At 40.1% G+C, this 125,999-nt stretch overlaps 1 protein-coding gene across 1 annotated transcript; it reads left to right on the top strand.

Annotated features, from left to right (window-relative positions):
- The first annotated feature begins 28,972 nt into the window (after window positions 1-28,972).
- Window positions 28,973-122,768, top strand: MCUB (mitochondrial calcium uniporter dominant negative subunit beta). Its single transcript, XM_055342331.1, has 8 exons — window positions 28,973-29,227; window positions 101,327-101,402; window positions 102,310-102,480; window positions 106,411-106,515; window positions 118,449-118,609; window positions 119,975-120,178; window positions 120,617-120,733; window positions 122,546-122,768. Exons 1-8 carry the CDS (start codon window positions 29,126-29,128, stop codon window positions 122,621-122,623), a joined length of 1,014 nt encoding a protein of 337 aa, XP_055198306.1. The 5' UTR covers window positions 28,973-29,125; the 3' UTR covers window positions 122,624-122,768.
- The last annotated feature ends 3,231 nt before the right edge of the window (window positions 122,769-125,999 follow it).

Here is a 125,999-nt window from a genome sequence, read left to right as displayed (position 1 = left end):
AAGTTAATGGGCTTAGTTAATAGTCTGTAGGTCCTGGTGAGGTCAAAGGGCTGTTAGACTACGGATAGAAGAGGGAATGAGCTAGAAAGATAAGTGGTGTCGGTGTATGGTATTCTGCCTCAAATCATATTCACCACTTGGATAGGAGGTTGACCAGGGATATCTTTTTTGTTTTTAAGGTTTTATTTATTTATTCATGAGAGACACACAGAGACAGAGAGAGAGGGAGAAACAGACTCCCTGTGGGGAGCCTTGTGGGACTTGATCACAGGACCTTGGATCATGACCTAAGCCAAAGGCAGACATTCAACCACTGAGCCACCCAGGCATCCCCAGAGAGATCTATTTTCTTTATTTTTTAAAGATTTTATTTTATTTATTCATGAGAGACACAGAGAGAGAGAGAGAGGCAGAGACACGGGCAGAGGGAGAAGCAGGCTCCATGCAGGGAGCCTGACACAGGACTCGATCCCGTGTCTCCAGGATCACGCCCTGGGCCAAAGGCAGCGCTAAACCACTGGGCCACCGGGGCTGCCTGAGAGATCTGTTTTAAAAGAGTAACCCAGGTGATATGAATTTTCATATCATTTCCTAATCCCCTATTAAAACCATTATTGAATAGAAACATACAATTCAATTTATAGAGATGTTGTTTACATGCTATTTTTACAGAGTACTTCTATAGAACAAATCAAGCGTGATCCACAAATCAGTGGAAAGGGATTCTGTTTTTTATTTATACATTATGTGTATGTGCAAAAAAACTATTTGAAAGGTGTCTGTAGATAGGAATCTGTTGTAGTCGACATGCATGTATTAATTAGCAACATGTAATACTAAGAAAGCCATGAGTCTTCTATTCAAAGTAACTTTTGAAGATACTGAAAATATCTTCAAAGCCAAAAAAATAAATAAAGCTGAAAACAACATCGTAGATACTATCTAGGTAGAGTTTCTGATAAGTGAAAGAAGAGTTTAAGGGAGGAGAAAAAGCACTCAAGCCTTGCCAAATGAGACAGAGACCTTCTAAAAAATAAAAGTGGTAGGTAGATATTTTAGGATTCACTCATTTTATATCTCTGAATTCAGAGATAGAATATGTATTAACCAGAAAATTGGGCCTCCTCTTCATTTCTGCCTTATACTACCTATGAGAGCTGGCACTTGAGGGAGGAAGGTAGTGTGACTGGAGGACACAGAGGCTATTAATGCATTGCCTTCTGATAAGCCACAGGCTCATCCAAAAGTGAAAGCCATTTCTTTAGGTTCCATTATTAAACGATGCATAGTTATGTAGATTTTCATGTCAATTTGGAGGCCAAGAAGCGTTACTATTAAAACCCACCAAGCTAGTTTTTAAAGATTGTTAAAATTTGTATTCACATTTGTAAACAATCATAAATATAAACCAGTGTTACTAGAGTTTACTTGAGGCTCTACTTCCCTTACGAAACTTGGGTCCCATGCAAGGTTCATAATTTTGCAAAAACTCCCCAAAAGTACAGATAGTGTGCCACACAGAATCTATCAGACCACTGACAAGCTACCCTCCAGCCAGGACTCAGGCATTTCCTTAGGAGTGCGTCATCACTGTTGGGAAATGTTCGTGGGTTTTGCGGCTGTTTTTGCTTTTCATATAACTTTATCTTAGGTTGGTAACCATTTAGGTTGATAAATTTGATCAATGTATAGTAATGTGTATATGCTTATTTTTACACTCTAATTTCTAGTTTTCTGTAACTACATTTTTAATACATTTTTTGGTACACAATAGACATGAAATGATTATCCTGTCATTGCTAAGATAGAAATATGTATAACCTACACCTCTATCTAGCTTGCAACACTTTATTGATGATATAGCTAGTATATATGTGCTAATATAAGTAATTCGTAAATAGAGGTAAGTGCAATATAATAGGTTCTTTTAAAGTTAATAGCCTGTGGCCTTATAATATTAAATCATATGCTTAACCTTAATCTTTTCCTTAGGAATAAATAATACGTTGGGGTGCCTGGGTGGCTCAGTGGTTGAGTGTCTGCCTTTGGCTCAGATCATGATCCCAGGGTCCTGGGATTGAGTTCTACATCACACTCCCTGCAGAAAGCCTGCTTCTCCCTCTATGTCTCTGCCTCTCTCTCTCTGTGTCTCTCATGAATAAGTAAAATCTTTTAAATAAATAAATAAATAAATAAATAAATAAATAAATAAATAAATAAATAAATAATGTGCATATGTTCCTCTCAATTCTTTATTACATAGAAAGTTTACTTTAAGGCATAATTGTATCTTGGGTTTTTAAATACTTAACCCATCTCACAAATAGCCGAGACTTTATCCTAGGACAGGCTCCATAACAGGAACACATTTACTTAATTAAATGACTGGAAAACTGATTAGCCTTTCTTACAGTGGCGTCATTTTACAATGGAGAAAGCTGTAAAACACTACCGGTTTGGAAAGCCAGTTCCATTTTTTGTGGAGATTTTTTTCTGTATTCCAATATCTTTGGAATCTCTCCTTCTGGACTTATATCTTATGACTTGCATAGTAACGATAGGAAATGCCTATTAACTGTTGAAAGGGAGCAGTCTTACTAGAATGCAAGATATTGTGCCTCTAGACTCTTCCTTAATTAACTAATAGAGACTGATAAGTAATTATTTGCTCAGTCAAGAATAACCAGGAGAGGGGCGCCCTGGGTGTCTCAGTGGTTGAGTGTCTGCCTTTGGCTCAGATCATGATCCCAGAGTCCTGGGATGGAGTCCCACATCAGGCTCCGGCTCCCCGGAGAACCTCCTTCTTCCTCTCCCTTTGTCAGTCCCCCTGCTTGTGTTCGCTCTCCCCCCCCCCAACCTGCCCTCCCTGTCAAATAAATCTTTAAAAAAGAATAATGGAGAAATGAAGTAATAAGTCGTTTTAGGCAAGAAGGGTCAGAGCTTAAGGCAGAGTTCTTTAATAGCTAGGATTCAGAGTTTTATGTCCCCAGGAAAAACAGGGTCTGAAAGGGTGTTTTTCCACAAAATGTAGTGAAGCTAAATTGCCTTTATAGAACTCATGGCAACTTGTGGGTCATACTCAGGGAAAAAATGGGAACAGATTTGATGTGGAGGATGGGTGGGAACGAGAAGGAAACCTCTGAGAGGGAAAGAAGACTGATCCATCATAGGAGCTGCCCTTCTTTCAGGTCCAGACTTTGCGCCTGCTGCTACCCTTACTTGGAGAAAACCCTTTGACCCCGTCCTGGCTTCACTCATGGAGCCCCACCATCTTTCAGAACTCAGCCTAAACATCACTTTCTCCCAGGCCTGCAGCCTTTCCTGACCACACTCCTGTCTCGTTGAGAAACCCCTCCCGTGTGTTTCCAGACCACCTTCTGCTACCTGTGTCATAGCCCCTGCCATGCGGTGGTAACCGGTGTTCTCCCTTAAAGTAAGGCCACTCTGTTGTGCCCACCCTCACCTCCACGCCACCATGCCTGGCACATCGTAGGCACTCAGGAAATGTTGAACCAATTTTAAATGATTCTTACGTAGGGGAAAAAATAAGTTGTAAACCTGGAAACAAATGTAAAGAAACAGGCTCTGGAATAAAGAAGAAACATACACTATTGTGCTGGGTTTAGGTAGAAATTGAAAGATGGCCTGAAGAATGGGAATGGTGCCCGAGGGTGGATAGGAGGCACGTGAAAATTCGGGAGTGCACCCACACTCTGAAGTTTCAGGAGGTTCATTGGTCTGGAGCTTCGTGCCAGATTCCCTCCAAAACAAAAAGCAAGTTGCTGCTCTCGTGTCACTTTCCACAACACTGTACAATACTTGTGGTTTTGGGGGGATCTTGGAAGCCACGTATCCTCCATTTCACTGTGCTGCTCTGACCCATTTACCAAGTAACCCATAAATAAGGCTGAGTGTCTGCAGTGCAGTCAGAGCCAACAGACCGTTCCTCACCAAGTAGGCCGCCGCGCAAACAGCTCCACTGCTTGGGCTCTGTTGACCTACGGATCCCATCAGAGTGTCTACGATAAATACAAATGCCATATGCAGGTGCAGGGGAGAATTACAGACCTCTCTAGGGTTTTGGAGCAGCTGTATCTTCTGAAAAAAAAAATTTAATTTTCGTTTTGAAAACGGCTCCTAAATCGCTGCTGGACTGTCTACTACAAGATACCAAGTGCCTTTGTGACCTGAGCTGACCAATGTGGGCATGCCCAGCTGTAGTCTACCATTAAATGAAAATGCATGTAAGCTACCAGGCTCAGCTGATCCCGACGTAAGTGTCATGTGCAGGTGGCTCTGACTCGTAGGGTAGCTGCTCCTGCTGCATTGCAACTTTGCCTCACTTCATATCTATGACTTCATGAGGTATTTCCCTAGGACTAGTTAACTAAGGAAGAAAAAAATCTGAACCTGGGCCAACTGGACTGTTACAGTATTAGTCTAGTGGTGAAGGGAAATCCTCTTTATGATAGGCAGGATTCAAGCTGTCCATTTTTCTACACTGAGATGGCCAAGAGGTGTAGATCTGTACAGCTTCCAAGGCAGTAGCTACTGGCTAGTTAAATGGTAGGGGACTTGGAAGGAACAAGATTGGAAATTGATGACATCGGTTTGGAGACCTAGTATGTGGATAAATTTCATAAAATGGACACAGAGTGAGAGGATATTTGTATTCCATATGAATGTACACCAAAAGGCATCTGCAGCAAAAACTGTCCACCTCAATCAGGTGAATGAAGTGACCCATCTGTGAACGTTGGCCTTTTCCTTAAGCACCCTAATGTTAGGCTCAATGGCTTATGTACAAAGTTGCCATATCTGGGAGTATGGAAGCTATACATGGGCTAAATAAATAGCTACCACCACTGTATTCCTAACCTGTTTTCAGCTGAGACTTACTTTGCTTTCTCAACGTGGCATCATTTCTTGGGAGACAAAGCAGCTACCCAGTAGCAGATTGATTACACTGGACCTTCCCATCATGGAGTAATTTGTCATCAATGGAATAGATACATACTCTGAGTATGGTTTTCCTGCCCTGCCTACAGTGTCTCTGTCAACACCACTATCTGTGGGCTTACAGAATGCCTTCGTCATCACCATGGGACCACCACAACATTGCTTCTGGTCAAATCTCCCATCCCATGGCAAAATAAGTATGGTAATGAGAATTCACTGGTCTTGCCACACCTGTCACCTCAAAAAGCAACTGGCCTGATAAAAAAGTAGAATGCCCCACCAAAACTGTCCTACAAGATGTAATATATGCTTTAAGTCTGCAACCAAAATTTTTCTTTCATAGCCAGAACACACAGGTCTGAAAATCAAGATTAGAAGTGAGAGCTTTGAGAAAAAAAAAAAAAAAAAAAAAACAGAAGTGAGAGCTTTGCCTCCTAACCTATTCAACAGAATTTTGGGGTCTTTGTTCCCAAAGGCAAGATGCTTCCAATGTGGGGGTCGGGGGGAATGACACACAATAATGTCCCCACTGAATTAGAAGTTATAACAACCATCTGGCCATTTTACTTCTTATACAAACACCCAGATGGGGAGTGATTCTTATTGTGAAGAGGAATTAATCTGCTGCTGTATACTGGGGCAGGGAGGTCTCTATCTGGGACCTATTGGATTTTTCAGAGAGCCTCTTAATATTTCCATGTTCAATTCTTAAAGTTAATGGAATATTATAGGAACTCATTTTTAAAAGGGAGTGTCGGGAATCCCTGGGTGGCTCAGTGGTTTAGCGCCTGCCTTTGGCCCAGGGCATGATCCTGGAGTCCCGGGATCGAGTCCCACGTCGGGCTCCCGGGATGGAGCCTGCTTCTCCCTCTGCCTGTGTCTCTGCCTCTCTCTCTCTGTCTATCATAAGTAAATAAATAAATAAATAATAAATAAATCTTTAATAAAAAATAAAAGGGAGTGTCATTGATGACCCAAACTCTCCAAAAGTTAAAGTATCTGTCTCCTACTAGGTAAAGAAACAAACTGCATTCTATACTGTAATGAATAGAAACTGGAAAATGATCTGAGAGGTATAGTGCAAACAAATTTCAGTGAAAACTCAATTCTAGCCCTGGAGCTGTCACATTACATTAGACCAAATCTAGTGGAAAAAATAGGGTTTGAGAGCGAAAACACAGAATTTGAATTCTAGTCTCTCTTGTAGCTGTGTGATCTGGGATAAGTCCCTAAACTTTTCTGAGCCCTACTAGAGATAATTCTGTGCTAAAAATCTTATGGGAATTTTATGGTATAAATGTGTAAAGTTTTCTGTGTAACGCCTGGACACAGTAGATACAGTTAACCCTTGAACAATACTGGTTTTGAACTGTGCAGGCCCACTTATATGCAGATTTTTTTTTTTTTTTTACTTTTATAAAATCGAGTTCTTGGTTCCTTGGAGCTCCTTTTTTTTTTTTTCAAATTTGCATTTAAATTCTAATTAGTTAACATATAGTATAGTACTGGTTTTAGGAGTAGAAATTAGTGTTTCGTCACTTACATACAACACCCAGTGCTCGCTACAACAGGTGCCCTCCTGAATACCCATTAATCATTTAGCCCATCTCCCCACCACCTCCCCTCTAGCAGCCCTCAGTATGTTCTCTATGGTTAAGAGTCTCTTATGGTTTGTCTCCTTTTTTTTTTCTCTTTCCCTATGTTCATCTGTTTTGTTTCTTAAATTCCATGTATGAGTGAAATCATATATTTGTCTTTCTCTGACTGACTTATTTCACTTAGCATAATACACTCTAGCTCCAACCACGTTACGGCAAGATTTCATTCTTTTTGATGACTAATATTCCATTGTAACCAATACCACCTCTTCTTTTTTTTTATTTTATAAATTAATTTTTATTGGTGTTCAATTTACCAACATACAGAATAACACCCAGTGCTCATCCCGTCAAGTGTCCCCCTCCGTGCCCGTCACCCATTCACCCCCACCCCCCGCCCTCCTCCCCTTCCACCACCCCTAGTTCATTTCCCAGAGTTAGAAGTCTTTATGTTCTGTGTCCCTTTCTGATATCTCCCACACATTTCTTCTCCCTTCCCTTATATTCCCCTTCACTATTATTCATATTCCCCAAATGAGTGAGAACATACACTGTTTGTCCTTCTCCGATTGACTTACTTCACTCAGCATAATACCCTCCAGTTCCATCCACGTTGAAGCAAATGGTGGGTATTTGTCGTTTCTAATGGCTGAGTAATATTCCATTGTATACATAAACCACCTCTTCTTTATCCATTCATCAGTTGATGGACATTTGGATTCTTTCCATAATTTGGCTATTGTTGATAATGCTGCTACAAACATCAGGGTACATGTGCCCCTTCAAATCAGTATTTTTGTGTCATTTCGGTGAATACTTAGCACAATTGCTGGCTCATAGGGTAGCTCTATTTTTAACTTTTTGAGGAACCTTCATACTGTTTTCCAGAGTGGCTATAGCAGTCTATATTCCTACCAACAGTGAGGGTTCCCCTTTCCCTACATCCTTATCAGCATCTGTTGTTTCCTGTATTGTTAATTTTAGCCATTCTGACAGGTGTGAGGTAGTGTCTCATGGTTTTGATTTGTATTTCCCTAATGAGTGGTGTTGAACACATTTTCATGTGTCTGTTGGCCATTTGGATGTCTTCTTTGGAGAAATGTCTGTTCACATCTTCTGTCCATTTCTTAACTGTATTATTTGGTTTTGGGGTGTTGAGTTTGATAAATTCTTTACAGATTTTGGATACTATCCCTTTATCAGATAGGTAATTTGCAAACATCTCCCATTCCATAGGCTGCTTTTTAGGTTTGTTTTTTTTATAAATATCTTTTTAAAAAATATTTTATTTATTTATTCATGAGAGACACAGACTGAGAGAGAGAGAGAGAGAGAGAGGCAGAGACACAGGCAGAGGGAGAAGCAGGCTCCATGCAGGGAGCCCGATGCGGGACTCGATCCTGGAACTCCAGGATCACACCCTGGACTGAAGGCAGGCACCAAACCGCTGAGCCACCCAGGGATCCCCGCATTTTAGTTTTGTTAATCATTTCCTTCACTGTGCAGAGCTTTTTATCTTGATGAAGTCCCAATAGTTCATTTTGCTTTGGTTTCCTTTGCCACTAGAAATGTGTCCAGTAAGAAGTTGCTATGGCCCATGTCAGAGAGGTTTCTGCCTGTGTTCTCCTCTAGGATTTTGATAGTTTCCTGTCTCACATTTAGGTCTTTCATCCATTTTGAATTTATTTTTGTGTCGGGTGTAAGAAAGTAATCCAGTTTCATTCACTGGTACAATTTAAATGGAATTGATTCCTTGATGTTCTGCTTCTTCATTATTGATATATAGAAATACAACAGATTTCTGTACATTAATTTTATATCCTGAACTTTGCTGAATTTGTGTATCGGCTCTAGCAAATTTTTGGTGGTCTTTTGGATTTTCTACATAGAGTATCATGTTGTCTGTGAATGGTGAAAGTCTGACTTCTTCCTTGCTGATTTGGATGCCTTCTATTTCTTTTTGTTGTCTGATTGCTAAGGCAAGGACTTTCAGTACTATGTTAATAATAGTGGTCAGAGTGGACATCCCTGTCTTTTTCCATACTATAGAGGAAGAGCTCTTACTTTTTCCCCAATGAGGATGAGATTAGCTGTGGGTCTTTCATATATGGCCTTTATGATGTTAAGGTATGTTCCCTCTGTGGCTACTTTGTTGAGGTTTTTATCAAGAATGGATGCTTAGGGCAGCCCGGCTGGCTCAGCGGTTTAGCACCGCCTTCGGCCCAGGGCATGATCCTGGAGACCTGGGATCGAGTCCGACGTCGGGCTCCTTGCATGGAGCCTGCTTCTCCCTCTGCCTGTGTCTCTGCCTCTCTCTCTCTCTGGTCTCTCATGAATAAATAAATAAAATATTAAAAAAAAATGGATGCTGTAGGGGCACCGGGTGGCTCAGTGGGTTAAGCCTCTGCCTCTGGCTCAGGTCATGATCCAGAAGTCCCGCCCCACATTGGGCTCTGCTCAATAGGGAGTCTGCTTCTCCTTCTTGCTCTGCCCCTCCTTGCTCCTTCTGTCTCTCACTTACTCTCTCTTTCTCAAATAAATAAATAAAATAAATTTTTAAAAGAATGGATGCTTTATTTTGTCAAATGCTTTTTCTGCATCTATTGAGAAGATCATATGGTTTTTATCCTTTCGTTTATTAATGTGATGTATCACACTGGTTGATTTGCAAATATGGAACCCACGTTCTGCGCCCAGGAATAAATCTACTTGATGGTGGTAAATAATTTTTTTAATGTCCTGTTGTATTCAATTTGCTAGTATCTTGTTGAGAATTTTTGCATCTATGTTTATCAGGGATACTGATCTGTAATTCTCCTTTTCAGTGGGATTTTTTCTGGAATCAAGGTAATGCTCACCTTATAGAATGAGTTCGGGAGTTTTCTATTTTTTTAGAGTAGTTTGAGAAGAAAAGTATTAATTCTTCTTTAAATGTTTGGTAGAATTCCACTGGGAAGCCGCCTGGCCCAGGACTTCTGTTTGTTGGGAGATTTTTGATTACTGATTCAATTTGTTTGCTGGTTGCAGATTTTTTTTTCAATAAATACAGTATAATACTTAAATGTATTTTGTCTTGTAATTTTCTTAATGACCTCTCTTTTCTCTAGCTTACTTTACTAAGAATACAGTATATTATGCAAATAACATGGAAAATATGTGTTAATCCAGCACTGTGGTTATACAGAAGCAATCTTACTCCATTACCTCATATACCATCAGACCTCAAAACCTGACTCTCACCGGTGAGCCACAATTGTTATGCTAAATTTTGTTTGATATCAAGTTTTAACCTTCCACCTGATAATCTCTTTATTAGTAGAGAGTTATGAACTCTTATGCCCCTGGGCCTTTGAACATGCTGTTCCCTCTGCTAGAAACGTATCTTCACCTCTTAATTTGACTAGCTCCCATTCTTCCTTCAGTTATTAGTATGTACTGACATCAGTTTAACCCTTACCTGAAGCCTAGGTGGGGTCCCCCTCCATAGGCCCTGATACTTTTCCTATTACAACATTTATTTCACTTTATTTAACCACCTGTTCTGCTTAGCTTCCCCACTATATCCTGTGTGGGCAAGAAACTCAGCATTTTTGTTCATCACTCTATTATTAGAGCCTTGAACAATATCTGGCACACCCCTGTGCACAGATAACCAGAAGTATGTGTGTTTGTGTTATTCTTTATTATTGTTTATTTATTTAGAGACAGAGTGAGAGGGAACATGGGAACATGGGAACAGGTTTGGGGGAGGGAGGGGCAGAGAGAGAATCCATGGCCATCACAGAGCCTGAAGCTCCATACCCAGCATGAGCCCAAGAAGAGTTTAATCTCACCAACCCTGAGATCATGACCTGAGCCAAAACCAAGGGTTTGACACTTAACCAACTGATCCAACCAAGCACTATGTATAGCATTCTTAAAGGTGGTTGTTGTTTTGAACTTAGAAGTCCTGCTTTATTTTTCATTAACTCATTTATTCATCAAATATTTAAGACTATGTGACAGGCATTGTGAGGTAATGGTTTTAGAGCAGTGAACAAGACAGACAAGGTGCCTTTCATCATGGAGTTTGCACTCCATGTGGGGGGAAGAGATAAAAGATAAATATATAATATGTCAGGTGATGATTAAATGCTAAGGAGAAAAATAGAGCAGAGTGAGGGCTATCAGCAGGGAATAGGAGTTAGTGTGGCTAGGCCCATCTTTTAGGGCCTCACAGGTCATGGCAAGGCCTTTGAGTTTCACTCCAACAGAAGTGAAAAGCTTTTGAAGGACTTTGAAAAGAGGAGCAATGTGATGCCACCCTAACAGGAGTCTAGCCAACCTGCTGTAGGCCACCAAAGAGGATAAGGGGGATGCAGTGAACAGATGATGAATAAATCAGGCCCCATAGTTTAGATGGGATATGTTTGCATTAAGAGAATGTGAAATTGGGAATTGACCCTGCAGCTTGGATGAATCTTTACTAGATCATTCTTTTTTACACTACTGGGTTCCATTTGCTAATATTTTGCTTAGGATCTGTTTTATTTCCTTGTGTAAGACTGGTCTATAGTTTGCTTTTATAGTCTTCACCTGTTTAATTTTGATTAGCATTATGCCAGTTTTATTAAATGAGTTGGCTAGCATCCCATCTGTTTTGATGCTTTGGAACAGTTTGCATAGATTTTGTTATATAAGATAGGTATTACCTATTCTTAAAGTTTTGGTTGAACTGGCCCATTATGTCTCTGGGCCTGGGACCTTTTCCATTTTAATCTCTGACCATTGATCTATTTAGGTTGTCTTTGTTGGGCTAAGGTGATCTCTATAGTTCTAACTTGATTGGTATAAGCAATTATTATTGGGGGATTAGCTATTTTCATCTTTTTTGTAATGTTTATGTATTCCTATTTTCTCTTTTCTTAATCTTTCTTGTTTCAGGGTTGCCTGTCTTGGTGCCTTAAAAAAAAACCCCCACTTAGTTTCATTGACTTACTCTATTTTGGGGAGAGGTTGCTTTAGAATAAATGTAGAGGAAGTTTGATTCACTTTCTGCTTTACCTTTATCAGTTCCTTTCCACTTCTTCCGTTGGGTTTATTTTTGCTGCTGTTTTTTTGAGCTTCTTAGATTGTAAACTTAGTTTATCTTCAAACTTCTCTGTTTCTAATAAATGCATTTAAGACTATGCAATTTCCTGAGTAGTGAAGTTTTAATATTTAGTGCTTTCATTCCTATTCAGTTTTCAAATAGTTCCCAATTTCCATTTATTTTCTATTTAATCCATGACTATTTGTGTGTTATTTAAATTCCAATGGTAGTGATGCTTTGTCTTTTTGTTAATTTCTAATTTCATAAACATAGCTTTTTGTTATCAGGTTTAAAATTTTTTTTGAGAGGGGTCCCTAGGTGGTTCAGTCAGTTAAGTATCTGACTCTTGATTTCGGCTCAGGTCATGATCTCAGGGTTGTGAGATCCAGCCCCAAATCAGGCTCCACGGTCAGAGCAGACTCTGCTTGAGATTCTCTCCCTCTCCCACTGCCCCTCCCCCAGCTCTCATGCTCACTTACTCTCTCTCTAAAGCTAAAAAATTTTGAGATTTCCTCTGAGGCCTAATATATGATCATTATATTGTGAATCTTCCATAGTGTTTGAAAAGATGTATTCAAATTTGGGTACAAGGTTCTTTATCACTTAATTGTTAAAAACAAAGGCCTAGGGCAGCCCAGGTGGCTCAGTGGTTTAGGCTCCCCATAGGGAGCCTGCTGTCTCCCTCTGCCTATGTCCCTGCCTCTCTGTCTCTCTGTGTCTCTCATGAATAAATAAAATCTTAAAAAAAAAAATGAAGGCCTGGGTGACTCCATCAGTTGAGTGAGCAACTCTTGATTTTGGCTCAAGTCATGATCTCAGGTACCTGAGATCCAGCCCCTGCATCAGGCTCCGCACTCAACAGGGAGTCTCTTGGGGATTCTTTTGCATGCGAGCGCTCTCTCTCGCACCCTCTGCCCTTCCCCACCACGTGTGCTCTCTTTGAATTAAAATAAATAAATCTTTAAAAAAAAAGAAATAGAAATAGAAGGCCTAGGGCCTGGAGGCAGAATAGGGAAAAGGCATATCCTTCTCTAGAATTCAGCCAGAGAGGGGCCTCCTGGCAAGATACCTGAGGGGACCCCTGAACTTTTCTGCCTGTCCAGCCTACAATCCAGTGCAGCTCACATCTTCAGAGAATGTATTTGAGGTTGTTCAATTCAGGTGATTTTACCAGCAAGACTAAGTGACAAAAAATATAAAGCTTTCTTTGTAAATAAACTTTCCTTCCATCTTGACTGAGGCTAGCCTCTTAAAAAAAAAGGTATTTATTTATTTTAGAGAGAGTGGGAGAAGAAACAGCAGATTCCCTCTTCCCCTGCCAGCAGAAAGCCTGATATGGGGCTTGATCCTAGAACTCCAGGATCATGACCTGAGCCAAAGGCAGATGCTTAACCTACTGAGCCACCCAGGTGCCTTGGATACTAGTTAGCCTCTTTGCCAGTAGGAGGCAAGCAGTACTAACACTAGATAATCCGATTTCATTATTGGTGGGCTTATCTGGGAAAAATTGAGTTCTGCAAATGGGAGTTTGAGGATATAAGTGAAGAGTGTCTGCAAGAGCAGGTTGTATAAGAATTGACACAGGATTAAAACAAGGGCTCAAAATTTAATAGGGGCACTAAAAACTCAGTCATTAAGATAATATTTTAAATCTAATATTTTTTAGTTAGCATACAGTGTGATACTAGTTTCAGGTGTACAATATAGTGATTCAAAACTTCTGTAAAACATGTGGTATTCATCACTACGAGTGCCCTCCTTAATCCCCATCTCCTATGCCACCCATCCCTTCACATACCTCCCTTCTGGTAACCATCAGTTCTCTATAGTTAAGAGTCTTCTTGGTTTGCCTTTTCTTCTTTTTTTTTCCTCTTTACTCATTTGTTTATTTCTTAAATTCCACATATGAGTGAAAACATATGGTATTTGTCTTTCTCTGACTTATTTCACTTAGCCTAACACCCTCTAGCTCCATCCATATCCTACATGGCAAGATTTCAAGATTTCATTCTTTTGATGGCTGAGTAATATTCCGAGGTATGTGTGTGTGTGTGTGTGTGTGTGTGTGTATATATATATATAATCACATATATATAATCACCTCTTTATCCATTCACCAGTCAGTGGACACTTGGGTCTTGGCTATCATAGATAATACTGCTATAAGCATCAGAGTGCATTTATTCCTTTGAATTAGTATTTTTGGGTAAATAGGTAGCATGATTGCTGGATCATAGAGTAAGTCTATTTTTAACTTTTTGAGGACTCTCCATACTATTTTCCAGAGTAGTTATACCAGTCTGCATGCTCACCAACCCTGTAAGAGGGTTCCCCTTTCTCCACATCCTGGCCAACATCTGTTGTTTCTTAGGTAGTTGAGTTTAGCCATTCTGACAGGTGTGCGATATTATTGTAGTTTTGAGCCACCACAATTGTGAGCCAAAACAAGTCTTCATGATGTGTGGCCCCACTCCCTGAACTCTTTGTAGGAAATCTGAGGTTGAGCTTCTAAAAAAGTGCTTGCACAGCAGCCAACTAATTACTTCCCATCAGAGGGTTGTCACAACACCTAGGACTTTTAGGTCTCTTCTCTCAGTGGAGGTCCTGGGGCAAACTAGTTTGAGAGACATCTTCTAAGCACTCAAAGCTACCCTCAAAGGTCCCTAATATTCCTGTGACACATCGCTGACTGTACCTAGCCAAAGTGGAGGTGCATTGCCCCAACAAGGAGAGAGCGTGCTAAGGAAGTGAAGACTGTGGGGAAATGGGGACATTTGAAGAACTCCTTCCTGTTTCCATAGAGACTCCCATTGTTCCTGGACCAGTTGTTTCTCTTCCCCCACCTGTGTTTTGCTTTTCCCTGATAATGAGTGATGTTGAGCATCTTTTCATGTGTCTGTTGGCCATCTGGATGTCCTCTTTGGAAAAATGTCTAGTCATGTCTTCTATTCATTTTTTATTTTTTTATTGGAGTTCAATTTGCCAACATATAGCATAACACCCAGTGCTCATTCCACCAAGTGTCCCCATCCCCCTCAGTGCTCATTACCCAGTCCCCCCAAGCCCCACCCACTTCCCTATCCACTACCCCTTATTCCTTTCCCAGAGTTAGGTGTCTCTCATGTTTTGTCACCCTCATTGATATTTTCACTCATTTTTCTCTCCTTTCCCTTTATTCCCTTTCACTAATTTTTATATTCCCCAAATGAATGAGACCATATAATGTTTGTCCTTTTCCGATTGACTTATTTCACTCAGCATAATACCCTCCAGTTCCATCCCATTGAAGCAAATAGTGGGTATTTGTAATTTCTAATGGCTGAGTAATATTCCATTGTATATATATGCCACCTCTTCTTTATCCATTCATCTTTCGATGGACACCGAGGCTCCTTCCACAGTTTGGCTATTGTGGACATTGCTGCTATAAACATCAGGGTGCAGGTGTCCCGGCGTTTCACTGCATCTGTATCTTTGGGGTAAATCCCCAGCAGTGCAATTGCTGGATCATAGGGCAGTTCTATTTTTAACTCTTTGAGGAACCTCCACACAGTTTTCTAGAGCGGCTGCACCAGTTCACATTCCCACCAACAGTGCAAGAGGGTTCCCCTTTCTCCAAATCCTCTCCAACATTTGTGGTTTCCTGTCTTGTTAATGTTCACCATTCTCACTGGTGTGAGGTGGTATCTCATTGTGGTTTTGATTTGTATTTCCCTGATGGCAAGTGATGTGGAGCATTTTCTCATGTGCATGTTGGCCATGTCTATGTCTTGCTCTGTGAAATTTCTGTTCATGTCTTTTGCCCATTTCATGATGGGATTGTTTGTTTCTTTGCTGTTGAGTTTAATAAGTAATAAGTTTAATAAGTTCTTTATAGATCTTGGATACTAGATCTCATAGGTCATTTGCAAATATCTTCTCCCATTCTGTAGGTTGTCTTTTAGTTTTGTTGACTGTTTCTTTTGCTGTGCAGAAGCTTTTTATCATGATGAAGTCCCAATAGTTCATGTTTGCTTTTGTCTCTCTTGCCTTCATAGATGTATCTTGCAAGAAGTTGCTGTGGCCAAGTTCAAAAAGGGTGTTGCCTGTGTTCTCCTCTAGGATTTTGATGGATTCTTGTCTCACATTTAGACCTTTCATCCATTTTGAGTTTATCTCTGTGTACGGTGTGAGAGAATGGTCTAGTTTCATTCTTCTGCACGTGACTGTCCAATTTTCCCAACACCATTTATTGAAGAGACTGTCTTTTTTCCAGTGAATAGTCTTTCCTGCTTTGTCGAATATTAGTTGACCATAAAGTTGAGGGTCCACTTCTGGATTCTCCGTTCTGTTCCATCGATCTGTGTGTCTGTTTTTGCGCCAGTACCACACTGTCTTGATGACCACAGCGTTGTAGTACAACCTGAAATCTGGCATTGTGATGTCCTCAGCTGTGGTTTTCTTTTTTAAAATTCCCTGGCTATTTGGGGTCTTTTCTGATTCTTCACAAATCTTAAGATAATTTGTTCCAACTCTCTGAAGAAAATCCATGGTATTTTGATAGGGATTGCATTAAATGTGTAAATTGCCCTGGGTAACATTGACATTTTCACAATATTAATTCTTCCAATCCATAAGCATGGAATATTTTTCCATCTCTTGTGTCTTCCTCAATTTCTTTCAGAAGCGTTCTGTAGTTTTCAGGGTATAGATCCTTTACCTCTTTGTTTAGGTTTATTCCTAGGTATCTTATGATTTTGGGTGCAATTGTAAATGGGATTGACTCCTTAATTTCTCTTTCTTCAGTCTCAGTGTATAGAAATGCCACTGATTTCTGGGCATTGATTTTGTATCCTGCCACACTGCTGAATTGCTGTATGATTTCTAGCAATCTTGGGGTGGCGTCTTTTGGGTTTTCTATGTACAGTATGATGTCATCTGTAAAGAAGGAGAGTTTGACTACTTCTTTGCCAATTTGAATGCCTTTTATTTCTTTTTGTTGCCTGATTGCTAAGGCTAGGACTTCTAATACTATGTTGAATAGCAGTGGTGAGAGTGGACATCCCTGTCTTGTTCCTGATCTTAGGGAAAAGGCTCCCAGTGTTTCCCCATTGAGAATGATATTTGCTGTGGGCTTTTCGTAAGATGGGTTTTAAGATGCTGAGGAATGTTCCCTCTATCCCTACACTCTGAAGAGTTTTGATCAGGAATGGATGCTGTATTTTGTCAAATGCTTTCTCCGCATCTATTGAGAGGATCATATGGTTCTTGTTTTTTCTCTTCTTGATATGATCTATCACGTTGATTGCTTTACGAGTGTTGAACCGGCCTTGCATTCCAGGGATAAATCCCACTCGGTCGTGGTGAATAATCTTCTTAATGTACTGTTGGGTCCTATTGGCTAGTATCTTGTTGAGAATTTTTGCATCTGTGTTTATCAGGGATATTGGTCTATAATTCTCCTTTTTGGTGGGGTCCTTGTCTGGTTTTGGAATTAAGGTGATGCTGGCCTCATAGAATGAGCTTGGAAGTACTCCATCTCTTTCTATTTTTCCAAACAGCTTTAGTAGAATAGGTATGGTTTCTTCTTTAAACGTTTGATAGAATTCCCCTGGGAAGCCATCTGGACCTGGACTTTGGTGTCTTGGGAGGTTTTTGATGACTGCTTCAATTTTCTCACTGGTTATCAGCCTGTTAAGGTTTTCTATTTCTTCCTGTCCCAGTTTTGGTAGTTTGTGGTTTTCCAGAAATGCATCCATTTCTTCTAGATTGCCTAATTTATTGGTGTATAGCTGCTCATAATAAGTCTTTAAAATCGTTTGTATTTCCTTGGTATTGGTGGTGATCTCTCCTTTCTCATTCATGATTTTATTAATTTGAGTCTTTTCTCTCTTCTTTTTAATAAGGCTGCCTAATGGTCTATCTATCTTAATAATTCTTTCAAAGAACCAACTCCTGGTTTTGTTGATCTGTTCCACAGTTCTTCTGGTCTCTGTTTCATTGAGTTCTGCTCGAATCTTTATCAATTGTTTTTCTTCTGCTGGATGAAGCTTTCATTTGCTGTTCCTTCTCCAGCTCCTTTAGGTGCATGGTTAGCTTTTGTATTTGAGTTCTTTCCAGTTTTTTGATGGATGCTTATATTGTGATGTTATTTCCCCCTCAGGACTGCTTTTGCTGTATCCCAAGGATTTTGAATGGTTGTATCTTCATTCTCATTAGTTTCCATGAATCTTTTTAATTCTTCTCTAATTTCCTGGTTGACCCTTTCATTTTTTAGGATGGTCCTTAACCTCCACGTGTTTGAAATCCTTCCAAACTTCTTCCTGTGGTTTAGCTCTAGTTTAAAAGCATTATGGTCTGAAAATATGCAGGGTACAATCCCAATCTTTTGGTATTGGATAAGACCTAACTTGTGATCCAGTATGTGGTCTATTCTGGAGAAAGTTCCATTTGCACTTGAGAAGAATGTGTATTCAGTTGCGTTTGGATGTAAAGTTCTGTAAGTATCTGTGAAATCCATCTGGTCCAGTGTATCATTTAAAGCTCTTGTTTCTTTGGAGATGTTGTGCTTAGAAGATCTATCGATTGTAGAAAGTGCTGCATTCAAGTCTCCAAGTAGAAGTGTATTATTATCTAAGTATGTCTTAACTTTGGCTATTAATTGATTGATATACTTGGCAGCTCCCACATTCGGGGCATAAATATTCATGATTCTTAGGTCCTCTTGTTGGATAGATCCTTTAAGTATGATATAGTGTCCCTCTTCATCTCTTACTTCATCTCTTACAGTCTTTGGGATAGACTTTAATTTATCTGATATAAGGATGGCTACCCTTGCTTTCTTTTGCGGACCATTTGAATGGTAAATGGTTCTCCAACCTTTTATTTTCAGGATGTAGGTGTCCTTATGTCTAAAACGAGTCTCTTAAAAAAACAAACAAACGAGTCTCTTGTAGACAGCAAATAGATGGCTCTTGCTTTTTTATCCAGTCTGAAACCCTGTGCCTTTTGATGGGGTCATTAAGCCCATTCACGTTCAGAGTTACTATTGAAAGATATGAATTTAGTGTCATCACAATACCTATTCAGTCCATTTTTGTGGATTGTTTCCTTGGACAGAGTCCCCCTTAGTATTTCTTGCAGAGCTGGTTTGGTGGTCTTTCTTTTACAGAGTCCCCCTTAACATTTCTTGCAGAGGTGGTTTGGTGGTCACATATTCTTTCAGTTTCTGCCTATCTTGGAAGCTCTTTATCTTTCCTTCTATTCTGAATGAGAGCCTTGCTGGATAAAGTATTCTTGGCTGCAGGTTCTTCTCATTTAGGACCCTGAATATATCCTGCCAGCCCTTTCTGGCCTGCCTGGTCTCTGTGAAGAGGTCTGCTGTTATCCTAATACTTCTCCCCATAAAGGTTAGGGATTTCTTGTCTCTTGCTGCTTTAAGGATCTTCTCTTTATCTTTGGAATTTGCAAGTTTCACTATTAAATGTTGAGGTGTTGAATGGTTTTTATTGATTTTAGGGGGGGGATCTCTCTATCTCCTGGATCTGAATGCCTGTTTCCCTTCCCAAATTAGGCAAGTTCTCAGCTATGATTTGTGCAAATACACTTTCTGGTCCTCTGTCCCTTTCGGCGCCCTCTGGAACCCCAATTAAATGTAGATTTTTCCTTCTGAGGCTGTCATTTATTTCCCTTAACCTATCCTCATGATCTTTTGTTTTGTCTTTTTCCTCAGCTTCCTTCAGACAAGACCATCAACTTGTCTTCTGTCACTTACTCGTTCTTCTACCTCATTAACCCTCGTCGTTAGGACCTCCAGTTTGGATTGCATCTCATTTAATTTTTAATTTCAGCCTGGATTAGATCTAAATTCTGCAGTCATGAAGTCTCTTGAATCCTTTATGCTTCTTTCTAGAGCCACCAGTAGCTTTATAATTGTGCTTCTGAATTGGCTTTCTGACATTGAATTGCAATCCAAATTTTGTAACTCTGTGGGAGAGAGTACTGTTTCTGATTCTTTCTTTTGTGGTGAGTTTTTCCTTCTAGTCATTTTGCTCAGTGCAGAGTGGCTAAAAACAAGTTGTATTTGATCGAAGCGTGAAGTCTTCTCACTGTAGCATTCTAGCTGTTCTCTCTTTAAATCTCAGGCCGAATTTGTAGGTTTTCAGGATGATTTGAAAGTTATCTAGGTAAGTTGGTGGGGACAGATGACTTGGGGACCCTACTCTTCGGCCATCTTGCTCCGCTTCTTCTATTCATTTTTTAATTGGATTATTCATTTTTGGAGTATTGAATTTTAAAGTTTTTTTATATATTTTAGATACTAAACCTTTATTACATATATCATTTGCAAATACCTTCTTCCATTCCATAGCTTGCCTTTTATTTTTGTTGATTGTTTCCTTTGCTGTGCAGAAGGAAATATTTTTTTGTTGTGATGTAGTCTCAATAGTTAATTATGCTTTTGTTTCCTTTGCCCTCAGGCGATGTATCTAGAAAGAAGTTGCTACAACTGATATCAAAGAAGTTATTAGCTGCGTTGTCTTCTGAGATTTTTATGGCTTTAGGTGTAGATCCTTAATCCATTTTGAATTTATTTTTGTTTATTGTATAAGAAAGTGGTCCAGTTTCATTCTTCTGCATGTAGTTGTCCAGTTTTCTCAACCATTTGTTGAAGAGACTGTCTTTTTTCCATTGGATATTCTTTCATGTTTTGTTAAAGACTAATTGACCATATAATTGTGGGTCCATTTCTGGGTTTTCTATTCTGTTCCATTGATCTAGGTGTCTTTTTTGGTGCTAGTAGCATACTATCTTGATCACTACAGCCTTGTAATATAGCTTGAAACCCAGAATTGTGATGCTGCCAGCTTTGTTTTCTTTTCTAAGATTGGTTTGTCTATTTAGAGTCTTTTGTGGTTTCATACACATTTTAGGATTGTTTGTTCTAGCTCTGTGAAAAATGCTGGTGATATTTCAATAGGGATTGCTTTGGGTAGTAGAGACATTTTAACAATACTTGTTCTTCCAATCCATGAGCATGGAATGTTTTTCCATTTCTTTGTGTCATCTTCAATTTCTTATAAGTGTTTTACAGTTTTCAGAGTACAAGTCTTTCACTTCTTTGGTTAGGTTTATACCTAGGTATCTTATTGTTTTTGGTTCTATTGTAAATAGAATTGATACCTTAATTTCTCTTTCTACTGCATCATTATTGGTAAATAGAAATGCAATAGATTTTTGTATGTTGATTTTATATGCTGTGACTTTACTGAATTCATTTATCAGTTCTAAGGGTTTTCTGGTGGAGTCCTTTGGGTTTTCGATATATAGTATCACGTCCTCTGCATATAGTGAAAGTTTTACTTCTTTCTTTGCCTATTTGGATGCTTTTAATTTCTTTTTGTTGTCTGATTGCTGTGGCTAGGATTTCCAGTATTATGTTGAATAAAAGTGATGATAGAGGACATCCTTGTCTTGTTCCTGACTGTAGAGGAAAAGCTGTTTTTCCCTATTGAAGATGAGAATAGCTATAGTTTCTTCACATATGATCTTTATTATGTTGAGGTATGTTCCCTCTAAATCTACTTTGTTGAGCATTTTTATCATGAATGGATGCTTTGTCAAATGCTTTTTTCTGCATCTATTGAGAGGATCATGATTCTTATCCTTTCTTTTATTAATGTGATATATTGTTGATTGATTTGTGAATATTTAACCACACTTGCAACCCAGCAATAAATCCCAGTTGATCAGGTGAATGATTTAATGTATTGTTTGATTCACTTGGCAAATATTTTATTGAGAATTTTTGCATCTATGTTCATCAGAAATATTAGCCTGTAGTTCTCTTTTTCAGTGGGGGTCTTATCTGGTTTTATTTATTTATTTTAAAGATTTTATTTATTTATTCATGACAGAGAAGAGAGAGAGAGAGAGAGAAAGAGAGAGAGAGAGAGGCAGAGACACAGGCAGAGGGAGAGGGGAGAAGCAGGCTCCATGCAGGGAGCCTAACGTGGCACTCGATCCTGGGTCTTCAGGATCACACCCCAGGCCGAAGGCAGCGCCAAACCGCTGAGCCACCGGGGCTGCCCTCTTATCTGGTTTTAGTGTCAGGATTCATTCTTGCTTCACAGAATGAAATTGGAAGTTTTCCTTCCTTTTTTATTTTTTGGAGTAGTTGGAGAAGAATAGGTAGTTGGAGAAGAGTAGATATTAACTCCTTTCTTTTCCCCCTAGAGACAGAGAGAGCATGTGGGCATGCAAGGAAGGGGGAAAGGCAGAGGGAAAGGGAGAGAAAGCATCCTTTTCTTTAAGATTTTTTAAAAGTATTTTTCTAAGATTTTATTTATTTATTTATTCACGAGAGACATACTGAGAGAGGCAGAGACATAGGTAGAGGGAGAAGCAGGCTCCCCAATGGAGCCCGATATGGGACTTGATCCCAGGACCCCGAGATCACGACCTGAGCCAATGGCAGATCCTCAACCAATGAGCCACACAGGTGTCCCAAGATTTATTTATTTTAGAGAGAAGATATGCACAAGCTGTGAGAGGGGCGAGGGAAAGAATCTTTTTGCAGATTCCCCACTGACCATGGAGTCTGACACAGGATTTAATCCCAGGACCCTGAGATCTTGACCCAAACCAAAATTAAGAGTTGGACCTTAAAAAAAAAAAAAAAAAAAGGGATCCCTGGGTGGCGCAGCGGTTTGGCGCCTGCCTTTGGCCCGGGGCGCGATCCTGGAGACCCGGGATCGAATCCCATGTCGGGCTCCAGGTGCATGGAGCCTGCTTCTCCCTCTGCCTCTCTCTCTGTGACTATCATAAATAGATAAAAATTAAAAAAAAAAAAGAGTTGGACCTTTATCAGACTGAGCCACCCAGGCACCCCAAGAATAGAAAGAATCTTGAGGCTCCATGCACAGGGCAGAGCCTGACAATGCAGGGCCTGATCTCACTACTCTGAGATCATGACCTGAGCCCAAATCGAGAGTTGGACACTTAACGAACTGAGGTACCCAATATTAACTCTTCTTTAAATGTTTCATAGAATTCTCTTATGAAACTATCTTGTTCTGGACTTTTGTATGTTAGGAGTTTTTGGACTACTGATTTCATTTCTTTGTTGGTTTTTGGTCTGTTCAAAATTTCTATCTCTTTCTATTTTGGGAATTTATCTGTTTCTTCCAGGTTGTCCAGTTTTTTGGTAGGTAGTTTTTCATAATATTCTCTTATATTTGTATTTCTGTGGTGCTGGTTGTCTAATGTAGTATTTTTTAAAAATCAAATTTAATGGAAAATTCCATAATGAACAGAATATCAAAATTTTAGGTAAGATAGAATTTGACTCTGCACTTCAACAGTTCACCTCACCCTAATCCTAGCTGTGGTTATGGGAAGGTCAGGTGGCTAGATGATGTCAGAAGAGATAGGCAAGCTTAACTTGGGGTCTTGAGTCCAAAAATCTTGGCGTCATAGTTATAGAATTCCATACTTGAATTCTGACCATATAGCCTTAGATAAGTTAACCTACCAAGCTTCAATTTCTTCATTTGTAAGAGGGAGCTAATAATTCTTATCCCATAAGGTTTTTGTAATAACTACACAAGATAACACAAAGTACTTATACCTGATCCACAGAGGCAGAATCAGCTTTTGAAGCTGGAGCATGAAGCTTATATAATTTGGAAGACCCTTTTTAAGAAAAATAATACACAGGAATACAAAATTGGCATGGTAATGAATAGCTAGAGTGAGAAAATAAGTTATAAATAATACATTTTTTAAAAGCACAAACCCCCCAAGGGAAAATATTTCTAAAAATCTGTTATCCCTACATATCTATATGTATAAAGTATATATACTATAATACTTTTTTTCCAACAGTATTTTGGCTACATTCTCTTTAAATTTTCAAACAATTTTTTAATTCTTTCCATGGAGACAATAAAAATATAACTTTTTTCTCTAGCATGTTGATTTGTTTTATATCACTGATAGTTTAGAAAAGTGTCTCTAAGCTTTACAACTTGCCATGGTAATGTTGAGTTAATTCTTAGGATGGTTCTTAAATTTGGGGAAACTTCTATCAAGTGTCTTTCATATAGGAGCTGTAGTAATTGGAAGAATATTCCATAGACCAACTTCTGGGTCCACTGAATTCAAACATCATTTCTGTTTACTAACCACATAGTTCTGGTAACTTGGAAAGTCAGCACACTGACTTTGGTGCACAACAAACTTCCCCACAACCTATGGGAATCTTGGTGAGAATGGAGACTTACTTACTTACTTACTTACTTACTTACTTATATTACTTATTATTTATAATAGAGAGAGAGAGAGAGAGAGAGGCAGAGACATAGGCAGAGGGAGAAGCAGGCTCCATTCACTGGGAGCCTGACGTGGGATTCGATCCCGGGTCTCCAGGATCACGCCCTGGGCCAAAGGCAGGTGCTAAACCGCTGCGCCACCCAGGGATCCCAAATGGAGACTTAATTTGAGCTAGTTCATAAATGGTATTTTGATATTCTGGCCTTTTCTAATTTGAATCTCTGATCTTGCTTTTCAGAAAAAAATATTATGAAGCTTCATCGAGGTATAATTTACATGCCATAAGATCACTCATTTAAAGTATACAAATGATTATTTGGCAAATTTATAGTCTTATGCAACAATGACCACAATCTAGTTTAGAATATTTCCATCACCCCAAAGAAATTCCTCATGCTCATTTACATCACTCCCAATTCCACCACCAGCCCCATGCAACTACTAATTACTCTTTGTCTCTATAGATTTGCCTCCTCTGAATATTTTATGTAAATGGAATTACATTGGCTGTTTTTAAGATCCTCCCTGCAATTCTGCATTTCTCTCTCCTCTTTTTTTTTGAGAGAGAGAGGGAGTGGGGCAGAGGAAGGGAGAGAATCCTAAGCAGGGGGCCCTGGGTGGCTCAGCAGTTTAGCGCCTGCTTTTGGTCTCCTGCTGGAGACCCAGGATCAAGTCCCACATCGGGTTCCCTGCTAGAGCCTGCTTCTCCCTCTGCCTGTGTCTCTACCTCTCTTTCTGTCTCTCATGAATAAATAAAATCTTAAAAAAAAAAAAAAAAGAATCCTAAGCAGGCTCCACTCCCAGCACAGAGCCTGATGTGGGGCTTGATCCCATGATCCTGAGATCATGAAGGGAGCCGAAATCAAGAGTCAACACCCAACTGACAGAGCCACCCAGGTGCTCCTCTCTTTAGTTCTGAGGTTTTTGTTCCTTGCCCTTGAGCACTTGACACAAGTACTTCCTGTCTCTGTCACCATACTAGAGAAAAGACAGCTATCTTTTCTATTCTCTCTATAGAGAGTACTGCAAAATTACTGTGCTACAAAAATTAAGGATGCCTGGGGGCTCAGTGGTTGAGCATATGCCTTTGGCTCAGGGCGTGATCCTGGGATCTGGGATCGAGTCCCACATCAGGTTCCCTGCATGGAGTCTGCTTCTCCCTCTGCCTATGTCTCTGTGTCTCTCATGAATAAATAAATAAAATCTTAAAAAAATTTAATTAGGGAATGTGGCCAAAATACTATTGGGAAAAAAGTATTACAATGATGTGTATGGGTGGAGTCTGTGCTCCAAAATAGATATTTTCTCTTCCTTTTCCCCATTCCCCCCACCAAACAAACTCTTTTCTTCCTTTTTCTCCTCCCCCAAGCTCTACTGAGGTGTAACTAAAAATAAAAATTGTATATATTTAGAGTACAATGCAATGGGCTGATATATGTATGCACTGTGAATGATTATCACAATCAAGTTAACACATCTATCACCTTGCATGGTTACTTTTATTATTATTTTTTGATGTGGTAAGTATAGTTAAGATCTACTCTCAGCAGACTTCAAGCATACAACAGAGTATTATTAACTATAGTCATCATGCTGTACATTAGATTCCCAGAATTCATTCATTTTATAACTGAAAGTTTGTGCTCCTAGACCAATAGCTTCCCAATTTCCCCATCTCCCAGTTCCTGGTAACCACTGTTCAGATCTCTGATTCTGTGAGGATGACTCTTCTAGATTCCACATACAAGTAAGTTTATATAGTATTTGTTTTTCTCTCTCTGACTTACTTCATTTAGCATAATGTCCTCCAGATTCATCTATAATGTTACAAATGGCAGGATTTCCTTCTTTTTTTAATGCCTGAATAATATTCCATTATATACAATAGCATATACTAGATACATATCATAGAACATGTATAATATACATAATTAAATATCACATTTTATTCATTCATCCCTCCATAGACACTTAGGTTGTTTCCATATCTTGGCTATTAAAAAAAAAGGGAACCCTTACTCCCCATTGATATGACTGTAAATTAGTACAGCCATTATGGAAAATACTATGGAGAATGTTCAATAAATTAAAAATAAAACTTGTACAGCCACTCTGGAAAACTGTATGGAGGTTCCTCAAAGATTTAAAAATAGAGCTACCCTACGACCCAGCAATTGCACTGCTGGGGATTTACCCCAAATATACAAATGCAGTGAAATGCTGGGACACCTGCACCCCAATGTTTATAGCAGCAATGTCCACAATAGCCAAACTGAGTAAGGAGCCTCCGTGTCCATCGAAAGATGAATGGATAAAGAAGGGGTGGCATATATACAATGGAATATTACTCAGCCATTAGAAATGGCAAATACCCACCATTTGCTTCGACACGGATGGAACTGCAGGGTATTATGCTGAGTGAAGTAAGTCAATTGGAGAAGGACAAACATTATATGGTCTCATTCATTTGGGGAATAAAAAATATTGTGAAAGGGAATAAAGGGGAAAGGAGAGAAAATGAGTGAAAATATCAGAGAGGGAGACAGAACATGAGAGACTCCTAACTGGGAAACAAACAAGGGGTGGTGGAAAGGGAGGTGGGGGGGTAGGGGTGACTGGGTGATGGGCACTGAGGGGGGCACTTGACGGGATGAGCACTGAGTGTTATACTATATGTTGGCAAATTGAACTCTAATAAAAAATAAATAAATAAATAAAATAAAACTATGGCCCGCCAGGGTGGCTCAGCCACTCAGGTTGAGTGTCTGCCTTTAGTTCAGGGTGTGATCCTGGAGACCCGGGATCGAGTCCCATGTCGTGCTTCCTGCATGGAGCCTGCTTCCCCCTCTGCCTGTGTCTCTGCCTATGTGTCTTTCATGAATAATAATAATAATAATAATAATAATAATAATAATAAATAAAATATCTAAAAAAATAATAAGGGGATCCCTGGGTGGCTCAGCGGTTTGGCGCCTGCCTTTGGCCCAAGGCACGATCCTGGAGTCCCGGGATCGAGTCCCGTGTCAGGCTCCTGGCATGGAGCCTGCTTCTCCCTCTGCCTGTATCTCTGCCTCTCTCTCTCTCTCTTTCTATGTCTATCATGAATAAATAAAATCTTTTTTTAAAAAATGTATAAAAAATAAAATGAATAAATAAAAATAAAAAATAAAAATATAACTACCATGGGCCCAGGGCACCTGGGTGGCTCAGTGGGTTAAGCATCTGACTCTTGATTTCAGCTCAGATGGTGATCTTGGGGTGGTGAGATTGAGCCCAGCATCTCTCAGTGCAGTCTACTTGAGGTGCTCTCTCTCCCTCTCCCTCTGCTCCTCTACCTGCTTGTACATGCACATGCACATTCTCTCTCTCTAAAATAAAATCTTAAAAAAAATTACCATGGACTCAGCAATCCCACTACTGGGTATATATCTGAAGGAAATGAAATCAGTACCTCAAAAAGATATCTCACTCCCATGTTCATTGCTTTCTTATTCACAATGCCAAGATAAACTCTTTTCTTTGATTTGGAACACTAGGAAAGAACTCAAGTAAATTACCTTCCCATGTGAACTTAAGGTTTCATGTGTCACTATCTGTCCAGGGCACTTGTAGTTTGAAATACACATATAAGTTAACACATATGAAGTAGACTTTATATTTTTTTAAGTCTTTTTTATTTTTTTTAAAGAATTTATTTATTTATTAGAGAGAGAGAGAGAGAGAAGCAGGCTGCATGCAGGGAGCCTGATGTGGGACTTGATCCTGGGTTTCCAGGATCACACCCCAGGAGAAGGCGGCGCTAAACCGCTGCGCCACCGGGGCTGCCCGGAAGTAGACTTTAATGGTGGTAAAGTTTTTCCTATCATAGAAACTTCCATCTTTTTTTCAATAAAGAAAGATATTGATCAGGAGAGGTCTGCCACTTGTTGCATTGTTTGCCAGCTTCGATTCATTAATTTAAACCTCTTGCAGACTTACCAGATTATGACACAGGATGCCCAATTAACTTTGAATTACAGATAAACAATTATAGATAAATAATTTAAGTATATTCCAAATATCTCATTTTTCTTTAGAGTGTGAGCCATGCAACATTTGCTACACACTTAAATTATTTGTTGTTTATCTGAAACTCAGATTTAACTGGGCATCCTGTATCTTATCTAAGAACTCTATTGTAAGTAAGCTATGTGAAAGCTTAGATTAGGTTGCTCTGAAATTTTTTTTTTTAAGAGTTTATGTATTTCTTCATGAGAGACACAGAGACACAGGCAGAGGGGAAGCAGGCTCCATGCAGGGAGCCTGACGTGGGACTCGATCCCGAGACTCCAGGATCACGCCCTGGGCTGAAGGCAGGCGCTCAACGGTTGAGCCACCCAGGGATCCCCCGAAAAATTTTTTTTTAAATTTCTTTTTATAAACAAAAAGTCTCTAAGACAAAACATTACATTTCCTAGTTGCTGGGAAGACTAAGTTCTGGTTCCTTAGCTCTTTCAATTACAAAAACGACTGACAAGAGAAGCCCGTTGTGCTGTGGTAGAGACTGTCCCAAAGAGCAGGGAGTGGGCCACCCTCTAGGGAACCGCAGACCTCGGGCCCCGGGGGTGGAGCCTCGGGGACCAAGTGGACCCTCCGATGGGGGCTCACCGGCCGCGGCAGCCCGAGGCGCACACCTCGGAGCCGACGGAGGGGTGGAGCCTTGGGGACCCGCTTCTCTCGCCCTTCGCCCCTCGATCCTGGAGACTAACTTGCAGACCCCCCCCCCCCGCCTCGCTCCAGGACCCCGACGCTCCCCTCCCCCCCACCACCCCCCCCCCCGCCGGCGGGAACAAGCTGAGTACCCAGAATTAACGGCGGCTGTTGAGGTCAGCAGCTCCCAAGAAGCGACCGCCGGGCCTCGTTCATTCCAGGAGCGCTCGCGCGGCCGCTCGAACTCTACGACGGGGGAGGGCGGTTCGCTGGCGCCCCTCCCCTTTTTTCTTTTTTCGGTCGGAGGAGAGAAAACCGGCGGCGCCCGGGCGCGCCCGCAGAGCCGCGGGCAGCGGGACACACCCTCCGCCCCTCGGCCCGCGCCCCGCCCGGCGGCAGGCGCGGGGCGGGTTGCGCGCTCCGGGGGCGCCGGCCGCCGGCCTCGGGGCGCTGACGATGGCGGGCTGACTGGGGCGGGAGCCCGCGCCGGGGCAGGATGATGCTCCTGAGGGGCGCGTGGACGCGCGGCCGGCGGCTGCCGGCGACCCCCGGACCCCAGGGCCGAGCGCGTCCGGGGCCGCGAACGCCGGTGCCTCAGGTGAGACGGGGCCCGGCCCCGGGCGCTGGGAGGGGGTGGCGGCTGGCGAAGTTTGCGTGGGGCAACTTGGGCGCGAGCGGCGGCGGGCAAGTTGGCCGCGTGTTGGCGGCCCTACGGCTCGGCGCGCGGGAGGACCCCGGCGAGCGGGCGTCCCGGCCGCGGCCGTGGGTCCCCGGGTCTCGTGGCGCAGGCGCGCCCGGGGGCCGAGCGCAGACGACGAGGCCGGGGCGGCGACGAGGAGCATCCCCCCGCCCGGGCGGCGCCCGGGAGCGGCAGGATCTCCCCTGCAGGCAGTTTCCCCGCGGCCAGATGGGCTCAGGAGGAAGTTTTCAGTCACTGCCGTCGGCTCGGTCGCGGGGGGCCAGGAAACGGTGGAGCGAGTGACCGCCCGAGTGTGCGCGGCGGTAGGACAGTGAAATCTCCAGCCTCCCAGCCGTCGCCCCCCCCCCCCTTCTACAGAGGGAAGACGCTCGCGTCGTGTTCTGAGACCCGGTGAATCACGAGCGTGTGTCGCTGAGGAGCGGCTGGCCCGACCCCGCTGTATTGTGGCCTGTGGAGAACCGTTGCTTGGAGGCGAGGGAAGAGGGTGGATGTGCCCTAGAAAAGACCGAGATAGGGGGGAATGCCGCGTGCAGCTCGCATTGGGATGGAGCCTGACAGCCCTGACTGAGCCTCGTGAGGAAAGACCCCCCCATTCCAAAGAGCCTCCCAGGTGCGTGTGGTTGGGGAGCGGGTTTCTGAGTTTTAATTCTCAGCGCCCCGCCCCCCGGCCCCCATTATCTTAGTTTCAGATCGTTAAAGAGAAGAATACGTTTAACTGTGCAGTTTACAAGAAAAACAAAAGAAGCCATGCCGCTATCTTGTCACTTTCACTTCCTGTGGCGTTGTGTCTCCCCCCACCCCCCACTTCGGCTATTTCAGGGCTTCACGGCTTTTTGAGTACGGGAGGAAATAATTTAAATACATATTTAAAACTCCTTTTCCTGCGTGTTTGAAAGAGAACGAGGAAGAGCGTTTTGTTATCAACACCTAGGAAAGGGGGCAAATTCCTTAAAACGGGCAGATTTAGCAGTAGATTGGAGAGAGGGGTTTCCACCCTGTGAAATTGTACTTTATTAAAAAGAATTGCACTTCACAGCCAAAAACGTACCAACCTGTGAAACAGCGCAACACAAGGAACCCCCTTCACTATACCACCATTTAAACATAGTGATTCAGTTTTCTATTAAGTCCTTGTAACATCCGGAGTAGAATTTTTGCAGAGTTCAAGGCTGGCTGCCCTTTCTCCAGTTATCATCTCTAAGCCCCTTTCTCCGTATTTCCCACCTGATGCTACTGCATGCCCCAGCAGGAATGTGGATGCCCTTAAAAAAAAGAAAATGATACAGTGGGGCTTATTAGGCTTAATCATAGGGCAACTGTGGTCAGTACTTTGCCTCTAGGTAATCGTCTTAAACCTCACATTTGCTTGTTCCTAATTTGCAGATATTTAAGTCTTGACAGTCCATGCTATTAAATCAATTTACTGAACTTTAGAAGTGCAAATGCTTCCATCATTTTACTTGATAAAAGACCCCTGAAAGAAGAAAGACAAGCCTGTGAGTTTGCTTTATATGCCTCTTTGAATTATACCATAAAGAAACTGACAAATATCCTGGCCACTTAGGAGTTTTAGCTGGGACAACTAAACCATTTTCTGTAAATCAAATTAATTGGCCATAGGGACATTTTTTTATTCTAAGGTTCACTGTTTTGTGGTTGTCCCATTTGCTATGAAGAGTCCTGTGACTATTTTATATACTTTTGCCACATTCAGATCCCTAGCGTCTGTGAACACAACAGGAGGAAAAACCAACAAAAGTGATATTTGCATCCCCACAGCTCATAAAATCTTAGCTTGCAAGGACTTGTCATTAATAGTATCTCAAGTAAGTGTTCCCATACTTTTCTGAAAGTATGAGTGTGCTTTATAGGAGGATTTAGTAATTTTGGAAAATACACAATTCTTATCCTTCACATGGTAGGTAATACTCGGCTAGTATTTTGTGGGTGGAAAAAAGTTTGTCAACATGGATACGTTTAGCATACCAGAATTGTTCTTGAAAGAACACATTTAATCTGAAGCATAAGAGAGCAAGAGCATGTTGTGTTCCCTTTAGGCAAGGCATGCCCAGGCGTTTGTGGTCACGTTCCCTTGTCAGCATCTCTGCTTCTCAGCAGCACTCTGGCTGAGTGGTTGTCAGGGTGATCCATGGCTCCTGCTGGCCTTTCTGTTCTGCAGGACACAGCTTGCAGTGATTATGGCACCTAGTGAATTATCTCTCAACTGAAAGCCCTTAGTTGTACCTTTCTTTTTTTTTTAAATTTATTTATTTATGATAGTCACACAGAGAAAGAGAGAGAGGCAGAGAGAGAAGCAGGCTCCATGCACCGGCAGCCCGACGTGGGATTCGATCCCGGGTCTCCAGGATCGCGCCCTGGGCCAAAGGCAGGCGCCAAACCGCTGCGCCACCCAGGGATCCCTGGTTGTACCTTTTTAAATTTGAGTTTTCTGCTGCTTGATTTGAGAAACTCCCCGGTAAGATTTCAAGCCCCCAGTAAGTACAGTAGTTGAGTCCCTACGTAAGCTGTGTTTAAAATTTAGGAAAAAAAAAAAAAAAAAAGAAATTGTACTTGGCAGAGAAGTTGGGGTATGCTTTTTTTTTTTTAACACCTGAAAACAAAGCAATACATGTTTTCATTCCACCACCAAATGTTAATTTAGAAATTGTTTTTTACCTTTTGAATTTAGGTCATTCCCATTTGACACTTTCCTCCCATTCTCCCTCTTGTGTTTGTAGTTAGTGCAATGTATTATGTGATACTGGTTTCAGAGCTCTCTCCTCAGGAGAACATTTGCTTGTAGATTGCAGATGCTGCTTAAGCTGTAGAAGACATTGGGGCAAAGTAACTCTAGACCAGTTTGTTAAATATTAAACATTACCATCTTTCTACCACTTAGGTATTAGTGCTTACTTTTGTTTTTGTTTTTGTTTTTTGTTTTTAGGTTGTGCTCTTCACTGCGGTTTAATGATATTAGTGCTGTTTTGGCATACTCTAAGCTAGAAAATAATTTTGTATCTTGGCAGATAAATACTTGTTGAATAAGGTCCCTGTGAAACTAAGGTGGAAAACCTGAGGCAAATACCAGTTGATCAAACAGGAAAACCTGAGGCAAATACCAGTTGATCGAACAGCCATATAAACTAAATGTGTTTAGGTCATAGAATAGAAATGAGCAGCTAATTTCATTGGTGTTAGGCGATTGGGACATCTGAGTGCCCACCTCGTCTTGCCACCCCATAGCTCCCTGAACTTAGACAAGTTATTTTGTCTATTTGGGCCTGTTGTAGTCCCTTTTCAAAACAAGGAGACTTGTCTAATTGGTTACCAAAGTTCTTTCCATCTTTAAAATGGCCATTTGGTAATTTTACCAGGGGGTGTAAGTATAGTATTGAGTAAAATATTGTCACAGTCAGAATGGTTGTTTTAATGGTTGAATGAGCCTCTTTTATGGTTTTAGGCAGTCAGTAGAGTGACAGTTCTACCTAGTGATTGTAATAACTGTTTTCCCTTTGAAAAGGAATTGAAATTTATTTGATTGGGTAAGCGTGTCAGAATAGATTGTCTCGCTCTGATACTTCATTCTGTCATTACCAGTGTTTTCATCTGTGAAATGATGCTTATTCAAGAGTATCTAGCATTAGAACCCTAAAGCCATTATGATAGGCATCTTGAGCTAACATATAGGCTATAAACTAATAGATAATAAAGTGTTTTCTCAGCCATATTCTAGAAGTATCTTCTTTTTAAAAAAAATATCATTTAATTTACCACAGTATTTTCCTGTTTGGTTTTTTAAAGATTTATTTACTCATGAGAGACAGAGAGCAGAGACATAGGCAGAGGGAGAAAGAAGCAGGCTTCCTGCAGGGAGCCTGATGCGGAACTCAATCCCAGGACCCTGGGATCAGGACCTGAGCTGAAGGCAGACACTCCTCCTGGGTTGTTTTTTTTTTTTTTTTTAAAAAAAAAAAACAGGCTCTCTGAGGTGTATGTTCAGACTGCAAGGGATCCCTCACCCAAGTGTTTTTTACTGAATTTTCCACATTAGCATACCTTTAAATAACCCTATGAAACATGGTAGTCAGTTAAAGGGTGCCCTTTAAGAGGACCCACAGAAGAAATTGCTGTCTAGTCTTAGTATTAGAGTCATTGGTTGCTCCTGCCCAGATGCAGGGTTTACTGTACGGGCAGTGAATGAAATGAGTGTGTAGCCTCACCTCCCTGTGTCCTGGCTGCCAGAAAGCCGAGGTTCAGATTCTCAATCCCCCTTCTAGCAAATTTGAAATGATAAGCATTTACGTATTTACCATACTCATGGATTCATGGCCTCCACCTTAATTTTTCCTCCATTCACATCCTCACCCATTTTCCTGAAATTGTCTCTTAATGGGAAAATGTGATGCATAAACAAGGTTTTAAGAAATGTTAAAAAATCAACTCTTGGTGTTTCAACAAATTGTGGAAGTGTGGCAAACCAGTGTCGTCTTTACAAAGTCTCCTAGGTGCTTTGCCCATAGGAAGTGTTCAATAAATATTGATTGTATTGAATTGAGTTGCGTAAGAATCTAATTTTGATGCCGTGGCTCTCTTGCTCTTTTTAATTGAGATTTAATTGGCATGTATGAGTCTTTCTTAAATAGGGTGCTGAAGTTGTCGACTCTCCACCTTTTTTTCCTTCTCACTACCCTCACCTGTCCTAAGTCTTACTTCCTTGCTACCTCCCCTGTCTCCACCTGACTTAAAATACAGTTTGGGTCAACTATCAAGGCTTATAAATCTTTGTTGTGAGAGTTTCCTCTTTCATTAACTCATAAATAGTATAACTTGATTGTGCCTGATTTTTACCTTAGATTCAGGTTCATTATAAAGGGAATAGAGAATATTGCAGTCCAGGCTTTTGTTTGGCAGCTCTTCGGGAGGTAATTAGATCTCTATCCAGGATTCACAATACTGGCAAGAAATGATGTGTGAAATCTGCACTATAAACAAAGTTTACTGAAGAGAATTTCTCTGAATAGATTTGAGGGCAAGAAATAGGGAGCCATGAAAAGAGCAACAAGAGATGGAGCCAGAGTTGAAGTCTACAGCCTGTGAATGTAAACAAAAAGTGACATGAAACATTAAACCTCCTATGGAGAAATGGATAGGTTTATTGTGGCAACCTTTAGGGAGGAAAAAGTCTTCCTGATTGGCAAGGCTCATCCCATAAGGATGTGTTCTACCTGAGAGTCTTTGGGTACTTACTAGATTGAGCAGGTGGTTTGGTTTATAAAACTGCTGTGGACACAAGTGGTAATCCCATTATAGTTAATTCCACTGAAACTCTCAATTATTTTGTTGTAGGAATGCTTTTATAATGAATGCATTGCTCAGATCACATGTCTGGGACTTGATGCATTAGCTTATTTTTAACCTGTTAGGCATCACAGTAAATAATGTCCTGATTCTGGTTGGAAGAAGGAAGAAGTTATTCTTTTTTTGAGAAATCCTTGTTCTTTTTCTGTGTGTGTGTGTGTGTGCGCGCATGTGTGGCTGTCTCTTGTTAAGTATTTTGTTTTCAGGATGAGTTTCCCCACTAGGCTGAGTAGGTTATTTGGAGAGAGGATTTAAAAGATGTTCGATGAATAACTACTCTTTCCACCAGCAATACAGCTGGAATACAAGTGTACATTTTTATTAGAGAGGCTGACAGTAATGTGACCATAAAGCTGAAGAAACATTGTTTTAGAAAATGTCTGCAAACAGATCAACATAGCACTGGCTGTCTAAACCCTTGCTAGCAGATATTTGTGATGATATTTTACAGTCTGATGACTCATTTCTGCAAGTCCGCTTTGAGAATGCTTCGATGATATATAATAAAACAATTTCCACTTTTCAGGAGAAAGTATGGTTTATTTTGGCCTTGTAAATTATTGTTTTATGGGTTGGTTATAGTGAAACCAAGGTAAGAAAGCTTTAAAACAAGCTACAGTTGATCCAGAAATCCTTTGGCCTCAACTCTTCTGTCCCACTTTTTTTTTTTTTTTTTAATATTTATTTATTTATTTATTTATGATAGTCACAGAGAGAGAGAGAGAGAGGCAGAGACATAGGCAGAGGGAGAAGCAGGCTCCATGCACCGGGAGCCCGATGTGGGATTCGATCCCGGGTCTCCAGGATCGCGCCCTGGGCCAAAGGCAGGCGCCAAACTGCTGCGCCACCCCGGGATCCCCTGTCCCACTTTCTACTCCATGCCTTCTGTCCCATAATTGGTGTCTGTGATATTCTGTGGGTAGCATTGACCCCCCCCATCACCCTTCCTTCTTCACTCTCCTGAATTCTGCACTTCCTCCAAGGCTGAGTTCCAATACCCACCTACCCCCACTCCCCGGATCCCCATTTTGATGAAGTCACAAGTCTGTGCCAGCGAATGAACCACATCCTTTTTTTTTAATATATAATTTATTTTTTATTGGTGTTCAATTTGCCAACATACAGAATAACACCCAGTGCTCATCCCGTCAAGTGCCCCCCTCAGTGCCCGTCACCTATTCACCACCACCCCCCGCCCTCCTCCCCCTTCCACCACCCCTATATTCTTTTTTTCCTCTCTCCGCAGCACTTTGACTGCATCCCACCACGTGTTCGAGTGGTGCTCATATGGTTTTCCTACCTGGATTCTCTCAGCACTTTATGGTCAGAACTATTTCTTCACACCTCTCATGGCCTCTGCCCTGCTACAGTAGGTGCATAATACATTCTTGTCCGGTAGAGGGGTGAGTGGATAGAGGATCAAGAACAAAATATTACATAGAGTTCCTTAATGTTGTACTGTCTTCAGGTCTTACCTTCCTGATTTCCTCTTCTCCACTTCATCTAGCTGGGGAACACCTGAAGCATTCTTCCCTACTTTTTGTGATATAAGCCTTGAATAATTGAAGATTTTTTAAAAGTTAATCAGAATAATCTTTACAGGGGATCCCTGGGTGGCTCAGTGGTTTAGCGTCTGCCTTTGGCCCAGGGCGCGATCCTGGAGTCCCGGAATCGAGTCCCACGTTCGGGCTCCCGGCATGGAGCCTGCTTCTCTCTCCTCCTGTGTCTCTGCCTCTCTCTCTCTCTCTCTCTCTCTCTGTCTATCATAAATAAATAAATAAATAAATCTTTAAAAAAATAATCTTTACATATTGTATTTGCTATTAAAAGAAAGCAGTAATCTGAAATCGTGTTTGTTAGTTTTATCTCAGACATGCTTTCAAATCAAATTATAATTAACATAACTGATGAAGCATAAATTAAGGACAGCCTGGTATGTAAGGATGTGCATTTTCTTGACTGCTTTTTTTGAGATATATGATCCACAATATTATATTCATTTCAGATATACAGCATAAATGATTTGATATTTATGTATATATTGTAAAACAGTCACCACAATAAGTCTAGTTAACGTCACCATACATAGTTATAAAAGTTTTTTTCTTCTGATCAGAGCTTTTAAGATTTACTTTTAGCAACTTTCAAATATGCAGTACAGTGTTATTAACTATAGTTGCCATGCTGTGCATTATATCTCCATGACATGCATTTTTATAACTGTAAGTTTATATCTTTGGCCATCTTCACCTATCTCACCTGTCCCCCATTTCTGGCAACCACCAACCTCTTCTCTATATCTATGAGCTTCCCCCCTCCCTTTTTTTTTCTTTAGATTGCACATCTAAGTGACATCACCTAATATCTGACCTATTTCATTTAGCATAATGTCCTCAAGGTCCATACATGTTATTACAGATGGCAAGATTTCTTTTTCATGACTGGATAATCCATTGTGCATGTATACCACATTTTCTTTATTCATCCTTCTGTCAGTGTATTTAGGTTGTTTCCATATCTTGGCTATTGTAAATAATGTTGCAGTGGTCATGGGTGTGCATATGTCTTTTTAAGTTAGTGATTTTGTTTTCTTTGGCTAAATACCCAGAAGTGGGATTGCTGAATCATATGGTAGTTCTGTTTTTAATTTTTTGAGGAACCTCTATATTATTTTCCATATGGCTGCACCAATTTACATTCCTGCTAGCAGTGCACAAGCATTCCCTTTTCTTCACTTCCTTGTCAACATTTGTTATTTCTTTTGTGATAATTTGGCTGTTCTTAAAGTATGGTGTTGATTTAGGAGGATTGTTTATATGTGAAGAAGGTAGCACTGGTCTCCATCGACAAGGGCTTTTCAATTTTTTTTAAAGAATTTATTTTTTTTGAAGATTTTATTTATTCATTCATGAGAGAGACAGAGAGTGAGAGGCAGGGACATGGGTAGAGGGAGAAGCTGGCTCCCCATGGGGAGTCTGATGTGGGACTCGATCCCAGGACCCCGGGATCATGACTGGAGCCAAAGGCAGACACTCAACCACTGAGCCACCCAGGTGCCCCGACAAGGGCTTTTCTAAATGGCATTCTCAAAGTATTAGATCATACTAGTTTTGGACTTGTAAAGTGAGGTTTTGTGATTGCCAAAATTATTAGTGTTAGTACTAAAAGCTCAATCATTAAATTTAAATAATTTAGAATATTTAAAAATCAATGATAAAAATGTTTATTTGTAAGGTACAGCTCCTGGGCAAAATACAAGATTAACCTTTTAGAAAATAAACCAAAAATAATTTGATTCTTTTTTAAAGATTTTATTTATTTATTCATAGAGTCACAGAGAGAGAGAGGCAGAGACACAGGCAGAGGGAGAAGCAGGCTCCACACAGGGAGCCCGACTTGGGACTAGATCCTGGGTGTCCAGGATCACACCCTGGGCTGCAGGCGGCGCCAAACCGCTGTGCCACCGGGGCTGCCCAAGAATTTGATTTTTGATGTTAGGAAACCAGTAAGTCCTTTTCTGTAACAATGTTTTTTATTACCATTCCAGAAATGGGGCATACTCTACTTTGGAGCATAGAGTTGCCTTGAGTAAGATTACAATCTACTGATCTTCTCCCAGAGCTTCAGGGCTGATTATGGGAGGTAGCATATATTTTTATATCTCTGGGTGTATATATAATTGTGTTTCATATTTTACCAGTATAGATGCTTGTGGTGTTAAATGAATAAGAAATAAGAAGATAGTGGCCATTGTCTTTCTGAGAAACGATGTTGGTCTATACCACATGTTGATCAACTTTTCTATTGAGGTCCAGATAGTGAACATTTTAGGCTTTGCATCCTCCAGTTGATTTCACAACTAACTCAGCTCTGGCATTGTATAATGTGAAAGCAGTTGTAGACAATATATAAAATGATTAAGTATGACTGTTTTCCAGTAAACTTTATTTTTAAAAATGGCAATAGGCCAGATTTGGCCCATAGGTCATAGTTTGCCAACCCCTGGCCTGTAGACTGTAAACCAGTTTTTTGGCAGTAGTAATAAAGATGCTGTTCTAGAAGATGAATCTGAATCTGGTAATCCAGTGTATGTGTAGTGAGATGAGGTAAGTATATTACTAAGGACCAATCATGAAGTCGTGGTTACTGTACATGGAGCTGGAATAACAGGAACTAGAAGAATGGGAAGAACAAAAGGAAGTATGTGAAGACATGTAGGTAATTCAGATTTCAGTAGATTAGGAATATACCTAATCACGAGACCACAGTGCCCAGCAGGATCGAGAGAAGGAAGAGAATGGAAAGACTGGGACCAAGATAATGAGTTGCTGTCTGAAGGCAGGGGAACAACCAGAGTCCTGTGGTGAGTTGTAATTCTTTGGGAGAAGTAATGATGGGTGAAGAGGTGAAGACTTGGCTAAGGAATGTTCAAGGAAAAGTGCATTGACACAAGTGTTTATTCCAGTGGGTTTATTTCTCTTTGGAATTATCATTAAACCATGGATACTATTTGCCTTTAATCTGAATCTACCATTAGAACTTAAAGTCCATGTGTATATACTGTTTTTCCTTCCCCAAATAATTTTCTAAATGAATTTTCTATTATCTCTGTTGGTTAGAATAAACTACAGGGTTAATCTTTTGCTGACACAAAAGACCCAACAATAATTAAAATAGGTTTTTTTTCTCCCTAGGAAATGGTTTTGAGGGAATTTTTTCAGTCTGCACTAGCTCTGCTCCACACAGTCATTCAGGGACCTCAATCTGACTGTTTTATCATCATCAACATGTGGCTTCCAAAGCCAAAGGACTATAAGGACTATAAGGTTGTTTTGTTTTTATACTTATAAGGCATTCATGAGGTAGGCTTGGTGATGTCACATAGTACCCATGCTCACGTTCCATTGAATATTGTATTGGCTATGTCAGATGGCCACATTTAACTGCAGGGGAGCTGAGAGATCCAGTCCTGGCAGAGAGCCACATTTCAGCTAAAATTTGATGAGTGTGGAAAAAGAGAGATGGATTTTCTTGGACATTTAGCTGTTTATGTTGCAGGCCCCTTGGCCAGAAGTAGGAGAGTTTTGCATTTTGTAGGCACTGAATTTCCAAGGCTCTGTTGAACTTTGTTTTATATGTGTTTCTCAGCAATAGATATTTACAGGAAACTATTTCTTCCTGGAAAACTTAAAAAGGAAATGATGGAAACGCAGCATGTTTAATTTGGGCTAGAACGGGAACATTTGACACCTTGTTAGGTTCATTATAAGCTGCCCTCTGGGCTGTAGCATAATAGGAAAGGGTGTGGTCTCACTTGTACACTGTAAGTAAGGGAAGGAAGATAATTAAGTTCTGATGTTTCAATTAGAGGCTGAAGCCAGAATTCAAGTTTATGCAATGACACTTGAGAAGGAAAAAAAAAGTAGAGTTGAGAGAAGACGCTAACAGTATGGTTTTAGGGAAAGACCTCTTTTAGAGGAATTGTGATGATTAATAGATAAAAAAATTATAAAAGTATCATGCATATCTAGTATATGAATTTAATTGCATTTTTTAGGCTAGAGTGTTAGAAGTATGATCTAAAAAAGGGAAAAATTTTAAATTAAATTTTTTTTTTAATTTTAAGGGCAATCTTGACTGGATACTTAGGATTGTTAAAAGACATTGTGTTTTAGAATTAAATATAGCTTAGTCTATAACATAATATTGAGAATAATTCACTGTAATTCAGGGTATATTCAGAAAGTTTTATTAATATGACCTTGTAAAATGTTGCCTCACCACATTATTTACTTAATCACCTTTCTTTGGTTTATACACTGGCTTTTAAATTTTAAGTTGGATATCACTATTGATCATTTGTGTTTTTTTTTTTTTTAAGTTTTATTTATTTCAGTTATCTCTACACCCCACCCACCCTCAAATTCCTCACAGCTGGCCATGAGATCAAGAGTGGCATTCCCATGCCCTTCCAACTGAGCCAGCCAGGCACTCCCACTGTTGAGTGGTCTTAAATGCATTAGTTTGATTAACTTTGAGATATAAGAAATGTTTTCCTTTCTCATTGCTTTAAATGTTTATTGTTTTATATCCTGAAATGGCTAGATTACCATGGATGCTTATGCTTGCCTTGAACTTGGACACTATATTAATTGTCCATAAAACATTAATAAGACTTTAATAAACAGTTGTCCAAAGGGCCTATTTTATACATATGGGATGTATATACATATATATAAAATATGTAATATATAGTATACAATATGTATTATGTAGAAGCACATATAATTGAAAATACATAATACTATTATCATTAATCTGAACATATTATTATGAATGGTGCCTGTGCCTTAGCCTGGCATTGTTACAACATGATCATCCTAGGTCTTGTGGAATTCTGTTTTTCTGGAGGCTTCCTACTCTCATTCCATACAGATTACTCTGGGCTTGGTAAACCCATATCAACCCTAGAAGAAAGCAAGTCTCTCTCAATGGGGAAAAAAGTATGGGATGAGTGTGACACCTAATTGAGGAAAGTGGAACTTCTGATCAGGGCAGGCCATCATCCATTACATCAGGGCCTTATGCTTTGTTTCTGAGGCAATACTTTAGAAGGGACACTGACAAGCTGGTAGGGAGGGAGGTACATCCAGAAGAGGATTAAGATGTTGGGGATTGATACAGAAGAGCATTAAAAGGGCTGGATATTCTTAACCTGGTGAACAGAAGGTGAAGAGTAAGCAAATACTTGTTATCAAATGTCTAAGGAGGTTTCTTGTGAAAGAAAGTTATCCTGTGTTACTTCAGAGCAAGGAAATCACACCTGAGATTGGGCAGATGAGGCAAAGCTCAGCTCAGTTTGAGAAACTATTTGTGTATAACTATGGCTGTTCGCCAATGGATAGACTGTTTCTTGAAGCACAGGACTTTTTAAAATTGTTAAAGATTTTATTTATTCATGAGAGAGAGAGAGGCAGAGACACAGGCAGAGGGAGAAGCAGGCTCCATGCAGGAGCCAGATGTGGGACTCTATCCCAGGACTCCAGGATCATGCCTGAGCCTAAGGCAGGTGCTCCACTGCTGAGCCACCCAGGTGTCCCAAAGCACAGGACTTTTAAGTTGCTAGAAGAGCTCTGGCAGACACTAGCAAAGCACTGCCAGTGTCTGTTCAGGGAACCGTACCAGAACTGGGAAGCAGAACTGCTTTTCCTCCTTCAGTGTGTCTCTGCTGCCCCCTACTGACAAAACTTCAGTGGCAAGCAGCAAAGAAAAACTATTTAAAGGGCCCAGATCCATTTTCATAGGGAAGTCAAAAAGGATGAATTTGGAGCTTACTGGAAGTTGATAACCATCACAAGTTGGATGTGGCAACCTCTGTGCAGTCCTTGAAAGGGACAGCTGCTCTCAGAGGCATGGCCACCCTGGTAGAGCCACAGTGCGGTGCGACACAGGAGACCAGACCTGGACAGGTAAGATAGCTCAAAAAAACCAAACAAAACAGAACTTAAAAGGGTGTGAGGAAGTTAGACTGAGTAGGTTGGAAGATAAAGGGTAGATGATTGAGAAGCCAAAAAATAGGCTTGAGAAGAGTGAGGTGGGACCTGGGTCATGTCAAGGTCAAAATGGGAGGTCAGCTGAGGTGACCCAGAAAGTTCCTTACATTGCTAATATTCTGTGAGGTCCCTTAGGTATGCAGTCTTTGATATCCATCCCAAAGTGAGAAACTGCTTAAGTCTGGAGATTGATAAACTTGGCTAAAAATTAGTATCTCTTGCTGTCCACTCCTGTCTGCCCGCTTTCTCTACCAAGAAATACCTTTGGATTGTTAGTGTAATGACTGTTTAGCTGTGGTGGTGTGTATTTGGGACTTTATCTAATATTACTCTTTCTGTAAAGGTATGGGTATAGAATGTTTGCTGTGAGTTCTAGCCTGGAAGTAACCCAGGACTCCCTCCAGGGGTGCTACTCATAAGTGTTACCATTCTGAGCTTCAGCACAGATCTTCTACTAACAACAGGTTACAGCCCTTCTTTGCATATGAAATTCACTTTATAATGAATCCAGGCAGTTTCATTTAATTAGTTTATTCCATTTAGTAGGATTGTGCCACAGTTAATTACTGAAGTCTGAAATATGCCAGTGACTAAGCATTGTAATCAACAGTTGTTGTTATGCCTGCAGTTGTATGAAAACATCAAAGCCTAACCTCTCAGAGAAAAATTATATTACTCGTATGTAACTTTGGAACTGAATTAGGGTGAAATATCTTAATAGTGTATTTTTAATTCTGCTTATTTAATTCAATTAGATAGACATTAGAAAAGGTTTTTCAAAGGTGACAACAGTGAGCATTAAAATGACTTTAGCATAGGGGCACCTGGATGGCTCAGTGGTTGAGTGTCTGCCTTTGACTCAGGTCATGATCCCAGGGTCCTGGGATCAAATCCGGAATCAGGCTCCACACAGGGAGCCTGTTTATCCCTCTGCCTGTGTCTCTGCCTCTGTGTATGTGTGTGTCTCCTGTGAATAAATAAATAAAATCTAAAAACTGAACGAAACACGACTTTAACATATTAACATTACTCATTTTGAAGTTTTAGAAAACATCTTTGTTGTCTCTACTAGTCCTCTTTTTTAGGTATCATCCCCACTCTTAAATACATGGCTACAGCACAGTTGGCCCTCTTAGTAGTACATGACTTGCATTCAGCTGGTCACCTGACCCAGGAATTTGGAATGGGTTTCAGGATTGCCATCCCTGCTGGCTGCTCTTTTGAATAGTGGAGTTGTTAGCTTGGAGCTGGTTGGTTATAATCATTTTCTGCTTCATGGGTAGAAAGCAGTAAAAATAATTTGGTCATGATAAAGAGAATGACGTTGACATGTAGAGAAAAGGAGAAGTGAAATACAGGTCAAGATGACTTACCAACCTCATTATGACACTCCAGTCCCTAGTCCTAGTCCGTTCCCAAGATGTAATTAAGTCCTTCCATTGAGGATCCATGAGAGATACCCCTTTGTCCTTAGAGTAAATTCCATCCTTCCTTAAGCTAAGTAGATTTGTTCTTTTCATCCAAAGAGCAGATACGTACATGAAGATCATTCAAACTTATTTTTAAAAACCCTCTAAGATCTCAGAGAAATGGCTAAAGGGCATAAGTGATTCTCAGAAAAGGAAGTTAAAAATGCCTAATAAATATGAAAAATAGTAAGCATCACTGATAATCAAATGTAAAAACAACAGGGCAATGGATACATTTTCTCTCTTTTTTTAAAACCTCATATTCACAGAGAAAAACAATACTCGAAGTGCAAAGTATATCATGATGTGAGAACTCTTCTGGACTGTTAGAGCATAAAGTGATTGTATAATTCAGAATCCCAACAGGAAACAGATGGCTCAGTCAGATAAGGATAATGAGAAGAGAGTTTATACACAAAGGACGATGCACAGGGGTGTGGGTGCAGGGGAACTGCCAGAGATGGTGCAGTAGCCCTGGGCAAGTAGTGGGGGGGTCAGGGAATGTGAACCCAAGACCACCTCGAGGAGAATAGGAACCCCCTTATTTGAAGGACCCAGCCAGATAGTCACTCATAAATTATCTCCTTATTGTTTCTTTAAACGTTAACATTCATTAAAACTGGAATTGCAAAATTCTGTCTTCCTGGTCCAGGTGAAGACTTCAAGTGCTTTAGTAAATCATTTTTTTTTTATTTTTATTTATTTATGATAGTCACAGAGAGAGAGAGAGAGGCAGAGACATAGGCAGAGGGAGAAGCAGGCTCCATGCACCGGGAGCCCGACGTGGGATTCGATCCCGGGTCTCCAGGATCGCGCCCTGGGCCAAAGGCCGGCGCCAAACCACTGCGCCACCCAGGGTTCCCCATAGTAAATCATTTTTAATGAAGAAGCTGATTTTTTTTTTTCAAAGTCAAGCCTGTAGGTAATGTTTTCTTTCTCTTTCTTTCTTTCTTTCTTTCTTTCTTTCTTTCTCTCTCTCTCTCTTCTCTCTCTCTCTCTCTCTCTTTCCTTCCTTTTCTCTTTCTCTTCTCTTTCTTTCTTTTCTTTCTTTTCTTTTCTTTTCTTTTCTTTTCTTTTCTTTTCTTTTAATGCAAGCTGCTGTTGGAGTCCACTCTCTTCTTGTTTGGTCGATAATATATACGATAATAGGTATTACATAACATGTCCTAGACACTGCCATCAACTCTTTCCTCACTGTTTTGTTTAGTCCCTCTCACCAGAGTCCTGGGAGATGGTTACCCACATAGTCCCCCTCTTTACTGATCACTTGAGGCAGTAGCTGAAGCTGAAACTCAGCCTATGGCCTCTAAGGCCTGAACCCCCAGGAGCCACTCTGCTTTATTGTTGGGGTAAGTTCTCTTTTACTTTGAAAAAAAAAAAAATGAAAAGAGTATTCTTTTCAGGGTTTAATTATTCAGTTGAAGAGCTTCCAACACTCCTAAAAAGTGATTGTTTTGTAGTCTGAAATGGATACTTGAATTTTATAAGAGCTGTGAGATTAAATTTTGAAGTGTACCATAAAGTTGACCCAGTGGTACCAGTTTCATAGGGAAACTTTTGTTTATGGTAAAAAAATATATATATATATCAAATTTTCTGAAACTTTTTTTGAAGGTTTCCAGGTAAATAAACTGCTGAATAAAGCTCCAATTAAACTGCTTTTTTTCCTCCAAAAGAAGCAATTGGCTTTCAAAAGAGGAAATTAACATCGATTAATTAAGAGAGACTTGAATTGTTCGAAGTCAGTTGTAAGTATGACTTCAGATAATCCAGGAATGTTGGGTAAAGAACTTCCAAAGACCGTTTGGGTCGGCGTCCTATTTTTGTAGCAAGATTATACCAAAATCAGAGTTAAACTTTTATATAGCTGTCTCCTATCACTTAAAATCAATCTGCATTCCCATGCCCCCCACCGAGAATAACCTAGTGTTTTAAATTTTAAAGTTACTACTTTAAGTATTCATAAAATAATGCTTAGTAACATAGCTCTTGAAATCTGAAGATGGTCGATGTATGATAATTTGGTTAAAATCACTAAGAATAACTTATTACCTAAAAGTTTTAAAAAGTGCTTTCTGTACACATGATCTCATGTAGTCTCCCTGCAGCCTTGTCCTGCGGGTAGTACTCTTAGATAAATGGAACACTAAGGCCCAGAAAGGTTAAGTAAATTATTCACATAATTTGTTGGTGGGGGAGCCAGGACTTAAATCCAGGGCCTCTGATGATGAACCTCACACTTTTAACTAACTCCTGCAGTGCCCTAGTTTTCTTCTTTCTTTTGGAGGACAAAAATAATAAAATAGGCTTGGGCAAACCCAAGATTAATCCTAAAAGAGAGAATTCTCTTTCTGGATGGTAGAAATGAGCAAGACCAGTGCAAGAAAGAGCAGCTTATTGTTTGAAGCTCCCCTGATTTTCCTATCCATTTCCTCCATTCGCATATGCAGATTCGGCCCCTCACAGTCCTGCTTCCAGCATTCCTTGACAGCCTCTGTTCCCTTTCACACAGCTTAGCTTTCCTTGGTAGAATGCCACTTGACTTTTGCTTCCATTGTGTTTATTGAAATGGCGTATAGGGAGCATTTGTTCTTGTTCACTTAGACTTTATGTTCTCTGGAGTGGGGGACCATGTGTGATACTTGTGTACTTTGAAAGGCATAGTTCTGGGTTAGAAATTCAGAGTGTGGGTTGATTTGTTTTTTCTCTGTAGCACATTTTAGTTTGTGGGGACTTTAGTCAAACCTCACATTTAAAGCAAAGCAGGACCATTGTGTAGAGTTGTGCAGACTTTGTTCTTGCTTAAGGGTGCTGCATCTGAGAGGTAGCATTTCAATTGCAGGTGTTGTGTCTAGGTCAATTTTGATGCTTTTCTGACAAATAGCCGTTGATGTCTAGGAAGGGAAGGTGCCTTTTAAATTCACTTGAAGGCAGCTGTGGGTCAGTGCAAAAATCCTGGCCACTGCCACATAGAGGAGATTTGTATTACAGTCAGCTTTTAGAGACTGAGTCAAAAATAAAGCCTGGCTGAAAATGGTAGTTAGAGGACAGAAGAAATAACCAAATTCCTGTAAAGTAATTTTGAAAATTACTTTCACACCAAGCTCGAAACAAAAGTTTATGGGAAATGAGAGTAGTCTCTTAAAAGATATAGATTTTAATAGGAAACAGTGATTAAAAGACTAATATATAAAGCTGTGTTCTAAGTGTTGCATAATTACTGAGATCATTATCTAAACTTTTTCTGAGAAATGAGCTCATATAAAAATAGCAAATACCAGCCTATGCTGGAGGCTTCGTAAATGAATTAAATTCAAAAGTATTTAGTCCTTTTTTCAAATGTTACAAATTGTGATTTTGCTGCCTTTTATTGTACTGAAAAAATTAACCCAGTAGAAATGAAAACTTGTTGGCTATTTCGGTTGGTAGATTTGACATAATTAGAAGCTAAAGCCTGTGTGGTTCATGGCTATAACGTGGTCTTAAACACAGAAACTTTAAAGAGTTACATCGATATCTAAGGGATAGATCTCAAAAGGTTCATCTGTCATTTAGAGCTTTAGTTTTTAAAAACTACTGAGTTTAGCAGTAACCTTCACCTTTCCAGTTCTAGAAGCCAAATCACAACTTTGCAATGGCCTCTTTACTGTAACATCTTAACAGAAGGGTAAGGTAGGATTGTGGCCAACCTGGCAAGAATACATCTTTGAAATGTATCCTCTATTTTCTCATCTTTAAAAATATTCGCCCTAAAGGACAGCACATCAAAGTGAGGGTGAGATTTTGTAGCTGGTAGATGTATTTCACATTTTGCTGTGATGTAGATTGCCAGCTAACTTCTGTTGCATTGGGCAGCAGCCTAGAAACTGGGTGTGACTGCAGTGGGAAGGAGTTTGGTGTTTGAGTCACTGAACTCAGGTGTGTTTTACTCCTTTTACTCTGTCAGCTAAACTGATATTTAGCTTTTCTTTTGAGTGTTTGATATTTGCACCCTAATGCTGCTGTAATTGTCAGCTTTTAGCAGGGTTTGCATATTGGAAATGGCCAAGTGAAAGAAAATCATGTTTTATCTTCCATACCCTCTGTTGAAGATTTTGTCTGTTTTTTTTTTTTTTAACCCTTCTGAAGGGTTACATTTCTTAGTTCAATGCTGACGACAATTCCTCTTCTGACGGATGCCTTTCTGCTAGTAGTAAGTGCTAATAAGTAAGTCAGCCTGACCTGTTTTCCTATCATGCCTCAGAGAAGTTACAAGGGTCATGTTTTCTGCCTCACTATTGAGAGCTTTCCATAGCCCATACTATCAATTCTCAGTTTTTTATTTTTAAAATTTTATTTATTTTTTTAAGTAATCTCTGTGCCCACCGTAGGGCTTGAATTTACAGCCTAGAGATCTAGTCGCATGCTCTACTGACATGCTGGGTCATGAGACAGCTGGGTGCCCTTGGCTTTTCTAATACCTGTTTTAGAAATTATCTGTTGTGGTTGGTCTAGTCTCTGTTGGGCCCTCCCCGCCAGGTTTGTGGGGCACCTCTGCACATTTCTTGGAACATGCTTTAACAGCAACTGATATTAGCAGTGTTGGGGTGAAAAGACAGAAAAGTGTATGATTTATAGTAATAGGCCTACTGAGGTTTCTAGGACTTGAGTGCCAGTCTCCTTTCAAGGGAAGGCATTGTGCTTTTTTTTTTTTTTTTAAGATTTTATTTATTTACTAATGAGAGACACAAGCAAGAGGCAGAGACACAAGCAGAGGAAGAAGCAGGTTCCATGCAGGGAGGCCAACGTGGGACTCGATCCTGGGTGTCCAGGATCACGCCCTGGGCTGAAGGCCCCGCTAAACCACTGAGCCACCCGGGCTGCCCTGGCCTTGTGCTTTTTGAAGTTATTTTTGTGAGCCGTATTGGCATTCTTCTAACAGTTCTCCAAATGACAGCTGTTGATGTCCTCATAAATTCCTTTGGAAGGTGGAGCCTAAAGTACAAAAGATTTCCGATACTTCTTTTGCCTCAAGGTGAAGGCCATGCCTGGCCCAACTAATTATTTACAATCTTCCTGGTTCCTGGTGGTGTGGCTGAATCTGGTTGACATTCCCAGTCAGCCCTCTTTGTCAGAAGGCAGGATAGGGCCTATGTGATTCCTTTGTCTAGCTCCTTGTCTACAAGCTGGCACTTCCCTCCCCTCTGTAAATAATTTCCACAGGAGTCCGTCTGCAGAGAAACACTTGGATCACTCTGACCCAGGACATGCTCAGAGCTTCAGGAAGGCTTTCCTTCTGCGCAGACTACCTCTGCTTTCATCCCACTTGCTTTAATTTAAAGACGTAGAGAAAGCCTCTAAGTTTTTAGGTATTTGGGGCAGAGTTCTACCCAAACCTTCATTTTAGTCAACATCTTCTGTCCCGGGATATGGAAACTCAGACACAGATACAGACTCTTGTATTGGATGGAGTCTCTTCCCTGCTGTTACTCATAGGAATTTCTGAGTGCGCTGTAATTGCTTACTGAAATTGGTTCAATCTGATGGTGTTTTTCTTTCTTTTAGTTCTGCTGACTATTAAGGTTTATGAGGGGAGGGGTTATGTCCCTTCTGTCTCCCAGGGCCTGGCATAGTGCCTGGCACCAGACTGATTTGCATCCATCTGTCTGGCCATGCTGGGATCCTCTTTCTTTGTCTTCACCGCCCTTATTCAGAACTGCCTCATCAGAGCTTAGACAAGAATGCTGGGAATGGGCCTGAACCAGCCTTTCCAGCCGCCAGTCTTTGGAGGACTACACTGACTGTCTCTTGGCTGTCAGTTGGAGCCTCTGGCACCTTCCAGTCTCAGCATGCCTGGTCTGGTGCCTCCTGTGGCATGAACGTGGGCCGGTGGGGGCGCCCTCCCAGCAAGGTAGTGGCTGTGCGGGCAGCCAGATCCAGGATCCACAAGTGCAGAGAGAGAAGGCTAGCTGTGGAACCAGGAGCACAGGTGACACCACCTCAGCAGATGCTGGGGGTATGTGGCCATTCTACACCAGAGACTCACCTGGGCTCAAGGTTGGCCTTCTTCCAAAATTGGTTCAGTCTTCTGTTCGTTGCTTCTGTATATTGCACTTTTGGGGCAAGCGCTCGTTCATGGATTTGGCTTCATCCATCTGCCTGTCATCTGAAGAAGAAAGAAGGAAGAAAAACCCAACATCTCTTGGATCAAAAGCATAGTGATTTTCTGTTTGAGAAAAAGATATTCTGTAAGCTTACTGTTTTATAGGGAACTTAACAAGAATTTTAAGGAATCAATTTTGTTTTTCCCCATGGCTAATAAACTTTTTAATTCATTCATACTAAGTCTCATTGCTGATTCCTGACTACTGTGGCTCTTTGCCTCTCTGCCTTTAGATTTACAAGTGAGTGTGGAGAATACATGTCTTGGGGAGATTTTCTTTGTTGGATTAACAATTTCTTAGATGCTGATGTAGTCATTCACATTCAAGATACTGTAATTGGCCGTGGCTTGTTTTCTTCCAGGTACTTCTGTCCTGGTGATTGTTATTTTGTGTGTTCTGTGATTGTTAATGACTGTGCCAGTGACTCCATCAGGAAGATCTGTGTTTAGAGGCAGCTGGGACCCAGGGAAAGAAACATAGGGGTCATAAGCCAGATATCTCAGATAAAATGTTTGCTCATTACTTTATCTCTGAAACCTTAAGTAATTTAGCTTCTTGTCTCTCTCAGTTCTTAATTCTGTAAGTGTAGGCCAGAGGTTTCCATTTATTTCTCACCAGTTGCTAAAACTTTTTGAAAGAATTTATTTGCTAAATTGGATTTATCAAATAAAATTTTGTTTTCTTTTCATTTTTTCAAAAGGATTTTATTTATTCATGAGAGACCCACAGAGAGAGGGACATAGACAGAAAGAGAAGCAGGTTCCCCACATGGAGCCTAATACAGACTCCATTCCAAAACTCCGGGATCATGCCCTGAGCTAAAGGCAGACCCTCAACCGCTGAGCCACCCAGGCGTCCCTAAAATTTTGTTTTCATTTTGAAAATTAAAGACCTTAATAATCAGAATGAGATACCAGCATTTCTAAACTAAATTGATATAGTTCAACCTCCCTCCTCCCCGCAAAAAAAGTTTGAAGTTTCAAAAAAAAGAATATTGGGAGCGTCTTATGTTTCTTCCCTCTGGGTGATGCAGATCCAAAAACATTAGCATCAATCAATTTATCTGGTGGTAGACTCCTTACAGTGTTTCTTTTTTCCCCCCCTTTAATTAGAGAGAAGTACCCCTCAGTTAAGACAAATTCAGATCTATTTCCTGTTTCATTTCTGTTATTTTGTGAGGAGGGCATGGTCTTAAAAGATTTTTCCATTGGAAGTCTTGTTAGAATTAGGCTAAGAATAATATCACAAGTCTTTCTTTTCTCTCTCTGTTCTAAAAGTAAGTAACCCTTCGATCCTCAGTTTCTTTATAAAAAAAGACTTTAGAGATATATAAAAATAGGGATACCTTTGAAGGTGTTTTATGAACTGTAGGGTGCCTACAGTTGTTGCTCTGTAATTGACTTCCTATTGCTTTTGTTTGCTTATAGTTTAAGTCCTTTCTACTCCAGCTTAAAAATATTGTTTAAAACAGTGAAAACTCTATCTAATGCAATTTCCATGTCTTCTCTAGCTGTTTTAAAGACTTAAAAAATTCAGCTGCTTTTTCATTGGAAAGGTCCTATAAAAAGAAGAAAGCCAAATTTTAAAATTTAGGTTTTTTTTTTTTTTAGTAGATTTATATGTGCACACATTGAGTCAGATAGTTATACAAGTTGCTATGAAAAGTTTTCATCACTACCTAAAACCAAGCACTCACAACTCTTTGAACTGCTAGGTTTTGTTGCTCTTCATGGCTCTAAAAGATTTGTTTTATTGTTGTCACTTGGTATTTGTTAAGGCATTTTCTGTTGACCTCTAGGAGACTAAGGATTTGGTTCTCCATACTGTTGCCTGAGATACACCTTCTTGTCTGTTCTCTCTCTAAAGCTCTACTCTTAGCTCAGTATTGAGGGTTATCTTGTTGTGACCACATAAATGCTCTTCACAGGGACCCACGTAGAAAACTATGATTATGTCTTCACTGCTGTACATTTGTACAGTTGTTGGCCTGTGTACAAGTGTGTGTGCACACACACGTTTGCACTTAATTTTCTTCATACCACTCAGTAATTCAATCTGGGACTTCCCTTCATTTGTGTGAATCTCATTGCACGGAAACTCCTTTGACATCCTGGCAATAAGGTCCTCTTGAGAAACTCTTTCCTGGAGCTTCTGCCCTTACGTGTGTTGCTCAGCTGCCACCTTTGATCTGACACTACCCACTACCCCCCTACCCTGCCTCCATTGTTCTCTCATGTTGGATCCTCACTCAGTGTGGTAGAGAGCACCTCTTCTTGTAGGTTTGGGCGAGGGGTACATATATGAATGATATGTATTGTAAAGATAGCTTTCGGTAGTTCGATTGGGTTGGCTGAGTATTGAACTCTAGATGAGGAGCATATTTTCCTTGGAACTTTGGAGGCATTGCTCCATTATATTTTAGCTTCCAGGGTTGAATCCAGAGCCCCTCTGATTGTCCATCCTCAGTATAAAAGCAGCTTTTTAGTTTTGGAAGCTTAGGTAGGGCCTTTTCTTCTTGCTATGAGGAAACTTGGTGTTCAGAGATTTCTTTTTTTTTTTTAAGATTTATTTATTTATTTATTTATTTATTTATTTATTTATTTATTTATTTAGAGAGAGAGAGAGAGAGAGAGGCAGAGACACAGAAGGAGGGAGAAGCAGGCTCCATGCCGGGAGCCCGACGTGGGACTCAATCCCGGGACTCCAGGATCACGCCCTGGGCCAAAGGCAGGAGCTAAACCGCTGAGCCACCCAGGGATCCCCTGTTCAGAGATTTCATAAAGATGGGCCTATGGCTGATGTCTTCTATCATTGCCCTGGCTACGTAGTAGGCCCTCTTAATCTAAAAACCTGTGTCCTTTAGCTCTGGAAATTGTTTTTGTTTAACTGATGATTTCCTCCATTCTTTTTTGTGTAATTGAACTTTTTAGAACTTCTGTTCACTTAAATATTGTGTTGATCCTCTACTTTTCTAATCTTTCCTCAGTGTCCATTTCTTGGTCTTTGTTTCTACTTTCAAGGAGATTTTCTTGATCTTTTAAGTGTCCTTTTGAGGTTTTCTTTTGTTGAATTCTGTATTTTCTAAGAACTCTTATTTCCTGGGACACCTGGGTAGCTCAGCAGTTGAGTGTCTGCCTTTGACTCAGGGCATGATCCTGGAGTGCCAGGATCAAGTCCCACATCGGGCTCCCTGCATGGAGCTTGCTTCTCTCTCTGCCTGTGTCTCTGCCTCTCTCTCTCTGTGTCTTATGAATAAAAAACAAAAACAAAACAAAAAAACTTATTTGCTGAATTTCCTCCCTTAAAAGAAAATGTCATCCTGTTTTTGCTTTGTGAATGTAATGTCTTCTCTTGTCTTTGAAGATATTAACATGAGGTTTTTTAATCTTCTTCCTGCATAGTCTCTGTTTACTCCAGATTGCTTGTATTGTTGCTCCCTCTTTCATATTAGGTGTGGTGCTAAAATGGCTGATGGAAACTGTGCAATTAGATGGAGTTTGTCCAACATGGTCAACACTCTTTTCAGTACAAGCACAAAATCCCTTATCTGCAGTTCCAACGTCTTAAGTTCAAAGCACCAATATCAATAGGAACTCATAGATTCTGATTTTATTTTTCTTAAAGATTTTATTTATTCACGAGAGGCAGAGAGAGAGAGAGAGAGAGACTTAGGCAGAGGGAGAAGCAGGCTCCCTGTGGGGAGCCAAGTGTGGGATTTGATCCCTTCAGGATCATGCCCTGAGCCAAAGGCAGATGCTCATGCACTGAACCACCTAGGTGCCCCTAGATTCTGATTTTAATAAATGGGTTATGCTCTCATCATAAATATCATGCTCAAATTTGGCCAATGGGAGTTCAGTCCAACTTTTGTAGTATTTTGATGTCTTCCCTATCATTCTTTGAATACTTCTTGATTGTGCAACAAGATGTTCCAAGGCTCATTTTGTATTTTTCTTGCCCTAAATGTAAGAATTAGCTTTTTCTCTAAAGAGCCCAAGTTTCTTTTAGTGGATGATGGTATTTCAAAACCAAGATCCGTGGCTAGGCATGTTCCTGGGTACCAGTTGTAGCACTCTTTTCAGAAAACCAGCCAGTAAGACAAAAAATAAGAACATTTAAAAACATATATAAAATATTTTGTGTATAACACTATATATATTTTATATGACATACACATATATACCATGGGGTCATATGATTCCTGCAATTCCAATCCAATACCAAACATTACATCTGTAACACTGAGGGGGACCTATCAGTATGTTTAATCATTTGTTCAAGCCTAGAATAAATAGAAAATAGTCTTAGAATCTCTTTTCTATGCCACTGCAAAAAGCAAACCTCACTAGAGATCAATATTTGTTTTTGGGGGGCACCTGGCTGGCTCAGTGGTTGAGCGTCTGCCTTCGGCTCAGGATGTGATCCCAGGGTCCTGGGATTGAGTCCTGCATCAGGCTCCCTGTAGGGAGCCTGCTTCTTCCTCTGCCTATGTCTCTGCCTCTCCATGAAAAAATAAATAAAATCTTTAAAAAATTGTTTTTTGTTTTTTTAGATAAAATTTAGATGCAATGAACTACATCCTGCGTCCGTACTTTCTACTTTTGACCGTGTATAGACCTGTGTAATCTCCTATCCCTGTAAAGGTATAGGAACATTTCCATCACAACAGAAAGTTCCCTCGTGCTTTTTCTTGACAAGTCATGGGAATAATTAAAAAGCAGTGTTGTACATGTGAATATATTGACAGAGAGGAAAAACATTTTTAAGGTATGCACTGTGTGATAAATTCAGTCCTTTTTAGGCATTTACTGAAGAGACTCCACTCATGATCTAATATTTTCTTCATTTTTTCCAGGTGTAACACACTAATGTCTCTGAATGTACCATTAATCACTTTAAGACTAGAGCAAGTTGGCTAGGTATGCATGCACAAATATAAACACACATCTTTCATGTGTGTGTTGGTTCAAAATGGCCATTTGGGGATAATCCCCAACAGTATATCAGTAATCTTATTTCATGTCAATATTTTCCTACATAATTAAATAAAAATAGAGGAGTTTTCCCTAAAAACGGGGGATGGTATGCAGGGAATCATTAGAGTAATAAGAAAATACTGTTGTCCAGTCTTTCATTAAAAAGCAAACTGGAGGGGTGCCAGAGTGACTCAGTCAGTTAAGCACCTGCTTTTGGCTCAGGTCGCGATCCCCGGGTCCTGTGATTGAGCCCAGGATCTAGCTCCCTACTCAGTGGGGAGCCTACTTCTCTCTCTGCACTCCCCCTGCTGGTGGCTCTTTCTTTCAAATAAATACATAAAATCTTTAAAAAAAAAGAAAAACAAAAACAAACAAAAAAAACCTGAGAAAAGAGAATTTATTTCCAGTTTTCCTGCAGAGTTGGGTGGAGCAGTTGTTGGAGCTTGAAGCCCCACTTAATGTTGCCCTTTTGCCTTTCAAGCATGTGTAAGACTGAGAGGCTGATCATTTGAGGTCCTTTCTGGGCATTCTGAGTGTGTCCCAGTCCCCTCTGTGTCTACCTGCATAATTAAGAGCCCAGTGTATGAAATGACTATTTTATGAGTTTATTAGGAACACCAATGTGAATGTTCTTATTCAAAAAAATGGAAAGGCTTATTTGAAAACTGGCAAGATAATTGAGAAAACTTGATTACCTTAAGATGGTTAATGCAGTATACATGTGTATCTCCAACTTTGGATCTCATAATCTATTGCTGCCACATTAGAAATTTTAGCCATGTTGCATTTTTCTTTAATTCGTTATCTTCATTAATATAATGCAGTAAATATTTTTTTCTAGATTATTTAACTCGATTGCTCCCTGGCACTGTATCAGAGATGTGAAGTCAGGGAGGCCAAATTTAAGCCTGTGTAAATTTCCCTGTTGCTGCCACTCTGTCTTCTGAATGGTATGGTCAGTCCAAGGATAACGTCAGGACTCCAACAAAAGTACTGTGTCAGCTTATTCCCAGACACTATCATTGGCCAAGTGTTGCTTAGTCTCACTGGCAGAGAAAAGCCTAGGGAAGAGGTGGAGCCTTCCTTCTTCCATTTATATTTAATGACACCTGCTGCCTAGAAGGCTGCCACTGCTCTTAAAGATTCAGCAGATCCCTGAGAATTTCTAAAACCGAGTATTTACCAAGGGATACAGTCTGTATGGATTTCGAGTACTTGGTAGCTATGTCTAAAAAAATGCTTCCTAGATTCTTGAGGGTTGTTGAAGAGCATGGTTCTGTTGTGAGGGTTACAGTGGGTTCCAATTTGCATGTGTTCTGGGATGTCACAGCAGTCTACCTGGTGGCCAATTAAGATTTTTAAGCTTTCTGGGAGAACTGTGAGGGGTACTGTGGGGCTTATTGTTGGGTTACTAGATGCTGGCATTAAAAAGAGGGCGGGAATGGCAGCCTCTAGCTCCTGGAGAGAATGCTTCATGAGGACAGCAGCACCTCCTGAAATGAGGATGGACGCAGGAGACCAGAAGGACAGGCATCCCAGCTGGGGGGACACAGGCATGGTGGAGGACGACTGCAGCTGAAGGAAATATGAAAGAAGGTCTTCTGGTGGGAGTTCAAATTGCAGGGAAATTAGGTCAAGTTCTCTTTTAAAGATTCTATTTATTTATTTGAGAGAGCACTAGAGAGAACAAGCACGAGTGGGGCAGAGGAGCAGGGAGAAGCAGGCTCCCCACTGAGCAGGGAGCCCAATGTGGGGCTTGATCCTAGGATCAAGACATGAGCCAAAGGGAGCCACTTAATCAACTGAGCCACCCAGGCGCCCCTCAAATTCTCTTTTAACTATGATCTGAATTCTTGATTTTTCATATTGCCAGCGAGGCCTGATTAAAAGGGAGATTTGTTTGAAAACTTCAAGATAACACTTTACCCATTGAATTCTTTTTACTTTTAAAATACATATGTGCAGTTTTCTTTCTATAGCCAAATGGTTAATTTTATTTTGTTCTCTGAATTGGCATCAAAAGAATTAATCATGAAAGTATTTCAGTAGATTAGTATATATATTCAGCTGTTCAGAATACAGCCAGTCAACTCTTCTATATCAGCCAAATGTGTCAGAATAGACTAGGCATTTATCATCTCCGAAGAATGCTTAAGTTTTAACTTTTGAATGAAAAAGCATTGAATGTCCTTGACATTTATTTATTTTTTTAAAGATTTTATTTTTTTTATTAATGAAAGAGAGCGCGGCAGAGACACAGGCAGAGGGAGAAGCAGGCTCCATGCAGGGAGCCTGATGTGGGACCCGATCCCGGGTCTCCAGGATCACGTCCTGGGCTGAGCCACCCAGGCTGCCCACGTCCTTGACATTTAATATGTTTTTTTGGTTGTTAAAGATTTTATTTATTTATTCATGAGAGAGACAGAGAGGCAGAGACATAGGTAGAGGGAGAAGCAGGCTCCCTGTGGGACTCGATCCTGGATCCCAGGACCACACCCTGAGCCAAAGGCAGATGCTCAACCACTGAGCCACCCATACATCCCTAATAATTTTTTAATGTTTTTTTTTAAAAAGAAAACAGCCAAGGGGGGCCTGGTTGGCTCAGTTTGTTAAGTGTCAGACTCGATCTCAGATCTTGATCTCAGGGTTTTTGAATTCAAGCCCTGCATTGGGCTCCGTGCTGGGTATGGAGTCTCCTTTAAAAAAAAAAAAAATTAGAACAACCAGCTATCACTTTATGTGGGAGGAAAAAAAGATGAAAGTGGAGAAGGTAGAAGGCATTCTTAGTGATATTTAATTATGCACTGTGGTCCAAGAACAGATTGGATATCATGGCTTACAGTGGAATTTGAAGCCTTACTTAATTAAGTGCTGAGCTTTGCTTGGGATTGAATGTCAAGTCAGGTGAAACTTGTTTTGTGTAGTTTTCATTCGAAACCCCATTCCATTCCTTCCAACTTTGTTCAATTCTCTTTGACCTCTTTTGACTGCATGTCTTATATGATAGAAAAAGCCTTGAGTTATGGAAAATGCCCGAACTACAGGAAACAACTTTGTAGCCTTTACTGTTTTTTTTTTTTCCTGAAGTTAAATTACCTTAACTGTAGCCCCAAAGCAGGTACTGCCAGAGTATCTAAGGTCTTTACACTGTAGTAGAGCTGAGGGAAGACTGTCTAGAAGGTCCTTGGGAGTGGCTGTACTTTAGAATGTTCTTCTCTGCTGCATCCTGTGAGTAGTCTCAAGGATTCAGAATCTTGGTGTGAATCCAGCCCTAGTGAGACCTAAGCTGTGCTGGTCAAACTTGAATCTTTTATTAAAATCATGTTAACATTAATTTACAGTTAGAAATGTATGTCATATGCAGGGCAATGTTTGTCTAGAGCCAAGATCTCTTGGAGATGAAAATCAGAAGATGCTTATTGGACAAGGATGTCAGGGATCTGTTATCTAGGTTATGATGAGCAAAAACCCATTTCCACATTAAGAAATGCAGATTTTTTACTTTAACTATTATCACTTTATTGTGATTCTGGATATCTGGGTTCTAGTGCTAGCTTTGCTACTACCTTTGTGACCTTAGCAATTCCTCCATCTTTTTGGGTTCTGGTGGCCTTGTTTTTTTTGTTTTGTCTTTTTTTTTTTTTTTAAAGGATAGAATTAGGTGGCCTCATGTACCTCAGGTGCAATATTTTTCTTCCTTACTGATGTTCAGTGCCTCTAATAAATTCCAACTCTCATCCCGATGTTGAGTATCCTACATTTTCCACTTTGTACTTTTCTGTGCTGTTATAGTAAAATGTTATATTCATAGGTTAAAAGCTGTTTTAAAGATCTGTCCAACACAGTCATCCATCTGATGCCTGTGGGAGCCCACTCTGACTTAAAAACAATCAGCTCTTTGGGGCTGAGACACACTGCCTTAGGTACCTGGACATCCCTGGGTCCCTAGGAGCAAGTGGTAGGAGTAGGTATGAGAGGGGGCTAAGGAAGACCCCCCTTTCCTGAGCTTAGCTTTGAGAACAAGAACTAGATAGGATGGGCTAGATCTGAGAGGCCCATGCTCCTCCACAGGGGGAACTTGGGGAGTTCAGAAACATGTGTGCAGTTATTTAAATTTTGACTCCATGTTCATCTTTCACCTCTCAGGTGCCTTTTTCTGTAAGACTGATCGAAAATACATTTGGGGGAGGGGGTTCCTATTTGCTTCCTAGTGGATTTTCCCGTTCTAATTTGTTTGCTCTTAGGCTTGCTATTCCCCTATTCTTTCATTAAGAACCGTGCAGGGTTTGAGATGTTATTCTACTTGTTATGTGATTGAGATCTCTCTCCCTCTTTTTAAAGATTTATTTGTTTTAGAGAGAGTTAGCAAATAGGGAAGGGGCAGAGGGAGAGAGAGAATGTCAAGCTGACTTCCCACTGAGCACAGAGCCTGACACAAAGCTTGATCCCATGACCCTGAGATCATGACCTAGCTGAAACTAAGAGTCAGGTGCTCAACTGACTGACCACCCAGGTGTCCCATGATTGATATACACATAGATGTGAGTGTGTGTATGAATACTGTGGAAGGATGAGGACATCTGGGTCAGGGGAACTAATTCTTTATTAAAAAAATTCTTTGCTGATATAACCAGATCAACAACTAGAGTACCACACAGCAGTGAAAACTCATGGAATTTCTCTGTGTAAGTATCAGGTTTTGCCCCATAGGAGATGACGCTACTGTATTTGCTCCATTTATATAGATAGGCAGTTGTTCCCTTTCCCTCTCAAAAGGAGGGAGAATAACCTTTGCTCCTTTTAGATAGGATGGGAAGGCTCCTGGGTTTTACCCTAACCTTTTGGAATACAGATGCATCTCTCTGAGGGCCAGATAAATATCCCTGTCTTCTGGATTTTTATATCCAGGGGATATTTCCAGGGTCCGCACTTCTGTAAATACCTGGAAAGATAATACTCCCGTCTTCCTGGCATATTGGGAATTTAGCCTTGGTGCCTGGGTGCCTCATCTGGGCTGTAACCATTTGGCCTTCTTGTGGAGATAAGTTTTGTCATCCCCCCCCCTTTTTTTTTTAAGATCTTATATATTTATTCAAGAAACAGAGAGGCAGAGACATAGGCAGAGGGAGAAGCAGGCTCCATGCCAGAAGCCTGACATGGGACTCAATCCCAGGTCTCCAGGATCACTCCCTGGGCTGAAGGGAGTGCTAAACCACTGAGCCACCCGGGTTGCCCTATCATCCCTTTTGGATCGAGCAATTAACTAGGCCAGTGGCTATAGATCTAATCCCCATGGTTTATGAAAAGCAAAACACATCTAGGTTAAATGAAAGCAAACATTTGTCATCTTTATATCTTTTTCTTGTCTCAGGAGGCTAGGGCTTTTATAGGAACACTGAGAAATCCAGGGAAGTTTTATTTCCCCACATCCACAAAAGTGCTTATGCAATTCTGATAATACCTATTTTTTAAAAAGATTTTATTAATTTATTCATGAGAGACACACAGAGAGGCAGAGACATAGAGAAGCATGCACCTCACAGGGAGTCCGATGTGGGACTTGATCTCAAGACCCCAGGATCATGCCCTGAGCCAAAGGACACTCAGCTGTTGAGCCACCCAGGTGTCCCCCTATTTTTTTAAGTAGTCACTTAATAGAGAAGTAAAAGGGGGTAATTCAGTTGCTTATATATCATATGAGTGAGGATTACTGAAAATTAGAGCCAAATCTCCCTGTGATTCAAATAGAATTCTAGACATGTATATATTTTTTTTTCCCTCTCTCTCTGTTAGAAAAAAGGCTGATGGTTTGAAGGCTATTTCTTTTTATTGGTATCACTCATGCTGGCAAAACGGAAGCAGATGGCAAACTGGGGCATTTTAAATTCCACTGCTAGCTAAAACTATAAGAACATAAAGCCCCATGATTATGCTGCATTGATCAAGTGATTAAAATGAAAAGAGTGCATTTTGGAGCATAGAATTTCTTCTGATCTCCTTTACTAGATTGACAGCTTGGAAATTTTAGACAGTTCATTCATCTTTTTCATTAATTTTGTTGGTCTTATGGTGTATTAGCTCAGACTTCTATAACAAAATATAGAGTGGTTTAAACAAGAAAATTTTTGATTACAGTTTTGGGGGCTGAGAAGTTCAAGGTCAAGATGAAGCAGATTTGGATCCTTTTAAGAACGCTTTCTTGGCCTACACACCTCTATCTTCTCATAATGTCCTCACGTTGGGGGGGGGGGCGCAGTAGAGAGGCAGGGGGAAGCTCTGGTGTTCTTGTCTTCTTACAAGGGAACTAATCCCATCATGAGGGTTCTATCCTCTTGACTTCATCAGAACCTAATTTCCTCCCAGAGGCTCTACCTCCTAGTATCACACAGGTGATTAAGGATAGGAGTTTTGTGGGGACACAGACATATAGTCCATAACAGAACATCTGAGTGTGACTTCAGTTGAAGATGGCAAATTAAACAAATATAAGTTTCTTTCCTGAAATCCTAACAAAACAAGAATACAGGAAAAAAAAAAAGAGATGTATACCCACAGCATAAAGAAACTGGGAAAAGAGGGAATTGCAACAAAATACTGGTGCTAGAAAGCAGACAAATAATAACAAGTCTGTATTACTTCTCAATTGTTACATAACAAAAATACACCAAACTTAGTAGTTAAAACAAAGCACATTTATCTCAGTCTTTGGGGGTCAGGAATCCAGGCTTCCATCAGTGTCTCTCCCAGGCTGAAATCATGATGTTGGCTCTTGGCCAGGGGTAACCCTCAATTCCTTGCCTCTCCAACATGGCAGCTTGCTTCATCAAAGCATGCAGGCTGGGAGGCAGCAGAACTAGTGCTGTAGACAGAAGTCAGTCTTTTAGAAACTAATCGTGGAAGTAATATCCCATCACCTTTACCATATTCCATTTGTTCAAAGCAAGTCACTGGGTCCTGCTCACACCCTAAGGGGAAAGGGTTGTAAAAAGGTGACAATGTCAGGAACAAGATCATGGTGGGCATCTTTTTTTTTTTTAATTGATACATTTATTGAAATAATTGCAGATTCACAGGTAATTTGTAAGAGATAATACAGCGAGATCTGGTATGGCTCTTATCGATTTTTCCCCAAAAGCAGTATTTTGCAAAACTAGTATCATACCCAAGATGTTGATACTAACATTGATGTAATCCACCTGTTTTATTTCCCAGTTTTACTTGTACTTGTTTAGATGTATGTGTGTGTTCAGTTCTGTACAAGTTTGTATGGTTTTATCACACGTAGGTTTGTGTATCCACCACTGCAATCATGGATCCTTTGTGTAGAGGACCATTTTTGCAAGCCACATACAACAGATCATCTCATGGTTTCCATAACTCTGATGTGCAAAAAATACATCCACCTCCATCCCAGGCCCCTAAAGTCTTGTCTCGTTTCAGCATCAGCTCAGGATACAAAATGGTCCTCTGAATCAGGTCCAGGCCCTATGGCTGTAGTCCCTCTCTAACTGCCCCAAGACACTTTGTTGCTGATTTGGTGATGCCTCATTAGTGTGAAGCAGCAGCTGGGCCTTCAATTCCTCCACTCATGGATCCTCCTCAGCTTCTCTGACTCCTGGGCTGACATGTACTTTCCCTCTCTGCAGAATACCCTTGTCACCAGGATTAGAGGCAGCAGGAACTGACAGATTTCGGTCCATCCTCATGGGTTCTAGATGTGCTTGTGGTTCTTAGCTTGTTTTCTCTCCCCTACTTTGTATCCATCTTCCTTTCCTGACTGCCTGTGGGCTTTAGCTCCAGAATTAGACAAATATGATGACAGTCTCCTAGAAAGTGCTTGACCAGTTCCCACAATTGCCCAAGGTTAGATCTCTGTAACAAACCTTTGTGTAGTCACACATTATATTCTCAGTGGTTTGCATCTTTGGCTGAACCCTAACTTGTACACAGTCCAAAAAGCTGACCATCAGGCAGCAGTAAGGAAAACTAAGAAACAACCAATTTATGTCATTTAACCATAGGATTTGTTGGAATGAGTGCCTCCGGAAGTATGGGGTAAATCATGGGTTATAAATATGAGGATTGCCTGAAGGTCTGTTTAAAAAGCTGTTAGACCCCGAACTCTCTATATAGGTTGGCAGGGTGCCCTTTCTCCTACCTGGAAGGAATGCAAGAGTTGTTTCTTAAGACTTGGGGACATTGGGCACTGATGAGAACTGGTGTGCTCTGTGGAAAACAGGAGGACTGAGTGAAAGTTAACTTACAAAAGTTGAGACTCCAGCCATCTTTCTTTACCTTTGTTGTGGAATGCAAGCCCTCAGTATTACATCCTCCAAGTACATTAGAGAGGAGCCTCTTATAAGAAATCTGGCCGACCCAAAAGAAGAGACTTGAAAAATGTTGGCATTGTATAAAATCCTGAACAATGTAATTGTCCTAAGTAGGAATTTATTTGCCTGGTCTCAGCAAATAAAAACTTGAAGAAGGTGGTTTTAGGATAAATATATTCCTCAAATTATAATAATCTTCCTTTATCTGTGAAAGACCATCTTTTTTTTTTTGCCATGGGCACATCTGCTAAGGGTCACTATATGTAGTGCTGAGGGAGAAGACACTCTTGGCTAGTGATATTTATCAGTAATATTATTCTAGCAATCAGTGACAAGTGTCATCACTGGTGTACTTTTTGTACACTTAGAACAGGAAAAGGAAATACCCCCACACCTTACATCATATTCAAAAGCTTTCAGCTTTTCACTTATTCTGAGTCAAGTGAACAAGACAGGATGTCCACTCACTCTTGCCACTTTTATTCAACATAGGATTGAAAGTCCTAGGCAGAGCAATTAGACAAGAAAAAGAAATAAGGTCTCCAACTTGGAAAGGAAGAAGTAAAACTTTATCATTGTTTGCAAATGACAGGCTGTTATATATCAAAAACCCTAAAGAGTCCACCAAAGAAACAGAACTAATAAATGAATTCAGTACAGTTGCAGGACATGAAAATCAATGTACAAAAATCATTTGTTTCTGTAAACGAATAACAAACCACCAGAAAGAGAAATGAAGGAAACAGTTCCACTTAAAACTGCATCAAAAAGAATAAAATACCTAGGAATAAATTTAACCAAGGAGGTGAAAGACTTGTACACTGAAAACTGACGTTGATAAAAGAAACTGAATGAGATGCAAATAAATGGAAAGTTATTCTGTGCCTGTGGGTTGGAAGACTTAATATTGTTAAATATCCGCGCTACTCAAAGCAATCTATAGATTCAGTGAAATCATAACAAAATTCCAGTGGCTTCATCAAGATAAAAAGCTTCTGCACAGTGGGGGAAATAATCAACAAAACTAAAAGGCAACCTGTGGAATGGGAGAAGATATTTGCAAATGACTTGTCTATAAAGGGTTAGTATCTAAAATCTATAAAGAACTAATCAAATTAAACACCCAGAAAACGAAAAATCCAGTTAAATTGGACAGAAGACATGAATAGACATTTCTCCAAAGAAGACATCCAGATGGCCAACAGACACATGAAAAGATGCTCAATATGACTCATTAGGGAAATACAAATCAAAACCACAATGAGATACCACCTCACACCTTTTAGTCAGAATGGCTAAAATTAACAACACAGGAAACAACAGATGCTGATAAAGATGTAGGGAAAGGGGAACCCTCACTGTTGGTAGGAATACAAACTGCTACAGCCTTTCTGGAAAACAGTATGAAGGTTCCTCAAAAAAGTTAAAAATAGAGCTTACTCTATGACCAACAATTAGACTACTAGGTGTTTACCTAAAGGATACAAAAATACTAATTCAGAGGGAGACATGCACCCTGATGTTTATAGCAGCACTATCATCAATAGCTAAATTATGGAAAGAGCCCAAATGTCCATTGACTGATGAATGGATAAAGATGAGGGTGTGTGTGTATGTGTATAACAGAATATTAGCCATCAAAGAGAATGAAATTTGCCATTTGCAATGATGTGGATAGAGCTAGAGAGTATAATGCTAGATGAAATAAGTCAGTCAGAGAAAGACAAATACCATATGATTTCATTCCTAGGTAGAAATTAAGAAACAAAACAGTTGGATTTAGGGGAAGGAAAAAAGAGAGGCTAACCATAAGAGACTCTATAGAGAACAAACTGAAGGTTGCTGGAGGGGAGATGGGTGGGGGATTAGCTAAATCTTTAGGTGATGAGTATTAAGGAGAGCACTTGTGGTGAGTACTGGGTGTTGTATTTAAGTGATGAATCACTAGATTCTCCTGCTTAGACCAATATTACACGATATGTTAACTAGAATTTAAAAAATTTCATGTACTTCTGAAAAAAAATTCCAATGGCATTTTTTTTACAGAAACGCAACAGATAATGCTAGAATTTGTATGGAACCATGAGAGATCCCAAATAGCCAAAGCAGTCTTGAGAAGGAAGAAGCTGGAGGCGTTGTACTCTCTGATTTCAAACTACACTACGGAGCTGTAGTAATCAGAACAGTTTGGTATTGGCATGAGAACAGACCTATAAATCAGTGGAATAGAATGAAGAACCCAGAAATAAACACATGCATATATGGTAAATTATTTATGATAAAAGAGCATAGAATATAAAATATGGAAAGGGGATAGTCTCTTCAATAAACAGTGATGGGAAAACTGGACAGTCACATGCAAAAGAATGAAACTAGATTATTATCTTATGCCATACATCACCACTAACTCGATTAAAGATTTGAATGGAAGACCTAAAACCAACTATCTTTCTAATCATCTTATCTCCTTTTCCAGTAGTCAGCTTTGCTTAAATTGTAACTATTTTCTGCTAGAAAATTTTACACGTTATTTTTACTGCTCTGTTTTAGCAGTAGGACTTCTATATTATGTATACTATCCTGACTGATGTACCTATTGCTACTATGGATTTTAAAAGTCTTGCCAAGTAAATTTTTTGTAGTATTTTACCTCCAGTAGAGTGTAGATGATGGGACTGCTTTGTCCAGCTGCCTCTACTGATTATTATCCGGTAGAATAAGCAACTATGAGGAAATACGGTTCTAAATTTTGTCCTCCTCCCTTTCATCCAGCACAGCTTTATTTTACTTTCTCTTGGGCCCGATGCTTTAAACATGTGTGCCTTAGCCTGTTTTGCCAATTTTGAGATTTTCTTGAGGAAGTACAGATTTATGGCTTTCAGTTAAGTCACTAAAATTTCAATAAAGAAGAAAGTGATCATTCTTCCACTAAGAATAACCATACTAGCATTTTAATATTTTTCTTTCCAGTCTTTTCTCTGTGTACAATCATGTTGCCACATATTATGTTCTTAAAAACATCCCAAAGTCAAAAGTACAAAAATAAACAATATGCTTTTTGTTCTTTTCCAAAAAAGCAGGAACATTTATTAAATTGCAAATAGTACTGCATCTTTTAGACACAATTTGTGATTATGAATTTCCAGTGTTTGGAGATGCCTGGGTGGCCCAGCGGTTGAGCGCCTGCCTTTGGCCTGGGGTGTGATCCTGGAGTCCTGGGATCGAGTCCCACATTGGGGTCCCTGCGTGGAGCCTGCTTCTCTCTCTGCCTCTCTCTCTCTATGTCTCATGAATAAATAAATAAAATCTTAAAAAAAAATTTCCAGTGTTTGGAACACGGGCTTTAATTTTGTTCTTTTGATTTATAACTAAATAAATACATATTCAGTTGGCCAAAGCCTAACTATATAATTTCATATTAAAAAAAATTTCACCCGTCTATGCACCTTTACTAATCTCTCCCTTTGTTCCAACCGTATTGTAATCTCTGCTTTGTAACACTTATATAAGCACTTTGACTTACCCTTCTCCACTAATTTTATAAAATAATAATGTTGCAGGCAAATTAATAGTCCAAATTTGCCTCAGCTCTCTGGCACAAATGCTTGTGAAGCTGAATTGTTGTCTGGCATAGGATCATTCTAAGTGTTAATTCCTTAGTTCGTCACTTTTACTGTTGGCATTCTGATAGGGCAGGGTTTTTTGTTCTGTTTATTGCTGAATGTTTAGCATCTCTGGCGTTGTCAACTGTATGTTTGTAACACCCACCAGTCAATATGGTAACCAAAAGGCTCCCCACACATTTCCACATGTACTGGGGACAGGGGGCAGCAAAACACAGTTCCCTGCATTGGAATCCAAGTTTGATGTAAAGGAAATTTAGAAGTGAAAATGTATAGTTATGAAAGTGCTGGTTTTGAAATAGAAGAAATTTGAAGACCATTTGTTTATGCTTTTATACAAATGCAGTAACACTTTATATCATTTGAATCTAACCTCTTTCCAAGTTATTATCAGGAGTCTCTCCTTATGTCAGTATTTTCTTAAACAATTTTAATGAGTGTATAATGTATTTTACAGATTCATAATTTATTTAACCCTTCCATTACTATTGGCAGCTGGATTTCCATTTTTTTTGCTGTTATAATATTTTAATCTCTTTGTAGAGATAAGGTCTAATTAGTTATTTATTAAGCCCACCATAAAGAATGTGCAAAGATTACATTTGCCTACTTCTGTTCTATTTTTATACCTACTTTAGATAAAGATACACTTAAAACTATTTGTGGGGCAGCCCCGGTGGCTCTGTGGTGTAGCACCACCTTCAGCCCAGGGTGTGATCACGGAGACCCGGGATCAAGTCCCACGTCAGGCTCCCTGCAGAGAGCCTGCTTCTCTCTCTGCCTGTGTCTCTCTCTCCGTGTCTCTCATGAATAAATAAATAAAATCTTAAAAAAAAATAAAACTATTTGTGGAAAGTCATGATAAGGGTAATTTCCCTTTATTCTTTGGAAGAGTCTGGGAAGTCTTTTCACATGTAACTTCTTGGCATGTGTAGCAGTGTGTGCCTCTGGTCCTTGCATGCATTCACTCCACCCACCTCTTGTTTCAGTAGTAGCTGTAGTGGATTGCTTTTGCAAATCCAGAAACACTTTCCATTGCTGGGGTTCCTCGAAGTCATGTATACATGCAGTTTTTCTGCACTGGCCCCAATATGTTCTTAGCAGTGAAGGAACTAGTGAGTTTGCTGAACCTGTGTACCAAGTGCAGCTTGGAAAGGCAGTGGTGGTAATGTTCCTTCTGTTCCCCCTAGGAGGACAGCCCTTAGTTAGGGTGAATAAACACTATAGACTCCTGTTCTTCAGATGGACAGTTCTGGGAAAATGTTCTAAATGTTTCTCTTAGGTACTGGCCCAATCAGTCTCCTATTGTCTGTAGCAGTGGCCTCAGTCATGGTCTTCAGATTAGCTTTTCTTCCTTCCCTGTCTCATGCCTCCTATTCTGACTTCCCTTTTGGAGGATCACTTCCCACGTAAATTTCTGCACCCAGATTCTTGTCTTAGGCTGTATTTTTGGGGAAACCCAAATTCAGACTCATATAACAATGGGCTTTTTTGATTACTGTCTTTCCTATTAAATGAATTTGTTGCACTTTTACCTAATTAAATGGCAAGTGAGAAAACAGCCTGGCAACAAATTATGATTGACAAGGATATACAACCACTGGGCCAAAGTTAAGTAGGAAACATAAGGAAAATAAAATGTAAGATGTGACTTGAGACATCATTTTTCTTATAAATGCCATTAATACTTTATTTTTTAAAAAAATTTTGAGAGAGAGGAGGAGAGAGAGAGCAGGAATGGGGAGAGAGAGAAGTGGACCCTTCTCCCCTGCTGAGCAGGAAGCCTGACTTGGGGCTTGATCCCAGGACCTTGAGATCATGACCTGAGCCTAAAGTAGATGCTTAACCGACTGAGCCACTGAGGCCCCCCTAAATACCATTAATACTTTAAACAGTTGTATTATTTAAAATGTACTTAGAGCCTATAGAAAAAGACCCTGCTTTTTCTTGCTCATGACTTCCAGGCAGCAAAGAGAACTGCATCCTCTATGAAGCTTATTATTAAGTTGACACTTTCTACTCTTCCCAAACTGTTATACCAGGAATCCCAGCTGGTTCAAAGTCCATTACTGAATATTAAATCTCTTTCTGTGTTGTGTTGTTCCTCTTGAAATTAACAAAATTTTTAGGTTATTAGTGGAGTTAGTTTGTAATAGTGTCTTGAGGTTATGTTGCTTCTGCCTGAGAAATTACAATAATAATAGAGAAATAGTGATGTCGATGGACTTAGTGCTAAGGTACTTTACACACTTGCTTATCTTTAATGCTTAGGTTAACTCTGTGAGGTGGGTACTGTCATCTCCTTTGTATAGATGAGGATAACTTGAGGTACCTAGAATCTATAGCTATTGAGTGACAGTTTGGATGCCCATCCCTGCCTGCCTGCTTCAGCTCTGCCTTTAAATACTTCATTCTGGGAATGCTTGGATGGCTCAGCAGTTGAGCTCTGCTTTCGGGTCAGCACATGATTCTGGAATTCAGGGATCGAGTCCCACATCAGGCTCCCCTAAGGGAGCCTGCTTCTCCCTCTGCCTATGTCTCTCTCTCTTTCTTTCTCTCTCTCTCTCTTTGTCTCTCTCTCTCTCTCAATAAATGAAAAAAAATACTTCATACTGGTTCCTTACTCATCAATAGTTTCCAGGGCCTCTAGGGATTTCTTTCTCTCTCTCTCTCTCTCTCTCTCTCTCTCTCTCTCTCCTCTCTCTCTGAATAAATGAAAAAAAATACTTCATACTGGTTCCTTACTCATCAATAGTTTCCAGGGCCTCATGATATTCTTGAGGACAGCGTTAGAGGTACTGTTGGGTGAATTCATGGTCAACTACCAGGTGTTCTGTTCCTTTGCTTTTTGTGCACAGACCATGTGATGCCAGAGAGGTGCCTTAATAACCTCTAACACCAATGTAAATTTAAATTCCGGAACCTTGCAGTGGAGGGACTCCTTCTGGCTTACCAGCTCCAGCAACAGGTCAGGAGGGAGGCCTGCCTACATCTTCTATTGAATTCTTACATTGTTGCACATTGTGGTCAGGAAGCAGTTCATCACTGCACAGTATTAATAATGGTAAGTTATTTCATCAGACTTCTCTTCCTTTTCTAGCCTTAGAAAATCTCTCCTTATCATAGAGCGCTTTTAGTTGATTCCCTACACCACTAAAATTTACTGTACAAGTGCCCTAAAGAGTTATTTATGAAAAAACTTCAAGAACTTACTAGATATAACAAGAGAGCATAGTGAGGAAGGGAATGTCTGCTGAGTCTCCCAGATGCCAGGTTATAAATCTCAGATGCGTAAATAACATTCAGTTTGCATCATAACTGGTTCTGTGCACAAATAATTTGATGACAATAAATTGTGTGTTTCTCTTTGTTCCTGGGCTAAAGAGCTTGGGAGTTGATTAAGAGTAAAGAGCATTTATTACATTATTAACACATTTGTCTTTGTGATGCTTGATAACTCACAAGCCCTGTTCTGTACCTTCAAGCAACTCCGAAGGGGTAAAGAGGCAACTTAATCCCCATTTTATACCTGATATAGCTGGAGCTCGGAGAGTTTGAGCAACTTGCCCAAGGGGCCAGAGCCTCCCATTCTTCTAGCTGTAAGCCATAGAAAATCTGACCAGTTTGGTTTAACTTTTGTCTTTGTTTTTCCATAGCTACTAATAGACTGGAATGTTTAGAAAGAAAGAACGGGATGAAGTAAGATTTAGAGACTAGAAGGAGTATATTTGATTTGACAGCTGTCCTAAACTGTACAGTTGAAGGCACCTCTTAGAGTTTGGGCAGCACAGAGAGTACATATACTTATTCTCCCATCTTTATCCTGCATATCTCAGAAAAGATGGTATTCTACATGCAGGAATATTGCAAGATAGATGAAATGAATGCTGTGTGTAGCACTTGGAAATGCTTAGAAGAGAAAGTATCTGAATTTAAGTTGGCAGTATTGAATTTAATATCCTGAGAGAAAGGGACACAGTGTTCTGTAGTAGTTGCACACAGAAGGAATGAAACAAATTTTATCCCTCAAGATTTTATAGTGAGCACGGATGATATAGTAAGGGACGGAATACTTAAAATGGAGCATACTCATTTTATACTTGTTGCTGTTTAATGACAAGTCACAAAATTAAAATATCCCTACGAGAGTTGTTACCCATAATAATTAAAACACAATGAACGAACTTGAGTGTACTTGGCACTTCTGCAGTTCCAAAGAAAATGTGAACATGAAACGTAGATTTTATGACATTATTAATAAAAAATGTTTCTTAGTCACAAAGGGAATATGTGTTTATTATAAAAAACTTAAAGAATTGGGAGACAGAAGTCCTCCCCTTTCTGCATCCAGTGCTAATATGTGATAATACATGTTTGTCTCAAACAACAGAATTTAATAAGGAATGTAAAAGTTAATGTTTCTGAAATTTGGGGTGAAATATGTAAAATAACCAAATTATTTATTGGCAAAGAGTTTTGAATGGAAACTAAAAAGTTAAACCTACAAGGAAAGATCTTAAAGGAATTAGAGTTTCAAAAAGCAATTGTGACTTTAAGCATGTTTCATTTTTAAAAAATATTTTATTTATTTATTCATGGGAGACAGAGAGAGGCAGAGACACAGGCAGAGCGAGTAGCAGGCTCCCCACAAGGAGCCCGATGTGGGACTCGATCCCGGGTCCTAGGATCACACCCTGAGCCAAAGGCAGGCTCTCAACCGCTGAGCCACCCAGGTGTCCCACGTGTTTCATTTTTTAGTATATATGCTGCTGAAGCGAGCACAACATGTTTCATTTTTAATAGAAATGTCAATATGATTGAAAACTGAGGATTATCTGAGGCATTTAAAAACCAGTTATTATATTTTGTTAAAATATGCTCTAGTCACTTCAAGATTAAATCATATATATATATACCTCTCTGGATGTACTCACTGCACCATAAAACTTAATCCATCATAGACCTTTCCCCACAGTATTACAATTGTTTGTTCACTCCTTTGTCTCAGAGTAGGGACCTTGCTTCCTGGTGTATCTCCAGGGTCTGGTACATTATATAGCAAATATAAGAAGTGCTAGATAGGTGGTTTTGAGAGAAAGGGAAAGAGGACACAGGGTTAGATAAGGCACCTCTTCATTCTGAATGGAATGGGGTATTTCCATTGAGTACAGTCAGAAAAATCTTCATTTAGGTTATCCGCCCTAGTCCTTTCCTTCATGATCTTTCCAGATTGCATTGGTCCTCAGTTATTAAAGCTTAGAAGGGATTGAGTTTTAACCTATTGCTACTGTTCTTTCAGTTACAGATGAGTGTTCTAGATTAGGGTTCTTTTTTTTAAGATTTTATTCATTCATTCATTCATTCATAAGAGAGAGAGAGAGAGAGAGAGAGAGAGAGAGAGAGAGAAGCTGAGACATAAGCAGAGGGAGAAGCAGGCTTCCTGCAAGGATGCAAGGAGCCCCTTGCAGAATTCGATCCTGGACCCTGGGATCACGCCCTGAGCTGAAGGCAGATGCTCAACTGTTGAGTCACCCAGGTGTCCCTAGATTAGGGTTCTTATTGGCCAATGCCCTGCATTCTGAGGTAACACCCCAAATGAAATTGAGATGTCTGAAACTGTGCCAATACTGGCTTGTTAACACTCCTTACACTCAGCACTCAGTTCTCCCCTACATTATTGACTGCTTGACTAATTTTAGTTTTCACCCATCTCAAATTCTTTGTAGAAGTTTCTTTCAGAAAAGATGTAAGTTTCAAGATTTTTCTAGCAAAGAAATTTTACAAGGCAAAATGTTGATGGTACCTTTAAGGAGAATGCAAAGGTGTTACAGAAGAGATTAGTAAATTTAATATATAAAAATTTAATATTGAGAAATCCTAGTTCTAGTACATAAGTGATAATAGCAATTACTACACAGGTAAGTAACTGTCATTCTGAATACTCAGACTTATGAGGAGTTCTTTGAAAGCCAGGATTAAAAAAAAAAAATTAATGGCATTGAGGCCGGTTGCTTTTGAAGTCAGTTTGAGCTGGGTGTGAACTAGGACCCTGTGACTTGGGCCATGCAAGTTACTTAACACTTGGAATCTCATTAGTGAGAGAGGAAGAAAAACCCCTACCTCCTGGGGTTTACTTGAGAATTAAATCATGAAACATAGATGAAGTGCTGCTATATAGATTTTCAATAGGTAGCTCCTTTCTCAACTCTTACTATCACAGTTAAAGCAATATAGTATGTTTGTGTTGTTTTGTACCTTTCCTGTGTTAATTAAAATTCATTTTGTGGAAGGCAACAGAATCCAACTCTATCTTAAAAATCCTTCTTAAAACAAAACTTGCAAATATTTTTCCCATTCAGTAGGTTGCCTTTTCATTTTTAAAAAAGATTTATTTATTTGAGAGAGAGAGACAGTGTGTAGGGAGATGGAAGAGGGGCAAGGAGAGGGAGAGAGAATCTCTAGCAGACTCCACTAAGAGCAGACCTCAGTGGGGAGCTTGATTTAATGATCTGAGCCAAAATCAGCAGTCAGATGCTCAACTGACTGAGCTATCCAGGTGCCCCACCTTTTAATTCTGTTGATTTCTTTTGCTGTGCAGAAGCTTTTTGGTTTGATGTAGTTCCACTTGCTTATTTTTACTTTTGTTGTTTTTGCTTTTGGTGTCAGATTCAAAAAGTCTTTGCCCAGACTTGTGTCAAAGAGCTTACTCACTGTTTTTTCTAGAAGTTCTGGATTTTAGATCCTACATTCAGATCTTTAAACCATTTTGAGTTCATTTTTGTGTATAGTGTCAGAAACTGTGCAGTTTCACTCTTTTGTATATGGTTGTCCAGTTTTCTCAATATAGTTTATTGAAGAGACTCTCCCTTCCCAATTGCATATTTTTTGGCTCCTTTGTCATAAATTAACTGACCATGTATGTGTTGATTTATTTTGGACTCTATTCTGTTCCATTGATTTATGTGTCTGTTTTAATGCCCATTCCATCTTCTTCAGATGAATAAATTGAAGCCCAAAGCAGTTAGTTAGGTCAATTCATGCATTTTGCTGCAGAACCAAAATTGATGCTCAGGCTATTACTCATTTCAGTGCAGTCTCTTCCCCATGTATCAAAATTTTCAAATTGCTGGGATAAGGATGTGTGTAGCAGAAATGAAAGACCTTTGAAGTAGGAAGGTAGAGCAGATAGTAAATTTTTCTGAAATGCTTATACATAGCTACTATCATTAAATGGTCACTTCATTTTCTTTTTTTTTCCATTTTCTTTTAACTGAGGCAAACTTTGATTTTTAATACGTAATATTTTTTCTAGGTAATCACAAATGACGTATTATTTGCCAAATAATGTGTGCTTATCAGTTCAGCTATTTAGATTAATCATGGTCTCGAGGGTGGTGTCTGAGTGCTTTGCCTAATTTATTTTCATTCTGTAAGCTAAATTTTGGGTTTCAAAGAAACAGCTAAAGTAAAAAAAAAAAAGGGTTCATGTGGTGGTTTACAGCTATTGAGAGCTAAAGCTGTATTTTAATATGAAGTTAAATGGAAGCTGGCAGAAGTGTTAAGAATTTGCTGTTAATTATTTGTATTCCTAAGAAGAATTCTATTTTGAAGAGGCCTGGGCAGCATTCACACTTGTGAGATTGTACAGAATCAGTTGAGGTGCATTTGCTGCATGTTATGTGAGATTGTACAGAATCAGCTGAGGTGCATTTGCTGCGTGTTATTATATTGTGGTTAAAACAGGCTGATTTTTTTTTTCTTCCTACCACAAAACAGATTTTTTATTTGGAGATACTTGTTAAAGATTGGAGGATAAAGGATAAAGATGAGAAAAGAAAAACCGGAGATTAATATGTGAAAGATAATGTAAATTTTACATGTTAAAGTAATGGATGAATGATTCCATTATGTACTTTTGCCAGGGAAGTTAGTTTTGTTTTGTTTTTTAATTTCTAATAAAATAAACATAGCTCAAGATGTACCACAGCTTTCAGTTTAATTTCCTGACCATTATTTTTAATAATGAGTCAAGATCCCTGCTGTCTTGCAACGTTAGTGGGGAGAGGCCAATGAAGAAGTGACTATGCAGCTAATTAGAGACAGAGATCAGAATTAGGAAGAAGTTAAAACGGGTAAGGGACAAGGAGTCATGTGACAGGAGCAGTATGGGGGATTGCTGGGGAAGGTGGAGGAGGCAACATTTGAGCAAGAGCTGAATGGCAACGAATCAGCGATGCACATATGTAATGGAAGGGTATTCCGGGTGGAGGAAGTGGCAAGTGCAGAGTCCCTGAGCAGGAGTGGAACGGATGTATTTCCAAAACAGAGAGGAGACCAGTGTGCCTAGAGAGGACAAAGTGAAAAGAGGAGAAATAGATGATGAAGTCAGGGTGCAGGGGCCGATGGGGAAGGAATTTAAATTTTATCCAAAGTACAATGATGGGCTGTTGAGTCACCCAACAGCAGGTTTGAGTGAGGGAGTAACAGAATCTGATTTATCCTCTTAGAAGATCACTGAGGTTATTGTTGAGAGAATAGATGGGAGGAAGCAAGAGTGGAAGCTGGGAAACAAGTTAGGAGGTAGCAAAAATACCTAGGGAGAGGTGCTCGCAGCTTGCAGAAGGGTGGCAACAGTAGAAATAGAATTTGATTAATTTAGGGTTTATTTTGGAAGCAGAGGTGAAGACACTTGCTGTGGAATTGTGTGTGAAAGGAAAGGGGAATGAAGGATTCCTTGGTTTTGCCTGGAGCAGCTGAGGGGGTGGTGACTCCGTTTACTGAGGAAGAGTCAGGAGGGGCTGATAGGGGAGAAAAAAGAATTTCTGACCTTCTGCTAAACTTTTTTTTTTATTTTTATTTATTTATTTGAGAGAAAGAGCACAAGCATGGGGAGCAGCAGAGAGAGAAGCAGACTCCCAGCTGAGCAGGGAAGCCCAATGTGGGGCTTGATTCCAGGACCCCAGGGTCATGACCTGAACTGAAGACAGACCCTTAATGACTGATCCACCCAGGTGTCCCAAAACTGGAGTTTTCTTGAGGGAGAAGAGAGTGAGGTTCAGAAAGGTTAACCTGGGCCAGGATCCTGCAACGAGAATCAGGACTTGAACTCAGGCTCTCTGGCTCTGACCTTTGAGTTCTCATTTGGTTTCTTGGCTAAGACTTTAAGGGTAGAGTCTGGGGGGAGAGTATTCAGGACAGAGGCAGAGAAGCCAGCAAAGGGCGAAATACTTGGAACCACTATTTGGGGCTTGTCACTGAAGAACAGTTATTGTGGGTCCTGGTTTGTGGGGTCCCAGGAAAACCCAGATACAGTTTCCTTCTTGAGCTCCCTAAATTAAAATTCAGTTTGTCCTCTTGAAAACCTTTAAAAGCTTAAATTAGAGCTTTTTCTCTAGTCTACATGTCTTGTTTACTAGAAATCTGATTTGGGGAACATAGCTGTTTTTGTCTTTTATCAGATTAAAAAAGAATCCTCTAAAGATTTTCTTAAGGGTTATGTTCAGTCAGAGGATATAATTTTCAGCTGTACAGATGTCCCCGGTTTTCCCTGCATTGTACAAACTACACTCCCTGGACTCTCCTGTTACACAGTTGGACTTACTGGAAGAGCTCCCGAGCTTCTACTGTACAGGTTTCTGAGCATATCAAGCTCCTTTTCATTCTTGATGTAATACTTTGCTCCCCTCTTCGTCTATTCTGCCAAAGTATTCCATGTCCAGGTGGAGGCCAGATGGGACCAAGCTGGGATAATTGACCACAGAGAACAGTCTTCCAGAGGAAGCAAGTTATGTGACTTCTGCTCATTGTGCTCAGGCCAGTCAGTCTCGTTCAGTGTGATAAAGTGTTGAACACCATGTGCCACACAGCATGGCACTTGATTTGTGGCTTTTGATGATGCATGACACATTTCTAGTTTGTGAGCATTACATTACACAGTCTTTTAAGCTTTGGGTCCTAGGACTTTGTTTTTCAACTATTACACCTCCCTTGTTGACTTTTCTCCCCCAACACTGGATAATGAGATAGGAATGTGGGGCACCTGCGTGGCGCAGTCAGTTAAGTGTCCAATTCTCGGTTTCAGCTCAGGTGGTGATTCCAGGGTCATGAGATTGAGCCCCGTGTTGGGCTCACGCTCAGTGTGGAAAATCTCTTTCCCTCTCCTTCTGCCCTTCCTGCTCATGCTTTCTCTCTCTCTCTCTCTCTCAAATAAACAAATACATCTTTTTAAAAAAAAGGAATGTGAGACTTTTTCAACTCACTCTAGGACTTTTTTCCTCAGAAGTTTATGTAATAGAATGAAACTAAGTACCTGTGGCATATTTACTAAATATAATGATAAATATTGAGTATCATACATACTTGAGACACAATGCAGACTCATGTGTCTTTCCTTTAAAAAAAATGCTGGACAAAATGGTGGGGGTGGAGAGGAGTATAGCTAGTTATTAATCCATTATCTCTCTGCTCCCACTCTGCCTTTCTTTGCTTTGGGATATTGGAGTTGGCCCCTGTAAACATTTCTCCTTTGGCAGCTGGTGCAGTGTTAGCCTTTGTCAGAAGAGGGACTGGTCAGTGGCATCACACAGCAAGGTGATAGCAGCAAGGATTACTCCCTCCCTACCTCTGGTTCTTTCTTCCTTCAATGCCAGAGCCCTGTGGTTCTGACATACCAACCTGAGCAGCACTCCCAGGCCTTCTGCCCACCTGCTGGCTGTTTGAGGTAGCTCCAGCTGTGTCCTTAGGCTGTGTTCTTCCCCTTCTTCTCACGGGAGAGACAGGGCCTCTGGTCCAGTTCACACCATTAGCAAGCAGTGGCCCTCCTATAGCCTGGCCCTGGCAGCGGCCTTCCTGCAAGATTCTGAGCTGCAGTCACTCCCTCTTTGAGGGGTTCTGAATCTCAGCCTTTGGGCATGGGAAGCCTCTCCTGAGTCCTCCACTCTTTAGCCTAGATAAATGTTATGAAAGACACTAGGAGCCATAGACTATAATTGAAACACAGTAGCTCTCTCCATTTTTGGTATTTGTTTAGAGTGGAGGTCAGCACACTTTTTTGGTAAAGGGCCAGATAGTAAATATTTTAGACTTTGTGGGCTACATACGGTATCTGTATATATTGTTTTTCTTTTTCTTTCTTTCTTTTTTTAAATCAATGTTTTGAAAATGTAAAAACAGTTTTTTAGCTCATGCTCTATAGATTCATGACTATTTGATTTAGAGTACGAATAAAGAAAATTGTCTTTTCGAAACCAGAGAGGTGTTATGTAAAACGGACATCTGGATTTTAGACCTACAGATTTTTGCATAACAAATCACCCCAAAGCTTGGTGACTTAAAAATAGTTTATTAGTTTATTAACTTTCATGATTTCTGTATCCTGTCCATGGGGCAGGACTTGAGCAAGCAGCTTGGCTGGGTGGTTGTAGCTCAATGTCTCAAAAGAGGCTGCAGCTGCTGGCCAGAGCTCCAGGCATCCAAAGGCTCACGTGAATAGGCTGTTGGCTGGAGGCCTCTGTGCCTTTTCACATGGGCCTCTGCTTTGGATTTCTTTGCTCTGCTCATACCTGGCTGCTGGCTTCCCTCAGATAAAGTGATCCACGAAACCAAACAGAAACTATGGTGCATTTTATGACCAACCTCAGAAGTCATGCTCCATCACTTGGCCGCACAGGTTAGCCATAATTTCCTAGGGGAGGTCATCACATAAGGATGTGACTACTATGGGGTCAGGATTACTTAGGACCATTTTGGAAGTTGTTCTACCACAAGACTTCTACATATAATTGCTTTTCAGTGTATTCAGTAATGTTGACTAAGGTAATAAAGTTTTAACAAGTAGAAAATCTTGGAAGACCAGTGCTTTAGAAATTCAATTAATGAAATGTATAATTAAATTACATAAAAACAGCTTCTAGAATGCTTAAGTTAGATAGAATTGTGTATACTAAAAATGCTCTCTGCCATCCATTTAATCAAGTTCTTCATAAGCAAATTTTTTTTTTTAAGATTTTATTTTTTCATGAGAGACACACAAAGAGAGTGGCAGAGACACAGGCAGAGGGAGAAGCAGGCTCCCTACAAGGAGCCCGATGCGGGACACGATCCTGGATCCCGGAATCACGCCCTGAGCCAAAGGCAGACACTTAACCACTGAGCCTCCCAGACATCCCCCAAATTCCATTTAAACCTCTCTTTTCTATCTATAAAACAGAGATATGCTGAATTCTTTAAAATATCTTGCTAAATTTTTTTTAATTCACGTGTAATTGACGTAGAACAGTTTTAGGTGTACAACATAGAGTCAGTATAGCAAAATGATTGCAATAGTCTAATTAACATCACTACACATCTTAAAGATTTTTTCCTTGGTATTTTTAAGATTTGTTCTCTTAGCAACTTTCAGATATACAGTACAGTATTAAAACTGTGGTCACCATCTGCACATTATATGTCCAGGTCTTATTTATTCTGTAACTGGACGTTTGTATTTTTTGACCCCTGTCACCCATTTTGTCCATCCTTACTTCCCAGTGCCTTGCCTCTGAAGCCACTAATTTGTTTTCTGTATCCATGAGCTCATTTTTTGTTTTTAGATTTCACATATAAATGGGATCATATGGTATTTGTCTTTTCTCTTTCTGACTTAGCGTAATACCCTCAAGGTCAATCCATAGTATCATAAATGTCCAGATTTAGGGACGCCGGGTGGCTCAGCGTGGAGCACTGCCTTCAGCCCAGGGCGTGACCCCGGAGATCCGGGATCGAGTCCCGTGTCGGGCTCCCTGCAGGGAGCCTGCTTCTTTCTCTGCCTGTGTCTCTGCCTCTCTCTGTATCTCTCACCAATAAATAAATAAAATCTTAAAAAAAATAAATGTCCAGATTTCCTTCCTTTTAATGGCTTTGTGTATGTGTCTGTGTATATTCATATACGCACACATTTATTTATCTATTCACTTAGGCATGCTGAATTCTTGAGGTTGTTCCCATCAGTTGAATTGTTGAATTACCAGGAGTCCAATCTTTGTTCCCAAGCAGAGTTTTATTAATTGTATTTGTTACTCTAATTATGTAGTTTAAGTGGTACAGAAACCAAAGAAGTATGAATATGAGTTATCTCTATGAAAATTAAATACTTTGGATAATTTGATAAATGATTTACTTGAATTTGTTTTTGAACTAGACGTGGCCCTCTATTTTCTTCCTTTGTGCTACCACATGTCTTCAAAGTCCAGCACGGTAGCCACTTTAATTGATGAATCATTTCTCCTCTGAGCAGTTTGCACATGTGATCTGCCCCATGCCCTTAGCAACAATTACATAATTTTTCCTTCTGAGGTTGTGTTTTCCACACAACCAGAGGGCTGGCTTCTTGAGTCTTGGCATTCTGTTCCTACTGTGGTTCCTTCATGGCTCTAGAGTCATGTTCACGCTCTGTTGGATTAGTTGTCATTGGTTTGCATGTTATGGTTTCCTTTTTTAAAAAAGATTTTATTTATTCATGAGAGACACAGAGAGAGAGGCAGAGGCAGAGACAAAGGCAGAGGGAGAAGCAGGCTCCATGCAGGGAGCCTGATGCTGGACTTGACCCTGGGACTCCAGGATCACACCCTGGGCTGAAGGCAGACGCTCAACTGCTGAGCCACCCAGGCGTCCCATCATGTTGTGATTTCAATAAACCACCTTTTAAAAAAAAACACATAACTTTTCTATGGTTATTAGGTCTTAATGTCCATTTCCTTTTTTAAAAAAATTTTTTAATGTCCATTTCCTTTTTGTTTTCTTTTTTCCTAATAAAAAAGAATTAATTATTGGATGCCAGTGGACCTTAAAGAGCATCTTGCCCCATAAGATGTGTTCTGCTGTATAGTTGTTTTCAGAAGTGAATGAGTAGTGATGATTTTTTTTTTTTTTTAGTTCTGTTTGTTTTACCCTACTTGAGTCTTCTTTCATTCCTGTCATTTCCAATTTCTGTGTCAGCACTATTTTGGTAGGTGTCAGGGTGTGGTGGCTCAATGAACGTCAGGCCCTGAGGCTGATCCTCCAAAATAATGACTATGAAACTATAATGTAGGCAGAAAGGTAGGAGGTTGGGAGGAGACATAGGGACACCCAGGAGATAGGAATACATTGTGTTTTAGTAAGGAGTCTAAAATGAAATATATAATTATACATTTATAACATTAGAAATGACAGAAATGAAGAAATATCTGTTAAAACTTAAATCATCCTGGATTTCAGTTAAAGTCTATTGTTTAGCATTTATTACAACAGGATATAATATTTTATAAGGTATGTATGTATGTGTGTATGTATTTATTTATTTTTAAAGATTTTATTTATTTATCCATGAGAGACAGAGAGGGGCAGAGACACAGGCAGAGGGAGAAGCAGGTCCCTTGCAGGGAGCCCGATGCGGGACTCGACCCTGGGACTCCAGGATCACGCCCTGGGCTGAAGGCAGGCGCTAAACCACTGAGCCACCCAGGTGTCCCTATAAGGAATTTTTAAAAGATACTTATGAAGCACAAGTCCTTAAGTATGCCCACAGAGGAGTAAACTTATAAGTACTTTATGTTTTGGCTTGCTGGACGGAAGTAGAGTTACCAACTGTGCTGTCCCATGTGGCTTTCAGATGTCTATTGTCTCAGATGCTCAGGCATCAAAGCAAGGAAGACAGCTTTGTTAGTACCATCTGGCTGTACATCAAAGGCTCAATTCCATTCCTTTGAGAGAATTCTTGATAATAATTGGCTTAGATTAGGAGCAAAAAAATAATTGGCTTAGGTATGTTCTTATCTGAAAGGCATCTCCCATATAAAGTTTTCCTTACTTTTTTCCTCTGGGACTCCATCACACTTCATCTGTTCTTTCCACTGTCATACTTATTCTCACTGTATTATTCTTGTCCTAAGCCTATTATTGTGAGGAACCTCCCACAAAGGAGAATTGAAATCTCAGTTCAAGAGTCCAGTTCAGATTTACCTGCGAAACTTAGAATCTTTGTATAGGAAATACATTGTCCATAAGTTTAATGACTTTTCACAAAGTGAACATACCTATGAGCAAGAAACAGAGTATTACCAAACCTTAGAAGCTCCCCTTGCTCTCTTTTAGTCTCTGCCTAAACCTGGAGGTATAACCATCATCCTGCCTCCAATGCCTTAGATTACTTTTGCCTGTTGTTGGAATTTATATAAATGGAATCTTAGAGCATGCACTCTTCTGTACCTTTTGCTGACTGCATTAGTGGGACATAACCGTGTCGTTGCATTGTTAGAATATTCCATCTGATGAGTATACCTCAGTTTATTCATTGCACTGATGAAGATTTATGTAGTTTCCTGGATTTGTTTATAGAGTGCTTCTATGTATTTGGGCACACATGTAATTATTTCTCTTGGTTTATACCTAAGAGTGGAATTGCTGGGGCATTAGGTATGTGTGTATTTGGAGGTACTACCAGTTTTCAGAGTGGTAGTATACAACTATCAACAGCAGTGCAGAAGAATTCCAATTTGAACATAGATCTAGTTAATCACCTTCCTAGGATGGAGCCTGATTGGCCCAAATTGGAGTAGATGTTTGGTCAATTACACTGAGGACCTAGGTGGGAGCTTAGGGGCTCACATAATACAGACATGGTTTGCAAAAGCCCACTATTGATACAGTCTAGCAGAAGTAGAGGCAGTTTCTAAAATGAGAGATTGTATAAATTATGTGGATCTCCTAAAAGGTTTCACCATAGTAGATTTGCAGATTAGATGTACAAAGAAAGACTCAGAGTTAGAGGTTCAGCTTTGAGTCATCAACCTAGTAATTGTAGTGAAAGCCATGTGACTAGATGAGAGTGCCCAAAGAGAATTCAGAGAGTAAGATGAGAGAGAGTGGTTCATGGCAGAACTCTGGAAAACACCACACTTAAAGGATAACAAGAAAATCTCTATAGGTTAAAAATAGATCTGCCCTACGACCCAGCAATTGCACTGCTGGGGATTTACCCCAAAGATACAGATACACTGAAATGCTGGGACACCTGCACCCTGATGTTTATTTTTATTTTTATTTTTTTTTCACCCTGTTGTTTATAGCAGCAGTGTCCACAATAGCCAAACTGTGGAGGGAGCCTCGGTGTCCATCGAAAGATGAATGGATAAAGAAGCTGTGGTCTATGTATACAATCGAATATTACTCAGCCATTAGAAATAACAAATACCCACCATTTGCTTTGACATGGATGGAACTGGAGGGTATTATGCTGAGTGAAATAAGTCAGTCGGAGAAGGACAAACATTATATGGTCTCATTCATTTGGGGAATATAAAAAATAGTGAAAGGGAATAAAGGGGAAAGGAGAGAAAATGAGTGGGAAATATCAGAAAGGGAGACAGAACATGAGAGACTCCTAACTCTGGGAAACGAACAAGGGGTGGTAGAAAGGGAGGTGGGTGGGGGTGACTGGGTGATGGGCACTGAGGGGAGCACTTGATGGGATGAGCACTAGGTGTTATTCTATGTGTTGGCAAATTGAACACCAATTAAAAAGAAAAGAAAAGAAAAGAAAATCTCTATAGGAGACTGAGGAGGTGTGATCAGAGGGCCAAGGGAATGTGGTATCATGGAAACCAAGAGAGTCCTTCACAGCAATCAGAAGTGGTGACTGCTGCTGCTGCAAAGTCAGTGACTAAAACGTTTTTACTTGATAGATAAAAGGTCAGTGGCCTTCTGAGAGAAATTTCAGTGAAATGGTGGAGCAGAGGCTAGAGGGCAACAGTTCTACAGATTAACGAACCTGCCAGAAGAGGAGATAACAGATGTGGCCAGACCTCTCAAGTCACTTAGTGAAGAAGGGTAGAAGGGGGTGGAGTTTGAGGGAAGGCAATCAGAAAGTAGCAGAGACTTGAGCACATTTACCTGCTGATGGGAAAGATCTGAGTTAGAAAATACTCCGAAAATCGAGGTCTCTTAGGTGGCAGCAAAGGCTGGGCTCCAAGCTCTGGGAAATGCGTTATAGCCTTTGGAGGATGTGGAAAGACTCCTTATGCTGCCAACAATGAGAAAGCAGGAAGGGTGGCTGGATTGGTAGAAGTTTGAAAGAGTCAGTCACTCAGCAAGTAGGAGATGCTCAGTAAATGTTAGTTGAATCATTGACTGACTATATTTTCAGGTAGTATATCCTGCAGTTTGATCTATTGTTTTTCTTTGCGCTCTGGATCTCCAGTGAAAAGGGATCTGCTGCATAGCTTATATTACTCAGGAGAGCAGTTGTTTCCACATCTACCACCACATAATATGTAATAGCTTGGAATTATGAGCTTGCTAAAGAAATCCAGATATGTTCCCTTTATATGGTGCCCATCTGTTTCCCAGGATGAAACATGCCTTGCAGGGATCTTCAGGTACTTCTGCATTATATACAAGTTGTGACTATAGGGATGCCTGGGTGGCTCAGTGGTTGAGCATCTGCCTTCAGCCCAGGGCCTGGTCCTGGAGACCTGGGATCGAGTTCCACATCAGGCTTCCTGCATGGAGCCTGCTTCTCCCTCTGTCTGTGTCTCTGCCTCTCTCTTTCTGTGTCTCCCATGAATAAATAAATAAAATCCTTAATTTTTTTTTAAAGTTGTGACTATAAAAATGTACTGATTTAAATCAGTGTGTTTCTATATAGCATGTATATTCTAACGTGTATATTTACACATTAGACCATTTGTATCCAAATATATTTAGTTTGGGGAAAATAGAAAATATTTGTATTGACTTTACAAAATGCTATGAGTGCATTTTTGTAGTTGTTCTCAGACCCTGGGCCACTTTAATTTGAATGTCTTTAATGGTGGCAAGCATTTGTCCTTTCAAGGGGAATTGGATTGTTTCAGACAGCCAGGCGTTGTTAGGAATCAGTTCTATTGCCTTTTCTCATCTGATTTCCAGTATGTGTCTTAAATCCTTTTAAAGTCAGTTACATGACCTCATGATATCTGTGGAGTACAACTGAGCAATCCTTGAAAAGAGCAGTAATGAAGGAGTTCTCACTTGTGGATGTGGGGAGGGCAAACCATAGCGCCCTGTTACTGCTAGAAGCGCCATACTGGGACTGGTGTCACATGGAGTGCTTTTGTAGCAGAATAATTAAAGTCCTGAAAAGGCTTATATTTAGAGGTACTTTGTTTTTATTTATTTTTCCATATCAGTGCATTGACTTTCAACTAAGAAATTTAAACTGCTACCCTCTGGTTTATATTCATTATGCACATTATGCTAGTTCCTGCCATTACCCATTAAACATGAGTAGCTCTTTTTCACCCTATGTCAAACAGTTCTTTCTTTTTGAAGTAATGCTGCTGCTGTTTTTGTATTCTCTGCTGGGCTAGACTTCTGTTTACACCAGACTTTCTATTTCATGATACTTGACGTTTTCTTATTGCTAGAATATAAGGTTGGATCACAAAAGACTGTTCTTACTTGAAAGGGATGAAAACGGTGAATTAAAAGAAAATACAACGTCAGTCTCCCTGCTGTCTTATTTTTTTCCCTCTGATGTGTTTTTATTTTTTTAAATATTATTTTTAGATTTTTATTTATTTATTCGAGGGCGGGGGTTGGTGGCAGAGACACAGGCAGAGGGAGAAGCAGACTCCATCCCAGATCCCAGGATCATGCCCTGGGCTGAAGGCAGGCGCTAAACCGCTGAGCCACCCAGGGATCCCCTGATGTATTATTTTTAAATAAATGGCTTGTCGTCGGGTTATTGGTATACTCTCTACCAGACTTTTTAAAAGATTTTATTTATTTATTTATTTGAGAGAGCACAAACAGTTGGGAGAGGCAGAGAGAGGGGGAGAAGCAGACTCCCTGCTGAGCAGGGAGCTCAATTCGGGGTTCAATTCCCAGGACCCTGGGATCATGACCTGAGCCAAAGGCAGACACTTAACTGACTGAGTCACACAGGCACCCCTGTATTAGATTTTTAAATTAAGTTTTTTAAAGATTTTATTTATTTATTTGACAAAGAGAGTATAAGCGAGGGATCAGCAAGGAGATGGAGAAAGAGAAGCAGGCTCCCTCCTGAGCAGGGAGCCCAATTTGGGGATCCATCCTAGGACCCCAGAATCATGACCTGAGGTGAAGGCAGATGTTTAACTCACTGAGCCACCCAGGCACCCTTCTACTAGATCTTAATGCTGAAAATAATTTATCATTTGTTAACATCCAAAAGAAGCAATATTACTCGAATTATATTAGATAAGTAAGTTTATTTTACAAAAAACTCATGCTGTCCTGAAAATATGACTACTCTAACAGGATTACTAACTGCTTGCAGTTTCAACATGGGTTCCAGATGTGATGTAAATTGAAAGAAGAGCTGAGTTTGGGTTAGTCAGTCTTGAAATGCTTCAGCTCTGCACGTGTGGTGGGTCTGTGTAAGATTTTTAGAATGGTCTTTTAATTAAATCCTTTTGAAAAAGGGTTGTTGTAGCAGAAATATGATAGTTTGTCTTTTACACCTTACTAACATGTCAGGAAAATGCCAGTTTTTACAGTTTCTAAATAAGAACCTGTTAAGGGTATGTGAGTTTTTGTGCTTGTTTTTTCCTTGTTTCTTTTAAAAATTTTTTTTCTGGGGTGCCTGGGTGGCTCAGTTGGTTGAGCATCTTGCCTTTAGCTCAGGTGATGTTCTTAGGGTCCTGGGATCGAACCCCACGTTGGATCCCTGCTCAGCGTGGAATCTTCTAGTCCCTATCCCTCTTTGCTCTCTCTCAATCTCTCTCTCTTTCTCTCTCAAATAAAATCTTAATTTTTTTTCAATTCCCCGAGTATCCATAGTTTTTTACTGGCATGCGATAAAAAGTGTAAAGTTTATATAATGTTTTACCACTTAATAGGTTACTTCTCTCTGTAAATGGTAATTTTAGTGTTTCTCTAACCTATTGTTTTTAGCATTGTTTTATTTTGGAACAATCTAAATGCAGTAGGAAGAAAGTTCAGAAACAAAACAATCTGAGAAGTCGTCGTTGACATGATACCTTTCTCCCTCAAGTAAAAAGATATTCTCTAACTTACCTACAAAATGACCACCCAAATCAGAAAATGAACATTCATATGTTACCACCGTCCCATTCAAATATTGCCAGTTTTCCCATTAATGTTCTTTACTACAAAACATTCAGTATCACAATTGAATCTGTCATGTCTCCTTCAGTCTGAAACTAATATTCTTTGACTTGCAATGATTTTGACTCTCTTGTAGATTGCAGTTATTTTGTATTGTCTCAGTTTGGGTTTGGTGTTTCCTTGTGATTTGATTCAGGTTATGCATCTTTGTTAGCGATTTCACACCTGTTACATGTAGTCTGTCTTGGCATGATTTCAGTTTGGCCCCATTACCAATACTGTTCACTTTTATCACTTGATTAAGGTGGTGTCTGAAAGACCTCTTTCTTTTTCTATTTTTCAATTGGGATTAATGCTTTTATGTGGAGGCATATTAAAACTATGTGTAAGTATCTTGTTCCATATAAGACTTTAATTTTTTTTTTCATTTATTTATCAGAATGGACACATGGTTTCCAGTTTTCCTCAATGGATTATAATGTTACTATCATTATTTTAATGCTCAGATTGTTCTAGGTTTGACTGTTGAGAACTCCAGTCAAGCTGACTTCTGCATCTTTTTGATATGTGTCCCATTATTCATTAAGAATCTCCTGCCTTGGGATCCCTGGGTGGCGCAGCGGTTTGGCGCCTGCCTTTGGCCCAGGGCGTGATCCTGGAGACCCGGGATTGAATCCCACGTCGGGCTCCCGGTGCATGGAGCCTGCTTCTCCCTCAGCCTGTGTCTCTGCCTCTCTCTGTCTGTGTGTGTGACTATCATAAATAAATAAAAATTTAAAAAAAAGAAAATCTTAAAAAAAAAAATCTCCTGGCTTTTTAGAACAGCAAGATGCTTTGGGTTCATTTTGTCTTTCCTGTTACCCAACCCTGGAATTAGCCATTTCTCCAAGGAACCCTGGTTCCTTTTGGATGAGAATGGTATTTAGAAGCCAAGATCTAGATGCTAGGTATGCTCATTATTGGGAGTGTTACTGCTCACAGCCCCTCACAGAAAGAGAGAATACACCCATATAAGTATTAAAAATATAAACACATATACATTAAACATTTGAGTCTTTTTAAATGTTTTATATTTATCTTGTTGGCTTTATTTATAATTTTACATGTTAAAAACCATGAACATGAACCCCTGCCAGTGCTTCCAATTTTTTTTTACAATGCTACAGCATTCATTCTAGTTTTCTCCTTTATATATTGTAGCTCCTTTTTTTACAGGATAAATCTGGTTTCCATTAATCTTGATATATTTGTTTATGTAATCAGTTTTCTTGTATGTGACAGTCTCTCATCCCTGCCACTACTCCTTCCCCTACGTAGATGCTGTCCTCTCCTGATTTGGGCTCTAACACCGTGTTCTGGATCTGCCTCCATGCACATGCCTTCTGCATTCCATTTGGCTCCTGTCATCCCACACTCATCCCCCTTCCATTGTGCTTAGGCTGCTTTTACCCCCATGCTGGCTGCCCCTCGGCAGGGATACCCCCCAGCCATATTTGAAGTCCATCTTTGAGCCACTCCTCTCCCCCTCCACGAGTGCCCTTTTCAGAAGGAATCTTAGATTGAAGAAGTATTCGAGTCCCAAGCAGGAAAAATAAAATTATATCTGCACCTGATGCACTGTGGTGAAGCTACAGAACCTAGAATTAGAAAGACCAAAGAAAATCTCACAGAAAATCTTAAACTTAGATTTTTTTTGTTTCATTTATTTATTTTGAGAAAGAGAATGAATGAGGGGCAGGTGGGGCAGAGGGAGAAGCAGACCCCCCCCGCCCTGCCCCTGCTGAAGAGGGAGCCCCGATTCCAGTACCTTGGGATCATGACCTGAGCCCAAGGCAGACACTTAACCAGTTGAGCTACCCAGGCACCCCAGAAGATGTTCTAAAAGAGACCAAAGGGAAAAGAATCTCTTCAAAGTTCTGAGGGGAAATAACCTGGAGTATTATATTCAGTAAACTGTTAGTTTCAACAAGCTAAAGGCTGAAGACTAAAAGGTTATTGAAAGTTCTTATCTGGAAGTATAAAATTGAATATCTAAAAAAACAAGATGTAAGAAGAAATGGAGAGTAAAATAGTTGGAAAACATACAAATGAATCGAAGAAACAGTCACTATATAAAACAATAGTTGTAGTGTCAATTTAGGGTTTCCTGAAAAATAAAGTGGAAATCATTCCTTAATTGTGATTGATACAGTCTAAATCCTCTATTGTTCAGCAGGGTAGAGAAATTAACTTTACACGTCAAATCAAGTAAGAGTGGCTCAGAATGTAATAAAGCAAACACTAGAGGGATAGAGGGAAAAAAGCCATGTACTTTCAAACCAATAGAGATACAGGAATATTTTTAAAAATTATATTATTAAAATAAAAGAAAAAAGGAAGCAAAGGAAAATCAGGATAAAGACAAAATACAAAATAGGATGGCAGATATTTATCTGGGATAATAAATGTAAACAGATTAAACTCAACGGTGAAAAGGACAGAAGTTGCCAAATTTATTAACAACCTTGATTGAGGATTTTACTACACATACAAAAGATCTCTTTGAAACATTACTCAAAGTTGTACTGAGCAAAATTTAACACGGAATAAGAATGCAAAAGAAATATTGAAGAAGGAAATTAGTAAAAAGAATAAAAAATAAAACTTAATATTTTGTTGAGTTTTTTTTCTTTTTGAGTTTTGTTTTGTTTTTAATGTAGACTCTATTACCCAACGTGAGGCTTGAACTCATGATCCCAAGATCAGAAGTCACATGCTCTACCGACTGAGCCTGCCAGGTGCCCCAAAACTTAATGTTTTAAAACGTGTTTTATATACCACCTAATGTAGAGTTCTTGTGTGAGATGTGTCAAGCAAGCAAGTAAAACTCATTGGTTAGATCATTGTTTTGCTTTGAAGCTTGTCCTTGGTTTCATTAGTGTTTCATCATGGTTTTTTGTAGAACCTCACACTGAGCGCTTGAGCTTTCATGATTTCTTTTTGCTTGTTATCTACCCCTCTCTCCTGCCAGATCATACTAATACAGAGTAGCTCATTTTTTATGAACTCTTCTGACTTATCTCTAAATTACGTTTTAAACCTACCTAACAAAAATTGCATTTTGTGGCACATACTAGGCAGTTATCTTAACTAACACCTCGGTTTCTTTTAGGTACTACATGAACCATCAGTGTTAAATTTTTATTTTTTGACCTAGCTAGTGGTCCAAGGAGAATAGTTCATAACATGATTGAAACAGAACAGAAACAGAAGTAATGCATACAGCACTTGACTAGTAACCAGCATTAACTTCCATGTGTTAAGTGTAGTATCTCAGCAAGACCACGTTTATATCCTTTCTGAGCGCTTTGCATTTAAACCAAGTCCTGTATTGTCTGGACTTACCTCCGCAGGATCCCTAAAATTCATGTGGGTGTACACATGTGCACATTGAGTGGATGTTTGTATATTTGTGCGTATATGTATTTATATGTATTTTCATTTGTCCTTTCTTCATTCTCTTCCTTTCTTCTCTTTACCTAACAAGGAAATGCTTTTTTTTCCCCCAAGGATTTTATTTATTTACGAGAGACACACAGAGGCAGGAACACAGGCAGAGGGAGAAGCAGGCTTCCTACAGGGAGCCTGATGTAGGACTTGATCCCAGGACCCCAGGATCATGACCTGAGCCAAAGGCACACACTTAACCACTGATCTACCCAGATACCCCAAAGAAATGCTTTTGAGAGCAAGTAATGAAGGACTACAACCTATACAGATAGATGGTACTAGGCTAATTTGCTTGTCTGTTACCAAACATGTTGGCATGTTAAAATATTAAAGTATATTGGCTTGAGAATACATCATTTACAATTAATGAATTGGTTTTAGCATCACTGTATGTAGTTTCTTAAGAGATATTTGTAATAGAAGTACCTAATACTTCCTCTTATTCAGACCTCTTGGCTGTTCAGACCACTTTTTGTTTTTAACATGGATTTTAATAGTGTAGAGTTGATTTTAACAACTACTGTTTCTGTCTTCCAAAGTCCCCTTCCTTACACTTCGTCCAGAAACAGAGCTCACTCTCCCCACAGGTGTAGGCACAGCATATGATAACCTAAGCCGGGTGCAGTTTCATATCCTGCTTCCCATGGGGTGACAGTATTGACAGTACAGTGAGGCAATTTAAACAATGGGGGCTCCTAAGTGCTTGACTGTGCTCACTTATTCACTGACTTTAGGCAGATTACTTAATCTCCTCATGTTCCTGTATTCTAACAATTAAGATGTGGGGAACAGCCTGCACATACATGTTTATAGCAGCTTTACTTATAATCACCACAATTGAGAAGTATCCAAGATATCCTTTGGTAAGTTGGTGAACAAATTGTGGTACGTCTAGACAGTGGAATATTATTTAGCACTAAAATGAAATGAGCAATGTAGACAACAGTATTATAATTGTCAAACTTGATGAGAGACTAGATCTTAATTATTCCCACCCGCAAAAAGAAATGATAATTATGGAGTGCTAAATATTGATATGGCAATCATAAATATATCAAATCAATGTTATACACCTGAAATTTACACAGTGCTGTATATTAAATATATATTTTTTAAAGATTTTATTTTATTCATGAGAGACAGAGAAGCAGGCTCCATGCAGGGAGCCCGACGTGGAACTTGATCCCAGGTCTCCAGGATCACACCCCAGGTGAAAGCAGCGCTAAACCGCTGAGCCACCGGGGCTGCCCTTTAAATATATTTCAATAAAAAACCAACAAAAGAAATAAGCTGTCAAGCCATGGAAAGACCTGGAACCACCTTAAACGCATACTACTATTAAGTGAAAGAAGCCAATCTGAAAAGGTCCCATACCTGTATGATTCTGACTGTATGACATTCTGGGAAAGGTGAAACTGTGGAGACCATAAAGGATCAGTGGTTACCAGGGGCTGCAGGACTGAGAGGGAAGCAGAGCACATAGAATTTTTAGGGCAGTGAAATTGTTCTGTATCTTGCGCAATGGTGGGCACAAGTCATTATGCAGGTATTAAAACCTGTAGAATGTACCACCAAGAGTGAACCCCCCTGAGGTACGCTATGGACTTTGGGTGAAAATGACATGTGAAAGTGGGTTCACAGATTGGAACAAATATGCCACTCTGGTACTGGGTGTTGATATTGGAGGAGCTGGTGGGGTGGGGGCAGGAGGGTTGAGGATATATGAGAATTCTCTGTATTTTGTTCAATTTGCTGTTTTAAAATTGATCTAAAATATAAAGTTTATTTTTGAAAACTGAGGGAGCCACATGCTGGGTTAGCCCCACAGACTCTTGTTTACCAACTCCAGTTCTCTAGCTGCTTCCTATTACATCAGTGCTAAGCTAATTTTCTTGATAAATGAAGTGATAAATATATTTGAATGAAAAAAAAATGTGAAGTAATAGTACTACCTCATATGGTTGCTGCAAAGATTAAGATACTGCATGTAAAACATCTAGCTCTAGAAGAAAGAAGAATGAGGCAAGCAAGGAAGAAAGGGAATGAGATGAGATTGGTCAGACAAGCAGCATCTCATTGGCCATGATAAGCTTTTTTTTGTTGAGGTGTAAAGGGAAGCCATCGAAAAATGTTAAGCAGAAGAGTGGAGTGATTGTGTTTACATTTTAAGATCACTTTTGCTGCTTTGAGGAGGGTAGCTTGGAGGAGAGCAAGAGTGGAAGCAAGTAAATGAGTTTGGAAACTTACAGTAGATCATGATGGCCTGGACCAGAGCATTAACAATGAAAAATTGGAGAGAAGTGGCTAAACTGTGCAGTAGAGTGGATGGGTTGATGAAATTGATGGCATTAAGAATTACTCCCAGGTTTGACTTGAACAGCTAGGGAAATGGTGTGTCAGTTACTGCAGGGGGAAGGTAGAACCAGAGGAAGAAGTTTCAGGGGGTAAATCAAGAGTTTTCTTCTGGATAAATCCAGTTTCAGATGTATATGATTATGTAAGGGGAGATGTTAGACCAGCATTTGGTGTCCTAGACAGGACCTTGGGAGAGGTCTGGCTAGAGAGTTGAGGGGCTAGAGATAGAAGCCTGATAGATAAAATGTTAAAGAGTAAATGGGAGTTAAGGATGAGCCAGTGTAGATAAACTGAAAGGTTTGGCTAAGGAGAGCATATGAACGGGGCCATAGGTGGAGGGATATGTTATTAGTGGAGGGTTTGGAACTTTTTAAATATGAGAGATAGAAGAGCATATCTGTGTACTGAATCTGTAGTTTGAGACATAGTGATAAGAGATGGAGTTAAGATTTTGAGAAAGCCTGAGATATAGAAGATGGAGAGCAGTTGAGGAGGGCTGGCCTTTCAAGAGGAAGGTCACTTGATTGTAATGGAAGACAAGGAAGTGATAGTAAGAATAGAGTTCTATAGTTTTATGGCAGGAAGATGAGAGAGAGAAAAATATGTGTTGGCTACACAAGGTAGGTACACGGACAGGGCTTTCCAGTGTACCTGAATGGGATGGGAGAAGATGCAAAGGCAAGGAAGCAAGCAACAGTGTGTGCTACTGAAATCAAGGGTGAAATCAAGGGTTGGGGGTGGATGTCTGAGATCAAGGGTTGGGGGGTCTGAAATCAAGGGTTGGGGGGTGGATGGTGCTAGTGATGGTAAGGTGAGACCAGAGAACCGAACAAGAATCAGCTTATGGAAAGTTTTCTTTGAAAATATTTCTCTCTGTAGTAGAGAACAGAGAGAGGTTTTTAAATCTAGAACTAGTTTGACTTTATCTGATTTCAGAAGATTGGAGTAGATCTTACTGTGTAATGAATTGGTGGGAAAAGTTGTTGCAGTGATCTAGGCAAGATGACTCGGACCTGAACAAGGGCGGCAGGGGTGCAGATAGAGGGAGAGGATGGATTTGGGGGCTCCGTGTGAATTAGAATCTGCACGCCTTAGTGGTAGTTCAGTTGTAATTACTGGTCTACCAGTTGATTTTATGGAATATTAGTTGTTGATAGCTCTCAGGGCTTTAGTTCTTACGACTGGTCATTAGTGGTGTGAATTCACCAAAATAAAGAATAAAGGAGAGGATCAGGTCTATGGAGGAATGAGGAAGCTCAATTGAGGTATTAAGGCAGAGGTACCAGTGGACTGTCCCAGTGAGGACCTCTGGTGAGCCTTCACCAGCAGGAGGCTGGTTGTTCCAGGGATGCCCACATGTGTGTCTGTTTTTGTCTGATTCTGAACCTTAGGAAGATTTGTTTGTTTGGGTTCAGACAAGTGTTAATCTGGAGTTGTACTGAGTAAAGCAATATGAAACAAAATATTTACAAGACATTTTATAATACATTATCAGGGTCCCAAAACTATTACTGTGTTATGATCTAAACATCCTGCAGTCTTCTCTGAAGAAAAAAATGAAAAGAAAAATCTATGTGCAAAGATGTTCAGAATCAGATTAGCTGATAATGGTAAAAATTTGAATATGATGCATAGAAAATAAACTAGAAGATATATATTATATATGTGTTAACTGTGGTAATTCTAGATTATGGCTTTATTGGTGGCTTTTCTTTTTGTGAGCCTGTGATGTGTAGATTTTCTAAAATGAGCATGCGTTCCTTTCCAGTGAGGAAAGAATACATAGAATAGTGTGTAAGTAGTGTTGGAAGTGTCCAACAATAGGTAAATAGTAAATTCTTGTACATCTGTAGATAAGTGGTTATGGGGCATTTAAAGTTATTTTGTTAATGAGAACTTTTGAGGTAGGTAAATGCTTATAAAACCTTAATGATCAGCTCTTCATGGACTATGATTATAGGAACATATATATATGTGAAGAAAGGCTGGCATGAAAGAAGTCAAGGGTTGGGAATGTAGATGTTTGTTTTCTATATTTCTCAAGTTGGTGCAATGACTTTTTTTACATTTCATCTTTTTTTTTGAGTTTTCTGTTTTTTAAAGGATTTTTTGCTTTTTTCCACTTTCCTTGAAGAATTTTGTTCCATTTTTTTCTGCCTCAGAAACTGTAGATTGAGTGGTTTCCTTTAGGTGTTTAATGTACACATGTAATTACAACTTTTCTAACAAAGTCTTAAGTTTTTCATTGTCTTTGCCCTCTTCCTGAACATGACAAGGATCTTCACATGTCCTAAGAATCCAAAGTAACATAACAAACCTTGTTTAGGATTTTCTGCTCATTTTAACATCAAAAAATGGTTTAAACTTTCTTAACTAATTTATTTACCACCATATTTTGTAGCTTTGATATTTGTATCTGTTTCCTGGAGCTTCCATAACAAAATACCTCAGGTTGGGTGGCTTAAACAACAGCTGTGTTTTCCTACAGTTCTGGAAGTCAGAAGTCTGAGGTAAAGGTGTTGGCAAGTTTGGTTTCTCCTGAGGTCTCTCCGCTTGGCTTATAAATGTTCCTCTTCTCCTTGTGTCCTCATGTGGTCTTTATTCTGTTTGTGCACATTGCCTGTGCCCAAATCTCCTATTCTTAGAAGGACACCAGTCATAGTGGATTAGGGCCCACACTTACCTCCTCAAAATACATTCACATTCTGAGGTTCTGGATGTTAGGACTTCAATGTGAATCTGTGGATTAGAGGGAGGATATGATACAGTTTGGCCCATAAGGGTGTTCTCTTGCATTCTGCTTCCATCTGGGTTTAATTCCCTTCCTCCTGAAGAAGTTCATTAACAAAGATGTATGGAAAGGAAGCTGATCTCTGTATATCTTTGAAAACTCTTCATTTCCTTCAACCCTCAGAATTTCCTGTGATAGTATTATAGGTTGGTATTTTCCCTTAGCATCTTGAGGATATTCCTACATTTATTTAAAAAGTGTTTATTGAGCCCCTATATTGTGTGTCAGGTGCTTTCAGCAGTAAACCAGACCAACTCCCTCTGTGCTCCCAGGGAGTGTGCACACTAGTGGGTAGAAAGGAAATAGCGTTTGTACAGGTTGTGTGAAGGTAAGTTTTCATTTTTCTAGGGTAAACAGCTACAAATGGAATCATTGGGTCACATGGGAAGTGTGTGTTTAACTTTATAAGAAACTGCCAGAAGTTTTCCAGAATGATTGTACCGTTTTACATTCTTGCCAGTAATGTGTGAGAATTAATTCCTCTTTAAGGTTTATCTTTTTGTGTTATACCTGGGTGAAAGCCTGTCTTATTCATTAGTTTTCTTTTCTATTGACTTTATCCAGTCTAGAATTTATCCAATCCATTAATAACTGGCTTTCTTGCTGGTATATAGATTTTTTTTTCTATTTCCAGCAATCCTAATTAGTTGATCATAGTTTTTTGTTTCTGCTGGTTTTCTTATAATTTTTTGTTGACTTTCTGGAAGCTGATTCTCCCTTTTATCTTTGAAGACCCTAAATATAATTTATGTTAAAGTCAGCTTTGAATGAGTCTTATTTGTATTTTCTCTAAATGTAATTAATATTCAAAATAAAGTTGTTGGTTCCTCCTTAGCATTTCATTTCTCATATACTAGAATTTTGGAGTATAGACTCTACGAGTTTATCTTTCATTCTGTACTCACCCCTTTCTGGCTAGTAATTTTACATTGCTTCCAAGTGGGATCCTGTGGCCAGAGCCCAGAATCGGTTCTTAAATTTCCACCTATGGCCCCTGCCCTGGAATGTTGCAGTGATACTGGAGATATCATAGGTCAAGTTATCAAATGACTGGAAGGCTTGTCATGCGTTTAGTCTCTCCTATCCCTAAAAGGGTCAAACTCTCAGTTCTTAGAATTTTTCAGAAAAAAAAAAAAAGTAAAAATGTGACTGTCCTAGAATTAAAAAATGAACACATTAAAGAATTTATTTTATTATAATGTAAAGGAGTCCAGGTAGATGTTATATCCAGCCAAAAGGAAAAATGAAAATTGTACAAATTTATGTGGAGAGAAGAATTTTTTAGATGAATTGCAATTGGAGATGAAACTGATTAGGGGTATTGAATCACTACCAGGTTGGACAGAATGTATATACCTATCCATTACCTACAGTTTAAATAGTTGCAAAATGGCCCCAAACCAGTGAAAAGGGCTAGAATGTGTTAAGTTGAAAAAGTGTGCTATAGACAATATATATTTTTCTATTGAGATACTTTTTTTTCTTCAGGATCCAGAACCTAGCTGACTCTCTACTTGAACCTTGCTTAAAACATTGTGTTTCTCTTTTGTTTTGGTACAAGGAGATACATATGCTGTTTTTTAATGGAGCACAGGGGTCCCTTAAGTGTGCATCTTGATTTTATTAACAATAAGTATATTTAATTGAAAATATGCCAGATCCTTAAAAGCAATCTGATCTTGCCAATTGGCCCCAACACATGCTCGTTACACATCTTCTTTCTACTACCGCCTGCCTCCCTTTTACTTTGAAGCTCAAACAGACCTCTCCTATATTAATCATATTTTTCCCTTTTGTTATCTTCTAATATAGCCATCTCCTCCTTTTTCTCACAACCCATTTCCTTCTGAACACTCTGCCTGTCAAAGATATATCTTGAAGCTGGGATTCCAACTTTATCTGATTGCAAAGCCTGTTTCTCTCCACTAGACCACCCTGACCTTGCAGGAAGACTTAAAGAGGAAATTTTTTTTTAGCTGGACCTGGAGAGAGTGACAGGATTTGTTAGGCAGAAGTAAATACAGAAGGTACTTTCATGAAAAGTCAGTGACTCCTGGCTTGTTTGTCTGGGTCCTAAGTTTCTAGTGAGTGATAAAACTGTGGAGGTGAGTTGGTCCATGCTGCACTTCGTGGGCTCATAAACTCTGTCTTGTGTTTGCGTAGTACTTTGTTTTGTTTAATTTCTATATCAGCTCTGCAAGATAGATGTTATTCCCACCTAACCCTTGAGAAAACTGAAGCACGGAGTTGGCCCTGTGACTTACCTATGATCTCCCAACTGTTAAGCGGCTGAATTAAGTTTAGAATCCCAGTATTTTTGGCTTCCAGGCCCACTGTTCTATTTTATATAAGCTGTTGAAGCCTAAGAAGTTTTTAGGGTTGTATTATGATTGATTAGAATTGTATTTATGAAAAATATGTGATAAATGAGAAGTCTGAGTCTTTTTTTTTTTAGTAAAGATTTTTATTTATTTATTCATGATAGAGAGGCAGAGACACAGGTGGAGGGAGAAACAGGCTCCATGTTGGGAGCCTGACAAGGAACTTGATCCCGGGACCCCAGGATCGCGCCCTGGGCCAAAGGCAGGCGCCAAACCGCTGAGCCATCCAGGGATCCCCTTGAGTCTTCTTTTGATGTGATCCTGAGTATCATACCATTTGAAGGTAGTGACCTTTGACCCAGTGCTAAAATTTGGAATTCAAAATGATTCTATGCAAAATTTCCACGGTGCCCTGGAAGCCGTGGAGGATCCTCTGGAGCCCAGGTACTCAGAGTGTGATCCTCACACCTGTAACTTTAGTATAACCCTGGGGCTTATTAAAAATGCAAATCCTTACACCCCTACTTTCAGACCTACTAGATCAAAAATCTCTGCGTGGGGTCCAGGAAACTTTTTAGCGAGCCCTGTCTACTTAACAGATGCTAGTGTAATAGTCAGGTGATTCTTGGGAAGCATGCAAATACTTGAGAAAGCTCTGGTATGTTTTGCTGGCTCTTCTACCTTTCAGCATCTCCTGGTTGTCAAGTGGTTGCCTCTAACATGATTTCCCTGGTAGTAGATGAGAAGCTTCATCAGCACATTAAGTGATACTTTCTGATCGGGAATTACTGTTGGTATCTAGGAAGCTGACTCATAAGCTATCTAACTTTATGTTGGACTCTAGCATAGAATTTAGCTAGGATGTAAATGTGGTACTATAGAGAAAAAGGCTTGGAAGGCTACATACCAAACTGCTCTTAAAAAATTATTCATGGCACTCGTTGAAGAATGGTAAGGCAGACTTTATTAGGGGGACAAGGACAGTGGGGTTTTACAGTTGAGAGAGATTGGGCTCAGCTCCGAATGGAGCAAGGAAAATGGGGATTTATATCTGAAGAGCAGGGTGGGTGGGAGTGATGGATGGAGAATTACTGAGAGGGGAGGGTAATTCTTTGCTAAACTGACTGACGAAGACTCTTCCTGAAAGTAGACCAGGATGATCAGATAATACCTATACGTGGAGAATGAGGAATTTGATTGGATACTGAGGGTGGAGGATTCTGGCTAAACTGACAGGTTTCTTGTTAAAAGGGACTCTTGGAGGATACGCCAGAGGGTAGGGCTCAGTCAGGCTGAGAGGAGCCGGTCTAAAGTTTAGTTGAGAGAGTCTTTAGGGTGCTTGGGTGGCTCAGTAGGTTAAGTGTCTGCCTTCTGCTCAGGTTATGATCTCAGGGTTCTGGAACAGAGCCCCACAGCCCTGCTCTGAGGGAACCTGCTTCTCCCTTTCCCTCTGCTGTTCCCCTGCTTGTGCTCTTTTTCTCTCCCCCCGCCCCCATGAAATACATAGTCTTTTTTTTTTTTTAAGAGTTTTTCTCATTACAGCAATTATCTCTGGGAGAAGTTGTGAAATGGTGCAGAAATAAAGGGGGGAAAAGGGGGAAAAATAAAGGGGAGGGCTTTAACTTTTACAACTGGCTTTTTTATATTTGACTTTTATACATAGAGAATCATTTATATCATTAAATATTTTTATTTTATATTTTTAAAGATTTTATTTCTGAGAGAGAGAGAGAGGCAGAGACATAGGCAGAGGGAGAAGCAGGCTCCCTGCGGGGAGCCTGATGTGGGACTCCATCCCAGGACCCCAGGACCATGCCCTGAGCAAAGGCAGACTGAACTGCTGAGCCACCCAGGCATCCCTCATTAAATATTTTTAAAGAAGTATTTTGGTAGAGAATTCTGATGTGTTTTCAAGAAGATACATTTTTTTCTCAGTTTCTTATAGTTTAACTAAAAGTAGTAGGAAAAGAATAACAATATTGTACCATCCATTATCCAGACTTGGAGAACTTCTACCTACTTTATTCAGTGAGAGCTACATTTATTTTAAGAAATAAATTTAAGAAATTTTAAGAAAGAAATTCTTTCTTTTTGTGTTAGTAGTGAGTTATTTTTAGAAATAAAATTCAAATGAACAGCCATAAATTAACGTAACAGATGACATTTTGTTGTAACTAATAGACTGTGTTGTTTAATACTAGAAATATGTATCTGAATGTTTAACTTACTGATAACCTTGTTTTGATTTTGAGGGTAGTGAAACATTGTTTCATTTTTCATAGCAGTGAGCACATTTTTAACCATTTGATTTAAGTGTACCCTTGTATAAATGAAAACTTGAAAAATATAATTTAGAAAAGAATTCTTGGGACACCTGGCTGGCTCAGTGGAGCATGCAACTCTTGATCCTTGAGGTTGTGGATTTGAGCCCCATGTGGAGATTACTTAAAAATCTTTAAAAGCAACCAGAGAAAGAATTCTTCATTTCATAATTACTGGCAAGTTTATTATTAATAAACCCTTTGCAAGGTGATACGTTAAAATCACTGGATGTTCGGATACCTGGTTGGCTCAGTCAGTTCATATGTCAACTCTTGATTTCAGCTCAGGTCTTGATTTTCAGGTTTGTGAGTTCAAGCCCTGTGTTTGGTTCCATGCTGACATGGAGCCTACTTAAAAAGAAAAAAACTCTGGATGTTGAGACTGGGGTTTGTGACCTCTGGTACAGGTTCTTTTGAGTGCCAAATGCCTATGAACCAATTTTCCAGTGACCTTTCTTTCAACTACCAATGTGTCTTTATCTACATAGCATACTGTGATGTCATCTAGTCTTTAAGCCCCAGTACGACTGTAAACCAAACACCAACACAAACTCTAAAATATGTCCCATAGTAAAGTAGCCATTTTATTTTTTTTCTTCTAAGATTTTATTTTTATTTATTCATGAGAAATAGGTGGGAGGGGTGGCAGAGGCAGGAAGGAGAAGCAGGCTCTCTGTGGAGCAGGAATCCCAATGAGGGACTGGATCCTGGGACCCTGAGACCATGACCTGAGCTGAAGGCGGATGTTTAACCAACTGAGCCACCCAGGCTCCCCGTAAAGTAATCATTTTAGATGTTCTAAGCCCAGCAGGACTGTCTGTAGAACTTTCTGTGATGATGAAATGTTCTGTTTCTGTGCTTATACAGTAGCCAATAGGCACCTGGATCTATGGAACACTTGAAATGTGGTGAAAGTGACTGAGAAACTGAATTATTAGTGTTAATTTTAATGTTGATGGTCACGTGTGGCTAGTGCCTACCATATGGGACAACAAAGCAGAAAGGTTTGGTGAGCCTCTCTCTAAGGACTTACTTATCTGAGTATGTGTGGGAAGCTGAAGTGTTTATCATGCTTATCCTGTAAGTTTAGAAAAATCTTCTGGTAAAGACACTTATTTCAACTTTCCCACTTTTTCTAAAGAAGAAATCATCTTTCTTACAGGTTTTGTGTGTGAAGCTGTGTGGAAATCTAAAATTCTATCAATCACGTTTTTATGGTACAGTGGTGCCCCCTGATGGTAAGCTTTCTTATCACTTCTTTGATCTCTATGCTAATGTTTTTGCATTCTTCCAAATTAAAGGATGAATATGAATTTTGAGCAAAATGGACTTTTCTTGTGCCTCTCCATACTCTCCCCATCCCTGCCCCCAGTTCAGGTCTTCCCTTTTCTGCTGCCTTAATGTCTCTGATGTCTTTTGGCAAACTCCTACCCTGACAAGCAGATGAGTTATAGATGAATTAGAAGCAGTTTCTGCCCTCAAGAACTTAACTCTTCACCTGGCAAGACTGAGCAGATAATTATAATAAAGTGTGACACATTCTTAATGAAATGTTTTTTTTTTCATAAAAAGATTTTATTTATTCACGAGAGACACAGAGAGGCAGAGACACAGGCAGAGGGAGAAGCACGCTCCATACAGGGAGCACGATGTGGGTGGGACTCCATCCCGGGACTCTGGGATCACGCCCTGAGCCAAAGGCAGACAGACACTCAACTGCTGAGCCACGCAGGCATCCCTGCTTAATGAAATGTTACTGAATGGTAAAGAATAGGTAAGTTGTAGTATAATGAAGGCACTATTATAGGAATTCAGAGGGTTAGGAGTTCCACATTTAAGCATTTTTTATAGAATCTTGTATTTTAAAATTGCTTTTAAAAAATTAAGTTTTGGGGATCCCTGGGTGGCTCAGCCGTTTAGCGCCTGCCTTCAGCCCAGGGCGTGATCCTGGAGTCCCAGGATCAAGTCCCACATCAGGCTCCCTGCGTGGATCCTGCTTCTCCCTTTGCCTATGTCTCTACCTCTGTGTGTGTGTGTGTGTCTCTCTCTCATGAATAAATAAATAAAATCTTTAAAATAAATAAATAAATAAAATAAAAATTAAGTTTTATCCATTCCTATATTCCTGCTTTTTTTCTTCACCAGAAGTAACAGTTAATTATAGACATGGACTTCCCTTGATAACACTCACTTTGCCATCCAGAAAAGAGCGCTGTCAATTTGTGGTCAAACCAATGTTATCAACAGTTGGTTCATTCCTTCAGGACCTACAAAATGAAGATAAAGGTGTCAAAACTGCAGCCATCTTCACAGCAGGTACATATATATTTTTTCAATTTGTCTTTTTCTCTTCTTCTGAACCTTTGTTTTGTTCTTATTCTAGACAGTTGATTCTTTAATTCATTATATAATAAATAGTTGGCCTTTATTGTGTCTTCCATTTTTGTATACCAGTAATATAAAAAAATTAACTCTGTTGAATAAAGAGTTAATGGAATAGGTTTAACGTGTCAGTTACTTATTTTATAAACTTAGTCCAAAAATTTTTTCTGAGGAAATTTTAATGACAGTCATTAGCTTGTAAATTGCAGCACAATTTGAATAATCAGAAAACAAAATGCAGTTTTAATGATTAAAATAGCTAGTGAATAATTACACAAATTATTCATTAATCTTTATTTTTTTAAAAATATTTTATTTATTTATTCATGAGAGGCACAGAGAGAGAGAGGCAGAGACACAGGCAGAGGGAGAGGCAGGCTCCATGCAGGGAGCCCGTGTGGGACTTGATCCCGTGTCTCCGGGATCACGCCCTGGACCGAAGGCAAGTGCTAAACCGCTGAGCCACCCAGGGATCCCCTTAAAGCAGTTTTGATCTCATATATTTTCTGATGGAATTAGTTTTCAGAAAGAATATAGAGATGGTTAATAACTAGACATTTCAAGTTTTAGGGTATAGCTTTTATGCCCTCATGGTCTGAAGTGGTCTTGAACCTACTGCCCCTAAAATAGAATAAAGAATTCTTTAACCCAGCCCAGCATAGAGGCTATAAATAGCGATAAATGACCAAATTTACATTTTTATTTTATTGTAGTTTGAACATGCTTAGAGTAAAATTATTTAAGCATTAGTGATTACTGTTGCAGTTTTGAAAAGGAAATCACCTTCCCTATCCAAGTTTAGAGCCAAATGAGGGATAGATATAGAAGCAGAAAAATAGAGATTAAGAATTTATTTACTCAACAAATTGAGCATCTAATATATTCCAGGCACTGCTAGGTGCCAGAGGCAAAGAACAATAGAGATAAAAAAGTCCTGATCTTCTTGAGGTTATATTTTAAGAGGAGAAAGAAAAAGGTAACGAAAATATGTAGTATGTTAGATAATGACTGTTACAGAGAAAAAGCAGAGTGGGGCTGTGTTGGGTGGGAGGTGCTCTCAGAGTCGATTTGTATGTGGTGGAGGGGGGAGATGCTTGCAGAGTGGGTGTTTATGTGGTGTGGGGTGATGCTCTGGAGTGGGGGTGTTGTGGGGTGGGAGGTGCTCACAGAATGGGGAGTTTGGCATGACAGTGAGATGCTCACAGAGTCATGGAGTGAGGTGTGGTGGGGCATGGTAATGGGAGATGCTTACAGAGTGGGTGTTTATGTGGTGGGGGAAGATACTCTGGAGTGGGGGTGTGTGTGCTGTGGGAGGAGGTGCCTTCAGAATGGGGAGTTGGGAGGGAGGTATGGGAGGAGATGCTCTCAGGAAGGCAGGGTTTTGGGGGGGGAATGTGATGTTCCAGGTTGGAAGGAAGACCAAAGAGAAGGGGGAGCTGTGTAAATGGGGGAGCCCTCCTGGCAGAGGCCCAGTTGTGAGAGTCAAGCCTCGGTGGCTGTAAAGGAGGCAGCTGGGTGAAGCAGTATTGGTGGGAGGGATGAGGGAAAGCTTTATTGTAGGTTATGGTAAGGACTTTGGATTTAACTGCAAGGGGAGCTTTCTTCCTGACAAAACCAGGATCAGAATATAAGGTTTTAGTCCTGTAACCACAGTGGCCTAGTGCTTCTTCTCTGAACTAGACTGAACGGTCACAGGAGCCCTCAAAGCCCAGGGGCCAGAGCCTGCTTGCTAAGCTTCTAAGAGCTGGCAGCTGCAAGCCGCTATGCCCAGAAGGGACCGAGCACAGTCCTTGCCTGATGGTATATATACTCATCTAAGTGTCCCTTCAGTGAATGAAATAAGCAAGATTTAAGCGGTGATTGACATGTACCGTGCTTGTTTCTAAAAATCTGAGTAGCTTTGAAACATAAAGCATAAAGGGAAAGACAGGAATCTTAGAAAAAAGGGCTCTTGAGACTGAGTGAAAACACTTTATTGGGTTTAAATCAATACTTACCCAAGAATCGGTAGAAAATTCAAGACTGTATCATTAGGTCCTTAAAAGTGTTTCACATAAATCTTTTGCTGTATAAAGGATAATGTAGTACTTCAACTGAGAAATCGCACTCAGGTGATTGCTATTTATAGTCATATTTTAAGGAGTAGGTTTGAAGTCATTTAAATGTAAATTTTTAAATGACACTTGCAAAGTCATATAAAATGATTTGGTGTGTTGCTGATCTTTAAAAAGAGAGAGGCTCTCTGTGGGTGGAATTTGCCTGCATTTAATCTGGGCTTGAAAAGAGTGTTCTAAGCTTGTCACAGTTTTGCCCATAGTGTGGGTTGGATTATTTGGCAATTCCTGGGAAAATGATGTCACCCCAACTGATGAACAGGAACCCAAACAGCCAAATTCAAGGAACAGACCCAGGTGCAGACTTGACTTGCTGCCTTCTGGAACAAAAGAATTAGAGAGAGCCAGACAGGAGGCAGACAACAGGTTCTTCCTGATTTTGCTAGCAGCACTATTGTTCATACATATTAATATAGCCGAAATAGCTTTAGTTGAATGTAGCCAGGCAAATGCCGGGCTAGGAGAAGATAACTGTCCTGGGCTTTATATCACTTATGTGTGGACTGTTCTAAAGGGATAATGATAGAGAAACCCTTATCTACCACCAGTTTGTTGCTTATTCAGTGAATTTGCTTTCTTAACACCTGGGTTGCATTAAAGTGTACTACACTTTTTTAACTTAAAAAATATAATAAAAACTAGGCTATATAAGAAGCTATGCCAAGCACACCACACTGAGGTTAACATTTTTCAAGAGGTTCCCCACCCCCTCCCAGTTGTTCCTAGGGTATTTGCAGTTACTATGAAAACCACACATACGCAGATTGACTCCTTAGGTTTAATTATGTTTATCAGTATCCCTGCTGATACTGGGTTCCTGTTCATCAGTTGAGGTGACATCATCAAGCTTCCCTCCTGGAAGCTTTGCCTCTTCAGCTTTCCCCAGCTAGAATAGCAGGGAGCCCTCTGTGGTAGTGGTTGGTGGTGCTGTTTGGCCACTAAGTGTTAACAAATCAGTCACCTCTCATAATTAAAAGGCTTCTAAATGTTACTATCTGTGTGCCTTACACATACCAATCAGGGGCCAGCAGACATGGACTCTGGCTGAGCAGAGGAGTGTGTCAGTAGATTTTGGATATTGGAATTCCCAGAGAACCAGGCTCAGAAGAAGGCAGGGGTAGAACAGAGCAAAGACCAGGTTAGCCTAGGGTCCACCTGATGGGCTCTGCTGACACCTGCACCCCCTACATGTCACCTCCACTGCTTTAGCCTTGCTGTGAAGTGTTCCCACCTTCCTTGAGGCTTTATGTGACCTTGTGCAGATAAAGTCTCACTAGGAATATCTGCCTGGATCCCAGCCCAGCTGAGCAAGTGAGAGAGGGAGCACCTGCCTGCTCTGTGTGGTCCGGTGTAATGCGAGGTAGAGCAGGAAGGGAGGATTCCTCACCATGGGAACAGTACTGGATATGGAGAGCCCTCCAAAATGAAAATGTCCACTACTGTATTGTAAAGACCTGGTTAGTAAATATTTTCTATGTGTTGGAAAATGGTTTTCACCATTTAAAACAAGGACATAGGGATCCCTGGATGGTGCAGCGGTTTCGCGCCTGCCTTTGGCCCAGGGCGCGATCCTGGAGACCCGGGATCGAATTCCACGTCGGGCTCCCAGTGCATGGAGCCTGCTTCTCCCTCTGCCTATGTCTCTGCCTCTCTCTCTGTGTGTGTGTGTGTGTGTGACTATCATAAATAAATAAAAATTAAAAAAATAATAAAGCAAGGACATATTTTTACATTATGTATTTTCTTTCAGATGGCAGTGAAATTCCAGCTTCGACCTTGATGGAAATTTTGCTAATGAATGATTTTAAACTTGTCATTAACAAAGTAACATATGATGTACAGTGCCCCAAGAAAGGTAAGAGATACAGCTATGCAACCATCTCAACATTTCCCTTTTAGTTGTGGGACTTTTACAGGGAGCAAGCTTAAGAACCTTCTTAATTAACCAAATGACCAAGAAGGCTTTTGATAACCGATATTTAAGTTTTGCTAGCAGGAGTATGAATGATCAATAGCAGTTGCCCAGCAGGGATTTTAGTGTCTTACACTCTTTTTATAGTTTTAAGACTTCACTTTGGGATCTTGAATGCTTAACCTGACATTATTGGGTTAAGAAGAAGTGGGCCTGAAAAATCCAAGTGCATATCAATTGTATCGTGCTTAACTCTTTTTTAAAAAATAGACTTGGAGAGAGGCAGAGACACAGAGGGAGAAGCAGGCTCCATGTAGGGAGCCCGACGTGGGACTTGATCCCGGGACTCCAGGATCACACCCTGGGCCAAAGGCAGGCGCGAAACTGCTGAGCCACCCAGGGATTCCCCAGACTTGATTTTTCTTAGAGTGGTTTCAGTAGGTTCATAGTAAGATTGAGCAGATAGTATACAGTTCCCATAAACTCTCTGTCCACCACCCCATAGCCTCCCCCACTGTCAGGCAACAGAGTGGTACATTTGTTATAATCCATGAACCTACACTGGCCCATCATTACTCAAAGTTCATAGTTGACATTTGGGTTTACTCTTGAGTTTTAATAAATGTATAATGACATACATCCACCATTATAGTATCATACAGAGTACTCCACTACCCAAAAGTCCTCTGTGATGTGCCCATTCATCCTTTCTACCCCTTCAACCCCTGGCAACTGCTAATCTTTTTACTGTGTCCATAGTTTTGTCTTTTTGAGAATGTAATATAGCTGGTATCATATAGGATGTGACATTTGCAAGATTTTGTGTATTCGTAAGTTTTTGATTCTTTAAGGTAAATACCAAGGAGTATGATTGCTGGATTGTATAATTAAGAGTATATTTAGGGACATCTGGGTGGCTCAGTGGTTGAGTGTCTGCCTTTGGCTCAGGGTGTGATCCCGGGATCTGGGATCGAGTCCCACATCGGGCTCCTTGTGAGGAGCCTGCTTCTCCCTCTACCACCCTCTCTCGCTCTCTCTCTTTCATGAATAAATAAATAAAATCTTAAAGAAAAAAAAAACAGTATGTTTGGTTTTGTAAGAAACTGGCAAACTTTCTTCCAAAGTGGCTGTACCATTTTGCATGTCCCTCAGCAGTGTGTGAGAGTTACTGCTGCTCCAACCCACCTCCTTTTCAGCATTTAGTGTTGTCAGTGTTTTGGATTTTGACCATTCTAATAGGTGTGTAATAGCTTATTTTTTCTTAACTTGCACTTGCTTAATGGCATATGATTTCAAATGCTTATTGTATTCTTTGGTGAGGTGTCTTTTCAAGTCCTTGGCCCATTTTTTAAGCAGGTTGTCCATTTTTCACATTGTAGATTTAAGATTGTTTTGCATATTTTAGATAACAGTTCATTATCAAATCTCTTCTTTGCAAATATTTTTTTCCCCTATCTGTAGCTTGTCTTCTCATTCTCTTGGCATTGTCTTTTGTAGAACAGAGGTTTCAATTTTAATGAAACCCAGTATATCATTTATTTCTTTGATGGATTGTACCCTTGGTGTACATAACAAGTCATCCTCATACCCAGATTCATCAAGGTTTTCTCCACTGCTCTAGGAGTTATATGATTTTGCATTTTACATTTAAGTCTGTGATCCATTTTGAGTTAATTTTTGTGAAGGATATATGGTCTGAATCTAGATTCTTTCTTTCTGTTTGCTTTTGCACGTGAATGGCTAATTCTTCCAGCACCATTTGTTGAAAAGGCAGTCTTTATTGTATTGCCTTTGCTCCTTTGTCAAAGACCAGTTGACTATATTTATATGGGTCTGTTTCTGGGCTCTCTATTCAATTCTTTTTTTTTTAAGATTTTATTTATTTATTCATCCATGAGAGTCACAGAAAGAGAAAGAGAGAGAGAGAGAGAGAGAGAGAGAGAAAGAGGCAGAGACACAGGCAGAGGGAGAAGCAGGCTCCATGCAGGGAGCCCGACGTGGGACTTGATCTTGGAACTCCAACTTGATCCCGGGACTCCAGGATCACACCCCAGGCTAAAGGCAGGCACTAAACTGCTGGACCACCCAGGGATCCCCTCTCTATTCAATTCTATTGACCTGTTCATTCCTTTACCAATATCAGGCTGTCTTGACTACTATAGCTTTATAGTAAGTCTTGGAATTGAGTAGTGTCAATTCTCTATTTTTCTTCCATACGGAGCTGGCTATTCTAGATCTTTTGACTTCCCATTTAAACTTTAGAATCAGTTTGTTGATAACCACAAAATACCTTGCTGGAATCTTGATTTGGACTATGCTGAATGTATAGATAAAGTTGTCAGTATCAAGTCCTACTTCCCATGAACATGGGAACATCTCTCCATTTATTTAGTTCTTCTTTGATGCCTTTCACCAGAATTTTATAGTTTTCCTCATAAGGATCTTGATCATAGCTTGTTACATTTATACCTAAGTATTTCCATTTTTTAGGTGATGATGTAAATGGTAATATATTTTAATTTCCAAATTCCACTTGCTCGTGTGTTATAAAGTGATTGGCTTTTATATACTAGCCTTGTATCCTGCAATTTTGCTATAATTGCTTATTAGTTTCAGCAGTTTTGTTTTGTCGATTCTTTCACATTTTCTACATAGACAGTCTGTCATCTGTGAACAAAGTTCTATTTCTTTACAATCTGTTCACTTTTATATCTTTTTTTTTTTTTTTTACCTCATTAGCTAGGACTTGGCATATGATTTAGAAAAGAGTAGTGAGAGGAGATACCTAGCTTTTATCCTGGTCTTGGCAGGAAAGCTTTAAGTTTCTCATCATTAAATATGTTATTAACAAGTTGAGGAAGTTCCTCTCTATTCCTGCTTTGCTGAGGGTTGTCATCATGAATAGGTACTGGATTTTTTTCAAATGTATTTCTTCATTTATTGGTATGATCACATGATTTTTCTTCTTTGGCTTTTTTATGTAATGGATTGCATTAATTGGCTTTGGAAAGTTGAACCAACCTTCCATATCAGTAATAAATCCCAGTTGGTTGTGATGCATAATTGTTTTTATACATCGTTGGATTCAGTTTACTAATACTTTGTTGAGGATTTTTGCAACTTTGTTCATCAGAGACCCTGATCTTTAATTTTCTTTTCCTGTAATGTCCTTATCTGATTTTTGCATTAGGGTAATGTCTCATAGAATGAGTTAGGAATCATTCCTTCTGCTTCTATCTTCTGGAAGGGATTGTAGAGAATTGGTATAATTTCATACTTAAATGTTGAATAGAATTCTTCAGTGAACCCATTTGGGTCTAGTGCTTTCCATTTTGGCAGGTTATTAGTTAATGATTCAATTTTTAAAATAGATACAGGCTTATTCATATTGTCTACTTTTTCTTGTGTGTATTTTGCCAATGTGTCTTTTCAAAGAATGGATCCTTTTAATCTGGGTTATTAAATTTGCAAGTGTGGGGTTATTCAGAATTTCCTTTATTATCCTTTAAATGTTCATTGGATCCATAATGATGTTTTATCTTTCTTTCTGATATGAGTAATTTGTGTCTTCCCTTTTTTTCTTGTCATGGCTAGGGGTTTATCAATTTTAATGATCTCTCCAAAGAACTAGCTTTGGGTTTCATTGATTTTCTTTGTTGATTTTCTGTTCTCAATTTAACTGATTCCTTTTTTTAAAAATTATTTTTAGGTAATCTCTGTACCCAACATGGGGCTCAAACTCACAACCTCAGGATCAAGAGTTGTATGCTCTTCTGACTGAGCTAGCCAAGCACCCCTTGATTTCATTGATTTCTGCTCTAATTTTGTTTCTTTTCTTCTGCTTATGTTGAATTTAATGTGCTTCTCTTTTTCTAGTTACCTACAGTGGAAACTTAAATTATTGATTTTAGATGTCTCTTCTTTTCTAATGTATGCCTTCAATTATATAAATTTCCCTCTGAGCACTGCTTTGTTTCATCCTACAAATTTTGATAAGTTGTGTTTTCATTTTCATGTAGTTCAAAATATCATGTAACTTTTCTTGATTTCTTCTTTGACCCATGTGTTATTTAGAAGTATGCTGTTTAATTGCCAAAAATTTTGAGATTTTCCAGCCCTCTTTTTGATTTATTCTTAAAGTCCATTGTGGTCTGAGACCATACATTGTAGGATTTATATTCTTTTGTATTTGTTTGGATGTGGCCCCAAGTGAGATTTATCGTGGTGAATGTTCCATGTAAGCTTGAAAGGTATGTATGTTCTCTATTGTTGGATGAAATAGTCTGTACATGTTACTTCTATCCAGATGATTGATAGTACTGTTGAGTGTAGCTATGTCCTTAATGTTATGGGGTCTTTTTTTTTTTCTGGCTTGATCTCTCCATATCTGATAGAGAGTATTGAAGTCTCCAACTGTTATTGGATTTATTTCTTCCTCCTTGCAGTTCTATCAGGTTTGCCTCTCATATTTTGACACTTTATTGTTAGTTACATACACATTAAGGGTTGCTATGTTTGCTTGAAGAATTGACTCCCTTATGTAATACTCTTCTTTGTTCTTTTCTTTAAAAAAAAAAGGATTTGTTTTTTCATAAGAGAGACAGAGAGGCAGAGACATAAGCAGAGGGAGATGGAGAAGCAGACTCTCTGCTAAGCAGGGAGCCCGACACAGGTTCGATCCCAGCACCCCAAGATCGCGACCTGAGTCACCTGGTGCCCTGCCTTCTGTTGAATTTTCTCATGAATTTTATGATTCCATTTTCTTTTATAGCATATCAGTGATACTTTTAAATTTTACTTTTTTCAGTGATTGCCCTAGATTTTGCAATATACATTTGCAATTAACCCAAATCCACCTTTTTTTTTTTTTAAGTTTCTTTCCCTAAGTAGACTCCCCACTTAGTATGGAGCCGCGTTTAGGGCTTGAACTCAGAACCCTGAGATCAAGACCTGAATGGATATAACCATCTGAACCACCAAAGCTCCCCTAAAGATTTTAAGTAATCTCTATACCCACTGTGGCTTGAATTTATAACTTTGAGACCAAGAGTCACACGTACTACCAGCTGAGCCAGACGGGCACTCCCAAATCCACTTTCAAATAACACTAGATGGATTGTTTCACAGGCATTGCAAGTACCTTGTAATACTATGTATTTCTAATTTTTTCTTCCCATCCCTTGTTATTCATTTCACTCATATATAAGCAATAAGCATTGAATATACTTTTGCTGCTATTATTTTGAACAGACTGTTGTTAGCTGAATTAATAAGCAAAAAGAAAAATAATTTTATCTTCCCTTATTCTTTCTTTAATGTAGAATTCCTTTATGTAGATCTAGGTTTCTGACCTTGTATCATTGTCCTTTCCTTCACTTTTTTTTAAAAGATTTTATTTATTTATTCATGGGAGACACAGAGAGAGGCAGAGACAAGGCAGAGGGAGAAGCGGGCTCCATGCAGGGAGCCTGATGTGGGACTCGGTCCCGGGACTCCAGGATCACACCCTGGGCGGAAGGCAGACGCTGAACCTCTGAGCCACCTGGGCACCCCCCCTTTCCTTCACTTTTAACACTTCTTGCAAGGCAAGCCCACTGGCAACAAATTATCAATTTTTGTTTGAGAAAGTCTGCATTTCTCCTTCACTTTTGAAGGATCATTTGGTGGGATAACAGCATTATAGGTTTGTGGTTTTTTTCTCATGTTGACACAGAATGAACATATCTTTTAGAGTTTCTAACAGAAAGAAAGAGGATTTTATTGTAGTCTAAGTTGGGACAACTGCTTGTCTTCACAAAGCAGTGGGTGCTCTGTCAAAGGAACATTTGGTGCAGAGTTTTTACTTTTTTCTTTCTTTTTTTTTTCTTTTACATAAAAAGTTACAAATCGGGGATCTCTGGGTGGCTCAGCCGTTTAGCGCCTGCCTTCAGCCTGGGGCATGATCCTGAAGTCCCAGGATTGAGTCCCACATCAGGCTCCCTGCATGGAGCCTGCTTCTCCCTCTGCCTGTGTCTCTCATGAATAAATATATAAAATCTTTTTTTATAAAAAGTTACAAATCATTAGACAAAGGACATTTCAGAAAGTTGCTGACATCTTGAGTTTCTAATATATGCAAGGCTGTAGGACTTTAATCTTGTGGGAACCAGGGAAGTTTCTTCCTTTATCTTCTGTGTTCAGTATGTTCTTCCAGGGTTATTTTCTTTAATGAAGCAGATGTACAGTGTATAGAGCCGGTACTTCAAGGTTTTGCCAAGTCCTTTTGACCTTGGTAGATGGTAGATATAGGACCCAAGACATGAAGTTGAAAATTTCCTTTATTACTCTTCAAAGCTTGGTTTTTTCCCTGTTTCCTTCCCTGCTGGTACCAACTCTGAGGGGAGTCAGGTGTCTACTTTATCTGTGCTCTTCTGTAGTAGGGAAGGTGTTCTTTCCTTGGGTTTTTAGTGGTTTCTTTATCTTTGATTTTCTGCAGTTTAAATATGATACACCTTGCTTTTTTCCCTTGCTGTATAATTTTTTGTTGAAAATTGGACATGATGGGATGCCAGGGTGGCTCAGTGGTTGAGTGTCTGTCTTTGGCCCAGGGCATGATGCTGGTGTCCCGGTATCGAGTTCCGCATCAGGCTCCCTGCATGGAGCCTGCTTCTCCCTCTGCCTACGTCTCTGCCTCTCTCTGGGTCTTTCATGAATAAATAATTTAAAAAAAAAAGAAAGAAAGTTGGACATGATGTGTTATGTAGTAGAACCTGAAGCAAGGAGGCGTTTAATGTGAGGTTTTATGTGTATCTGGCTAAGAGGCTGTTGGCCTATAGCTGTAGGTCTCGGAGGTCTGTGTTTCTTCTCGTGCCCCTGTTTTTCTCTTCTGTGTTGTCTCTGAGTTTCCCTAGAAATTCTTTCTTAGGGTCTGCGTCTTGCACAGAACTGCAGCCCTGTTGGTGTGATGGTAGGGTCTTGGGGGTGGGGGGAGGAGCATTGTATAAACTTATGACTGAATCTCGGATATTTTATTGGGCCAGAATTCCTGGGCTGCAGCTTTCAGTAGAGTTTCTTAGCCACTTTATTTTTCCCTTCCTTTGTGAGCCGGGAGGGCTAGAGGGGGCTGGGAGTAGCTAATTGCCCTTCTTCCAGCCAGATAAGGCTCTGGTAAAGTAGTTTCCTTGCTAGGAGAAAGTTGCTTGGGGGCTGATCCAGAATGGTTACTTTTCCCCTCTCCCTGCGCCAAGCACCAGATTATGTGGATCTCTGATCCTCACTGTGAGAACCCTGTGGGGCTCCTGGAGATAAAACTAGTGAATGTCTGTGAGGTTTTTATTTCTCAAACTGGTCAGCACTGAGCCTCCAGCAATTCACCAGTTATGCTGAAGTGCCTGCCAGTATTAGCTCTGGAGGCTTCTGTTCCCAGTAAGTTGTGACCGTAGACTGCTGGGGACAGCAAAAAGGAATTCATAAGCCTGTGCCTGAAAAAATAGATGACTAAATAGATCAATAAATAAGGGAACGCTCTTGTTTATAGTTAGAATGCCAAGTGCTGACTGGCAAATGGGAGGGCTGCTGGAATCGAAAAGTTGTCATATTGCAACCAGATTCCTCCAAATTCTGCATCAGCCAAGAATTATCAATAGATGCCAGGGAAAAGGGGAGGGGATTTAGATTAAAAAAGAATAAACGTTGTAACGGAGAGAAATGGGAGCAAATCATAAGGCACTTCAGGGGCTCCCACTAATTAACTGGTACAATTTGAACACTCTGGCGCCCATGTCTTGTGACTTGCCCTCATTTTGATTTCAGGCTTTTTCTTTCTGGTATAATTAGATGATCCAGGCTGATCTTATACCCCAGCATTGATGTCAGCCATTTCTCTGAAGATCCCTTGAAGAAAAATAGATTTTTAAAAATTTTAATTGTATGTTTGAAAATTTTGTTATTTTCAAACACAAGTATAGAGAAATTAAAATGAATCCATCATTTCAACAATTGTGAACTTTCTTCTGTTAATTCTTTTTTCTTTTTTTAAAGACTTTATTTATTCATGAGAGACACAGACAAAGAGAGAGGCAGAGACATAGGCAGAGGGAGAAGCAGGCTCCATGAAGGGAACCTGATGTGGGACTCAATCCTGGGACTCCAGGATCACACCCTGGGCTGAAGGTAGGCGCTCAATCACTGAGCCACCCAGGCGTCCCTGTTAATTCTTAAAATCAGGGCAGTATTAAACCCCAAAGAGAGAAGGATGCTAGAAGTTCATAAATACAGAGATGAAAACCCATGTTAAGATAGAAATTTTGTGTCTGGTGAATTCCTGATGATGGGGAACAGAAGGCTAGCTGAGAACAAAGCACAACCTCACACCCTGCAAACCTCCTCCCCCAACTTCTGGGTGGGATATGTGTGACATTCCTCCAGGAAGCTCCCAACTATCTTAATGCCTTACTAGAGGGAAAAACCATCTTTAACTGATAATGGCAGGCCTCCAATATCTTTTAGGTTCTCTTGAGCATGTGAAAATCCTTTTGAAACCTCCTTTCTTTTCCTTACCTCCAACTCCCAAGTATATAATCAGCCACCCCCACAAGCCCTGGGCAGCAGCTCTTCCTGCCCATGGGTCCTGCCCCCAGGCTTTAATAAAACCACCATTTTGCACCAAAGACATCTCAAGAATTCTTTCTTGGTCATTGGCTCCAGATCTCACCCCACCAAACCTCACCTATATTCCAAAACTACATCACCCAACATTCTGGAAAGTCTTCTGTTTCCTGGTCTCTTCTGGGTTGAGTACTTGAGGATACAAGTGGAAACCGATGATTTTAGGGCATCTTTTTGTTCTACTTGTCCTTCCTCTCCTGCAGGCCCCAACATGTTACATACACCTTTAGGTCCAGGTGGACTAATTACAACCTCCTTCCTGCCATCTCCTTGGGAGGAGAGCTGCCTCCCTGCCCGGAGGGGCAGTTGCTGGGATGGTGCTGGCTCACCAGGTGCCTCACTGAACACCAAACCCGACTGACTCAGTCTCACAATGGGAATTAAAATAATGGGCACAGTAGGTATGGTTGGCAGGAAGATGACAGAGGAATTATACAGGATTAATAGAAAATTCAGTTTATAAAATTGTAAATTTGAAGTTAAAAAATGTATTTAAACCCCATTTCTTCTCTAAAGCATTGGCAAATTTGGATTTGAAATTTAGTCTATGAAAAAAAACAACAAAAAGAAATTCAGTATATAAAAATGAAATCTGTATTAAAGACACATATAAAAGGAATAAGCTTCTGAAGAAAAAGAAAAGAGTAATTGTCTCTCGTTTTTGGTTTTTGTTAGGAGATACCACAGACAAATGCTCGTTTGTTTCTTATTTAGGGAAATGTTTAAATTGGTAATACAACATATGAATTTTGCGGTGCCATTTCTGAAAGACCATAGCTTGTCACTGAGCTCAGATCAACATTGCATGTAACCCAACAAAGACTCTCTCTTTGACCAAACATTAGCCAGGTGCCTCCGAGCCTTCTTCTTGACAAGACCTCAGTCTGGACCCATAAAGATGGCAGATTCTCCACACAGATGATTTTGTTCACCTCCAGTCCCTGCCTACCACCCCCACCCCCCAAGAGACTTGAACAAACCCCAACATAGTTTCTGTCAGCATAAGGGCATATCCCCAGGATTATGCTTGCCTGGGGAAGTGCGACACTGCCAGGAGAACTTCTTGTGCATTCAGGGAAAACCTGGTGATAGGCAGACAGGTCCCTGAACGTTTTCTTCTAGCAGTTTCTTCAGAAAACTTGCAATTCTAAATTCTTTCTCCATGCCTTTGAAGTATACAGCTTCTGCCTCCCAGAACTGTCATCTCAAGGACCTGAGAAAACTACTCTTTGAAACACAAACACAGAACATAAAGACTCCTAACTCTGGGAAACGAACTAGGGGTGGTGAAAGGGGAGGAGGGCGGGGGGGTGGAGGTGAATGGGTGACGGGCACTGAGGGGGACACTTGACGGGATGAGCACTGGGTGTTCTGTATGTTGGTAAATTGAACACCAATAAAAATTAATTTATTAAAAAAAAATGAAACACAAATGTCCAGGGAGCTGACGCTTGCTCTTCTCCCAGCTGGGTGGCCGCCTTGCTCGACTTCCACACTGCCTTTTGTTTGTTTCTCTTCTGCTTAAGTGCCAGTTACCAACCCAAATGGCCAAGTTGCCCTAACCTTCACCGAGAATCCTCAGGCCCAGCTGTAGATTTCCACTTCTCCGACTCCACTGAGGCCCCCACCCCCCACCCCCGATCCTCTCCTCTGTCCCCAGAGCGCCCAGCCGCCTCTGCACAAATACAAGTTGAGCTCAGTTCACACTGGACCCTCTTCCATATCACAGTGCTGGCTGGATAAAATCGGTCCTTATCACTTAAGTGTCTGGCTTTGTCTTGGATACACTACACAGCTTGGGACGAAATCATGCCCCAGCTATTCCTTTCTTCTATATATAGACCTTTTGTTTTTTTTTTTTAATTTTTAATTTTGTACACTTTTTAAACAGCAGTACATTTTTCACCAAAACAAAAGGACTCTGACTTGTACAAATCTCAAAAGTCTAGAAGAGAACTTATGCTTCTCACCACTTCCCTGGCAGCTTTAGCCTAGAATGTAGAAGGGATTAAGACTACACTAAAGTTTTGAAGGCAGTGGGTAGAATGGAAGGGAAATAACTCCGAGGCCTGCTGATCCTCCCTGGAGGCTCACTGGGGTAGTCCTGACTCCAGGGCCCTAAACCTGCTGTGGATACAAATGCACACTGCAGGTGGGCGGATCTGCCCTGCCATGTCCCACCCTGTCCCCCACCTCCAGTTCTCTAACAACACTGGGGAACAGCTACAGCACTCAGAAAAGGAGCATTACAGCCCGGTTTTTGTGTGTTTGTAGACCCAGAGTGGCAGAAGGATTAAGAGAAAATCCATATGCAAAAGAACTTTGTTAAACATTCAGAAACTGTGACTTCCTTTCCTAGCAGTATGAACCTCCTTTCAGATCTACATCTTGTTAAACTTATACTTGACTTGCTTTTCAAATGTATTTTAAACTTTCATTTACACTTTTGTCACCAGCTTCCCTACCCTGTGCATCCTAAGATAATTTTTGGATAAATGCCTGGGGTAAAGGGGTAGGGATCTTAGGTTGAGGTTGGATATAAAAAATGAGCCATAAGGAGGGCACTTGTGATGAGCACTGGGTGTTGTATGTAAGTGATAAATCACTACATTTCTCCTCCTGAAACCAATATTACACTATATGTTAAGTAACTAGAATTTATTTTTTTAAAGGTTTTATTTATTTATTCATGAGACACACAGAGAGAGAGGCAGAGACACAGGCAGAGGGAGAAGCAGGCTCCACACAGAGAGTCCGACGTGGGACTCGATCCCGGGTCTCCAGGATCATGCCTTGGGCTGAAGGCAGGTGCCAAACTGCTGAACCACCCAGGGATCCCCAGTAACTAGAATTTAAATAAAAACTTAAAACAACAACAAAAAAATGAACCCGTAAACCAAAAGTGTTAGGTGAGGCATGCACCTGGATTCTGGTAGAAGGGTACCTTTTCCATTTGAAGATTTTTAAAGAAATAGCAAAGTCATATTATAAAAGAAAAAAGACCAAAAAAATAGTTTTAATCCTATCGTCTAGTAATTTGTCATTCCAGACTTTCTTTCTATGGGAGAGACAGATCACCTGAGACAGGAAGAAAGGCCAATACCAAATGCCTCCCTGGGACTTGGGGTGCCCTGGTGGCCGGCCATAGGCAACAGGTTGGAGTCCCTGAACTGGGAGAGCCTGGTAGAAGTGTGGTGACCGCCTTACGTGTCCTTTCTGTCTTTTCTCAGAAAAACTGAGTATGGAACATGCTACTCAGATGGAAAATGTGAAATCCTTGGTTCACAGACTGTTTACAGCTTTGCATTTAGAAGAGTTTCAGAAAAAACGAGAGCACCTCTTACTGGAGAAAATTGACCACCTGAAGGGACAGCTGAGGCCTCTCGAACAGGTTGGAAAGTGTCACAGTTGAGTCTGTGTGAAAATAATACTGTGGATTGACCACTTGTGGAGTGAATGTTTTTGTGAATGCTCCACATATGCTCATTTTCTCCTTCAGTCCTCACGATGAGCCTGTGCATTTGGTACTCTATTATCTTTGTCATCCTTCAGGTGAGGAAGCAGAGACCACAAGGGTGCATAGCTACTAATGTGGTGGAGCCCGAACATGAATTCTGGCGGCCCCACTGGAGCTGCATCTTGAACTGTGTGCTGTGCTGCCCCTCCAGACTGTCCTCTCTGTAAATGAGGACAATATGAGCCAGGCTACACTAGCTGCAGTGCTTCCAGGTTCTTTTTTACAGGATAGGCCTGTGGCTCCAGCCCTGCTTATAGATGTACAGCTGGAGAGTTAGCACCAGCTTCCTAGCATCCAAAAGTTAATCATTAGTGGAGGAGGAAAAAAAAAACTTCTTTGGAGAGCGTGGAGGAGTCTGTTTTAAGGGAAAAACCTGCATCTTTTAAACCACTAATACCATTTGTGATTTTTAAAAATGGATGGGTGTCATCTGTGTATCTTTGTATCTGAATAGGAAGTTTCTGGAAATAAACTTTGATAGTATCCTCTAAGGATATTCGGGATGGCAGAGCAAGGGACTTTTAAATTATATTTCTTGGATTTATTTTTTATTTTTTAAAAAGTGGGTAATATATTTACTTGCATTAAGATTTGAAAATCTGGAAAGGTGCCAGTGGAAAGTTTTCCTCCTCCTACCATATCCTTACACCCATGGATCTTTTTAGATTTTTTTTCATCTGTGTATACACAAGTACAAATATATTATTTTGTCCCCTTTTTCAGAAAAGGGCATACACTATCACATACTCTTCTCACCTTTTTTCACTAACAGTGTATCTGGAAAGATCTGCACATTGATGTGTGGTTTCCACACTACTGCTGCTCAGTAGCTCAGCAGATAATATTGATAAGTGTCAGTCTTCTACTCTTGAGAATCTGTAATGAACCGTGTGTGCAAGTGTACCTAGAGGATGCATCCCTAGCAGTGCAGTTGCTAGATCAAAGAAGATAGGCATGTAATTTTAGGTTTCAGAGGAGAGCATCTTGAGTTTTTCATTGTATACCCTTCTGTACTCTTTAATTTTTTTCCCCAAAAGCAGGCCAATTTAAAAAAGGGGTCATTTCTGAGCTGACTTGGAAGTAAGTGATCACTCATGAATGTTTATGTTTCATAACTTTTCCCTAAATCAGATCTTGTTAAAATAATGCCGATAGGTATGATTTTACTTGTTCCTTCTTTTATTTCCCCTTAATTTGGTACACTGTAAACTGACCCAAGCTCTTTCCCGCCCCCCTCAGATAAAAGCTGGAATCGAAGCTCGCTCAGAAGCTAAAACGAGCAGACTTCTGTGGGCTGGGTTAGCACTGTTGTCCGTTCAGGGCGGGGCCTTGGCCTGGCTCACCTGGTGGGTGTACTCCTGGGATATTATGGAACCAGTGACCTACTTCATCACAGTTGCAAATTCCATGGTCTTTTTTGCATACTTTATAATCACCCGACAGGTGAGTCATTTGTTAGGAAAATGGTAAGTTAGAACATGTTTTGCAAATAATTCCTTCTCCAGCTGAAGTAATATAGCTCACAAATTTCTCCACTGAGATAAACACATCAAATTTTGTTCTGTGCCTTTATAAATATGATTGAATATGTATTGCAGAAACACTCAGTAACTTTAACTTTATTGCATGATGATTTTGCTAAAACAGTTTTCTTTTTCTTTCTATCCCAATATGTGTGATTTCTCTTCCCAGCATGCTTACTTTTGAAAGCAGCAGCTGATCTCAAGCAAGACAAAATGTTTCACTTGTGTTGCCTTATGCTTTCTCTGTTGGCCACTGCAAATATTTTACTCATCTGCCTTCTTTTGCTTTAGTGTTGCTAAGGCAAGTGTCTTTCTTGCAGAGACATTATGTTCATATGTTCTTTTTTTTTCCTCTTAGGATTATACTTACTCAGCTGTTAAGAGTAGGCAGTTTCTTCACTTCTTCCATAAAAAATCAAAGAAACAACATTTTGATGTGGTGCAGTACAACAAGTTAAAAGAAGATCTTGCTAAGGTACTTTATTGCAACTATGACATCTTCTGACTGGTCTTGTTTGGGAGCCAGAACTTAGTATTGGGGAGATCTGCAAGTTAAATCTTGGTCCTTGGTCCTAGATAGACTTCTATGTACTGTGCTTTGCTCAGTGAGACAGGTGACATGTGTGATGCTAATTTCATATCAGACAATTTTGGTTTTTTTTTTTTTTTTTGACAGTTTTGGTTTTGAAACCTGTATTCTACCTGGGGATATCTTCTAATATGCGTGGGAAAATGTCTTAAATGACTTTGAGATAGTAAAATAATAGTTTTCAGCAGCAGTCTTATTTCTATTGACTCTCTGAGTGTGCTTTTAAGGAAAACAATCCAATTATCAAGCTCAACTTTTTTTTTTTAGAACGGGGGAGGGGCAGAGGGAGAGAGAGGGAGAGAATCTTAAGTGGGCTCCACACCCATTGTGGAATCCCACGTGGGGGTCGGGGTGGGGGTGGATCTCACAACCTTGAGATCATGACCTGAGCTGAAATCAAGAGTTCGAAGCTCAACTGACTGAGCCACCCAGGCACCTCTCAAGCCCAATTTTTTAAGGACATAAAAGAAACTAGACTTTTAGGAAGGTGAATACCAAAAAGAATTTTTTTTTCCTTTTTAAAGATTATTTATTTCTTTGAGAGAGAGTGCACACGGGAACAGGGGAAGGGGGAGGGAGAGGGAGAAGCAGTTCCCCGCTGAGCAGGAAGCCCAATGTGGGGCTCCACCCCAGAACCCCAGATAATGACCTGAGCCCAAGGCAGTTTAACTGACTGAGCCACCCAGATACCCTAAATTTTAAGCTTTTATAAAGGCATTTGTAAGTTCCTTCTCCTTAAAAATAAAGGAATCAATATGGTATTCCTCCCTTCATCTTTTCCATCTTTCCAGTGAGAAAACAGAGGTGTTAGTTCCTTGCCCAAGTATCTACAGTGTTAAAAAGTGGGGAAAGCAGGCTACGAACCCAACAGTCTGACTCTGGAGCCTGTGCTCTGAGGGTCCTCGACACAATTTGTGTCTTTGGCAGCTTTTACGCTGGCCCCCGGTGGACTCTTTAGCTTTGTTCAGATGATAGCTAATGGTAGCTTCTCAACACATTAAGTGAATTTTTAATTTTTCTTAGTCATTTTAGAAGAAGAAAGTTTTGGTAAAAATCTCTTGCACTGCTTATTTAGTAGCCAGTGTTCATAATATCTCTTGTTACCTGTACCTTCTAAACTTCCCATCCCTCAAATTAGAAGAACAAGTTATTACTAGAATTAAATGTGTAATCCAAGAATTGGGGATGATGAAACCTTTAACAACTTTTACATTCTATAAAAGCACTACTTAGGAAAAATACAATGATTTTTATCTCTAATTAGTGGGAACTTTTACATTTGAAGGATCTAATCCAAGAAGGCTAAGGGATGGATGTTCTTCCACCTAGTTCATAGCCCCAGGCATTTAAGATTTAAAGTAGCATCTGTGAAGTTTTTTTTTTTTTTTTTTAAGGTAATAACATTGAAGAAGAAGGGAGACTGATGGGTCACAGGGTGCTTTTCTTTTCAAATAAGGACTAGAAAAACCATAGTAAAGGGGACCGTGAACATAGCAAGAACTTGAAGGATGTATTAGAAACCTTAAACTCTTTCTTTCAAAGGGGATCCCTAGTCATCAAAATATTATAGATATTTGCCATTAGTACTTGAAATTTGTTTGTTTAACCTAAGATACGTTAAATTTATAGAATTCTTGTGCATTGATGCTGTTTCTCATTCTCTCTGATCATGTAGTTTCTTCTTTTTCCCATTGACAGGCTACAGAGTCGCTGAAACAGGTGCGCCACTCTCTCTATTTGCGAATGCAAGGAAAGGAACTCAATGGAAAGAATTAATCTTGCATTTTTAAATATCATTGAATTTTTTCCAGTACGTGTTGATTCTGCAACTTAAAAACTGGAACTTTTTGAGTCCCATAGTTCCTTTGAATTTGATTGTTTTAATCTCTTTTGTTAAATTAAAAAAAATGCTTGCAAAACACAGGTGTTCTTTGAAGTTCTCACTTGAGATTTTTAGTGTGTGGATTCACATGACTTGCCCAGGGTTAATGCCAGAAGGAGCTTGGACGTGTCCATTAAAGTCAGAGCAACTGCTGCTGTGGTTTGGCACTTGAGCCTAAGAGTCCTCATCCTCCTGGGTTATGTTTATTCCCCTGCATACGTGGAGTGGTCCATGTGCCTGGCATTTGCTCTCATTCTTAGGTTTCCTTTAGAATTGTCTTGTCATTAATTTATTTTTAAGTACATAATAGTAAGAAGACCTTTATCCTGAAACATAGCTAAATTATAAAATTACAAAATGTCATTTGAAATGTTTCATCTTAACTAATATTTTACTGAGATATAGATACTATTGATACAATATCAAGTACTGATGTAGGTACTTTACATATACGTTATTTGTAATCCTATATCCTATGAAAGTAGCTGTTTTTGTTTTGTTTTATTTTATTTATTATTTATTTATTTATTTATTTATTTATTTATTTTATAAATTAATTTTTATTGGTGTTCAATTTACCAACATACAGAATAACACCCAGTGCTCATCCCGTCAAGTGTACCCCTCAGTGCCCGTCACCCATTCACCCCCACCCCCCACCCTCCTCCCCCTCCACCACCCCTAGTTCATTTCCCAGAGTTAGAAGTCTTTATGTTCTGTCTCCCTTTCTGATATTTCTCACACATTTCTTCTCCCTTCCCATATATTCCCTTTCGCTATTATTCATATTCCCCAAATGAATGAGAACATACACTGTTTGTCCTTCTCCGGTTACTGTGGCCAAGTTCAAAAAGGGTGTTGCCTGAGTTCTTCTCTGGGATTTTGATGGAATCTTGTCTCACATTTAGATCTTTCATCCATTTTGAGTTTATCTTTGTGTATGGTGCAAGAGAGTGGTCCAGTTTCATTCTTCTGCATGTGGATGTCCAATTTTCCCAGCACCATTTATTGAAGAGACTGTCTTTCTTCTAGTGGATCGTCTTTCCTCCTTTATCGTATATTAGTTGAGCATAAAGTTCAGGGTCCACTTCTGGGTTCTCTGTTCTGTTCCATTGATCTATATGTCTGTTTTTGTGCCAGTACCACACTGTCTTGATGAACACAGCTTTGTAGTACAACCTGAAATCTGGCATTGTGATGCCCCCAGATATGGTTTTCTTTTTTTAAAATTCCCCTGGCTGTTTGGGGTCTTTTCTGATTCCACACAAATCTTAAAATAATTTGTTCTAAGTCTCTGAAGAAAGTCCATGGTATTTTGATAGGGATTGCATTATACGTGTAAATTGCCCTGGGTAACATTGACATTTTCACAATATTAATTCTGTCAATCCATGAGCATGGAATATTTTTCCATCTCTTTGTGTCTTCCTCAATTTCTTTCAGAAGTGTTCTGTAGTTTTTAGGGTATATTTTGAGAACCATTTGAATGGTAAATGGTTCTCCAACCTTTTATTTTCAGGTTGTAGGTGTCCTTCTGTCTAAAATGAGTCTCTTGTAGACAGCAAATAGATGGGTCCTGTTTTTTTATCCAGTCTGAAACTCTGCGCCTTTTGATGGGGTCATTAAGCCCATTCACGTTCAGAGTTACTTGAACTTCTTCTTAAAGGGGAGTTTTAAGAGTCCCCCTTAAAATTTCTTGCAGAGCTGGTTTGGAGGTCACATATTCTTTCAGTTCCTGCCTGTCTTGGAAGCTCTTTATCTCTCCTTCCATTTTGAATGAGAGCCTTGCTGGATAAAGTATTCTTGGTTGCATGTTCTTCTCATTTAGGACCCTGAATATATCCTGCCAGCCCTTTCTGGCCTGCCAGGTCTCTGTGGAGAGGTCTGCTGTTACCCTAATATTCCTCCCCATGAAAGTCAGGGACTTCTTGTCTCTTGCTGCTTTAAGGATCTTCTCTTTATCTTTGGAATTTGCAAGCTTCACTATTAGATGTCGAGGTGTTGAACGGTTTTTATTGATTTTAGGGGGGGATCTCTCTATTTCCTGGATCTGAATGCCTGTTTCCCTTCCCAGATTGGGAAAGTTTTCAGCTAGGATTTGTTCAAATACATATTCTGGCCCTCTGTCCCTTTCGGCGCCCTCGGGAACCCCAATTAAACGTAGGTTTTTCTTCCTTAGAGTGTCATTTATTTGCCTTAATCTGTCTTCATGGTCCCTTAATTGATTGTCTCTTTTTTCCTCAGTTTCCCTCTTTGCCATTAACTTGTCTTCTATGTCACTCACTCGTTCTTCCACCTCGTTAACCCTCGTCGTTAGGACTTCTAGTTTGGATTGCATCTCATTCAATTGATTTTTAATTTCTGCCTGATTGGATCTAAATTCTGCAGTCATGAAGTCTCGTGAGGCCTTAATGCTTTTTTCTAGAGCCACCAGTAGCTGTATAATGGTGCTTCTGAATTGGCTTTCTGACATTGAAGTGTAATCCAGATTTTGTAACTCTGTGGGAGAGAGGGCTGTTTCTGATTCTTTCTTTTGAAGTGAGGTTTTCCTTCTAGTCATTTTGCTCAGTGCAGAGTGGCCAAAAACAAGTTGTATTGGAACACGGGGGAGTATCACTGGTCCGTCCAGCTGGTCTTCTGGGGGAGGGGCCTGTTGTGCTGATTTTCAGGTGTTAGCACTTGGGGGAGCTGCTCTGCCCCTGCCTGCTGCAGGGCTCAGCGGGGGTTGTTTACCCCGTGGGGCCCCAGGAGGAACAGCCCAGTGGCTATGGCAGCTCTGGAAGCCTGGATTCAGCCTCCGCAGGAACTACGGGGCTCGGGGCTCTCGGTTCTCCGTCCGCAGGGCCTGGAGGCTCCGGGGCGGGGCCGCTGATCTGCTCAGCTCGGGGCAGGAGCGTCCTCGCTGTCCTGGGCCCTCCCGGCCTCTGCCTGTCCCGGGGGAGGCCGGATCCTGGGCTGTGTCCCGGCGCCCTGTGCTCCGGGGCCTGCGCTGTTGGATTCGCGCTCCCGCCCCGCAGCCCCCTCCGCGGAGCCGCCGCCCGAGCCCCTCCGAGCTGCTCCGGCCCCGCCGTGCGCGCTGCAGCCCTTAGGGAGCTCGGAGCACTCTCCTGCGCTCGCAGGTGTCTGTTAGTGTCCCCGGGAGCCCGAGGGCATCCCCGCTCTCCTGGGTCCTGCTCCACCTCCCTGCGGGCCCCTTTCCCCCGGGAAGGTTGGTGCAGCTCCTGCTCCTCCGGGACGGGGCTCTCCTGTCCTGGGGACACTCGCCCCGGC

This window comes from Nyctereutes procyonoides, unplaced genomic scaffold (genome assembly GCF_905146905.1).
Source record: "Nyctereutes procyonoides isolate TBG_1078 unplaced genomic scaffold, NYPRO_anot_genome, whole genome shotgun sequence".
NCBI classification, from domain to species: Eukaryota; Metazoa; Chordata; class Mammalia; order Carnivora; family Canidae; genus Nyctereutes; species Nyctereutes procyonoides.
This window is presented reverse-complemented; position numbering and strand designations above follow the sequence as displayed.

Coding starts and splice junctions, on each gene's coding strand:
- MCUB (XM_055342331.1), top strand. CDS start 29,126: ATGATGCTCCTGAGGGGCGCGTGGACGCGCGGCCGGCGGCTGCCGGCG. Junction 106,516..118,448: donor TGTACAGTGCCCCAAGAAAG/GTAAGAGATACA, acceptor GTCTTTTCTCAG/AAAAACTGAGTATGGAACAT. Junction 118,610..119,974: donor AGCTGAGGCCTCTCGAACAG/GTTGGAAAGTGT, acceptor CGCCCCCCTCAG/ATAAAAGCTGGAATCGAAGC.